At 34.2% G+C, this 132,256-nt stretch overlaps 16 protein-coding genes and 3 pseudogenes across 19 annotated transcripts; 11 read left to right on the top strand and 8 right to left on the bottom strand.

Annotated features, from left to right (window-relative positions):
* The first annotated feature begins 4,521 nt into the window (after positions 1 to 4,521).
* Positions 4,522 to 8,345, top strand: LOC106439964 (agamous-like MADS-box protein AGL8 homolog). The gene is made up of 8 exons (XM_048776700.1): positions 4,522 to 4,830; positions 6,579 to 6,657; positions 6,741 to 6,805; positions 7,230 to 7,329; positions 7,409 to 7,450; positions 7,520 to 7,561; positions 7,886 to 7,989; positions 8,103 to 8,345. The coding sequence occupies exons 1-8, from the start codon at positions 4,646 to 4,648 to the stop codon at positions 8,209 to 8,211; spliced, it is 726 nt and encodes a 241-aa protein (XP_048632657.1). The 5' UTR covers positions 4,522 to 4,645; the 3' UTR covers positions 8,212 to 8,345.
* An 11,591-nt stretch (positions 8,346 to 19,936) lies between these two features.
* LOC106442446 lies at positions 19,937 to 24,063 on the top strand (annotated as a pseudogene).
* Positions 24,064 to 25,273: 1,210 nt separating this feature from the next.
* On the top strand, positions 25,274 to 29,723 carry LOC106439966 (annotated as a pseudogene).
* A 10,329-nt stretch (positions 29,724 to 40,052) lies between these two features.
* LOC106374996 (transcription factor MYB34) lies at positions 40,053 to 41,946 on the bottom strand. Its single transcript, XM_013814898.3, has 3 exons — positions 41,441 to 41,946; positions 41,197 to 41,326; positions 40,053 to 40,870 (listed from the first exon to the last, which is right to left on the bottom strand). Exons 1-3 carry the CDS (start codon positions 41,571 to 41,573, stop codon positions 40,183 to 40,185), a joined length of 951 nt encoding a protein of 316 aa, XP_013670352.1. The 5' UTR covers positions 41,574 to 41,946; the 3' UTR covers positions 40,053 to 40,182.
* A 5,192-nt stretch (positions 41,947 to 47,138) lies between these two features.
* LOC106374998 lies at positions 47,139 to 49,345 on the top strand (annotated as a pseudogene).
* Positions 49,346 to 49,996: 651 nt separating this feature from the next.
* On the top strand, positions 49,997 to 52,049 carry LOC106377264 (RCC1 domain-containing protein RUG3, mitochondrial). The gene is made up of 6 exons (XM_013817462.3): positions 49,997 to 50,597; positions 50,709 to 50,848; positions 51,045 to 51,239; positions 51,314 to 51,442; positions 51,531 to 51,686; positions 51,774 to 52,049. Exons 1-6 carry the CDS (start codon positions 50,077 to 50,079, stop codon positions 51,962 to 51,964), a joined length of 1,332 nt encoding a protein of 443 aa, XP_013672916.1. The 5' UTR covers positions 49,997 to 50,076; the 3' UTR covers positions 51,965 to 52,049.
* A 1,840-nt stretch (positions 52,050 to 53,889) lies between these two features.
* LOC106377266 (dof zinc finger protein DOF5.4) lies at positions 53,890 to 55,246 on the bottom strand. Its single transcript, XM_013817463.3, has one exon. The coding sequence runs from the start codon at positions 55,097 to 55,099 to the stop codon at positions 54,215 to 54,217; it is 885 nt and encodes a 294-aa protein (XP_013672917.1). The 5' UTR covers positions 55,100 to 55,246; the 3' UTR covers positions 53,890 to 54,214.
* A 13,277-nt stretch (positions 55,247 to 68,523) lies between these two features.
* LOC106374999 lies at positions 68,524 to 69,687 on the top strand. Its single transcript, XM_013814899.3, has 5 exons — positions 68,524 to 68,954; positions 69,018 to 69,085; positions 69,160 to 69,254; positions 69,336 to 69,390; positions 69,474 to 69,687. The coding sequence occupies exons 1-5, from the start codon at positions 68,856 to 68,858 to the stop codon at positions 69,586 to 69,588; spliced, it is 432 nt and encodes a 143-aa protein (XP_013670353.1). The 5' UTR covers positions 68,524 to 68,855; the 3' UTR covers positions 69,589 to 69,687.
* Positions 69,688 to 69,735: 48 nt separating this feature from the next.
* LOC106375001 (basic leucine zipper 43-like) lies at positions 69,736 to 71,430 on the bottom strand. Its single transcript, XM_048776699.1, has one exon. It carries the CDS (start codon positions 70,365 to 70,367, stop codon positions 69,792 to 69,794), a length of 576 nt encoding a protein of 191 aa, XP_048632656.1. The 5' UTR covers positions 70,368 to 71,430; the 3' UTR covers positions 69,736 to 69,791.
* Positions 71,431 to 71,610: 180 nt separating this feature from the next.
* LOC106377267 lies at positions 71,611 to 73,076 on the bottom strand. Its single transcript, XM_013817464.3, has one exon. It carries the CDS (start codon positions 73,002 to 73,004, stop codon positions 71,769 to 71,771), a length of 1,236 nt encoding a protein of 411 aa, XP_013672918.1. The 5' UTR covers positions 73,005 to 73,076; the 3' UTR covers positions 71,611 to 71,768.
* A 2,406-nt stretch (positions 73,077 to 75,482) lies between these two features.
* On the top strand, positions 75,483 to 79,756 carry LOC106377268 (methylthioalkylmalate synthase 2, chloroplastic). 3 transcript variants are annotated; one of them, XM_048776697.1, is made up of 12 exons: positions 75,483 to 75,688; positions 75,860 to 75,871; positions 76,710 to 77,032; positions 77,236 to 77,495; positions 77,720 to 77,933; positions 78,027 to 78,107; positions 78,566 to 78,658; positions 78,759 to 78,845; positions 78,927 to 79,027; positions 79,119 to 79,152; positions 79,287 to 79,361; positions 79,530 to 79,756. In XM_048776697.1, exons 1-12 carry the CDS (start codon positions 75,577 to 75,579, stop codon positions 79,653 to 79,655), a joined length of 1,518 nt encoding a protein of 505 aa, XP_048632654.1. In that variant the 5' UTR covers positions 75,483 to 75,576; the 3' UTR covers positions 79,656 to 79,756. The 3 variants fall into 3 exon arrangements, with proteins under 3 accessions (XP_048632654.1, XP_013672920.2, XP_013672919.2); XM_013817466.3 differs by lacking the exon at positions 75,860 to 75,871 and having other exon boundaries at positions 75,561 to 75,721; XM_013817465.3 differs by lacking the exon at positions 75,483 to 75,688 and having other exon boundaries at positions 75,744 to 77,032.
* Positions 79,757 to 91,094: 11,338 nt separating this feature from the next.
* Positions 91,095 to 96,908, top strand: LOC106377269 (methylthioalkylmalate synthase 1, chloroplastic-like). 2 transcript variants are annotated; one of them, XM_013817468.3, is made up of 10 exons: positions 91,095 to 91,563; positions 91,738 to 91,997; positions 95,021 to 95,234; positions 95,331 to 95,411; positions 95,497 to 95,589; positions 95,858 to 95,944; positions 96,034 to 96,134; positions 96,231 to 96,252; positions 96,396 to 96,469; positions 96,621 to 96,908. In XM_013817468.3, exons 1-10 carry the CDS (start codon positions 91,144 to 91,146, stop codon positions 96,760 to 96,762), a joined length of 1,494 nt encoding a protein of 497 aa, XP_013672922.1. In that variant the 5' UTR covers positions 91,095 to 91,143; the 3' UTR covers positions 96,763 to 96,908. The 2 variants fall into 2 exon arrangements, with proteins under 2 accessions (XP_013672922.1, XP_013672921.1); XM_013817467.3 differs by lacking the exon at positions 96,396 to 96,469 and having other exon boundaries at positions 91,097 to 91,563; positions 96,231 to 96,263; positions 96,619 to 96,908.
* A 2,118-nt stretch (positions 96,909 to 99,026) lies between these two features.
* On the top strand, positions 99,027 to 102,528 carry LOC106444270 (methylthioalkylmalate synthase 1, chloroplastic-like). Its single transcript, XM_048776696.1, has 7 exons — positions 99,027 to 99,617; positions 99,859 to 100,118; positions 100,490 to 100,703; positions 100,799 to 100,879; positions 100,941 to 101,033; positions 101,134 to 101,220; positions 101,332 to 102,528. The coding sequence occupies exons 1-7, from the start codon at positions 99,225 to 99,227 to the stop codon at positions 101,398 to 101,400; spliced, it is 1,197 nt and encodes a 398-aa protein (XP_048632653.1). The 5' UTR covers positions 99,027 to 99,224; the 3' UTR covers positions 101,401 to 102,528.
* Positions 102,380 to 103,836, bottom strand: LOC106377270 (protein CHAPERONE-LIKE PROTEIN OF POR1, chloroplastic). The gene is made up of 5 exons (XM_013817469.3): positions 103,634 to 103,836; positions 103,444 to 103,544; positions 102,981 to 103,363; positions 102,763 to 102,839; positions 102,380 to 102,665 (listed from the first exon to the last, which is right to left on the bottom strand). Exons 1-5 carry the CDS (start codon positions 103,696 to 103,698, stop codon positions 102,515 to 102,517), a joined length of 777 nt encoding a protein of 258 aa, XP_013672923.1. The 5' UTR covers positions 103,699 to 103,836; the 3' UTR covers positions 102,380 to 102,514.
* Positions 103,837 to 103,922: 86 nt separating this feature from the next.
* Positions 103,923 to 108,248, bottom strand: LOC106377274 (probable acyl-activating enzyme 17, peroxisomal). The gene is made up of 14 exons (XM_013817472.3): positions 107,913 to 108,248; positions 107,697 to 107,829; positions 107,267 to 107,526; positions 106,970 to 107,174; positions 106,594 to 106,634; positions 106,375 to 106,500; positions 106,084 to 106,157; positions 105,779 to 105,999; positions 105,541 to 105,635; positions 105,087 to 105,303; positions 104,844 to 104,969; positions 104,670 to 104,768; positions 104,363 to 104,575; positions 103,923 to 104,260 (listed from the first exon to the last, which is right to left on the bottom strand). Exons 1-14 carry the CDS (start codon positions 108,170 to 108,172, stop codon positions 104,150 to 104,152), a joined length of 2,181 nt encoding a protein of 726 aa, XP_013672926.2. The 5' UTR covers positions 108,173 to 108,248; the 3' UTR covers positions 103,923 to 104,149.
* Positions 108,249 to 109,343: 1,095 nt separating this feature from the next.
* Positions 109,344 to 111,510, bottom strand: LOC106377276 (calcium sensing receptor, chloroplastic). The gene is made up of 6 exons (XM_013817475.3): positions 111,114 to 111,510; positions 110,786 to 111,031; positions 110,516 to 110,708; positions 109,986 to 110,127; positions 109,763 to 109,894; positions 109,344 to 109,672 (listed from the first exon to the last, which is right to left on the bottom strand). Exons 1-6 carry the CDS (start codon positions 111,330 to 111,332, stop codon positions 109,441 to 109,443), a joined length of 1,164 nt encoding a protein of 387 aa, XP_013672929.1. The 5' UTR covers positions 111,333 to 111,510; the 3' UTR covers positions 109,344 to 109,440.
* A 3,635-nt stretch (positions 111,511 to 115,145) lies between these two features.
* LOC106377278 (thymidine kinase b-like) lies at positions 115,146 to 116,238 on the top strand. Its single transcript, XM_013817477.3, has one exon. It carries the CDS (start codon positions 115,227 to 115,229, stop codon positions 116,088 to 116,090), a length of 864 nt encoding a protein of 287 aa, XP_013672931.2. The 5' UTR covers positions 115,146 to 115,226; the 3' UTR covers positions 116,091 to 116,238.
* Positions 116,239 to 116,578: 340 nt separating this feature from the next.
* LOC106439903 (G patch domain-containing protein TGH) lies at positions 116,579 to 122,325 on the bottom strand. The gene is made up of 16 exons (XM_013881442.3): positions 122,106 to 122,325; positions 121,747 to 121,837; positions 121,571 to 121,665; positions 121,318 to 121,421; positions 120,910 to 120,971; positions 120,724 to 120,792; positions 120,402 to 120,553; positions 120,109 to 120,184; positions 119,944 to 120,030; positions 119,766 to 119,840; positions 119,438 to 119,582; positions 118,792 to 119,281; positions 118,375 to 118,656; positions 118,163 to 118,291; positions 117,605 to 117,781; positions 116,579 to 117,519 (listed from the first exon to the last, which is right to left on the bottom strand). Exons 1-16 carry the CDS (start codon positions 122,238 to 122,240, stop codon positions 116,863 to 116,865), a joined length of 2,826 nt encoding a protein of 941 aa, XP_013736896.1. The 5' UTR covers positions 122,241 to 122,325; the 3' UTR covers positions 116,579 to 116,862.
* A 3,599-nt stretch (positions 122,326 to 125,924) lies between these two features.
* Positions 125,925 to 127,414, top strand: LOC106377280 (protein MIZU-KUSSEI 1-like). The gene has a single exon (XM_013817479.3). The coding sequence runs from the start codon at positions 126,173 to 126,175 to the stop codon at positions 127,013 to 127,015; it is 843 nt and encodes a 280-aa protein (XP_013672933.1). The 5' UTR covers positions 125,925 to 126,172; the 3' UTR covers positions 127,016 to 127,414.
* The last annotated feature ends 4,842 nt before the right edge of the window (positions 127,415 to 132,256 follow it).

Here is a 132,256-nt window from a genome sequence, read left to right as displayed (position 1 = left end):
TATGATAATAATGGCTTCACAAACTTTCCAATTCTGCAAAAACAAAGAAATAAACTTCTATGAATATTAATATATAATGGCACAGAAATGTTCATTTTTCAAGGCGTGATGTTAAATAGTCATATGTTGACATGTGCTCGTAAATTACAAGCTTTTAGCGATGGATGTCTTAAAATTCAAATTTCACGAAAGGATGATTCGATAGAAATAATATTAATGGAAAATATGGGCTTATGTCCACGGTATATTGGTATAAGTTTGACAAGACGTACGTGCGATATAATATATGCGTTCTTGAGATGTGGACTTAACATAAGGTATGAGAAGAAGAAATGATCCAGAGTTTTGATCTAAGAGGGCAAACATATTTGGTACTAAGGAGCGAACCAAATTTATGTTAATAACGATTCAGAGAAATTGAATACGTTAGGGTACTACCCATCCATTTAGATGATTAGGGCTCATCAACAGCCAATTGTGGTCCATTTCTTTTTGTTCACGTGGTCCAATTTTAGTATATACTATTTATTCTATAAAAATTTACGTACATTTGATTTGAGCGAGTATTACACTATTGTTCCAAGTTCACTATTGTCAATTACACGATGCACACTCTCTATTCATAATCGTGGATTACACTATTGTTCCAATTTGTTCCGCTAATTACTATTCTGAAAATTACATTTGGAATTTGAATTATATAGTAAGAAGGTCAATTTAAGTTTTTTCTTTTATTGTTAACAAAAACAAAAGTTTTCCTTTTTTTTTGTTCATTTATAGGCTATGCTAATCACTTCATATATAATTGTTCATTTATCACACATTTCAAAATTGTAGAATAACTTTCTCTCTCCAGACTGTACCATTGAGGCATTGACAACTTGACATTGAAATAAAAAGTGCCTGTTCGCAGTTCTTTATATATTTATGAGAGACTTACATATAAAGACACATTATGAATTTTCTTTTCTCTTAAAGACACATTGTTTGTTTGGCACACTTTGTGTGGACAGGTGTTTTTTCAGGACATAAATGCCCTTGGTTTTGTGTAAGTAGAAAAATGTTCTTTTCAAGAAACCAACAGCAAAGCTAACTAAATTTTCGTGTGGTTGCAATAAATGCAACATTTATTATTAAAAAGGTTGGTATATAGATTTATGTGAATTGTGTTAATTTGGCCATCGGTTCCGTTTCGAAAAAAAAGATTTAATGGTGGTTGTGAAGTTCTGGGTTTGAAGTTTTGTTAATTTAGTTTAAGAGTTTTAACATTTATCTGATAGATCTTTCTTCTGGTTTCTAAACAAAAAGTATATGAGGAAAATATATTTGTACACTACAGAAAGAAACATCAACGTTTGCAAAATGCAGAAACTATCATCTTATATGAATCTCGTTATTTACCAGAGTATAAAAAACACATATAGGATCTTTACTGTTATCCATATCTCATCTGACCATTTCGCACTTGACCCCAAGTCTCATGACCACAACGACCACATCCACATAACTGTCGTCCACACCAATCACACCCACACATCCTTTGTCCACATTACGAGAGCTCGATGTAATGTTGTCCTCTCCACACCAAAACTCGGACCTGCTCACCATCGTTGTCCCTACCTCTCGTCCAGCTTCTTCCTCCCTCTCCCAAAACATATAAATCTTGTAAATAACCAGAGCATGGAAGATACATGTGGAATCTTCACTGTTATCCATATCTCATTTGACCACCTCTTATCTAGCCACTTCGCACTTGATTCCAAGTCTCATGTCCACAATGACCACATCCATACAGCTGCCGTCCACACCGATCACATCCACACATCCTCTGTCTGCATCACGAGAGCTCGATGTCGTCGTCCTCTCCACATTGGAGATCGGACCTGCTCACCATCGTTGTCCCTACCTCTCGTCCAGCTTCTTCCTCCCTCTCCCAAGACATATGAATCTCGTAAATAACCAGAGCATAGAAGACACATGTGGAATCTTCACTGTTATCCATATCTCATCTGACCACCTCTTATCTGACCACTTCGCACTTGATTCCAAGTCTCATGTCCACAATGACCACATCCATACAACTTTCGTCCACATCCACACATCCTCTGTCTGCATCACGAGAGCTCGATGTCGTCGTCCTCTCCACATTGAAGGTCGGACCTGCTCACCATCGTCTTCCCTACTTCTCCTCCAGCTTCTTCCTCCCTCTCCCAAGACACTCGCCACTGAAACTGCGGCGTCAACGACGTAAATCCTTGTCGTGTCCTTTTTCGATTCTTCTCAGAATCTCGCTTCTCGTACGCGCCACTGAAGCGATGACAGAGGTGGTGCAGAGCTTCATCAGTGTCCATCTCCATCACAGAGATCCGTCATCATCCATATCCATGGCAAAGTTGATATCTTTTATCACGAAAGAACACGGCGGTGAACACGACTCTCTCAGAAAGTGACAGAGAAGACAACGGTGCTTTGGTTCAATTGTACTTATCCAAGATGATAGATGAATATGAAAGATTGTTTTTAGGATTAGGTTAAGAGAAAGGGGATCTGGAGATTTTGAGTTATCGATGCAAAATATATAAAAAATTAATGTTTTTATAATTCATTATTTATTCAAACACGTTGATATCTAGTTCAAGGACAAATTGGACAAAGTGACTTGGGAAAGTGTCTTCCAAACCCAAAGTGTCTAAATTGGTAATTGGAAACACAAAATATGTCCTTGAAGGTAAACTTTTCTATATTTATTGTTCTAAAGACGCTTGACAGAAATTTAAAGTGTCTTTTTTTCTTGGTAGCTGAAATTTAAATGTCTTTAATCAAACAATAGAATACGTACCAATGCTAATATGTGCAACAAAAACGTCTGAAGTAAGGGGTTTTTTTTTCAGTGAAGGCTTACTAACGTCTGAAGTAAAGTTAAAATCACAAGTGATTCCCTCAGCTATAATTCTTTCAGAATTTTGATATCATTCAATTATACATCTCACCGGCTCAGTTATGGTTTTCATTATTCTGATCAGTTTATGTATATCACGCAGAGGCCAGACATATTCTAATCATGGGACCGACATGAATGTTGTTTTGTGAACTTCTTATCGGAATACGTTTCCTATTCGATAACCACCAAAAAAAAGTTGAACGTTAAGACGAAATTAATTGTTTATAAGATAGCCCTAGTGTTTGACGAAGAAAAAAAACTATAGCTAACCACAGGGTGGTGGGCTAGCTAGTGGTCTTGAAGTAATTAACACACCAATACGGACCCGGGTTCGAATACCCCATGTGGCCACGGAATGCTTTACTCCCTCCCCAAGTTTAAAGTTATCGCGGTGTTGGTGTCGGGTCCTTGGGTAATGGATATTAGTGCCGGCTGGTTCCGGGCCAGGGGGATTAGAAGGTTGGCAATCGGAAACCACGTGCGGATTACGGGCCTTTGGGCAAACGGAAACCACGTGCGGATTACAGGTCACCTTTGAACCTCCTGTTAAAAAAAAAAAAAAAAAAAAAAAACTATAGCTAGCTAGTGTTATATTGTAATCATACAACAATTAGACCGACCACCACAAAACACTACCGAGTACTGATTAATTAGTAAAGATCTCAACATTTTTCTGAATCCATCTATCCATATCTTATGGGACTTATTGATATCAGACCTAATTATTAAAATTAGCTTTCCTATATTGAGAGTATCATACGTTCGAGATTCGCTTCCCATAAATAGGCTACTTTTTTCGGTCAAAAGATAAATTGTATATATACATATGTATATATAGAAATATAGAATTACTTCTAGTACATATGCATGTTGGTCCAAACGATCAACGGGAGCCGATAGAAAATTCAATTTTTCGTTTAATTATGTTTCAACTTTAGTTGGGTCAACTGAGCCTAGTTCCACTTGTGATGATACAAAGAGAAACTCGATACTTGAACACAGGATAAACGGTTTATCATAAACCCATATGCTTAAAATATCCTCATTATCACATGAGCGAATATAAAACAACTTAAAATTAGAGACAGTGTGATAACTCCATGAAAATATCATATAAATTCATATACAGTTTTACTGTGCAAACCTATAAGGAATTAATTATTTTTTTCCCTTTAATACGCATTAACATTTGAGTTCTTGACTGATTTGTTCTTAACCTTAAAAGCAATGACATTTAAAACTCCGTACGGTACGGAAACAACGTAAGCCAAAGGGGAGGCACAAAACTAACGAACAAGTTGTAATTACAGTAGAAAAGAGCCTATGAGAACTCGACAACAAGTCGTATGGTTTATTTCCCAAACAGCCCTTAACTTTATCTCCACTCTGGTCTCTTCCACTTTCTATGTGGCTTTTTCTCTCTGTTTCCACAAATATCATCGTCTATGTATAAACATCAACACACCGTATTTATACCTTTATCACTTACGTCACTGTTCACACGCTTACGTCACTGTAGACTCACGCGAAACCCAACAAAAGTCCACGGAAATAATAATAAATAAATGAAAAAATTATCACACATTCAACACAAAAGATACCCAGAGAGAGATAAGAAAGAAAGAGAGAGAGGTCCTTTGGACATTTCAAGGTTGTCGTTTCTCTCTCTTGTTCTTGAGCTTTTGAGGAGAGAGAGAGAGAGACATGGGAAGGGGTAGGGTTCAGCTGAAGAGGATAGAAAACAAGATCAATAGGCAAGTTACTTTCTCAAAGAGAAGGTCTGGTTTGCTCAAGAAAGCTCATGAGATCTCTGTTCTTTGCGATGCTGAGGTTGCCCTCGTCATCTTCTCTTCCAAAGGCAAACTCTTCGAATATTCCACCGACTCTTGGTAATTATTCTCATCTATAATCCATATATTATATTATTTATATTCACATCGATCGTATCCATATCTGCTTTCTTGATTTTAAATTAGATTTGTTTTCTTATTCGTACGTCTCCATCGGAGAAAGGAGAGAGAAAGGAGATCTAAGAGTTTTCTCCGGCGTACGGCCGGCGCGTGAGCGTCCGTGCCGTCGCCGGAAACCTTATTCTTTTTCAAAGAGGTTTCTTTTCGCCTCTTCTTCGTCGCGTCTCACCGATCGCTTTGTCGGAGCTCTGGATTGGAACCATCCTTCAACGGTGGTTTCCTTGCGTGGAGGGAAGACGCGGTCGCGTGGAGGCTCACGGCGTGAGAAGAGAGGCTTGCATGTGTCAGTGGTCTGGGAGATGGAGGCTATCACAGATCCGTCGACGTCGGTTTGTTCTCCGGGAGGTGGAGGCTTCCTTAGCTTCGCCGCCGCCGGTTCTAGTTCCCGGAAAGGGGAGGCTTTCTTTGCTCCGTTTTTGCCGGTTTTGGCTCCGGAGGGTAGGGGCTCACATAGCTCTACGCTGTCGGTTTAGGTCCCCGTTCTCTTTTGGGGTTTTTTTCTTGGTCTTGTTTTGTTTGGATTGGGTGAAATTTGCGGTGTGGTTCTTGTCGTTAGGATGGTTGTTCGGATTTGAAGGGATGAGCTATCGGTAGCCGATGAAGCTCTCCATCGATGGAGACGACGACAGGAGAAGGAAAGCAGTGTGTTTGAGACTCGGGCTTGATATGCCCAGTAGGCGAGTTGTGATTGGGATGATATCGCGGTTAGTCCGCTGATGCTCTCCGTGACAAGCGCGACGGATGAGAGCCGTTCGACGGTAACCGCCGGGATGAGATGAGGCGTGATTAGGTTAAGCCGACAAGAGTTCCTAGGTTAGGGCAGTGTCGGGGTTTGGGTTTATGGGCCTGTGGGCCGGTTTCTCTAGGGTTTGGCAGGTTGTGGTAATTGGGCCGTGAGCCTTTTATCTTGTAATTTTCTTGGGCTGAGCCCTTTCTATTTTAATGAAATATTGACGGAAAAAAAAAAAATTCGTACGTCTCCATCTCGATTGTCGTCAGTCTTTAAATCCAAATCTTATCCCTGTGTGTTGCATATATACTGTAGATTTGTTTGTTCCCTAAGAAGTGGCTCGAGAAATTAGGGTTTTTTGGGATTTTACGTATACGGACGCATGAAAAAGCTGGTTTATATTTATTTTCCCTTGCTTTACCCGAATGAAAATAGCATAAAATTATGATACTTAGTACACAGACTCACGATTTGATTGCCTCTTTTCATGTATAGAAGCACGTGCTCACAGTGAGACGTACGCTTATGTATGTGTATAACATGTATAACACTTAATGACATATATTTGAAAGAAAGGTTGAATTTGTACCACCTATAATTTCTATAATGTTGTGTGGACTCACCGTGACATTGAATTTGACATTGAATTTGACACAGACGTACGCTTCACGAATCTTGACATTGAATTTGTACCACCTATAATTTCTATAATGTTGTGTGGACTCACCGTGAACCAGGTTTTATATACGTTTTTGTTTTATGTGCTCTACTTTTAGCGATCTTTTGTCAGTATATCAAGCAAGGTAAACTTTTGGCTAAACACTTTGTAACAAATTAATGTTACAAATTACAACGTTTGAAATTATAATCTGATTTATATGTATGGATCAAATTAATTAAGTAAACTTTTGTTTCTTTTGAATTTTCTGAAATCTAGCATGGAAAGGATACTTGAACGCTACGATCGCTATTTGTATTCAGACAAACAACTTGTAGGCCGAGACATTTCACAGAGTGTAAGTTTTAAGATTTGGTTTTACTTCTAGCTTCGTTTATGTTCATAATTAAGTCATACTTCTATCTTATACTAATGATGTAGGAAAATTGGGTTCTAGAACATGCTAAGCTCAAGGCAAGAGTTGAGGTACTCGAGAAGAACAAAAGGTATAATAATATTATCTTCTAGTGCATAATGCCAAATTAAGATTCCTTCATAATCTGTGTGCTTGTCAACTAGCAATTGAACGTATATATACAAGAGTTGTTTTAACTGAACTAGACTTTGGTTCTAGCACCTATCGTTAAAAATACTAAGACATAACACAGCTTAAAGAGGGAACCCATTATGTGATTTATAAGGACTTATTTCTCACAACTTATAATAACAAGTACTTCTCGACTTAAAATCTCGTCATCTTCAAAATCTTTTATTAATATATGGTAATCAAGGAACTTACTATTTGTGTCTTGGATCCTCACATTGTTCATTTTCTGTAAGGAAATTTGAACGTAATACCTACGCGTAATATCACATATGTAGCAAGGAACCCATTATATAACAAGAAGTTGCAAAAATGAAAATGTGCAGGAACTTTATGGGGGAAGATCTTGATTCTTTGAGCTTAAAGGAGCTCCAAAGCTTGGAGCATCAGCTCCATGCTGCTATCAAGAGCATTAGGTCAAGAAAGGTAATATGAGAACGTACATTCATATGAATTGGAGTTGAAATTTGTGATGGCCTTTTTAATAAATTTGTAATATTTGCAGAACCAAGCTATGTTCGAATCCATATCGGCGCTCCAGAAGAAGGTATAGTGTCGCAATCAAGCAGATAATCATTTTAGATCTACGCTTACTTGTTTTATTTGATTTCATCAGGATAAGGCCTTGCAAGATCACAACAATGCGCTTCTCAAAAAGGTTAATACAAAATTCTTTTTAATGTATTTAGTGGTTATATTTGTATTAAAAATGGGATGATCAGTTGCAAAGTGAATTATACAAGTATGTCATCTCACCAAAAATTCACTTTGCAACTAATCAGTCCCATTTTTATAGTTTAATCGATTAATTGACCTAGTTTTGGAACCTTGATAGTTTTATTTAACTAAATGTATAGTTTATTTGAAAAAAATTAAAGTTGTTATTTTATATTATATAAAATTACTATATTTTTATATAACAGAACATACAATTCGTGCATCTGTATAGTATTAACAATGATAAAAAGTTATGATATGATAGATTAAGGAGAGGGAGAAGAACACGGTTCAGCAAGAAGGACAACTAATCCAATGCTCCAACAATTCTTCAATTCTTCAGCCCCAATACTGCTTAACCTCCTCCAGGTATCGTCTCTCTTTCCGTAGTATTTCAAATTAGATTTATAGAGTTTGATTCATTGTGTAATGTACATATCTAGCTATGAATGATTCTGACTAATTAGTTATTAAATTGGCAGAGATGGCTTTGTGGGGAGAGTTGGGGGAGACGACGGCGGTGCATCATCACTGGCGGAACCAAACTCTCTTCTTCCGGCTTGGATGTTACGCCTTGCAACGAATGAGTAGAATTATCTCTATATGATAAGACAATTTATGTTTAATATTCTCATAATATATATGTATGTATATCAGTATTTTTTCTGGATTTACGTACTGAGCCGATATATTTTAACTTTTAACTAGTCAGATAAAATTTTATATCTAATGGTGTAATTACAATGTCGACGTACGTACGCTATCACTATTCACAAAGATTCCCTCCGTCTCAAGAACAAAGATTCATATCTTTGTGATGATTTCTGATGAATGATGATGCCTTTTTCTTTTACTGTGGCATAAATGCGCGAAAGCAATACTATATCAATATTCTATAATTTGTAAATGTGCTCACTAGGTTTATGAATTTACTCTTATTGTAGATCTGCTCATTCTGGAGGGGCGCTTTAAAGTTGTCACGGTAAGGTACCGCGTGGCTCAAATGTTTATTATGATTTTGGAGAAAAGGAAAATCTAGCATTCGCATATATATATATATATATTAAATTTTAAAAAGAATGGTAAATTGAATTACCCTTTAATATAATTTATTAATTTAATGTCTTATTTTCTATTTACTTATGAAACCATAAGATTGTAGATTGTCACTGGAATGGGAAACTCTAACTAGAGCTATCAAAACAGCACGGGAATGGGAAAGGGCGCAATTCCTCCACCCTAAAATTCCGAAGATCAATCTAAGGTCTCCGCCAGAGAGAGATCTACTATTGGGAATATGTAATATTTCCTATTTGGAAAGATACGGGTGTATAGTCTTGCCTTATCTCATTAGGTTAAGATTCTTGATATGTATAAATATATGGCCTTATGGTCGAGGTAATACAAGTTGAACATTATGAAGATCTAAACTTGTCATGGTATCAGAGCAAGCGATCTAAAACCTAAATTTATTTTTTCCAAGCCTCTCGGCTCTTGTTTACTACCTACTCTGTTTTTCTCGACAAAAACAGAGCATCCCTAATCAACTTCATAGAAAGCCTCTCGGCCTCTTTTTTTTTTTTTTTTTTTTTCTATTGAGAAACTTTGATATGGCGCCCAACGCTGATGTACCTAAGCGGAAGACTATTTCTCCGTATGACCTAACCTCCGGAGACAATCCAGGAGCTGTGATCTCTCATCCTCTTCTCAACGGAAATAACTATGAGGAGTGGGCTATCAATTTCCGAATGGCCGTCAGTTCACGTAAAAAGTTCGGCTTCCTCGACGGCACTATACCAAAACCGGCGGCGGACTCTACATATCTTGAAGATTGGACAGCCAACAATCACCTCCTTGTTGGTTGGATTAAACAAACCATCGATCCCAAGCTTCGTTCAACTATCTCGACTCGCGAAGTGGCTAAGGACCTATGGGATATTATAAAGAAGCGCTTCTCCATCAAGAGTGGTGCTCGTCTTCAACAACTACGCAACTCTCTTGCAACTTGTAAACAGAATGGGTCGACGGTGGATGAATATTTTGGCAGATTGACGAAAGTATGGGATGGTATTGCAGAATGTCTAAACACAAAACGTTGTGAATGTGGAAAGTGTACTTGTGACCTTAACACATCACATGAAAAAGAAGCAGAAACATTACGTGTTCATGACTTCTTAGCAGGTCTTGATGACTCTGTTCATGGAGTTATTAGGTCTCAAATCTGCGCTATCTCACCTCTTCCTGACCTCGACAGTGTATATCAAACTGTTCTTCAGAACGAGATAATCCGAGCTGCAGTCAATCAGGAAGCAGCGATCATGAGCTTTGCTTCACAGGCACATCAATCTCGTTATCCTCCTAATACTCCCACAGTCCAGACTAGAGAGGTCTCAAGACAAAGTGGTATTGAAGGTTTTCAACCTCGAACTGGGCCAGGAAACCGTGATTGGTCTCGTCAATGCACGGTCTGCGGACGCAAGGGACAAGAGGCTTCAGCATGCTTCAGGGTGATAGGATATCCTGAATGGTACCCTGATAAGGCACGCAACAAGACTGCTCCAGCGGGTCGTGATCGTGGAAATGGACCTCGTGCAAATTCAACTCAAATCGTTAACGCAAATTTGGCGTCTGCTAGTTCTAATGTGGCGGTAACTGATACAGATTGTCAGGGTCTAAGCGGAATCACAGATGAGCAGTGGCAGCTCATACAGCGTGTTATCAACGGCAGCAAACCTACTGAACGATTAAGTGGTAAGGATGATGTTTCTTGGATTTTAGATACTGGAGCCACGCATCATATGACAGGGACACTTGATCTTCTTGAAGAGATAAGGGATATTGATCCAATCTCGGTTATATTACCCGCTGGATCGAGTGTCCTTTCAACAAAACAGAGCAATATTTGGCTTACTTCCCACTTATCTCTTATGAATGTTTACTTGGTTCCTGGTTTCCATACAAATCTGATTTCTTTTGGTCAGCTCGTCACAGATAAACATCTGGTTGGTCAAGTAACGGATAAACTTCTTATTTTGCAGGACCGCACTTCGAGGATGCTGATTGGAGTGGGTGAACGAGAGAGAGAGGGACTGTACTGGTTTCGGGGAATTGAAGTTCCAACGGCTCTACATACAGAAGTCAGTGATGATCTTACGTTGTGGCATAGTCGTCTGGGCCATCCATCTCCGCGTGTTACCAGCCTGGTCCCTGGTTTACGTAGCCTACCTAGTGATAGTGATATCTTATTTCAGAATTGTGATGTGTGTTTACGAGCTAAACAAACTCGGCAGATTTTTTCAGAAAGTTCTAATAAAGCGAATGCAGTTTTTGATTTAATTCATTGCGATTTATGGGGGCCTTATCGTACTACTGCATTTTGTGGTTCTCGCTATTTTTTGACTATTGTTGACGACTATTCACGTGCAGTCTGGTTATACCTTCTACCTGACAAAGCAAAGGTCGCTCAACATCTGCGAGAATTTTTTTCTATGATCGAACGTCAATTTTCCAAGAAAGTAAAGACCATTCGAAGTGATAATGGCACTGAGTTTCTGTGTCTTACGAGTTACTTTCAGGAAAATGGGATCATACATCAAACCTCATGTGTCCACACTCCGCAGCAGAATGGTCGCGCTGAACGGAAGCACAGACATATCCTAAACATAGCGAGAGCATTGAGATTTCAGGCTCATCTACCTATTGAATATTGGGGTGAGTGTATTCTTGCGGCAGGACATCTCATAAATAGAACTCCTTCGGCTCTTCTGGACAACAAGACCCCATTTGAAATGTTGTATGGAACGGCCCCATCGTACAAACATTTGCGAGTCTTTGGTTGTCTGGCGTTTGCGCATAACCAGAATCACAAAGGTGATAAGTTCAGCTCTCGTACGCGTCGATGTGTGTTCTTAGGCTACCCATATGGAAAGAAGGGTTGGAGATTATATGACTTGGAACACAAGCTTGTGTTTACATCTCGTGATGTGGTGTTTCGAGAGAAATTTTTTCCGTTTCTAACGAGCTCTACACAGCCTCGACCTATACATCCTCTGACCTCGTCCCCTGTTCTGCCTCAGGGTGATGATGATGCGAGCTCAGAAGTGGAGATTGAGCATCATACGGTTGCTTCGACTCCACCTATCACTACGGAAAACGCAGAAACTGCAAACGGTGAACCAGAACCTGTTCCAGAACTGCTTTGCAGAGGTCATCGAGTTAAGAAACCTTCTACCCGTCTTCAAGATTTTGTTGCTAATACAGTACGTCTCTCGTCTCCCTCTCTCGTCTCACCCTCCTCCTCTCCACAGCATCTCTCAGGTTCGGTTTATCCTATCTCAGATTATCTATCTTGTGCTAATTTTTCGGAAAACCACCGAAACTTTATTATGGCATTAACAGCTCAGGCTGAACCGAGATCATTCAACGAAGCTATGAAAGATAAAGTATGGCGAGACGCAGCAGGAATTGAAATTCGAGCTCTAGAAGATCAACACACGTGGGATCTTGAATACTTACCACCGGGCAAGAAAGCCTTGGGAAGTAAATGGGTGTTTACGATAAAATTTCGAGCAGATGGAACCATTGAAAGATATAAAGCAAGGCTAGTGGTGTTAGGGAATCATCAAACAGAAGGACTGGATTATACTGAGACATTTTCACCAGTCGCTAAGATGACCACTGTCCGTTTGTTCTTGGATTTTGCAGCTAAAATGAATCATGAAGTACATCAGATGGATGTACATAACGCTTTCCTCCATGGAGATTTGGATGAGGAAGTATATATGAAGCTACCTCAAGGGTTTGGTTCTCCGAATGAAACCAGAGTATGCCGTCTACGCAAATCACTTTATGGGCTCAAACAATCTCCTCGCTGCTGGTTTGCTAAACTTGCTGATGCGCTGCGTAAGTATGGATTTACTCAGACAAAGTCAGACTACTCTCTTTTTATCTACTCGAAGAAAGGAGTGTCTCTGCGCGTTTTGGTGTATGTCGATGACTTAATTATCTCTGGAAATTCTCCACTGAAAATTCAAGAGTTCAAAAATTACTTGTCAACTTGTTTCCACATGAAAGATCTCGGAGTTCTCAAATATTTTCTTGGTTTGGAAGTTTCCAGGAGTCCTAAAGGTATATATGTGTGTCAACGCAAATATGCTATTGATATTGTTGCAGAAGTGGGACTTCTCGGGTGCAAGCCTGTTGGATCACCCATCGATCAGAACCATCGTTTGAGCTTGGCTTCCGGACCTCTTCTTGCGGATCCAGAGAGTTATAGACGTCTAGTAGGACGCCTTATTTATCTCGCTGCGACAAGACCTGATCTTACTTATGCAATACATATATTGTCCCAGTTTATGCATTGTCCTCGTCAAGAACATTGGCTTGCAGCCTTAAAGGTTGTTCGATATCTCAAAGGAACTATGGGTCAAGGTATATTACTGAGCGCTGAACCTTCTCTTCATTTTACTGGATGGTGTGACTCGGACTGGGCTGCGTGTCCACTAACAAGGCGTTCTCTTACTGGCTGGATTGTACAACTCGGTTCATCTCCTATCTCATGGCAAACTAGGAAACAAGATACTGTCTCATGTTCATCTGCGGAAGCTGAATATCGTGCTATGCATGAGGTAACACGTGAGCTGCAGTGGGTCAAAGCGTTACTACTGGAGATGGGTTTTGAACATAAAGGACCGATGACAATAAGATGTGATAGCAAGCCTGCGATTTATATTAGTTTGAATCCAGTTTTTGATGAGCGAACAAAACATATTGAAGTTGATTGTCATGGAGTCCGTGATGAGATTATTAAGGGAGTGATCAAGCCATATCATGTGTCTACAAAGGATCAAATGGCTGACATCTTAACGAAGGCTTTAGGGAGAAAAGAGTTTGATATTTTCATTTCCAAGTTGGGCATTATTGATTTGCATGCTCCAACTTGAGGGGGGGTATTGGGAATATGTAATATTTCCTATTTGGAAAGATACGGGTGTATAGTCTTGCCTTATATCATTAGGTTAAGATTCTTGATATGTATAAATATATGGCCTTATGGTCGAGGTAATACAAGTTGAACATTATGAAGATCTAAACTTGTCATCTACCACCAAACACCATCACGTGCAACACAGACGCGGCCTGGATCTCATCATCAGCTACGGTGGACTTTGGTTGGATCTTCTCCGATTCGTCTGACATGGAGATCAACAGAGGAACAAACTCATGTCTCATCTGCATGTATGGCTGAAGCTTTGGCTGCCAGAGAGGCCTTCCTTCACGCTTCCTCCCTAGGCTACACTAAAATCTGGTTCTGATCAGATTCACAAGTGATCATGAGAGCAGTTAATCAGAAACGAGGACCTACAGAGCTCTTTGGAGTATTGTCGGACATCATTTATCTATCGTCCTTTTTCCAGTTCTGTCGTTTTACATTTTTCTCTAGAAGCCTTAATGGGCTAGTAGACTCAATTTCTAAAGCCCAGCTGTGTAACTGAATTGTTTCTTGGACCTTTGATGCCCTTTAATCCCCTATATATATTAAAAGATAAACATTACAATATATTTTTGTAGTCACATGTCATCACCACAATCATTCTTAGAATCATTAAAAAAATATGTTGGTCCATATAAATATGTAATAAGTTTTTTTATTAAACTAACCATAAATTAATTATAAATGTTCTTCATTGTTTCTTTAAATAAAAATCACGGAATTGCCTAATGTGACTAAAGTATATATGACAAGTAATGATTTTGAATAATAAATATTTGATAAAAATCAGTTTATTCTCTATCATTTTTAATTCATTTTAAAATAAATTAAACAACCACATTAACTATATAATAAAAATTTACACTTTTTCGTATATGTTATATTTTGAATTTAAAAAAACAAATATCAATGACTAAAGTTGTTAAAAATCTCACACTGAAATTTTTGTGATCCATGGTTTAAAATTTATGTTATAACAAAACACAAATGGTTACAAAATTACATAAGTAGGAAGTCTCATTTAATAAATATTATATATATGCATATTAAATATTTTTTAAAAATAAATTGTATACCATATAAAATACATAAGTATTTTAATTTCGAATTTGATTTGAAATTTTTTGATAAAAATTTTGAAAAATTATTGACAACTTAATATTTAGATTTTAAACTTTGCATTGAATGTTTTTAAAATTATAAATTACTAAAACTATTAAACATCCCATAAATTTTTTATTGTTATCATTGATTTAAAATTTTTGTTATAAAGAAATACAAACGATCAAAAATAATATGAGTATGAAATATTTTTTAACAGATGTCAGTATTAAAAATGTACTATATATTTATGTTAATATCATTTAAACTTAATTTTATAACATATAAAATAGAAAAAAGTGTTTGTCGGGATAAATAAAATTTATTTAAGTATTTGTACTAATTTAATTATATACGTAATAGTTACTAAATTTTTAATTATTTAATATATATTTATTATTTTATAATATGTAAAAATATACTTAAAAATAATATATATATAATATTTATTCCGTGCAAGATGCGGGTCTTAACCTAGTTTAAAGTATTAGTTGCTCGAAAAAAAAGATTGTTATTGAAATTTTAAAGGTCCGTGTGTTTATAATTTCATATGCCACTGTATTTTGTTCTTAGCCTATATATGACGGTACAATATGATTAAAAAAAATTGACTCCTCACGATAATATATGCCATTCGTAAACAGTATTTTAGGCATATTCAAATCCAATAGTAACAATAACCGACCATAACCAAACAATACTCAATCAGTATATTTTATGAATTAAATTGCATTGTCTGGTTTATATATACATGATATTTACTAATACCATACATAAAATCATATATGGAGTCACATTATTTCACTTACTATTGTGGTAAATTTAGTTCAATAATTTTATTTATGTAATGTATTTGAGTAACTAGCAATACACCTATACTAACAAAAGCTAATAATTTAGTAGGGTTTTGATATAGAAATGTAAATGTATCCATGTATACTAAATGTTTATACAATAAAACATTTAGTATTTTAATTTAAACTTTTGTTCAACAATACCTTTGATTTGATATACTGTATTAGAGGTAATAGCAATACATCTATATTAACATAAGCTAATACTTTTTTAGAGTTATGTTTGATATAGAAATGTAAATTTGTTCATGTATCCCATAGAATATGTAAATTTATTCATGTATACCTGATTAATGTCGATTTTTATATATCTTCATCCTAGATTGTTAAATTAAAATATTTTTAATATTTATTAAGATACACTCAAATCTAATATTTAGGATATTCAAGTTAGTTATATGTTTTTGAATACTTTAATGATTTTATACCATGAAGTAGTGATGATTTAAACCCTATCTAGAAACTAAAAAACTTCAACTCAGTATATGTAACAAATATATATTTAATTGGTTGATACACAATTATAAATAACCAACAAAAGATTTTTTCGAAACCATATCTAATATACTCAATATATATTGTACTCTAAATATATACACAAAATAATTAACGATATAATCTGTTCTTTGAACCAGAAGTTGGACGATTGTGACTAAATACACTAATCACATTAATTTATTTAACCTATCATCACTTACTTATTTTTCCCATTAATTTTTAGTCGAATTGCCTCAAAAATTACAATGTTTTTCCTAAAGGAATTACTTTTCCAAAAGATCTCAAACAAAAGTTAATGGCGAAGAGTTTAAAGTAATACATAATACATTTATGGACTCAAAATTCATTTTCAGTGGAGATTTTTTATAATTTAGAAATACACATTTAACATATATTGAAAAATATATAAAACTAAATGTTAAACTACATATTCAATCAATTGATCAAGTAAACAATTTTTATTACTATAAAACAAATATAGCCGCGCTTAGCGCGGATTGTAATCTAGTTATATATTAACGTGCGGTCTTATTAAAGTCGTCACTATGTAACCGTTTCAAATGAGTTGATGGCAATAATCCATCCGTGTAAAATGTGATATATGTTTGTCGATGTTATTACCGTCAAACTAAAACGAATTTAAGAAAACTCTCTTTTTTGTCATATGTGAATTTGAATTAACCACCAAAGGTGAACAAGTTCAGTACATACAATCATCCCATCACAACAAAGATAGAATGATCGAACAAAAGGAACCTAAACATAGGGAATGAGATACAATATTAGCCGGACAAACCCGGAAACTAAGAAACTAAAACTAAAACAGAAAACCGTAACCTTAGAAACCAACTCTCACCTAGAACCGTTAACGAATTTACGAACAAGTTCAGTACATACTATCATCCCATCACAACAAAGATAGAATGATCGAACAAAAGGAACCTAAACATAGGGAATGAGATACATTAGCCGGACAAACCCGGAAACTAATAAACTAAAACTAAAACAGAAAACCGTAACCTTAGAAACCAACTCTCACCTAGAACCGTTAACGAATTTACGAAAAATCTACTCCATAGCAAATTTATGACAAATTAAATTTAAGATTTGCCTTTGTATATATATATGATGATAGCTAGCTAGTAGGTTGGACTCAATGGTAATAGCGTAAGCTTATAGTTGAAACTTGAAAGACATGATTCGAATCTTCGAATGTGGTATCGATCAAGAGGTTTGTCAGATGGATGCATTAGACAAAAACATTTGACTTGTCGATAGAACATGAAAAATATTAAATGTCTGATTAATTATGATATTATAATAAAAGTAAGTTGAACAACAATTTAATATCCCAATTTTAAAGTCATAGTATATTTGTCATTCAAACTTCACCGCGAGGAAAAAAGTCTTCTACGTTAAATGGTCCTATCATAATTAATACTCCATATAACTACTTTGTACTCTTGTTTACAACACACGTTCTATGGCTGTACACCTTTTTCCCCTTTGAAAGCTTGTAGACCATATATTTGCAAGGAGGAAAAGACTCGGTTGACTCTTCAAAATCGGATACATTGACTTATGGAAAGAAAAACATTCTACGAGTCTTCTTAACCCTTTTTAATTATTTATACTTTCAGTAGTAACGAAACTTAAACCTTATATATATATACACTATGGCCCTGTTCGTTTGTACATCTGGAAGGTGCATCCAGATGGATCAGTCAGATGGATCAGTCAGATGCTCTATCTGGGTGTTGTTCGTTTGTACATTTGGAAAGTGCATCTAGATGAAGCATCCAGATGCAGCTGCGTTCGTTTGTTCATTTTTTTAATTTATATTTGCATCCAAATGCAGTTGATGACAAAATGACTAAAAAGGACATGTATTTAATTTATCTATATCTTACTCTTAAATCATGATTATTATTTATATTAATCCTGTTAATTTTAATATCTTATCTAAATTACAATTACAAATTTTTTTTTTTAAAATTCTGTTTTAAATTTCATAAATTTATTTTAATGAAAATAAGACAATGAAATTATAAATAATGACTATAATTTTGTAAATTTGATTAAAATATTTAAATAAAAGTCTAACAATTGTTTGATATATGATAAATTTTAACACACTAAAATCCAACAATAGTTTTGATATATTGATAACTCAAAACCAATTCCAAAAATAAATAAAGATAAGATAATCTCAAAAACTTTAAATAGATCATGGTAAATAAAAACTTAAACATAAAAGGATAATGAGTTTGCATTATCAATTGGTCCAAAAGAAACAAAACTACAAACCCATACTAGAATAAGCATTTGCCACAAAGAGATCATCAATTCACATTACAAAGCTTCAAAAGACACCATCAAACAACAACTTATCAAACAACTTACATCTAGTATGGAAGTCGACGTCCTCTCGCCATCTCTTCAGTAATGGAATCTCGTATAGCTTCCATGACTCTATCTCCAGCTGGTACGTATGCAACATGATCATCTTCATCCCCATGATGTTCATATTCTTCCACTCTTTCCCAATGTGCAAAATCACAATCCTCATGGTTTGAATCTCTTATAAAATTGTGGAGAGCCATTGTTGCTGTCACAATCTTCACCCATTTATTCAGCTCATATATTCATCACTCTTTGCTTGAACATAACACAGAATCATCATCACATCATTATTTTTCCAACAACACAATCAAAACTGAACCAGTAAAGTTAAGAGAATCATAGAACTTGTACCTTGCATCGCTCATTCCACCAGTCCTCACTCATGTTGATGGATCCAGTTGAAGTAAAACCAAGTCCCGTTCTGTTCCGAGTTAACTTCTTAAAAGAGTCGTACTGCTTCTTGCAAGTATTGTACTTTATCCCAAATTTTCTCCATGGAATTTTTATACCAAATGCCTCATAGAACTTATCCATGATCACCTGTCTCCCAGCCTCATTAACCATCTGCTTTCTTATGTTTCTTTTCAAACTCTCATCAAGTCTTAGTTGAAGAAAGAACCGTGTTTGCTCGTCACTCCATATAAGATTCTTATTTGAAGATTCAAGATAATAAGAAAAGCACTTGACAAAACTGAGATCAAATAAAAGATTAGAGTGGAATATACTCACATCAGATCCAGGGATGGATGTCATTGTTTAATAGAATGAGAAAGCTTCTTGTTGCACCTGCTAGACACCAAAAGAAAGGTGGGACACAGGACACCATTAAACAATGTTGGCAAATCCACTTAAGCAAAGCTTATAAAGACTGATACATGACAAGAGCTTTGTATTCAACAAAAAGATAGGCAAATATATTCAAAGAGAACACAACAATGAAAGTTATTAATGTACAGACTAGAGACTTGAAGATGCAAACAAAACCCATAACATAACTTATAGGATATAAACTAGAGACTTGAAGATAATTGATTCCAAAGTACAGACTTATAAACTACATACTTGAAGAAGAACAATCTACAAAACCCACAACATTTAGATCCCTGAGAGTCTTACTTGAGCGAGAGAGTCTTAGGAGCTGAGGTCGCTGGAGTGAGAGAGAGAATCTGAGAGAGAGAACCTGAGAGAGGGAGATTCATATATGGTGAGGTGATAAAACTATTCCAAACAAAACAGAAAACCCACAACATTTAAATCTCAAAGACTCTTACTTTAGTTAGAGAGAGAGGTCGCCGGAGCTAAGGTCTCCGGAGCTGAGGTCGCCGGAGTGAGAGAGAGAGCCTGAGAGAGAGAGAATCTGAGAGAGAGAGAGATTCATATATGGTGAGGTGATAAAACTATTCCAAACAAAACAGAAACCCACAACATTGAGATCTCAGAGACTCTTACTTGAGTTAGAGAGAGAGGTCGCCGGAGCTAAGGTCGCCGGAGCTGAAGTCGCCGGAGTGAGAGAGAGAACCTGAAAGAGAGATTGGATTTCATATGTAAGCGATTCAACAAAACAGAAAACTCACAACACAATCTTACTTGAGCGAGAGGGAGAGGTCGCCGGAGAGAGGGGTCGCCGGAGAGAGAGGTCGCCGGAGAGAGAGGTGGCCGGAGAGAGAGAGATTGGCCGCCAAAAGAGAGAGAGAGAGAGAGAGAGAGAGAGAGAGAGAGAGAGAGAGCGTGAGAGAGAGAGGCTGAGAGATTAAAATTAAATTTAGGGTTATGTGGGGGGGTTATTTTGGTCATTGACCGTTTTTGACTGAATCAGCTGCAGCTAGATGCATGGTGAAGACTCAGCCAGCTTTTTTAAAAAAATTCAGCTGAGTTTTCGAAACTCACCCAACTGATCCATCTGGATGTACCGATTAAGTCTACTAAACGAACATCAATACTCACCTTCACCCAGATGGATCAGTCAACTGAGCAAACGAACAGGGCCTATGTAAATCTTGAACAATCTCAAGATCTTCCAGTAAAATGAGTTTCCTCTCTTGTTCAATGATTTATCTTTTACTTGTTTTACAACTACCGTTTTGATCTGTTGAAGCAGCCCCGCGCCGAAAGCATCGTTCGGGTTCCGCAAGATCCAGCCAAACGATGGTTTCACTCTCTCCATTTGGTTCGACAAGATTCCTGACAAAACCATCGTGTGGCACGCACAAGCAGTCAACACAACCACCGGTCTTGTCCCTGAGGGTTCGAAGGTTACATTTGCAGCAGATCGCGGTCTGGCCATCACAGACCCTCGAGGTCAACAGCATTGGAGTTCTTCACTTCCCCCAGGTAGTGGCTCTGTTTCTCGAGGGCACATAACGGACGCTGGAAACTTCCGGTTGCTGAGCAAAGATTCCGGCGAAGATTTGTGGTCGAGCTTCGGTCATCCCACCGACACTCTGTTGCCTACTCAGGTGAGTCAATTTTCGCATGATAACTAACTTCAAAACTGACGGGGTAGTATAGTTATTATTAATTCGGGCGAGTAAAAACCGTGTGCCCCCTTTAGCAAAAAAAAAAAAAAAACCTTGTGCCCCAGAGTCAAAACACCTTTGGTACGCAAGTTCATTCTTTTGTTAGGAATATCTAAATACTGATTATGAGTATGAGCGAGATTATGGACCTAATGTCCATAGCTTCCATGGTTGAAAAAAAAACTTGATGAACCTAATGCAAAAAAAAAAAAATTGAGGCAGATACTTTTGTCTAGGGTTTTCTTATTAAAATTATGAATAATATATATTTGTCAAATAACTATGATATCATTTTATAGGTTTCACATAATATCATAGTATTTCATACGTTATTGTAAGCATATATAGACTTGGGGATGATGCAGAGTATAGAGATTGGAAGTAATCTCTCATCTCGCCTAACGGAGACAAGATTCAAGAAAGGAAGATTCAGGCTACATCTAAGTGACGACGGAGATCTTAAACTTCTCGTTCTCAGCTCCAAGTCGCTAGCGGAAACAGATGTATACTTCTCCTACTAGGAAAGGACTCGATTAGTTTTCAACCAGTCAGGCTACATGTATGTTCTACGAAGCGACAATGCAACAAGATTTGGTATCAAAGACGAAGACGTTCCCATATCTTCTAGAGACGTATATCGCCGCGCCGTTCTACATTTCGACGGGGTTTTCGCTCAATACCATCACTCCAAAGAGCAGGCCGGAACAACGGGTGGGAGTTGGCTTGGGCTGTGCCGGATAATATATGTGAGAAGAGCTCCAAAGTAGCTCTTGGTAATGTAGCTTGTGGGTTTAATAGTATATGCATTTAGGGTGATGGACAGAGGCCGAAGTGTCAATGTCCCGAGAAGTTCTTGTTGATGGATCCTAGTGACGAGTACGGTGACTGCAAGCCGGATTTCGAGATGCAGACTTGTGGACCAGAGAATAACGAAACTGAAAACGTGCATGTTAATGTTTATGAGCTTATGCGTGTAGACCGCACTAACTGGCCGTACGGGGATTACCAGAGGTACAGTAATTTTGATGAAGACAAGTGTAGAAATGCTTGTCTTAACGACTGTTTCTGTGCTGCTGTGGTTTACGGAAATGATCGAGTATGTTGGGCGAAGAGGTTTCCATTGTCTTTCGGACAAAGAGCACCTAATGGTAATAACGATGATCCACGTGATAGCTATACAGTATACACTCATTAAGGTTTTAAAAGGCGTTGTTGATGTTCCAGTTACCAGATATATAGGGAGAAACAGCGGCTGGTTGATCATCGCTTGTTCGGTTTTGCTTGGAACTTCAGCTCTTTTGAATTGCATATTACTTGCTCTTTATAGAAGGATAAATAAGAGGAAGAAGAAACTGAGTCAAGCTAGAGATATCGGTGCCGCGACATCAACTTCAGTTGAGTTGAATCTGAGGGTCTTTACATACAGCGAGCTTGGAAGAGAGGTTTTGGGATCGTTTACAAAGGATTTATAAAAATTAGTGGTCGTGATGAAGTTGCGTGGCTGTCAAGAAACTAGACCGCGTTGCTCAAGAAAACGAGAATGAGTTCAAGAATGAGGTTAAAGTGAATGGTCAGATCCATCACAAGAATCTAGTGAGGCTGATTGGCTTCTGAAACGAAGGACAGAGCCGTTTGATAGTCTATGAGTTCATACCACACGGGACACTAGCCGATTTTCTCTTTAGGCGTCCGAGACCGAGCTGGGAAGATAGGAAGAGAATCGCGGTTGGGACTGCTCGCGGAATCTTGTATTTACATGAAGAATGTAAAGAGCAAATCATACATTGCGACATAAAACCACAGAACATACTTCTAGATGCGTCTTACAAACCTAGAATCTTTTGGTCTAGCAAAGCTTCTGATGATGAACCAAACGCATACACTCACCAACATCCGAGGAACAAAAGGGTATGTTACACCTGAGTGGTTCAGGAACAGTCCCATTACATCCAAAGTAGATGTCTATAGCTACGGAGTCGTGCTTTTAGAAATCGTGTGCTGCAAGAAAGCCGTCGATCTTGATGAAAGTGTGATTCTCATCGATTGGGCTTACGACTGTTTTCGAGACAGGAGGTTGGAGGATCTAACCGAAAACGATTTAGAGGCGATTGAAGACGTGGGGACGGTAGAGAGATATGTGAAAATAGGGATTGAGACCTAACATGAGAAATATTACACAGATGCTTGAAGGTGTGACTCAAGTTCGTGATCCCCAAACCCTTGTCCTTATAGTGTATTGTCTTGTGATGAGTATCTGTCTTGTCCAGTGTAATGAGTGTAAATTTTTCTTTTTATTTTTGTTACTTGGAGATATCTGTACAAAATACAATAAGTGCAATATACTTTTTTAGAGCTTTCTGGTTTATTACTATACCGTAAAGGAAAAATGCGAATCACAAAAATGATTTCCATTTCAAAGGATCAACATCTTGTTATTATCTTGATGATACACAAATATAATCATTATTGACCTGTTAATCTTAACTATAATCACTATACACATAATTTCTTTGAAGAAATTGAATAAGTTGCATAATATCAAGGGCTTATTTGTGTAATAGCCATATTTGGAAGGTAAATTAAGTAAGTAACAATGATTTTGACATAATTAAATGTCATATATTTATGTCCCATTTTATCTGGTTCTGCCTCATAGCTTAAAAGGTTTTCAGTTACAAGTGAGAGAGAGTAGATGATGTCTTTCTTATGGTGGAGTCATCCACGTATACATTTATTAACCACATACATATGTACCGAGAATTCTATTCTACATCACCGAAGTAGTATATGATTACAACCCCAGCTACAACCCCTAAATACTAATCATATCCAAATCCCAATCTTACCACGACCCTTAAATACTAAATCCTAAATTCTAATCAGTAAATCATAAATCTAAATATAAACCATAAACTCAAATATAAACCAAAAATCCATATAGAATGGAACAAAGAAAATAACATAGCATATATTAGTGAATTTATGGAATATCTATAATTGCAAAGAAAAAATTAATGTTGACCCTAACCATACTCTCTCACCTTATAAATACTAAACTTTAAACTCTAATCACTAAACTCTTACATAAATATAAACCCTAAATCCAAATATAAACCCTAAACCCAAATATAAACCCTAAACCTAAATGGAATGGAACAAAATACATAGTATAGTACATATTTGTGAACAAAATAGCACTTTCTTTATTAATTATCAAATGAAACGATACACGATAGGGGCACTATCAAACCTCAACCATACTTTCCAAATATTAAACCCTAAAACTTAATCACTAAACCTTAAACCCAAGTATAAATCCTAAACCCAAATAGAATGGAACAAAATACATAGTATAATACATATTGGTGAACAAAATAACACATTCTTTATTAATCATCAAATGGAACGATACATGACAAATAAGTATAGTAACATAATATTTCACATTACATGAATAAAACATTCATAATACATATTGTTTTACATTTCTATTCCATACGCATAAAATAGTATAGAATACAATATTACAAAAACTGTTCATCTTCTCCGATCAATTCAAGAACATTCACAGCAAAAAAGATATGTGTAACTGACGACATCCATGGGAATAGTACATGTAACAGCCTCGTAAACCGAAGAGATTAAGGCGTTTGAAGGAAGTGTTGACGAACCTTGCGGCGGTGCCGTTTACGTTGTCGGCGACTCCATAGATTTTAGATGCGCAAAGCTTTCCGTCAGTAGCCAAGCGAGCCGTTGCAGATGGGCATCTCCTAGGCAAAGCTACTCCAAAAATGGTTTTGGTGGTTACCATGTGGATCAAAAATGGGAAAGAAACAATTCAGTATGTGATTCTCCAAAGGCCATGATGTATGTGTGTTAAGTAAGTATTATTACATTAGTGTTTTTTTGTTTACAGGTTTTACCGGTTGTGTTAGAAGGCATAGTTGTATTATTATATAAAAGATGCATAGTATATTGGTGTATTAGATAAAATAGCTACTATACCAAATATCGTTTTTTTAGTTGCTATAGGCTTTAATTTTCCCTAATATCAAATACCATATACAACAAAAAAAAAATTGAAACACACAAATATAATCATTATTGACCTGTTAATCTTAAGTATTTACTGGTGTTACAATAGTAAAGTTGAAAAGATCATGATTGATGTCTCTCAATTTTATATCAATAGTGGTTGGTAAGAAAATATGACTTTTCCATTAACAGGATGATTAGTTTAAGCTTGGATTTGATATCCCAACTTACATAGATAAAGATAATCTCTTTTGCTATTCAAAAAAGAAACCTAGGGAAGCAAAAGTCATTTACGCTTACAATTGAGAAATGTCTTATTAAACTTACAAATTACAATAACCACACACTTGTACGCAGTTTATTCCACACGTTAAAAGACTCTAGAGTCTAGAGCACATATTCAGAGCTGTATGGATAAAAAAAAAGCTCAGTTGACTCTTCAAAATCTGCTCCATTGACTCTCAACCAAAAAAAACATTCAGGAAGTCTTCTTACAATTTTCCTACGTTCAATAGTAACGACCAAATCAATTTAAAACCATATAAAAATAATAAATGTAATCTCATTATTTGCTTCAGAAAAATGGGATTCATCTATATATGTACATATAATCTCCTAGAATGCCTTTTAACAAACAAAAAAAACATATAATCTCATGATCTTTGCCTCACCAAAATGGGATACCTCTCGTGTTCGATAATCCATATTTTTCTTGTCCTGCAACTACAAACACTTTGTGTTATCTTGACAGTTTCATCTCAGAACATCATAAATGGATCTATTCCTGTCGGAGAATCTCTCACAGCTTCAGAGTCCCAACAATTCTCTAGCTCATGGCGTTCCCCTTCCGGTGACTTTGCTTTCGGGTTCCGCAAGATCCAACCTAATGATGGTTTCACTCTCTCCATTTGGTTCGACAAGATTCCTGACAAAACCATCGTGTGGCATGCACAAGCAGTCAATACAACAACTGGCCTTGTCCCTGCTGGTTCGAACGTTACACTAACCGCAGATCGTGGTCTGGTTCTGACTGACCCTCGAGGTCAACAGCTCTGGAGTTCTTCACTTCCTCCAAGTAATGGCTCTGTTTCTCAAGGGCACATAAATGACGCTGGAAACTTCGGTCTGTTAAGCGAAACAACAGAAGATTCCGGCGAGTTTTTGTGGTCTAGCTTCGCACATCCTACCGACACTCTGTTACCTACTCAGGTACTTTAGTCTTTGTTATACGATCTCAGATATGGCTATACCTGAATAAATATAGCGTTTTGGGTTTTGTCTGCGTATTTACAAGTAATCTTATAATGTTTTTTTTTCGGACTGAAATTTTTGCTTAATCTTAGAATGTTATCTTCCCGTTAGATGAAACAAGAACATATAGAAGTGTTTTTACTTGAAAAAAAAAAAGAACAAAAAGTTGTAAAATGGACTAGGGATTGCACATCTAAAATAAAATAAAAATGAGATAAAAACTACAGTTAAGAAATGATATCAATACATTCATCACCAACTGGTTTTAATTTCCAAAGATGTTTATGTCACAATTTACAAAACTAGTATTATTTATATAAAGAACACACTCTCTGCGTTTTGTAAAGAGTGTTATTTTGACACAATCCAAGCGGATTAAAAAAACTACAAAACATACTAATATATCCCTTATTTAATATGCAACTAACCAGTGTTTTGAAACCGGACCGGACCGACCGGCCGGTCAGGTCCGACCATGACTCGTTGAAGAAGCCGAATCTGGTTCGGTTTAAATCCAGATTTAAGAAAAACTGGTAAAACCGGTGACTCGGTTCAATTTCAAAACTCGGTTCTAAAGAAATCAACATATAACTAATGTCTTTTCAATTGTTATTAAAATTTAATATTTCATAATCAATTTTTAACTTTTACTATTTAATTGGTTTTCTTTTAGTTCTATTTATATAAAAAAATATTTTAAATTAGCCTTTTTGACTTTCATATTATATTCTCAGTTTGCTATATTCTTAAAATTTAAGATTTTTTGTTGTAAAAATAAATAAATATGTAATTTAAACGGTCAATCATTTATTTTTATCAATTTTAGTTGATATAGTATTCACTTATTAACTGTATATATAACTAACCCTAAGGTTATTGTTTATCATCTAAATAATAAAAGAGAACATAGAAAATATTATATGTAGAAGTATATTTTAGGTCTAAATAGTATGAATATATATATATATTTATATATTTTTAAATATATATGTATATATATATATATATATTTATTTTTAAATAGAAAATCCGGTTCAACCGGTTGAACCGGTCCGACCATTCAACCGATAGCTATACGGAGTCGGTATCCGGTCCGGCTTTTAAAACATTGCAACTAACGAAATGAAAATGATTTTAAACAAAAAGTTATTGTTTATTCAAAAGAACAAAAAATAACATATGTAAAATCACATTGGAAATATAAAATTACTCCGTTTTGAAACAACAAAATATGATTTGGAATTATACTTTTGTGATATAGGGAGTACTAAAAAGATAAAAAAATATATAAATTATGTCTGGAAAGTAATATCATAACTTGTCGTCAAAAGCTGTATGTTCAGGATCGATGTTGATGATGATGCAGGGCATAGAAGTTGGAAGGAACCTCTCATCTCGCCTGACGGAGACAAGCTTCACCAAAGGAAGATACAGACTACATCTAGGTAACGATGGAGATCTACGGCTTCTCACTCTCAACCCCGAGACGCTTTTAGAATCCGATATATACTTTGCGTACTACGCAAGTAACACAAAAAATCAAAACCCCGGGATTCAGTTAGTTTTCAACGAGTCAGGCTACATGTATGTTCTTCAAAGGAACAACTCGAGATTCTATCTCAAACAAGACGTTCCCGTATCTTCTAAAGACTTCTACCACCGTGCTGTTCTACATTTCGACGGTGTTTTTGTTCAGTACTATCATCCCAAGGGGGGAGATGGTGGGTGGAGATGGGCTTGGTCTCAGCCTGAGAATATATGCGCAAAAGGCTTTGGAACGGACCTTGCTGCTAACGAGGTTGGGAACTTGGCTTGCGGGTCTAATAATATTTGCATTTTAGGAGATAACCAAAGGCCAAGATGTGAATGCCCCGAGAGGTTTGTGTTGAGTGATCCTAGTGATAGCTATGGTGATTGCAAGCCAGATTTTGAGATGCATAGTTGTGGAGCGAAGAGTAACCAAACTGATGTAAGTCTTTACGAGTTTGTTACTTTGGAGAAGACTAATTGGCCGTCTGGTGATTACAAGAAGTACTCAAACTATAATGAAGAAAGATGTAAAGCTTCTTGTCTTAACGACTGTTTCTGCGCTGCGGTTGTTTTCAGAACCATTTGTTGGAAGAAGAAGTTTCCCTTGTCTTATGGTCACAGATCTCCGACCGGTGGAAGCGATACTTTCATCAAGGTTCGAAAACTCACTGCGGGTGTTCCAAATACTGGAAGAAGAGGCAGAACACGTGACTGGTTGATCATCACTTGTTCTGTTCTGCTTGGAACTTCAGCTTTGGTGAACTTCATATTGCTTTATATGAAAAGAAACAAGAAGAGGATGGCGAAGAAACCGAACCAAAGACGATATACTGGTGCTGCTACAGCTCATGACTTGAATCTGAGAGTCTTTACGTACAGAGAGCTCGTGGTGGCTACAGGAGATTTCGTGGAAGAGCTCGGAAGAGGAGCGTTCGGGATCGTTTACAAAGGGGTTTTGAAAGTTTCAGGTGATTCTGAAGTTAGCGTAGCTGTCAAGAAACTAGACCGTGTTGCTCAAGAAAGCGAGAAAGAGTTCAAGAATGAGGTCAAAGTGATTGGTCAGATCCACCACAAGAACCTAGTGAAGCTTATTGGCTTCTGCGACGAAGGGCAGAGCCGTATGATCGTCTACGAGTTCTTACCTAATGGGACGTTAGCCAGTTTCCTCTTCAGGCGTCCAAGACCTAGCTGGGAAGATAGAAGGAGAATCGCGGTTGAGGTTGCACGTGGGATCTTGTATCTTCACGAAGAGTGCAGCGAGCAGATCATTCATTGCGATATAAAACCGCAGAACATTCTTCTAGACGAGTATAACAATCCTCGGATCTCGGATTTTGGTTTAGCCAAGCTTCTGATGATAAACCAAACGCATACGCTCACCAACATCCGAGGAACAAAGGGTTATGTGGCGACAGAGTGGTTCAGGAACAGTCCCATTACATCCAAAGTCGATGTCTATAGCTACGGAGTCGTGCTTTTGGAAATCGTGTGCTGCAAGAAAGCTGTTGATCTAGAGGATAATGTGATTCTTATAGATTGGGCGTACGACTGTTTCCGACAAAGGAGATTGAAAGATCTAATCAAAGAAGATTTAGAGGCATTAGACAATATGGACTTGGTGGAGAGATATGTGAAAATAGCGATATGGTGTATACAAGAAGAGCCAGGGAAGAGGCCTAACATGAGAAAGGTAACACAGATGCTTGAAGGCGTGGCTCAAGTTAATGATCCTCCAAACCCTTCTCCCTATAATACGTTCACCTGTGCTGAGTCTATGTCTAATTAATCTTCCTGTGTCACGTGTTTGATTTATTTGTGTTGCGTAGTTAGACACTTTGTATCATCATATGGCGAAGCCACACTTCAGTTTTTGTTATACATTTGTTTAAAAATTTAATTTTTATATTTGTGTTTTTAGTCATACTTGTGTTTCTTTTTGTATAATATTTATCTGAAATGATTAATAAGAAATTTAATAATTATATTAAAATAGTTGGACCAAACCTTTATCAATAGGTCATGTTATTGTTTTAATAGAATAGATACAAAATTACTTTTTAGTAGTGAACATCAATTTCATTTTACTTTTTTTTTTTGACATCCAGATGATATGATGATATATTAATCATAATTATATAAGATAGTTTGATTTCAAGATTACGTGATATTATGTATACCATATAATATGCAAAAATACACAATTTCATTTTAAAATTAAACTTGCATAATACGAAATTACTTTTTAGTAGCGAACATCAGTTATTTTGGCGTATAACATAGTTTGATTTGCTAATTATATAACACATTTTGATTTCATAATTATATAACATAGTTTGATTTCAAGATTACGTGATATTATGTATACAATATAATATGCAAAAATACACAATTTCATTTTACAATTAAACTGTGGCTGTGCAAGTATACTGTGTGATTTTTGATTATGTGACTTTTCTAAATACAGTTTTAGAATCTATCATATTGCAACATGCCAACATATTATACTTTATCTTTTACAAAAAAAAATATATTGTACTTTTTCTCTTGAAGATGTGAGTTAACATAAGCATACAATGTATATAAATGGAATTAAATTAAAAGATCATAGTAATAACATCTAATTATTGTTTTAAAATACGATTGAAGGAAAATATGCTTTTCATTGTAAAAACATTAATGAAATCATCCTACTTATATCAAATCGCGTTGTCGTCTAAAACAAACTACTCCTATACATCTTCTAACCACTACAATGTATTAAATATACTTCTTTAGTTATTATTTTTTTTTTTTGAGAAAGTTTACATGAATCCTACGAATACTGACATATTGACTGAACATATTAATATATTATTATGGTCAGACGAATTGAGAAAAACGAGTGATTGCAGACGAGTCTTCTTTAGTTATTATTCGACGGAAAGAACGAGGGACTTTATATACCTAATCAAGTGGGAGACATAAAAGTATGATATCAAGATCAGATCAAGAATCAAAATAATTGAGATACCAATAGTGTATGTTTTGTTTTTTCATCAAATAATATTATTTTCCAAATATCATTTATACGCTTCAGCAATCTTATAAGGGATAATTTAAATTTATCACAAGTATTGTACCACAATTCATGTTTACCTTCATTAAAAAGACATTTTGACAAATACTTTTTTATTAAAGAGGCAAACAATCATTATATCTCTGCTTTATAGGTATATATAAATATAAGTAATTATTTTTTAAAATAAATTTTCTTTTTATAATTCTTGAATTATACTTTTTAAATTTGAACATTTTTATAAAAAAATACTTTTGAATTTTTTTGATCTTTTTCCATTTTTTTCAATTTTGTTTGAAATTTGAAAATTATTTTTAAATCTATTTTTAATGTTTTTAACAAATAATCAATATTTACTTTATATTTATTAAAATCTTAAATCCCACCTTCCAAAACTCCACTCTCCATAATCTCACCCCTCAAAATCTAAACCCTAAGTTTAAAATAATTAACCTTAGATTTTATAAATTTCTATTTACCTCTTTAAAATATAAAGTTAAATGTGGTTAACAAAAACATGAAAAATAGTATTAGAAATTTAGAAATGTGGTAGTGTAGGCAATTTCATATATTATAAACTAACCTTGAATGTGTACAGAATTACATCATGCTGTTCATTTTTTTATCAACGATCATGCCATTCATTTGTTATGTTAATTAGTTTTATTTCATATTTTGATTTTCTAAAATGTTCCCATACATCTTTCATAGTGACATGGTGTGCTGTAATATCATACTACACTTGAAAAATATTTTTTACTAAAATGGTAAGAGAAATACTTAAAAGTTGCAAATTAATTTTTAAAATTTTGATTGAAAAATAATGATTATTACAAATAATAGACTGTGACTTTTCTCAATCTTTATTGGGTTTTTAGTAATTAAACCCCTCAACTAAAGATTAATCGTAAAAAAATCTTCAACTAAAAATTCTGTGAAATAAACCCTTAACTTTAATTCCGTCAACATATGTTACCCTCCGTCTAAAAAATCGTGACGGAGGATGACATAAATTAACGGTTTATAAGCTGAAGGTTTATAATGTTGAAAACTTAGTTGAGGGTTTCTTTACGATTCAATTTTTTTTAACTATTTAATGACTTTTAGTGATAAAACACCTCAACTATTTTTAAATCGTAAAAAAAAATCCTCAACTTTAAACTTTAATTACGTCAACATATGTTACCCTCCGTCTAAAAAATCGTGACGGAGGATGACATAAATTAACGGTTTATAAGTTGAAGGTTTATAATGTTGAAAACTTAGTTGAGGGTTTCTTTACGATTCAAATTTTTTTAACCATTTAATGACTTTTAGTGATCAAACACCTCAACTATTTTTAAATCGTAAAAAAAAACCCTCAACTAAGTTTTCAACATTATAAACCCTCAACTTATAAACCGTTAATGTATGTCACCCTCCGTTCACTGTTTTTTAAACGGAGAGTAACATATGTTAACGGAATTAAAGTTGAGGGTTTATTTCATAAGATTTTTAGTTGAAGATTTATTTTACAATTAATCTTTAGTTGAGGGGTTTAATTACTAAAAACCCATTTTTATTTACTAACTAACATCCGTGACAAAAAAAAAAAATTTACTAACTAACAATTTGTCTTTTCCTTACATAAAAAAATGCATTAAACACGCGCTATAAAAAGGAACAAGTGGCAATGGGCCTTACTCACCACGTCCGGCTATGAGCAAAACAAGAATTCAGACTACCGGAAACTTATTAAAGTCTTTGAACTTTTGAATTTTCTAAATATAGATTTTAATAAAGTTTATAAAACTACATTTTGAAAATTTTGTAAGTATTTTTTTAAAGTTTGAAAAGTTGTTATCCTCTGCATACATTGTCTCGATCTTTTCTTTAAATCGAAGTGGTTTTTGGTAATATAAATGTGTATCAAGCATTTAGCAAAAAAATTAGCCATAAGTTTTAAATAAAACTTATGGTCCAGTGGTAGTGGACAGATTATGGATGTTAATGCATTGGACTTTCCATCCAAAAATTAGGTTTGGTTCTTTAATAGACATGGGTATGGATAATCCTTTATTTGAAAAAATATCATGTACAACATTATTATAATAACTTTCATCGTCAACCACTACCATAAAATTAGATACCTAAATTATAAATCATAAAACTAAACTTTACATAGTTTTTTTAACAAAAAAAAATTTACATAGTTTTCAATCCTACATAAATAATAACAGCGTACGTGAAGGTGATAACTTAGACAGTACGAACAAACAATAAAGGTAAGAGACCAAAGATAATAAATAGCTCATTGGGCATTTGGGAGTTGTTGGGAGTCTTGGGACAAATTAGATTATCGAAAGAAGTCACCTACCCTAATTTCTTGAGATGATTAAATTGACATATTATATGATAAAATTGCACCTTTCAGATTCTGATGGATGGTAAAATGTATCCTTGTGCTCAAAGGATGATATATGAAAGCCAGTTCAAAAAATAAAGAGGATGATATATATGGTTAACTTGATATATGCTGGAGGATTAGGATGGGTAGAGAGTTTAATAACTATTTATAGTATTTAGTTTGGTACACCAGTGTTTGGGGGTGAAAAAACAAAACTTATGATTTGCTAGAATCGATTAAACATTTGATTATCTGGCCAGACACTGATAAATGGATTATATATACTTTGCTATTCAATTAACTTTGGCTAGATGTCCGGTTTTATGGATATAATAATTTTCAAATACCGGTTTATCAGCTTAAACGTTGCATGTAACGTTTTTGTAAGTAGCAATATATTATCAATCTATGTGTCTAGGTAGATGTGCATGTCATAGATACTGGATTTTCCCAAACGGTACTATGCCTAACATAATGATTCTCGAATGATGTGTCATGTGCAGGTTTGGCAAAAGATCTGTAAATTTTGATTTGATTTTTTATCTGTTTCGATTTGAATTAAAAAATCTAGATATTTTTAATTCACTACAGAAAAGGACCTTAACAACTACAGTATTAGTAGCTAGTTGGTCGTAATATGGGCATTACGACAAATTAACTTCGAAAATCGATTGGTCATTAGAAGCTGGTTGTATTTAATTATTAAAGTCACATTGGTCGTAATATTATGACTAGGCATATTAGTCTTACACTGGTCGTAACTTTACGGCCAATTTACCTCTAATGTCGATGTTTATTAGTCGTAAGGTAACGACCACTTTACATCGACTTTAGATGTTCATTAGTCGTAAATTTGACCAATTTTATTTATTTATTTTTGAATTTTATATTTATTTACAAATTTTATAAATTAATTAAAATTAAATATTTAAATTTAGTTTATTTTAATTATTTAAAATTTGATAAAATTAAAAGAAACTATCTAACATCCGTAAACATAATAATATCCATAATATAAAACATTCAAAATACAAATTAATTAAAACCGAAAAAAACTAAGCATTAAGGTTTATTTCGTCGAAGAAGTCGGATGATATGCCGGAGATAGAAGCTGATGGATCCGGCTGTCCGAGAAACGTACTCCCGTAAGATTTTCTAGGCGCAAAGTTCCTAAGTCTCTTTCTACTGCCAGCCATAGCATCATCATCAATCTGAAGAAAAAAAAACAAAAACAATAGATGGTTATAAACAATTCAAATTTTTTATATAAATAATCTAAACCTATTCTAATTTCACCATAATCTAACTCCATCCTAATCTACTTCCATCCTAAACTAATTCCAAACCTAATCTAATCACCTAACTAACCACCTAAAACTAAAACAAAAAAAAAACTTACCTAGAGCGAGAAGGGAAGTCGTTGTTAGAGAGAAGGGAATAAGCAACCAAATGGCTTCGCGAGGTCCGAGTATATATAGAGTTTTGGTGTTAGTCGTAAATGGGTTGTAATATTAAGACCAATGAGAGACTAGCGGTCGTAAAGAAGACTTAAATTTACGACCAATGGGGGACCAAATAATATTATGACCAATTAGGGATTAAATAATTTTTTTATTTACGACCAATTAAGGACTAATAGTCGTAAAGAAGAATTAAAATTACGACCAATGTGGAACGAAGTCCTTTATGACCAATTAGGGACCAATGTGGGAAGAATTAAGATTAGTCGTAATTGAATCGTACTTTACGACTAATTAGCTTGGTTTTGTGTTTATACCCTAAAACCAAAACCCCAAACCCCAAACATCATAAGTTTTATACATTTCTAAACCCCAAAGTACAAAGATTTTTTTTTTTTAAACTAAGTTCATATATAATTGAGCAAACATGAAAATAAGTTATATATTATTTGTAATGCAATACAAAGAGTTCAATAATATAATAAAACACAAACACTGTAACATAATCAAACTCGATCACTCGTCATCAGAAACATCATTCACTTCATCATTTTCTTCAAATTCATTTTCGTTGGCTTCGTATGTTGCATCGTCTGGAAGTTCTTCATATCCCTGGTTGTGTGGATCAACAAGTAAGATATCATTTATAGCTTGCTCAGGTACTTCTACTTCATTTACGGGATCAATCAAGACTCTGCCTCGAGGTGTAACTTTTATAGCGGCTAACCAAGATATTCCAGATTGTATGATCCTCGAGTATGGAATAAAACAAACTTGGTCTGCTTGAGATGCCAATATGTAGGGTTTCAAATTTGTTTTACCTCCGTGTAGCATTTATATCAACAACTCCAAACTTGCTATATCGAACACATCTATTGACGGTGGGGTCAAACTAGTCACATTTGAAGAGATCGCATTTCAGCTTCACCAGGCTGGGGAACTCCACTTCGTTGATCTCTTGTAAGATTCTATAGAAATCAGTTTCACCTTTCACACATACTCCATTGTTCATTGTTGCTCGCCGACTTCGATATTCGTAAGTGTGAAAAGTGTAGCCTCGTGTGAAATACATAGATGCTGTGGTGACCTTAGCGACCAGACCTTGTATCAATTCGTGAAACCACTAAGGATATAATGGATCATCATAATCAACCTGGATCATTAATATATATATATATATATATATATATATATATATAACTTCATTAATTATAATAAATAACATATTTACGTTTGATAATAACTTAACCACGAATGTGCAACTACGTTTCTCGTAAATTGGTCGTTAATCAGATGGTAGCTTGTCGATGTAATTTAATCATACACTTACGACCACATTACGACTACTTGAAAGTGTGGTCGTAAATGCGAAGTTAGTTTACGACCAATTTACGACAACTTTTTAGTCTAAGTTACGACGGACTTTAACGTAGTCGTAAATGGTAGTCGTTACTTTCATGTTTTCTTGTAGTGACTCTACGAAACAAACCAAATATTTATATACAATATTCATAAAAAAATGTAATTCACAATTATTAATATTTATATGAACGAATATCAGATCTGATCAGTTATATGCATACATATATATTTACATAATTATATATACATAAATTATATGATGTTATCTTTTATAATTTTTATAGTATTTTTATTGATTATATTAGTTATTAAAATTTTAGAAAGAAAATATTTTTTTTGTAATAAATATTATTATTATAGAATTTATTTTTGTTTTATTTTATTTATACGGATCGAATCGGATATCTAATTAAAATTTTAATTTTTCGGATATTTAAGGCTCTGGATATCTAGATACTTTTTAAATAATTTATTTACACCAGTTATCTAAATATACTCATTATTTGAACAAGACGAGTATATGAGATGATAAATACTTTAAAAACCAAGATATTGGATCTGAACCCCTATATGCATGTACTCGTATGAATGCGTGACACTTAGTGCCGTAGTAATATATATCTATATATATTTTTTTAACCGTAAAAGATTAAATCTAGGTCTATTAAATATACAGAGCTAACCTGAGTCTATATATATTTGTGTGTAAAAAATCGACAAAGATTACGCATTCACGTGAATCTGCCCCCAAAAAGTAGTCGTAGTAGACGATCACGTTAACTTTGTCATATTAGAATATTATATACGGTACGTGAGGATTCACGTTTTGGGCAGTATGCTAGTCTAGCAGAAGAATTAAAATAATAAGTTCAGCATTTCAATTCTTTTTCAATTATTGATTTGAATAAGTCAGATATCTTTACAGTAATTTTTTTTTTCAAATATAAAAATATTACCAATAATTATACTCCCCTCATTTTATTTTAGTTATCATTTTAGATTTAGACACACAAATTAAAAAAAAAACATTTTTACATATTTTCAAAATAAAAATATTATTATCTATACACCTAACCATATTTCAACCAATAAAAAAATAAACTAGAGAATACTAGAGAATATTGTTAATTAATTTTGCATAAAAAATTCTAAAACGATACTTATACTGGAAAACAAAAATTTTACTACACAAAACAATTAAACTGAAACGGAAAGTGTAAGAGTTTAATCAAGCCGTACTTACCTTGTGAAAAATAATTAATAGCCTAAGAGGTCGCAAATATTTGGGGCCCTTGATTTGATAATACAAGTAATTTTGAAAATTTTATATCAAATATATTATTATTCAGCTTCTTATTTCTTACATTTTCATAATAATCCATTAAACAAGCGTCGACATTTTTAACCAAACAATTGAGAGAAATGATAGGGCCATGTAATTATTTTTGTCCCCTGATGGTAGGTGTTTAAGATGTAGGTTTTGAAATGATAGCAGCTCAAAACAACAACCGGCTGTGGCCAAACACAATTCTTATTCTATTATTTTATCATTCATAATATTTTTTAAATGTGTTTTTATACTTTTTAAAAAAAAATTGGCTACATTTAACTGGCATATTAAAAGTATGATTAAAATATGTCTAATCTACTAAATTAGTTCTTTAGTATTTTAGACAAAAAAGTTTATGTGGTTAAATTTTATCTGCTAACAAGAATTCAGATATTCTACTATTCTTCTGATCAAAACTATTTATCTTTTTTTTTGACAACAAAAAACATTCACAGACTCATATAGACTCTGTAAACCAATGTGGTAATTCTGAATCTATGTGTACGACGAAAGACGGTTGTTGCCGAGCACTACGTGCCAAACTATCCGCCCTTGTGTTCTCCGTCCTAGGTACATGAACAATATCTGAGTTGACGAAACTTCTTCTCAAAAGCTTAATATCTTCCATGTAGCTTTCAAATGCTGGCCATTCTTCTGGTTCCGAAACTATCTTCACCAATTTAGAACAATCCAGTGCAAACGTAACCTGAAACTGTCTTAAATTTCTCATGCATTCCATTGCCCAAATTAATGTCTCCATCTCCGAATGAAGCGGTGAAATACATGCCCTTACATTCCTTGTCCCTAGTAAACCATCATACCCTGGTAATGTACTGAGCCAACCTTGCCCTGAAAATAGATCTTTATCTTTCTATGAACCATCTGTGCAGTACCGGTCTTAACTTTCACAAAGTTAGAAGCAAAATAAGAAAAAATAGGCTGCCACCATGAATCGAACCTAAGCCCCTTACTCAATACATTGTTAAGTAAACCACTACACTAAAGATGGTTTAATGAAATAAAGGCCAATATTTGTTAATAATATAGAAGGCCGGAAGCCAATGCTTCTGTGGCTTCCCCTCAAGGCCGGTACTGCATCTGTGAAGCACCATCTTCCTGTGGTTCCTAAGCTAGACATGACCTGTACTTCATGTGCACACCCGTTGTTATTAACATGTGCCTCAGTCCAAAGTGTTGATTCTACTTTTGCTAGTCGAAGTGTTTCCCTGAGATCAATATCAAGATTACTGAATACTTTATTGTTCCGACCCTTCCAAATGTACCATAATATCCATGCAAACTGATGATCCTCCATCTTTGGATTAACTCTCCAAAATAGATGGTCCATATTAGCAAAAAAAAAAGCCAATAGGGAAAAAGTTCGGGTTTGATGAGATTTTAGATAGTGCTCAGACTTGACGAGCTGGGGGACATTCAAAAAACACATGGTTTATTGATTCTTCGGTATCGCCACACCATGCACAGCAAGTATCTTCTTGTATTCCTCTTGCTTTTAGATTTTTCGTTACCGCTATACAACCTGATATCAACTACCACAGAAAATATATTAACTTTGGAGGACACCTCACTTTCCAGCAAAAAACTTTGAGTATATCAACATTGGGGCCATAAAATTCTGGTGGTTTTTCCTTTTCATGATAAATCATTTCCACTTGGTACCCTGATTGTACCGTATATTTCCCATTCTTGGTGAAATGCCATCCATTCCTATCCTCCATCCGATTTCTACATAATGATATACTTTCGATTATTTTTGCATCGTGTGGATCCACCAAGTCCCTAATTGCCTGTAAATTCCATGTACGGGATTCCGGATTAATGAGAGAATCCACTGTGAGTTTCGGGTAACTATTATGAAGGTTTTTGTTAGTTGGTCTCGGACGAGTGGATGGGAGCCAGTGATCATTCCATACTGAAATAGATGATCCTGTTCCAACTATTTTAATTAGTCCTTTACAAACCAGAGATCTAGCAGAAGTAATACTCCTCCAGCCATATGATGGGGAATACTAGAACCTTGAAACAATTAGAAAATTACAAAAACGAAACCATTCTTTTTGAGCAACAAAGAACAATTAATCAAGTCCGTGAACGGGTTTTCCAACAAGCTTTACAGGGAGCTATAAGAACCCTAAATAGTTGTTTGAGTAATGAGTTACATTTACGTACTATTAATGCAAATATTGGTATGTTTGGTACGATGAAAAAAATTACTGATTAGTCCTTTCCTTACGATTATGATAGGCATTATTTTTTTTTCTTCCAAAAAAGAATTAAGACAATACTCATGGTAACCATTAAAGCCAATAAAATTAGTAATATTATCCGTAAACGTATTGAGCAATATAATAGAGAAGTGACGATTGTAAATACCGGCATTCCTGTAATACCGTCCTTTAAAAACTCGAGAAAAAAGAGGATTTAGAAAACTATTTATCTAAACTAGTTATTCAATGTTTTGTGAGATTGTTTGAGATGTTTTTATATAGCATTGTTTTCATGTTTCTACATTGGATTATTAATCATCTGCAAGGGACCTTCTTTAGTTGCATCTCGTAAACAATAAAATTCATGTATATTTTCATATAATTAAAAAATCTTGAAGTTTTATAGAATGTTTAAATAGGTTTGTAAACAATTAACGAGAAATAATTATTTTATTATTATTTTATTAAGACAGCTCATATTATTCCCGCCTCGTGGCCATACATTAGTCCATTACAGAAGTCGATCAAGAAAACCAACGTGTAATTGATTTTGCTTTAGATTCAGACAAAGACACCAATCTTGGAATCTAACGAGCTTACAAACTTCTCCAAATCCAAATCATCTTCTTTGTTCCAAGAATCAAGAAAGTCCATATCATCAGTTACGTCAACCTCAGGCGAGTCTTTGATATCTCCGACGTCGGCACCATCGTAGCTTAAAATATCCTCTAACTCCTCCATAAGGCCAACATTATCGACGTTGGTATACATACCGGAGATCTCTTCGTTACTAAAGAACTCAGTGAAACCATCGGAGAAAGAACAGTTGTCGGAGAAACCGGGAGAGGTCGACGTGTTGTTCGTAAGAATCGATATGAAACCGCTTGACGCTGCCGCCATTTGGTTGAGCAGCGTGGAGGTCGAATTCTTGGTCGGAGAATCGACGTCGCCGGTGTTTTGTGAGATGTCTGCGATGTTTGTGGAGTTTCCTATGATGATTCCGGTTAGTAGATCCCGGTTTGAATCGACCGAGTATTTGCTTGCAACGCGGTTAAGAAGCCTTGCGGAACCGGATGAACCGAGTTTATGGTGTTTTGGTTCTGAACCGGTTTGATCGGTTGAATTGATCGGTTTGTGAGTGGTTGGATCGATACCTCTTTGTTTTAAACGCTTCTTGAGATTCGTGTTCCAATAATTCTTAATCTCATTGTCGGTTCGTCCCGCCAAACATGTTGCTATTGCGGCCCACCTTCAATAATCAGCACCAGGTGAAATTATTATACTTTGCCCAAAACAGAAAACAAATAGATTGACTAATTTATCCCAAGAAGAATTGAATACCCTTATAAAGCTACGCGGAAACAGTAAACTTAAAAGATTTGTTTAAGTACATAAATACTTTTCAAGTTAGTTTGAAATTCTGAACACTCTATGTTGAAAATGGATCCATATCTTTTACATATTATATTACAATATGTACTCAAGGTGACATCTAGAAAAAAAAAAGCATCATTAAAAGTACTAGATGATGAATTATATAATACAAAAAGTATTAAATAAGGAAAAGGTTCTTACTTGTTACCCTTAAGAGCATGAAGCTTGATAATAGTGTCGTCTTCTTCAGGAGTAAACTCCCCTCTTTTAATATCGGGTCTTAGATAGTTAGCCCATCTTAGTCTACAACTCTTCCCACATCTCTTCAATCCTACATACATATTGTACATACATTGTAAGAAATAAGAGAAAAATAGCTGTTAATTAATTATTAATATTCTTAATGACTGAACGTATATGATAAGGAAAAATAAGAAAGAATTACCAGCTTTTTCCGGGAGAGTACGCCATCCACCTTCACCATGTAGTTGAAGATAAGCAATAAGCTTTTGATCTTCCTCAGGAGTCCAAGCTCCTTTCTTTATTCCTTCTTCTTTGCAGCATGGTGTTCTCACCATCTCTGATTCTTCTTCTTACTGATTCTTGCTTTTATTTATTTATTTGATATAAAACCTATCTTAAAAACCTTAGCTAGAGACCTACGAAAGGAAGAAATTTTTAAAACCGCTTAAGTGAAATTAAAAAGAAAAGAGATTAGAAAAGATGACTAAGAGAATTTAATAGAACGCTTGATCAAAACCAAAAGACACTTGAAAATTGTGCTCACTGAGACACTCTTTTGACGAGGAACACGTGAACGTGTTATCATTATATATCGGATTCTTAAAACAAGAACAAACGGTGTTCTTTTACTCTCTCTTTCTCTCTCTCGCACAGATTAGGGTATAGAGAGATTTCTTATATAGGTAAATTACGAGATAGAGAAAAGGAGACACACATAAATAATAATAACTTTGTAAGGGAATGGTTGCGATAGCACGTTTTTAATATTTTCTTTACTTAGACCACCGAGCCATCGTAGTGCAATGCCAGGTGTGTCATGGTCACACGGAATTGCATCCATGAGTTCTGACACTCTTCTAATTCTCGTGCCCGTATTAGTTTGTTTCTCCAGGAAAAGGAACATTGAGATTCGTGTAAAAGATTTGTATTGATACTTTGGAGATACAATACAATGGTCAAGAAAGGTGTGCAACTATACTATTCAATTCATTCATTGAATCAATAAAACTGTTATCATTAAAAACTAGTATGATTTATCTTTCAAGGAAATAGTAGTCTAATTTTACTATCATTAAACTGTAAATATGCTAAAGCATAGTATAACGCCTTAGTCATATCACATGAAGGCGTATAAATATCAGAAACCCCATTCGATAATCTTAAAACGAGACACAGGTTCTGAATGGTAACCGCGGTTTGAGCGGTGCGGGATAATCGGTTTAACTGCGGTGCGGTTTTAACCGTTATAAAAACGTATAGATATATGGTATATATAGAGATTTTTGTTATTGTTAACTGTGGTACGGAGCAGTAGGGCGGTTCGTAACATTTGAAGCCACGTACTGATTAAACATAACGTATAAATATCAGAAAACTCATTAAGTAATTTAAAAAAAAAATCACTACGTAAAAATGGAAGATTCCATCACAAGACATTACATAACCATGTTATAATCATAAGGTCTTCTCGGGATATTGTTTCCATATGGGATGGAATCTGAAAGAAAAAAAAAAGACATGTGTTTGTAGACGAAACATGTTTTTAACCAGTTCAAAGTTCTAACTATAGGTCTGCACCCTTTTTTGTCAACAAAAGTCTACATCTTGATGTCGGAAAAAGGTCTACAACTTTATGTTGCAATGTTGGATATATAGTATCTCTTTCGGAGTAATTAAGCCAATCGGCACTCCGATTTCTGAATTCTAGATTTAGAGGAGACAACAGTAAATTAGTAATAGAACGGGTATAAAAGTAGAAGTGTGGACATTTGGAAGGAGGAAATCGAATCTTGATCACTATCAAATTTAAGGATCAAACTAAATTTTGATTGCTTTGAGATTCTTCTTGTGAATAAATTCTTAAGTGATGCTAGTTTGAGATCAATAACAGTGTTGAATGTCACACACACCTATAATTACAATTAAATACAAAAGATTATTAGGATTATTATGTATAGTTAATGGACTATAAGTTTTAATCTCTAAAGAATCCGTAAATATAAATTATATATATAGGAAGTTATAGTAAAACATGAATAACATATAAGAGATCTGATGAGTCATTTCATTATTGTAAACTAGTTTTTAGTTGTAGAAAACATAATAAAGTATCAAAAGCCCTATACCTAACTAATAAAAGGTTTAATAATTGATCCATATACTCTTATAATTTGGCCAAAAAATGGGTTATGTTCTCGAATCCCAATTTTGATGGTATGCGAAAATAATGGTTAAAATGGTCATTATCTTGAAAGAAGATATTGAAATTATGTAAAAGTTAATAGTTCACTGACCTTAATCTCTAAAAAAATGTATGAAAATAAAATTTCAGGAGTTTTAAGCAAATGATTTTAAATTAGAAGTCAAAGAAATTTAACAAAATCATTTTATTTTCAATCATGTTTTTTGTTCACAAAATTTTATAAAATCTACTGCAAACAGAAAAAAAAAATCAAATTTTAAATCTAATTAGCTCTTTTCTTTTTTTTACCTAAGTAGCTTATTAATTTGTATAAAACTCCAAATCAGCCATTTATAATGTTAATAGTACTCATTCACCAAAAATGCCGATGCATCTCGTTTCAAGTGCTATCTATCTATCTTTTTTTTTTTTGACAACAAATGCTATCTATCTTATTTTATTATATATGCACTTTTATAAAACAACACTCAATCTTATAAACAATGAATAGCTAAAAATGCTAAGTAATCAATGCTTTCTTTACATATTTCTAAAAATGAATTGTAGACTTTGGGGTACTAGTGTTGAGTTGAAAAAAAAAAGACTTTGTGGTACTAGTTTCATGAAAGTTGGACCTTTAAGGAATCGAAAGCTATTAAAAAAATAATTTATCAAACAAATATCGAAATCGAAGTGGAGGCAGATCATGATATTCGGCAGCTGGCAAGCCTGGCATGAAATGCCAAATGACAAATGACAAAAAGAAAAAAAGAGAATAAAAAAACCATTGAGCAAAACGTTTATAACATTCGAATATGCCAAAAGCACACTGAACAAACAGAGAAATTTGCAATTAAACCCCGTATTTTTCAGTTTAATCTGAAAAAAAAATTAATAAAACTAGATGTGTGAGTTAAAATCCAACATTATTCAACGAAGTGAATAAAAAAATCAAACCCTTCCAATCTTAACGAAGCAATATTTTTAAAAAATAATAATAACAATGATATTTTTTTTTTGGATAAGCTAACGACATTGTGTGATACAAAATGCATGTATCTAAGTATAATTTGGTGAAGTGTTTATTTTTTTTAATGTAAACTAGATTTTGATCCGCGTTTTGACGCGGAATAGTTTTTCGGTTAAAACTTTATATAATAGTATTTTCTCTTTATTTGAAGTAGACATGGATATAAAATCCGTAACCTGAGTCTGCACTGTATGAGGTCTGAAATGTACAAAACATATCCGATCTCGAAGTGTTATTATCCGAACCTGAACGGGTAACCAAAAAAACCGGAAAACCCAAAAAAATCTGACTAATCCGAAAAATCAAAATAACTGATTCGAATTTCTAAATTAATCACAAATATAAATATTTGAAGTATAAATATGTACTTCAAAGATTCGGTTTTATATTTATTTTGAAATGATATATAGAAATAATTATTTAAAGTTTAAATAATTATCTTAAATATCCAATTATCTATCAATAAGTATTTATTTCTTATATTTACTTTTAAATTTTGAATTTAACTTCAGATATATCCGAAACAAATCAATATAATCCAATGTAGAATGATATACAGTTACTTTATGGTTTTAGCATGTAATACAATTTAGAACAAAAATTAATGTGTTATATTTGAACTCAATTTATATTTACGAATTTACCGTAATAAGACCTACGATGTGATGTCGGAAAAAAAGGATTTAGGATGTGATATAAATTAGAACCAAAATTCAAAATACTTGGTCCGTAACCCAACGGTTACCTGAACTTATAAACCTAATTTAAAGTGTGCTTTATAATTTGTTCAGTTAGTTTTATATTTGATAAATAGTTTACATATTTGTTGGAATAACCCGTACAATTAACTCATAAAAATATCAATATTAACATGTTCCAATATATTATTAAATATTAATAGTAGCTAACTATAAATATTTATTTTATTAAATATATATATATATATATATATCTATTCTAATGCTCTATCTATTCAAATATATTTGATTATATTTTAATATTCTAATTTGAATATGTATATTAAATATTATTAGTTTAAATATAATATTTTAATATATATTTTTAATAAGTTGAAGTAGTTTTTAAAATTCATGAATATATGTTATTATGTATATGTAATTATTTTGAATTTAAAAATTTATAAAACATTTAATAGATGGATTAAGTAACTTTATATTTATTAATTTGTCTACCAATTTAATTTTGAATATGAATTATCTATATATTAATATTATAGAGTTTTTATTTCTTATTCTATAAATCAAAAATGAATAAATATTCATTTATAATAATATTTAATATTTATACGAATTTTATTATTTAAAAGTAGATATAAAAGTAAATTTATATTTTCATTTAAATATAAACTATTAAAAGATATAATTAACGGTAATCTTAGAAAAGGATACTTAAGAATCTTTTAGAGATCTTATTTTTAAAATATTAAAATAATATATTAAATATGGTATATATTTAATAATAACTAAGTTATTTGGAAGAAAAATAATAAGAAGTTAAATTAATGTAATAGTCCAACCTACACTATTAGTATGTAGATAAAAAAATGTTTATGTTTTGATAATATTTATATCTACAAATAAAATTATAGTTTTAAATAAAAATTAACCTTTCCTTATTTTCAATAATTAAATAATATTTTATATTACAAGAATTCATCAAAATATTAGTTTTATTTTTTATTTAAAATAATACAATACAATGGAATTTTTTTTTCATCAAATATTTTTCATATACAAGATTTCCTGCTAAGATTACCACATGATGTATAATTTTGATGTTAATGTTATAATCTTCCAGAGGAAAATAAAAACACAAGATTGCCGAAATCAGCGTTGGTCGTGAATCATGTGCTTGATTGTGGACCCCCTCTGAACCTTCTGAACCTCATATTGTTGAGTGTGTGGTCCAATCCTAACAAAATATTATATGATAAAGTTTTATAAGATTTGAATTGGGAAATAAAGTTTGTATCATTTGCATCTTTCCAGGAATTCGATTCGTCTGGGCTTTCAAAGATAGTATTATAGTGCTGCTGACGCCATCGCAAAGTCTATCTTGTTGAACTCTGCTTCTGCTCTCTTCACTTTGATCAAGACTGCCAATCTAAACATACAACAAACACAATGGACTTTTATGCTTTTAATGGACTTCTTCATTTTGAGTTTTAATCGTTCGGGACCCCATTTTTAGTATAAAAATTGATGAAAATTATATGGCCGGTTGTACATCTAGTGGGCTTCGTACCTCTTGCTTCGAAATTCAAGAATAGGTCTTAATTGGCAGAACTTATAATAAAACAGTAGCAGCATGCAACAAAAATAGCAGTATGCAACAAAATTATATTCTTTCATTTATATATTTAATAAAGTGTTTGGTAGATCAGTAAATTATTTATATTTAAAATTATCATAAAATTAATATATGGTATATAATTTATTTATTTCTAAATAATATAGATATATTTATATTTATATTCTATGTTTTTGTTAATAAAAATAGTGAATCATATATCACATTATATAAATAAAAATATTTTTAAATATGATATATTATTATCTTTTAAAAGATAAATGTATATTATTTGCAAATTTTATTTTTAAAGTATAAATTTTATTTTTGGATATAGTATTTATTTTTATATTATTTAATAAAATAAGCTAATTATATATAATTATTTTAAACTTTTTATATATTTTATATGTGAGTGCTTTACCAAAAAAACCATTTGAGTTTATTGAGAAAATAGCATTCGTAGAACATTAACATCTTGTCAATGTTTTTTTAAATAAATTTTTGAAAATTGTTGATTGGATAATAAAGCGCATAATGATTATTCTAATGTTTTACCAATTAATGCCTAAATTATGATTTTCAAATGTAAAAGAAATGTGTTAATGAAAACTTGAATCAAAAACTCATTTGCCAACATATTAGATGACATATATGTCTCTAGCCAGCGTTCTACTTTCTCCGTTTCATTTTAATTGTCGTTTTAGGTTTATGCATACAAATTAAGTAAACATTTGATTTTGCAAATTTCTAAAATAAAAACATCAATACTGATATACCTAACCATATTTCAACAAATAAAAAAAAATCAGAAAATATTATCAATAAATTTTACATTGAAATTCGAAACGAACTTATTTGAAACGAAAATTTTACTCTAAACATAATTAAACTTAAAAGAAGAGTGTATTGTTTATGCCGTTTTTTGTCACAGAATTGAATAATTGTTTTTTACAGCTTAAAATGAGAAAATTGAATTTCTTTCAGTAGTGTTTATTAAATATGATAGCATTTACTGTCCAATTATTATCATTTCGCAAAACATGTTATTTCCTTTTCTTCCAATAATATTAAATGCATTCATGTGTTTCATATGTAACCTCCTCCCCTAATTCATGGCAATCTATGTCTTCTCTCCCAATGTTTTTTTTTCAAATTCAAATCACTCTTCTCCCCCACAATAAATCCCTCTTTATTCCTTCTTTTCCCTTCTGAATTTTGTCTTGAAAAAGCCAAAACACACAAAAAGAAATAAAACTGTATCCTCTGGAAAAAGATCCAAGAAAAGTTATTCTTAAAGAAAAAAAACAGCTAATGGCTTCGCAATGGACAATACAAAAACTTGTCACTTGGAGAGTCAAAGATTGGGCTAACTGTTTCTTGGCTTCCAAGATTCCTATAGGTCTTCCTCTCTATTCTATAATTCTTAATTTTATTTTATTTTAGTTAACTTATTTACTGATTATAGACAATATCAGACATAGATGAAGATGGAGTTAATAATACCGGAAACACAATGAACAACAACAATGTAATGTTCAAGAGAACAAAGAGGAAGATGAAGAGTAAAAAGAAGAGATCAGAGAGGAAACTCAGTCTAAGCCCACCAGGGACACGTCATCATCATCTAAGAAGCAGCAGCGTTTCTCCTACGTTGGAGTCTCAGAACCGGAGGTTGAGTTGGCAGCAGCAGGCACCGGCCTCAGACGAACCTGGCTTCATTGTCTTCTGTTTCGACCGTGAAGACGGTGGGTTTGACGTTGTCAAAGAGGGGAAAGAAGAGAGGAAGGAGCTGGAATTGTCCTCGGAAAAGTCACCAAGGACAGTGAATCGTAAGGTTCGTTGTAGGGATTAACCAAATCCTTTGAAACATTTTATAAAAAACTTACTTTGACTCTATATCTATGTTGTTGTTATTCCTTAAGAACAGCTTATTTATGGAGACCAAGAGGAAGTAAGAACAGAAAAGGTTAACTCGCCGGAGATTAAAGCAGAAAGAACAAGATCAGGAAGCTAAGACTATAAGCCCAGAAATTAAAGATATTTCATGTGATGTTCATGATCAGGTAATGATCATTTATATGATGTTTCAGTTTCAAACATGTGAAATTGCTATTTTTATTTAGTTACTTTTAGCCGTTGTCGCAGAAGAACGAGGAAGAAGAGGAAGTTGATGCCTCTGATAAATCTAGCGGGTCTAGTCACTCAGACGAAAGAAGGGGATCGTTTGCATTTCCCGTGTGAGTTTAAATAGCAACAAAAGGGTTACAACTTTGTTTTTGTTTGTCTTGTTTTGGACATCAAGGTCTCTAAACTGAAAATTTATGCAGACTGGGAGTTGAGTGGATGGGGAGCCCTGTCCAGATGCCTAAAATAGATGACTTGTCTCCGAAGAAACAAAAGCCAATTGCTTTAGGGTTTCAGTGTTGTAGATTCTAAAAAGGAGAAACACTCCAAAAGTTTTTTATGAGATTCTTTTGTACTAGTCTGTTTCTGAGCAATATATAAACCCTTTTTTTTTGTTCAACATAAACCCTTTTCTTTTGAACAACAAAAAGGACAGATAATCTACAATGTTAGATTTAGCCATGAACTCTTACAACCTCAAGCAAGTCCACTCTCCATCTTACGCCATCATGTATCAATCATGCCTAGAGATAACAAATTACAAGGACTAGAAGTAAGACATCTCTCTTCTCATGGAATTCTATTTTGTTGTATATCATCGAGGCAGGCCACAGCTTAACATAATCTCATCAATATTTCTTATCTATCAAAACTTAGTTTGTTCAAAAAAAAAAATCAATCAAAACAAAGACTTAGAAACCTTTTCCTTTTGCAAAAAGTCTCAAAATCCATGACCATGTCGTTTATCTATCGCGCGGCATGCGACCTTCGACATGTAGCCGGTCACAAGTTATTGTTTGTTTTGCTGTCGCATAATATGCAACCGGCGATTGGTCGCAAGTCGCAGATTATTGTTCGTTTTGATGTTGCGCGATCCGTAGCAGATTCCGATTCAAATTGCTCGAAAAAAACAGCAATTAAAAGAATTTGATCACGCAACTGATCGCAAGTCACACGACACGTAAACAAACATAATTTTAATCGCAGATCATATGTTTAATCGCAAGTCGCAGATAGAGTGAAACGTAAACAAACGTAATCTTAGTCGAGAGGTCGCATGAACGGCTTAATAATATAGGGTAAGCTAAAACGCTGTCGTTTCACTAAGCTCTCTAATATTGTGCAAATGTCTTAAACCCCCCACCAGTAACCGGTGGTTCGGTAGTGAAGAAACCTCCCGACGAAACAAATGGCAGCGTTAAGCCACCGCCTACGTAGTAACTTCACGCGCCGCTTCTCCTCAACGCGAAACACTCAAAGAAGCGGCGGATCCACCAAGGTACCAACACTCTACACAAGCCCAGAGATCGACTCGGACTCCACAACCCTCCAGCTCCTCTCGTGGGGACGAGGCGCGTCGGGTCAACTCGGCGGCGGGATCGAGGAGATTCGAATGTACCCGTCTCCGGTCGCTAACCTTCTCCTTCGCCCCGATCAATCCTTCTCCCTCGCACAAACGCCCGGAAGAATCGATAATGGGTCGGGTTTTCGGGTTGGAGTCTCTTCCGGGCTGTTCCACTCGGGTTTAACAGTCGATGGAGATCTGTGGGTTTGGGGGAAAGGAGACGGAGGGAGGCTAGGGTTCGGGCAAGAGGACTCTGTCTTCGTCCCCAAGCTAAACCCGCGTTTCGAGGAGCGTTCGATTCGCTGTGTCGCTCTCGGTGGCTTACATTCTGTGGCTTTAACACATAAAGGCGACGTTTTTACTTGGTGAGCTAGATTAAAGTTTGAATCTTTTAATCTCGGTTTGAGTTTTGAAATGAGACAATGCAAACTAGATTAGTTTTGATGGTTACATATTATTAAAAATGAAGTTTTCAGGGGCTATGGTGGATTTGGTGCGCTTGGTCATTCGGTTTATACTAGAGAACTTGTCCCTCGGCGTGTTGAAGGCTCTTGGGATTGCAAAATCTCTGCCATTGCAACCAGTGGAACTCATACGGCTGCTATTACCGAATCAGGTTTTTTTACATGCTCTCTCTTCTTGCTACATGATATATATATATATATATATATATATGCAACTTCAAGAAGTTAGTTGATGTTGTGATAGCAGTAATAGATCCCCTCTATGTCACTGCAAGTTTTCCTTCAAATCTAGACGGAGTGTATATCTGTTTAACTCTTAATATGAGCAAGCCTTGTTCATGGTCTTAGGGGAGCTATATATGTGGGGTAGGGAGGAAGGAGACGGAAGGCTAGGACTCGGGCCAGGCCGAGGACCAAACGAAGGTGGTGGGCTTAGTGTTCCTTCAAAGGTCAAAGCTTTAACAGTTCCTGTAGCTTCTGTCTCCTGTGGTGGTTTCTTCACAATGGCGCTAACACAAGAGGGACAGCTATGGAACTGGGGAGGTAAAAACCATTCTAGCCTCGCTTCTACAACTATTAGTGTGATAAAGATTATTCATTGGATCTTTATGTATCAGCAAACTCAAATTATGAGCTCGGACGTGGTGATAACTTGGGAGGTTGGGAACCAATGCCAGTACCCAGTTTAGAAGGCGTTCGTATAACTCAGATTGCATGTGGTGGATATCACTCTCTTGCATTAACCGGTATACAGTTCGTCTTCAAACTGAACAGCTCTTCCTTGGTCTGTTTTTTTTTTTACTATTTTGACTTGAAACTTTGGTGTGATAACAGAGGAAGGTAAAGTACTCTCGTGGGGACACGGTGGCCACGGCCAGTTAGGCAATGCTTCGCTACGTAACCAGCAAGTACCTACAGAAATCGAAGCATTAGCAGACAAAAAGATCGTCTTCATAGCTTGTGGAGGCTCCTCTTCTGCAGCGATAACAGGTAAAAAAAAAGTAATGACATTGTTATGCTCACTTGGAAATGGTATAATAATATCTAAAAAAACATGGGATTGGTTTTTGTCGGCAGATGGAGGTGAACTCTGGATGTGGGGAAACGCTAAAGATTTCCAGTTAGGAGTTCCGGGACTCCCTGAGATCCAAACTTCTCCGGTCCAAGTCAACTTCTTAACCGAAGAAGATGAGCTTGGTCCGCACAAGGTTATCTCAGTTTCCATTGGTGCTTCTCATGCTCTGTGTTTGGTCTCAAGATCACATTAATAAACAACAACTTTGATATTGAGTATGTGTCTCAGTGTCTGAGGGTAATGATTATACAAATAAATGAACAAGATCTTTCTTTACATATCACAATCAACCTTCAGTTACAATTGGGTATATCCGGATCCGAGTCGGGTCCGCGCGTTATTGGGTCAAGTGGTCGTTAGGATTTGAAAATTAGTTAGCTTCTAGCTTTAATATACGTTACATCGTAATAATATCTTTAAAAGCTCCAAATTATCTGTAAGTTATAAATGAGTTTCTGTAAGAATTAAGACGGAGATGTACAGTATTAAAAACTGAGAAAAGGGCGTAACACATTGACAGTTTCGCATGATTAAAAATACCGCTAAGGTCCCTTGTAATGTTAGTCAAGTTATTAAGTTATATGTTACTTGAGCCCCTTCTCAAAAAAGAAAAGGTTACTATGTTACTGTGTTGTTCATGTCATTTTAAACTATATTTTGACTTTTCTACATGGTGAGTATGTAAACTATTGTTTGAATTAATAAATAAAGATGTCAAAAAGGAAAAATAGAATCTCACGACGTTGAAGTTTAGATGTAAAACAAAACACTGTTGGTTTACACTTGCATAATTTCACAAAGACAACAAGCTAAGCTTAAACTAGAGCAGGCGCTTGTATTTATCCTTAAAACACCGCTAGAACTCCCAAGAGAGTCAACTTTTTCAAAAAAAAAAACTCCCAAGAGTCAAGTCTTTGTTTGTATCAACCAAAACTTGTGTAACCATCATAGATATTTTTTTTTTTTTTTTTTTTTTTTTTTGTCACCTGTAACCATCATAGATATAAATCTTCAATATGTGTCAGCAAGATTTACGTATAATGTATGAGGGAACATGATGTACGAAGATTCTCTAATTCTGTCAAATGAGTCGACGGATGGAAAATTACGAAGAGAATATGGAACTGTTAAAGAAATGATTAGGCAACATGGTGGAGTCATACACCAACTCACAGACAATCCCTAACTCTCCCAACCTCCCAACCAAACTTACCCATGTGTGATTTGATGAGATTCTATAACTTATATGTGCACATGCCTTATTGGACCTACTCTCCTTCAAGTGTTTCCTTGCAATGACTACCACCTACCTAATATGGACCCCTCATCATCATCACCCTTGATTCGCGCTGTCACCATTCCGATCGCACGGCGTATAAGTGCTTGAGAGTTCTCACTCATCCAACGGCCCATAGCTGGTTTCTGAATATATGCACAGAGGATCAGGATCCGTACTCGCTCTTTCTTTCTCGGTTAGATCTTTCAAGTCTTATTCGATGGTTGGAGTTGGCGAAAACGACGAGCCGACCATTGATACAACTACGTCAGCCCATTGACATTTCAGACACGTTAAGTGGGACCCGCCTTGGCCACGTGGAATACATGTCGCGCATGAAACTAGGCACTAACACGTAGGTCCCATGCGCAGTAGCCCGTAGTCCATTTGCTAAGCACAGTTTTTACGCGACGGCACGGCTCTCTCGTTTTCCGTACAGTTCCTCTAAACTTTCTTCTATTCGCCATTGAGGAAAATAAAATATCACATTCAAAAATATTATTCTTTACATCAACACAAACCTAAGATCACTCTTTCGAGTTGATTTTTTATTAGTATAATAAACAAATGCTATAATGGTAGATCATGTAGTCTTCATTTTTCAATTACATAGTGTAAGCTATGATGGGGAATATATAGTTGTGAGACAATAAGTTTCCGAAGATAAGATATAGTAAGACAATCGAGTTTCCATATTGTTTATTCAAGTGCTAGCCGGCTTAATGAAAAGCTAACTTAGATACTCTCTGAACCTGATCAGTGATCGATCACACTCTTTAACGAGTTACTACAAATCAAACACACAAAATGCATAATCAAAAGAAGCTGAAGACAAGTTTGTGTTTGCCCAAACAAGATATAATATTATTAGACACAACAATAAAGAAACAAAATCACAGCAAAATTTAAATCTTATCAAATATACAACGATAAGTAAACCAAAGCCAACTTAAACTCCACTCTTGGGATATTCCAAAAACTAGGAAACAAGAGGTAATTTTTATATTTGGAGGAAAAAATTTACAAGCAGTCATATATATTATATAATAAATCCCGTTTTCAACCCATTACGTAAAATAAAATATATATAAACCAAACATCATCAAACTTTACCTTATGTGTATAATATATATATATTATTTTTTTGTTAAGAAGAAGCTGTGAGAATTAAGGTAGGTAGAGACCATTCTGATCTTGATCAGACGACGCCCATTGACTTTGACTCCAGTATGCATGATCAACTGAACTAGTTAGATCAAAGAATGTTTGATCTCCTCCTCCACTTCCCCAATCCAACGGTTCAAATCCCATATTCGGATCAACCTGAGCCGTTGGATCCCCAAACTGCTGCTGTACAGTATTATCTTCAAACTTCAGATGATCAGCTATAGACTGATGATTTACGGAAGTACCCCCGAACCTAAACGGTGTCGTTTCAACCATTGACGCCGCAGTAAAACCGCCGATCTCCGAGAAAGCTCCACCGTCCGATGAACCCTGTCCGAGCAACGTCGACCATTCAATCCCGTTTCCGTACTGTTTGAGATTAGGCATATCAGTGTCCATAACCCTCGGGGACGCAACCTTCGCGGCGGTAGCGGTGACGGTGACGGCGGTGGAGTTAGAGGCGGTAAGAGAAGAGCTCTCGCTGCTACTTGATTTCTCCTCCACGTTTTGAGTGGTTGGCTTGTCGGCGGAGGAAGGAGAAGACGGCTGAGGCTGCTTAGACTTCGACCGTTTGGCTTTCCGGCAACCACCTCCGACGGGGACGTTACGGAGAACGCCGCCTTTGGTCCAGTAACGACGGCAGTTTTTACAAAAGTGTCGAGGCTGAGAGAGGTTGTAATTGTTGTAGTAACAGAACTTTGTGTTAAGAGAGTTGCAACGAGGACACTTGAGAGACTGGTGATGGTTAAGGATATTGTTCTGATGCGTTCTCATCCTCCGATCTCCACCTCCTCCGCCGCCGCCGATACCTCCACCGTAAAACCTCCCTGTACTTCCTCCGCTGCCGCCGCCTCCGGTCATGGAGTAATCATGAATATCTTGCATTTCCAAGGGAGGATAAGGAAAACTCACAATCACGTAAGAGTTATAATTTGGGAGGTTTCAGTAGAGAGAGAAGTAGTAAGAAGCATGGGAAAGGACTTTTGAAACTCTGACACAACATATCTTTCATATGTCTGAACAGGCAGTTTCTGTCCAAATTTCGATTATACCCCCCATGTTATTTTGTATTTTCACAATCCCTTGGCTGTATTCAGAAGTAGGGGTGGGCGTTCGGGTACCCGTTCGGGTTCGGATCGGGTATTTCGGATTTTCGGGTATTTCGGTATAGAGGTGTAGAACCCGTTCGGGTATTTCTGTACTTCGGGTCGGGTTCGGGTATTTTAAGTTCGGTTTCAGTTATTTTGGATCGGGTTCGGATATTTAGATTTTGAAGAAAAAAAATGAAAATTTTCATTTCTCAAATTTCTTGTATTTAAATATATAACTTTTCACTTAACTATTTTTTTATTTTTAATAGATTGCATGGTTAATAGATTTGGACATAACATTTTCAAACTAAAAAGACATTAATTTGGTTATTGTTTTTAAATTTTGGATGTAACTTTTTGTTAATTGCTGAAATAAAAAGTTTGACATGCATTTTAAGCGAATAGCAAATCATCTTCTACGTAATTGTATGTATATCATATGAATTTAAAGTATGTGTAGTATCAATATAAATATTTTATATAAAATGAAAGATGTAAACTATAAATATAAGGTTAATTATCATATGTTCGGTTATTTTCGGATATCCATTCGGGTTCGGATATTACCCGTTCGGGTTCGGATATCCAATCTCTCCTAATTCAATACCCGTTCGGATATTTTGCTACTTCGGTTCGGATTTCGGTTCGGGTTTTTCGGATCGGGTTCGGGTGCACTTCGGATTTCGGGTAAAATGCCCACCCCTATTCAGAAGTTAGCTACAAATCCAAAATGAAAAGGCCCCATCAAATAGCACGTATATTAATAATATCTTTCGCATCGAAACATTTTTGTTATATTTCGGTGTAAGTTTTATTATTTATTCAAAATAGTCGCATCAAAGGTCCAATGATTGATGAATTAGTGCTTGTATATCTCTTATTTTCACATCAAATCTCAGCCCTTTTTTTCCTAAGAAAATGCTAATGTAATTCGTTTTGGAAATATATACTCTTGAGTCTTGAAATGTGATTAGTACAAGTTACACTATAACATATTGTACGTTAAATAGTTTGCTACGGTTTTGTTGGATACAAATTGTTTTTTTTTTTTTGCTTAAATTTGTACAAATTTTATTGTTTCTAGGCCTTTTTGTTCTATAGAATGTATTACTTGTAACTTGTAAGAAATTTTCTTCTAACAAATTTTATAAGATAGTGTACTTAAACAAACGATGTGAGATAAAAGTCAATGTATTTTCCAGAATTTTAAAAATATATTTTTGTCTGTAAAACACTGATAGTAATTTCATTTGAAATATTAGTGTTACAAGGATTGATTAGTGACTTCCTATATGTTATTCGAATTGTTTTAATCTCTAGCTGCCATCCTGGTACAGAGTCTGAGACACAGTCACACATATATAGTCCACGTACGATATAAGTCGCACTGAACTACGTTCATACGTTCCTTGAAACCTACTAGAATAGTTCCTGATCTATACACAATTCAACATGAGTTATAATCTTGTTATAAGAGGGATTAAATATCGAATTTACTTTGCGTGTGAAACTGAAACATAACATAAATAGGTGTTTCCGCGAGAAGCTTCTTTTGGAATTTGAAATCCATGTAGAGCTATTGATGAATCACTTGCATTGTTTTCAGAGACTTTTGTATTGGGAATCTAGTGGAGGCAATGTAAAAAAGGTGAAATCCGTTGCTTCATCCACAAGAAAAGTAACATATAACTTATTGCGTCTAGATTTGTTGTTGCATGTTTAAGGTTTGAACAGTGAAATAAAATTAAAACGTTTGTATCCTTTTCAAATGTACACATATTTCAGTTTTGATTCTTGAATAGTGATTTAACAATTCACATATATAGTGATATAACAGGCCGACAGCTAATTAAATTGCTTCATAAAATGTTTTCGTTCTGACTTCAAAACCTTATTATCAATCGTTTTATTTCCACGATATAACCACCGAAGAATTAAGAGTTGATTTTGATTAATAGTTCTTTACTACAGCGATTATGAACCCAACATAATAATTGTTTACTACAGCGGTGAGTACATTTATCAAAATCGAAAAAATAATGATATCGAAACCTATTCACCACTATTTTTGTATCAAAATCTTTTACTATCACGGTTTCGTCATCTATATAACTGTTTGGCAGTTTTACTACGGTATACTTTTATTTTATAGTTTTGTATTACTAATTAAACTCATCAATTCTTAATGTTAAATTCAACTTTTGCAGTCTATGTAAAAATAGTTATAGATTTGAATTTTTAAAAATTCTGGATTGATAAAATTATAATTCTTTTATATTACAATAAACTTAGGTCATTGGAAAAATGAATTTATTGGAATTTTTATATATTGTAGTTGAAATTTGTGAAATGTTATCTACATTTATTTCAAGAAAAATTCAAGCAGAGTATATAAGAAAATTAAGTGTAGAGATAATTAATCGGACATATAGGAAAAATAAAAAAATACAAAATATTAGAGATCATTAGAATTAGAAATGAACCAAATCATTAAATCATTCCTAAGTTTCATGTATCTTCTTATTTATTCATATATTTTATTGTTCACTACAAAAAAACGTGTCAGTAACAACGAAGATTTACGACGAAAATAGTTCCTCGTAAATTTACATGGTGTTTATATATATATATATATGTCAACTTTTTTACAAACTGTTCAAGTTTTAGGATAATTGATTTTAATTTTTAGAAAACTTTTAAGTAGGTGTTTGATTCATCAATAACAGGTTTGCTGAAAGAAATAACTAGGCATACGGTTTTTGGACTTTTATTCTTTGTTTGGTTGGTTGCATAACAAATTTACCCTAATAATAGTGGGCCAAACTTTTATTTTTTCATATTGGGAACAATCTAGGCGTTTGATAAGGATAAGACGACACGTGGAGGGCTGAGAAAGCGAATAGATGATGTCCACATATATTGGATTGTCTACTTGTCGGCCACCCCGCTTTATCTGCTGATTTAAGAGCTCTCTGGCCTGTTCCAGTGGTTCTTATTATGCCACATCACTGTATTTCTATTAAGAGTAATAAACTATTTGGGTATGAGAATGTAGAAGTATGTGTACAAATCTGGTACGTCTAACTTGTAATCGCATTATATGTCTTTTTGTATAGTATCATTCATATCTTATAGCCGTTTACAGTCCATAGTTTAAAGTATTTGAGACTGGCCTTAACAAAATTGCGATTATATAAATCGACTTTTGGTTTATAAATTTAGGATTATTTTTGTTGAGAACCTCAGATATTTGGAAAAAAAAATGTAACGGAGGATCGCTTTGTCAACCTAAATCGCTTATAATTTTATGGATTTGAGACTTTTTAGTATTAGTTCCAGTAAACGTAAATACATAAACCAAAAACGCCGCACCGTCTTTATAATTTATGATTCCATATTCCGTATTTTAAATAGTCTCACGTTTAGGATTCCATAACTATATTTGCATTTTTCGAATTTACACCATAGGGTTTTATTTGCAACTGTGTAATTTCATGCCGACAATAATTAAAACTAAATATTTATACAAATCGAAGTATCGAACCATGAATAATTTAGCCGATGAAGAAATCTTTTTTTTTTCGACGAAGAAATCATAAACGCTTCTAAAACAACAAAAATGTAACTTATAAAATCGTAAAGAGTTTATGATCAAGCTCAAAACATCTATATTATTAAAGTTGAAGTACACATTGAAATTGTTTGACAATATGGATAGTAGTTAAAAAAAATAGTATTGTTTGGACATATGGATAGCAGTAAGTTATGAAAAAAAATAATGGGTTTATGCTATTAAAACAATTTGAAGTTCATTACATTATATTAAAAAGTAATGGGTCTATGTTACTTGATATATATATTCAAATCAAAATAATATCTATATTATTAAAGTTGAAATACACATTGAGATTGTTTGACAATATGGATAGTAGTTAAGAAAATAGTATTGTTTGGACACATGGATAGCACTAAGTTATGAAAAAATATAATGGGCTTATGCTACTAAAACAATTTGAAGTCCATTACATTATATTAAAAAATAATGAGTCTATGTTACTTGATATATATATTTAAATCAAAATAATAATTTAAAATTAATTTATATCAAAAATTCATTCAAAAATATACATATATTCAAAATTTGATTTTTACTAACATATTTTCCAATAACTATTATAAAAATGTTTTCAATATATATAAGAAAAATACAATATAAAGCTCAATTTCAAACCCCAACTTAAATTATGGTTTTTATATTTCACATTAAATTTTAAAATATAATATATGTGATTATTTATATGATTGTATAAAATATTATTAATTATAAGAAAACTTATTTGATGATACATATAAAATACGATTAATTATATGATAACACATATTTTGTAACCTATGATGACACATATAGGATATATATATATATATATATATATATATATATATATATATATATATATATATATATATAATATTGATTAGGGGTGGGCGTTCGGATTCGTTTTCTGGTCTTTTTGAGATTTTGTGTTCAGTTCAGATCTTTGAGGATTTGGTTCGGATTTGGATAACCAATTTAAATAGGTTTGGTTTAAACATTTGGATAGAGAATAAATAATTATTTAAGCAAACTTAAAAGTATCATATATATTCTGGATGTTTTTATATATTTAAAACCTAAAAATAATTAATATATAAGTATATAAATCTATTTTAGATACCCAAAATATTTTGGTTCAGATCGGATTAGATTTCAGTTCTTCAAATACAAAAATTTTGAATAATTAAGATATTTAATCAATTCTGGTTCGGATTTAGTTCTACTTATTCGGATTGGGATCGGTTCAATTCTTCGAATCCGAGTTTTTTGCCCAACCCTAAATAGTGACATAAAAATTAAATAGCATCATATTTTTTTAAAAAATATACCCGCACGGACGTGCGGGTCAAAATCTAGTTTGTATATTACAAAAGCATAAGCAAACGCAAACCCAAATAGAATAATTAAAATCTTATGTTATATAAAACAATGTTAAATATTTTTAGCTTTTAAATTGCCACAAATATTTAACATCAAAACGTGAAAGTAATATAATGATAGATAATTCCCAACTAGTTTAAGCTGTATTTGCATAGTATACTCAAGTCATATTGGAGGATAAACTGAAACTCGTTCAGGTAACTTATTCTTACTCTTGGAGAAAATGTGAACCTACTGAAATATATAATCGTCGCTCACAGTACGACAATTTGAACATTTTTTTTGTCAACAACTCATTTTATTAAATCAAGTTTGATATATGATATCAACGTTCGCAGAACACTTTCATCTGATTCTATTTCACTACAAGAAAACAGCGGTATTCTGACGGACGTTCCGACGGAAAATGAATTCCTCGGAATATACCGAGGAATTTCCGAGGCAATTCCGAGGAAACACAAAATTTGGCTTCCTCGGAATTTCCTCGGAATATACCGACGGAATTCCGAGGAAAATTCAGTTCGTCGGAATATTCCGACGGAATACCGAGGAAAATTCAGTTCGTCGGAATATTCCGACGGAATACCGAGGAAAATAGTATTCCTAGGAAAAAACCGATGAATTTCGAGGAAATATTATAGACGTTAGAGAGCCGTTGGGGGGATTTTAAAAATTCCGAGGAAATTCCGAGGGCAGAAAGGTTTTCCTCGGAATTTCCTCGGAATAGATCTTGTCGATTTAGAGATTTGATTATACATTCCTTTTCCTTGGAATTTCCTCGGAATTTTCCGAGGAAATTCCGACGACGATAGAGTTTTCCTCGGAATTCCCTCGGAAAATTTCGAGGAAATTCCGAGGAACTTGGGGTTTTAAACCGAAAACAACGTTTTACGGATTGAATAACACGTATATAACCTTCATTAAGTGTCTTAACCAGATTATGAAGTCAAACTTTGGTGTTTTACCCAATAACAAACACTTTTACGATTGCATGAACGAAAACCATACAACATAAGAGAAACACTTATACACTTTAACAAACGGTAAAGAGAATACTTACAATTATTTTTGAAATTTTGTTATTTCATGGTTTATGATCATCTATACAAAGAATCCTCAATGGTATGCATTATAATTGTATAAGAAATGAAATACGGCGAAAATAATCGATGTTTTGAAACCCCAAACCCTGGTTCCTCGGAATTTCCTCGGTAAATTCCGAGGAAATTCCGAGGAAACCTGGTTCCTCGGAATATTTTCATTTAACCGGGTAAACCAAGCCGCCAAATATTTCGCGAAAATTGAATTAATGATTTCCGAGGAAATTCCGACGGATATAGTAAATATTTCCGAGGAAATTCCGACGGATAGTTTCCGTCGGACCCCTCATTTTATTAGGTCGAGCCCGACCTTCTTCCCCATTTCTCTCCGCCGCAATCTCTCTTTCTCCTGCGATTTCGTCGACTCCTCTCTTCTCCCTTGCGATTTGCGGCGCTTTCTCTCTTCTCCCTCGCGATTTCCACCCTAATCCTCATGTATGAACCCTATCCCACTCTTTTAGGTTAGATTTGTATGGTTTTTAAGTAGATTTGATGATTTTGGAATGAGATTTATAGATTTTGTTAGGGTGAATGGTAGATTTATAGATTTTGTTAGGGTGAATGGTAGATTTGATTTGTATCACTTGATTTGAATTTTTTTTTTTAGTTTTTATTAATTTTGTGGTTATAAAAATCGAATTTGTAATTATATATATATATTGAAAACGTTTTTTGTATATAAAATCTATTTTTTGCATTTTAAATTCATTTATATATTTATTAAACATTTTTAAAATCTATAAAACTTTTTTTAAGATTAAAAATCATATATATAATATTTAAAATCATTTTTTTGTGGTTATAAAACGTTTTATGTATTTTATATATAAAATATAAATTTCTATATTTATTAAACATTTTTAATATTATGAAAACTATTTTTTGTAATTATTTAACATTTTAAATATTTTTAAAACTATTTTTTTGTAATTATTAACTGTTTTTGTGATTTATTTAAACTATTTTTTTAATTTTTATACTATTTTATATTTATTAAAACTAATTTTGTATTTATAAAACATTTTTTTATTATAAACACTATTTTATTATTTTTTGTATTTATAAAAACTATTTTGTATTTATAAAAAGATGATTTCATATTTATAAAAATATTTATATTTATTAAAACTAATTTTGTATTTATAAAACATTTTTTTGATTTATAAACACTATTTTATTATTTTTTGTATTTATAAAAAGATGATTTCATATTTATAAAAATATTTATATTTATTATAACTAATTTTGTATTTATAAAACATTTTTTTATTTATAAAAACTATTTTAGTTTTTTTTGTATTTATAAAAACTATTTTGTATTTATAAAAGATGATTTCATATTTATAAAAATATTTATATTTATTATAACTAATTTTGTATTTATAAAACATTTTTTTTATTTATAAAAACTATTTTATTTTTTTGTATTTTAAATATATTTTCTATTTCAATTTTAGTTTTATATTTTCGAATTTCAATTTAAAAAAATAAATTTATATTTTTTTTTTTAATTTTGGAAATATTCCGAGGAAGTGTATCCCTCGGGATATTCCGACAACATCTTCCTCGAAATATTCCGAGGAAATTCCGACGAACTTGTGGTCCTCGGAATTTCCTCGGAAATTCGTTTCCTCGGAATATTCCGAGGAAATTCCGACGAACTTGTGGTCCTCGGAATTTCCTCGGAAATTCGTTTCCTCGGAATTCCGTCGGAAATTTCCGAGGAATTTCCGAGGAAAAATGAAATTCCGAGGAGTTATTTCCGAGGACTTTTTTCGTCGGTATGTCGTCGGAATAGCGTTATTCCGACGACATACCGACGATATTTTCCCTCAGTATGTCGCTGTTTTCTTGTAGTGTTTGATTCGTGTGAAAAAGAAAATGTGTTGTCTTATAACTATTTTGTTAAGAAATCTATACACTAATTGCGGCTCTTGAGAATGTGGATAAGAATAATCAACTCAAAACCAAGATCTAACTAGACTTTAACCGACACTTCTGTGGGGATAATTTTTTTTATTTCATCAATGTATAATTTTAATATTATTGCATATATTTTCACGATTTATATTTTACTGTTATATATTGTGTAATTTTATAATTTTATTGATTATGTTTTTTATTAGAGATTATTAATATATAAATATTTGTTTTTGTATATTTTACATTGTTATTAATTATTATTACATACTAATATGTTTTTGAGTTCCGTATACTAAATTCATAATATGAAATAATCAAATAAAAAATCTAATTCAAAATATTTTTAATTTTCATGATTCATAAATAAATAATATATAGTTATAGATATAAAAGTTTAACCTATATAAAAAAATTATTTTTTTTATAAAATTATTACATAATTTATGAATTTTAATCCTTTGAAATGGTGAATGATATTTTATTTAGTTATTAAACGATTTTTTTAAATATGTTTATTTGTTATTCTTTGGTAAGTCTACTTGACTTTGATTCTCTATCAACCAAAAATTTGGAAAAATATTTAATATAATTTTTATATTTAATTTATATATTACTTCTGTTTTAATATAATATAGACTATGATTATAAAATCTATAAAAATAGCATAGAATTTTATTTTTGTTTAATACTAAAATTTTAGTTAACATTAATTTATAATAGTATATATAATCACGAAATTAATCAATGCATTAATTTTAAAAGAAAAAAAAAATTTAGTAAGCTTTTATTAGATTTTTTTCTCAACAGTAAATTTTAAATTTACAATTAAAATTGATTTATTATTAATATTCTTATAATTATTAAGATATTTTATAATTATTATATATTTAATAGATTAATTTGATAATCATATAGATGTAATTGATGAAATGGATCTAATATGACTTTTATAGTAAATAAAAATTGTATTTTTCTTTTAATAGAAGATATATAAATAAAATGAGCGGATTCCATTGGAAAAACAGATCAATCTCCCAAATTTTCTATAATATTCACCAGATAGAAGAGTCGATCCAGATTTGAATTGTCGAAACCTGTGTCTCTCCACCGTATCTCCGACTTTGAAGGTACCTTTAATTGAAATCTCATGGTTTCATATCGTGAACAGTTTGATGATATACGAATATTTTCAGAAAATTGTGAAATTGACCAGTATTCTAGTGGAAAGAGCAAATAGGACCACTGAAGTGGGTAAGCAAATGTCGGGTGCAAAATGCAAACTGCAAACACGACAATAGTGACATGTAATCCAGTGGTCATCACTCAAATGTCACGTATGCTGTTAGTTTTGTTACTATTGGCGATATCGATGCAGGACAAATACAGTGGTGAGCAATAGATAACAATGACCTATATTGATCTATAGTGTTTGTTTTGTTATTATCAAAGACAGCGATGAGCAATAGCAGTGAACTATATGTTATACTGTTAATTTGTTTGAGTGTAAATAACATAAAATGTCGGTCTAGATCATATAAATAACATAAAATGTCGGTCACTAGATCATAGTCTCTTTGTTAGTTGATCGTTACTTTTGATAACCAACAAAAATTGTAATCCTTAAATTATCTAATTGTTTGATTGTTTTTTTTAAAATGTATAATGAACCAACGAATGCACAGCGACCATGAAGTCTAACGTTATCGTCGAATATACATCGTCAAAACAACAATATCAAAACAAAAACATTTGATCGTATTATGCCGATGTATACTGTCCCCCACAAGTCATTGAAGAAAAATGGCCAAAACGCGCAGTCTAACATGAGTTGGTATTATGCGCGTGTTTTTTTTTTTTGTTAAAGTAGTTGGTATTGTGTTATTATTATACAAATTCATATGCTAACTGAAGAAAATTATGTGACGTGAAATTAATCCAACAATACAAAATTCGTATCTTTAAAATCAATTAAAAAAATAAAACTGTCAACTGATCAAAATTCAAATGCATCACTAATTAAGCAAAGATAGTGTCCTTTATATGCAAAACTTGTCTTCATGTGTTTTCTGTCTAATCAAATTATTTATTTTAAAATCCTTCTCAGTGACGACTGATTCACTTTAATATTTAACTGCAGATCCATCACAAACTTATAACAGGAAAAACCGATATAAATCATAATTATTGTTAAAAGAAGAAGATATAAATCATAATTTGTTGCATCCTACTGAAAATCGTTCATTTTAAACCGATTTAGACCTGGAAGTTTCTAGAGTTTGTTATATTGACGTAGCTTGGAAAGAGGAAGACATATTTATGGGACAAGGTTAGTTTTGCAGAAAGAGTGGATCGACTGATGTTCTGATGGGAGCAATGAATCTTCGTAGAAGTTTGTCATCCTTGCATGCTGAGTTTGAAGCACTAATCTGGGCAATGGAATGCATGAAGACCCTCCAATTTTCTGACGTAGTGTTTGCAACGGATTGTTCTCAGCTGGTAAAGATGGTGTCGACACCTGATGAATGGCCTGCTTTCTCTACACATATAGAAGAATTCAATCGCAGTAAGACTTTCTTCCCTCACTTCCGGATCAGACATATCCTTAGAGCACAAAATATCTTGGCGGACAAGCTTGCACGCGGTGCGAAGAGTTCTCCTTCAGCTTTGCTTTATGTCGATTCAATCCCACCGGTTTGACTTGCTAGATCGGTTAGAGTTTCTAGTTAGTTTTTAGTTGATGTTGTCAAAAAAAAAAAAATTGGCAACCTGAAGAGAACACTTGGTTACCAAAAACAGAAAAAAAAACAAAGAACAAAGAAAATTAACTATGGTAAAATGCTTGCCCTAGATGTGTATATATAAGCTAGTCACCTCTGAACAAAATCGTTTTAATGTCTGCATTGAATAATGATTTGAAAAATTCAGTGGTCTAATTAACTGACATAATTTTTTGTCGTTGAAGAAAAATAAATACTAAATACCAATTGGATCTTGACAAAAAAAATACCAATTGGATCACCGAGTTTTTTCAAAATAAGATCGTTGCATCGGTGTCATGAATGAACATTGTTCATCACACATGCGTTCTATTTAGCAAAAAAAAAAACACATGCGTTTTTACATGAGGTGGCTATACTAATCACAAACATTATTATTGAATCCATAATACTCATGCTAGTTTCGGATACTATACATATGCGTAGTGGCGTAATGCGTTAAGCATAATGCACGATTATGCATGTGCACAGTGCAAACACATTCACGCACCTAACTATTTTCAATCTCGAATGTTTGAAGAATCTATTGAGATTGATTGGAATTCTTGTTATGGATAATATGTTTAGCGTTGAAAGCTATAGAAAATGTCTTAAAAAGGCGAAAAAATCTGATAAAACTATGAAAAAACGGAAATATCAATAAAATACTATTTTTGTGAATTGATACAGTACACTCCAATACATATGACGTGTTGGCTAAACGACGGGACGTGTCAGTGAGTTGAGTGGGTTAGGTCACCATCGAGATCTCGATTCTCAAGGTCCAGTCGTCGGCGGTCGGTTGAGATTGAAACGTCTTCTAAAGGCCCATGGACCCCAACTCGTTACACTATCATCACATCTGTCACGTGAATACTGGGCCCACAAGGCCCATCTCCCGTCACCGTCTCACAGCTCTTATATTTTACACTTGCCATTTATTATACATAACACACACGTATTAACAGTCTGACATACATACGAATACAGACAGTATAAGTTTTTTTTTTCTTGAACAACCAAATAAACAGTATAAGTATATATGTGGGTGTGTGTGTATGTGTGTATTGGCTGGATAATGGATCGTGATATGTTTGCAGTACCGTGCGAAGAGTTTTAGAGGCCTAAGGCAAGTTTTGAAAAAATATTTATTTACAACCGTAATGAAAATAATTTTCTAATATGATATATTATTTTCACCAAATACACAAGTCTAATATTGTAAAAGAATAAGTTTATAACGTAAATATGTTATATTATGTCATATAGAAAAAAATACATGAACTCAAAAAATGAATTAATTAATTTTCGTAGATTTTTTTTTTTTAATAAGTCTAAATCATTATACTAGAAATTATTTTAAATTTTGGGGCCCTAAAAATAGTTATACTAATCGAGGGCCTGAAGCGAATGCCTTTTTCAATACACTGTAGGCACGCATCTGTATGTTTGATTTGAATAAGATTTATAGAATTTCTTTCAAATATGAAAGTTCTTACAATCATTTGTTTTTGATGGAAACTTTATAGCTATGATTCGTTACATTCAAATAGAAATTGTAATTAACCTTTCAGAACTTCAAAAAGTTTATCTATTTTTTTTATAAAAAAATTGATTTCTAACTTAAAAATCAATTGGCGATAATTGCATTGGTCTAAATTTTTTATATGTTATTCATGTGTATATATGAGATATTTTCTTCAACATATTTAACGAATCATTTAAGTTGATATCAGGAAAAAAGTTTATGAAAATGTCTTTTTTTTTAATCAACAATCACAAACACTAAACATCATGCATTGTATTGGCTAATCTCTCTAGAGTGTTGGTCTCCCTCTGATAATGATATGAGTTGATGACAAGTGAAACGAGATATGAATTTTTTTTCACGTCACGTAATATCAATGGGCCTTACCTAAAAGCCTCACAAGGCCTAACTCAGACGACGACATGTTACCCAATATGAAAATGATTCTTCTTAAAAGGCGTCGTAAGGCCCAACGTAAGCGACTACGATTCTTTTTTGGTCAACAAATATATTCACGATTCTATGGATTGTTTATTCTTTTTAGAAGAGCTTTGTGAATGAAAATAATGTGTTTTCTTTTTTGAGAAAAGGGCATATGAAAGGAATGTGTTGATGATACTTGATAGTAAAAAATGGATTGGTCACTATTCATGTCACATTTGTTATTTAAAAAATCAGTTTAAAAATTTAAATATATTTTTAGTTCCGTTTAACTTAAATATTTTTGCACAAAAAAAATAAATTTATACCACTAAAAGAAAGTCCATAGAAAACTGGAATACTTTGTATCAAATGTGTTCATGAAAATAATTAAAACCCTAATATTCTTAGATTTAGAAGAGGCTTGGAGTGGTTGCACTAACCACTTTCTCTACCAAATCGACTCTGAACCGTTCTATAAAATCTACGTTTTGATGATCCTCTTTTAAACATATTAAAAAGATTTATATAAACATTTTTCTCTTAATCTCGTAATCATTATTTGATTCTTTTCTGGTATCTGAAACTCAAATTTTAATATAAAAAAACATTAACAAATCTTTAACCAAATTACTAGACTAAACTGGTTTCCACAATCAAATGTTATCTAAAAGATCCGAAAGATAGATAAACAGAGAGAAGAGTAGTCAGTCAACTATAGTTTTCTTTTGCTTCAGCATCAAATAAGTCTCACATATCTATATGATATCAAGCACAATTATAAAGTCTAAGGTTTTTCAAATTTTCTAAAAAAATACAAAAAAAAAAAAAAGAAAAAGGTGATAAGTATGACTAACGAGAGTGCGACATCTACAGCGATTCCGCCGCAACACTCCGAGCAGCACCAGCCACCACCAATTCCAATCAACTCTCCACCAGCAGCTACGGTCAGTACTCTCTCTCTCTCACTTACTTGCACGATCTGTATAAAAACTCCGGTTCTATTGCAGATGAGCGTCGCCGCGAACAGCAACGGCGTAGCGTTCGATGAAACCGTCGAAGAACCACCATGTTTCAAGTAATTCCGATTGCATTGTCGTGAATCGTGAATCTCTCAACCTTTTAATTGAAAACCCAAAATGGATTGTTTAGGTATCTGGATAGCAAAGAGTATGCTGATAAGTACAAAAAGTACGAATCTGAGTTCAAGCAGTGGATCCTCGCCAAGCATTTCTATCCCAATGCAGGTTCGGTTCGGTTCGTTTCAATTGCCTGAGTTTACATGACAAGTTTTGATCTTTCAAGTGTTGTTTTGTTTTCTTTCTTAGTGAATTTGTACGAGGGGAGAACGACAATTGGTGGTGAAACCATTCTGTCTAGCAAGTAAGCATCAATAGATGTACAATTGTGTTTTTTTTTAGTTATGGATAATATCTTTGGGGTTTAATTGGCTATAAAACTTTCAGGTGGCCTTGCACTCGTTTCTATGCAGACCCGTGTGTTTCATTTGCACAACAAGAGAGTGTAGAGATTGGTTTAGTTCCCAATGGAGCTATTGTCTCTGAGAAGAAGAGTTGTTGATGTAATAGTAGGCAAGTAACAATGTTTGTTTTGCTTCATTTGACCAAGAATGTGATACCATTGTTGTTAACTATATTATATACATATGTATGCAAGCTATCACTAGTGTAGTAGTAGTAGTAGTCACATTACATATAATGGTTAATCATAGTATTACTTACTGACTTAGCAACTCCAAGAACGTGAAACTTTTTTTTTTTGTTTTACCTACCAAAGAAAGTGTTGGTTCGGCTCGAAGTCTCTCCTCTGAGATGATGATGATGATTCAGATTACGGTCATTGATGCTGCCGCCATCCACATTTCTCACCGGTATCAGCATTTCCGCCATGAGCAATTGAAAAGAAGAGACTTTCTCCTTCAGCTGCGAGTTCTCTTGCAGGATCTGGTGGTTGCTCTCCAGCAAGTTGATGACTTTCTCGGACAAGTTATGGTTCAAGATCATGAGCTGTTCCACTTGTTGCTGCAGCTCTTCTATCTGCTTCTTCTTCCGCATACGCGACCTTCTCGCTGATTCTCGGTTTGAGACCATTCTTTTCGCCCTTCTCTCGTCTGGAACCAGACCCTCGTAAACGTGTTCTCCGTTTGGGTCTAAGTGAAAGCGGTTGTTGCTGCGCGTTGATAAGTTTGGTGACTGCAATGGGACATGGAAGTTGGCGTTTGGTAGGAATGCAGAGTTGAAATGATCGTCTTGTGGCGGCATTCCTTCGAATATATCGAAACAATGGTGAGAGCGATGGACACTAGAAGACTCCATGTATTGTTTTGGATATGCTATCATCAAAAATTGATGCAGGAATCAGAAACACCAATAGAGAGAGAGAGAGAGAGAGTGGATGGAGAGATAGTCTAAACAATAGATGAGAAATAAGAAATATAAAGATTAGTGTAGGCTTATAATTTAAGGTGTTGAATGCTATTTAATGACTAATTAACTTGCATGAAGACAATTGTATTTACATTTGTTGTGGATTTCTTTTTTAGCTTTAGAAACTCTGCTCCACTAACTAAACTATTACTAGTGATACTTTTTGACAAAATCTCATTTATGTCAACATCTCTGTCAATGTTTGATAACTTCTTATGGGTTCTTGTTTCTTAAGATAAGTTTTATTTTTACGTCCTTTTAATCTTTATTTACCAAGGGTTTACCATAGATAAAGAAGTTCATTTTCGAATGGTGACACTTTCTCCGTTTTTTTCTAACAATGTCATATATATATGAAGCTTTCTTGTGAATTCTTTTGTGTTTCAATTCATTTTATCTGTTATGTTTCGCTTTTGTTCTTTGCAAATATTTAATATCTCATTACGTGTGGATCTGACATGTTAGTGTGTAATACATTGTTTGTGTCATCAGTATTTTACCAATAGGACTTCACGGTGAAGTTGGTCGGTGGATACTAACTTGCACGTACTTGGCTGTTTTCACTGACGATTCTAATTTTTCAAATCTATTCGTCAATTTAGAAAATCCTAGGACTCTTATAATTTCTTTAAAAGCATACAAAAAGAAAATGGTAAACGATTCAAGTTGATGTACCACTAGCGTAAATTAATCAAAGTGGCGTACCTACTTGAACAGAGATAATGCGAGTTTTGTTAAGTTAATGATTTTATCCCATTTTCGTAACACAATATAGAAGAAAAGAATGCCGATAGTAAACACGTGACTATAAAGTCAAAGATGTTAATTAATGCATTGTTTCCAGACCGAGATTAAGTGGATAAACTTGAATTTCAAGGTTAATTAAAGCAGAAACCAGAGAGAGAATGATGCTTAACAGCTTTCAAAGTGTGTATCAAAATGTACGTTAGCGTTACGGAGAGGCAATGTCTTGTTTCCAGAAACGGACAGTGATACTCTTTTCTGCAAGTTTCGTCTGAAACCATTGAAGCTCTATCAAGGTCGCAGTCAGGATCGTTGAATACAGAGCACAGAATATTCTAAAAGTTTATGATATTAAGTTCTTAGTATATAAACTTTTATCTGCAGTGCAAGTTAATATATGAAAATATGCAAGTTTTGTAAGAAATTCTCATATATTTTATAAAAATTTGCAAATATAAGCAATGTATTTTCTTAGACCAAACACAACACAAGTCAGCTTATCATGTTATTAATCACAAACAAAGTCAACATCATCTTCTTCTATAGTAAACCCTAATTTTTCAGGGGTATTCAAAACCGGCTCTGCTCAGTCTCATCTGAAGGCAACTCAAAACGACAAACCGGACACGTGTTCCTAATCCCAAGCCATGGAACAATACATTCGCCATGGTACTTGTGACTACAAGGCAACTCTGCAACCTCATTCCCAACACTCATCTCTTCTCTGCAAACCGCACAACACATTGCATCACCATCGTTCTCCTCCGTAACATCCTCTTTGGTCAAAGGAGAGACTTTGAGATTCTTTATGAATGATTTGGAAGCTGGAGGCTTACCAAGACCAGATGAGATCTCAGCCTCAAACAACATCTCATACTCCGTCGTATGAAGATAATCCTCATCGTCTTCTTGTTGATCAATATCGCCACCAATGTATAACTCCATGTTGCTTTCTGCGTCGTCTAGGTTAAACTCGAGACTACGAGAGTTCAACAAAACTTCCCACCCTAGATACCCTCTCCTCTCACCTATTGCTAAATCTTCTTGAGAGATTGTAGCAGAGACGGAGACTGAAACAGAGTTGTTATCATCACCTTCTGCTGAAACCTCCCTCTCATCACCATCATCAACTTCTTCCCACTCGAACTCCTCATTGTCTTCCAAATTAAGCGAATCCCAACAAAGAGGGATCGTCACACTATCATCTTCATCATCATCATCATCATTCACATACTCATCTTCTTCATTCAAATCAACTCCCCAGATCTCCTTCTCTGGATCATCTTCTTCAACATCAGAATCAAAACCAGATTCAACTGTAACTATCACATCACCAGAATCCATTCCTAAGTATCTAATCCCATCAAACAAATCGTCTTCATCATCATCATCATCACAATCAACAAAGCCTCTACCGGATCCTAACCCTAACCCGAAATCAAGTCCCAAACTACCCCCGCGCATGTCGCGATCTCCCTCTACCACACCGAAACCAGAATCTGAACCCGCACTCTCGTAATCGTCACCAAGCGGGCTTACCTGAGATTGCTCAACGCGCTGGTGGAACAAATCCATGACGAAGCTTCGCCTCTCGAGCAGATCAAGACCTCCGGCGGCCGAGACGTCGAATTCGGATTGAGAGACGTAGAGATCGACGTCGTCGTCGGATTGGACCCAGTGAGGAAGCGAATCGAGGATCTGGGAGAGCGATTGGTGGTGTTGACGGCGTTGGTGGAGGTTACGGTTAAAATGGTTCAAAACGGCATCGTTTGCGTCGTGGATCTGAAGGTAAGACATCTCCGCCATTTCTTCCGCCTTCTCTCTCTCTCGCTTTCTCCTCTCGTTGTTTTAGAATGAGCAACCTTTTCGCTATTTATTTTTTAAAAAAATTGTGTAATAAAGACTTTGACTATATATTGGGCCGTACTTTAACGGGCCTTTATATCGCTACGCTGTAAAACTTTGACTATATTGGGCCGTACTTCTATCTGTATGTACTAATTCTTGTTTCTACCAATACTCACATCAAACATTTAATACTCAAACTTGGGTTGTTGCATTAATAATCAAATACCAAAAAATCGTTCCTGAGGTGCTCAGGATTTTCGTTCTTCTTTTGTGAATAAAAATATTATAATTTTTTTTCCCCTTGACTACATAAACTGTTAAGTCAATGATATCAATACATATTGATCTTCTCACACCAACCTTGCGCAGCAAACAACGGTCACCACTCACCAGGAGCCATTAGATTGAAATTCCTGAAGCGCTACCATTGCTTCCTTTGCTCTCTGTTGAATATTTCTAGACCGATGTCTAATTCAATTGCAATGCTACAAGAAGAAGAGGTCCCGGACCTTGTGGTCGGGTGGTAAGAGAAATACTTGGATGCAAACACGTTTTAGGTTCGATCCATCTGTCGCGCGAAACTAAATCACCCATTATTCTAGATTCTCACGTAGATATCGATCTTTCCTATCAGTCCATTTAAATATCCGGAGAGAAAATCTATCTATGGACCATATTTTTAGTTGAAGATTAGTTTGAGCTCTTACATAGGTTTATGATACTCCATGTTAATTCAAAAGAAAAAAAAAAACTATAGAAGAGAGTTGCGATAGAATTTTAAATTTTGACCTTTTACAATATAGAAGTAAATTACTCGTAAACTGATTAAAATCAGATTCAGATTTTTAATAATGTTGTCTTTGATATTGTGCAACGCGTACATATATGTATGTACAACTAAATTATCAGCTTGTATGTTTTTTTTTTTCTGACATCAATTTTGGCCATTTTATTAATTAAATTTGAAATGGTTTAGATAACCATATCGAAATAGCATAACCAAAAAAAAAAAACGATTTATGATCAGATGTAGAACTTCTAGCTAGAGCTTGTATGTTATTGTTTTAGATGGATCGAAATATTATCCTATGTACTCATGTGTTTTAGCTCTTGGCGTCCCTGTTATAAGTTATTTATGGCCGGTTCTCCCAGTCGGGCATAACTGTTTCTTTTGGAGCTTATACTCTTTGCCATTGAAATCCAATTTCAAAAAGTATTTGGTTAACTGAGTTCCGGAGTTATACTTGAAAAGTTTTCTATGTTCCGTAGTTCTTTGCAGGCTTTTGTGTGTTTTCCACTGAAAGTAATATTATGTTACGCAACTCCACTCGACAGCATTTGGATAATTGTGCGACTGAAATTATGCACCTCACCACCTACCTATGCAACATATATACACGTGACGGTAATCTCTTCTGTTACTAAGTAAGAACTAAAGTCGAAAATACAAAAAATTATAACTATGACATGCAAAATGAAATTTGAGATGCAAAAAGGTGATATTCTAGATCATTTCCTTGATATCGAATGGTCAAGTAATTTTGAAAGAATTACAAATTTCGTCCAATTTTCTATGGCGACTGGACTGGCATATTTTTAATATACTAAGATAAGAACTGCACGTGTCGAGAAAAGAGAGACTAAAATAATTCTACTTTTTTTTGTTCTACCTATAGGGCAGAGAGCATCATCGTCTCAATAAGAAAGAAAAATGTTACTATTTCTGAAGAAATAGTTACTAGAAACCCTTCTGCTAGACTAATTACAATTGTGCTCATTCACAGAGAATAGCATTTGTGATATGTCACCTACTTGGAGGTGCATACCACGTGATTTATATGTCCTCTTTTATTGATTACTACGAAGTATGAAGATATCAATCATTTTTCCAACCACGTATTTATTAAAAATATTCGTGTCATTTTAATAAAATACATTGTTCCTACTCCCATTTGTAAACAATATTATGAGTGTTTTCCTCGTATTTATATTCAAAATTATTGTAATTTAAAATTCAAACTATACAGATGGAGTATAATTTATATAAGTATGCATACCATTTTATATTTATTTATAATTGTATTCACATCAAACTATATAAAAGAGGAAAGCAAAATTAACAGAAAGCTTACAATTTTGCGTTCGTTGTATTCCTTTACAACAGAATGTCATAACGCTAACTTTAGAACACTCTTATAATATTAGGTTGTTAACTAGCATTTACTTAACATCAATATCAACTATTTCTAGAAAAGGACACTCCTAACTAAAATGTCGTAAACCATAAAATAATAGTGATAAAAATAATATGATACTAATGTCAAGCTTAAGCCAACACGCCATTAAATTAAATGTTTCTAATTAGTAACCATAAAACTTTTAAGGTTCCATACAATAATATTTTACCTATAAATGTACATATATTATGTTGAACATGTTCTCCATCTCATTGCAATACAATTTCCTCATAATCTATCCTCAAATCAAATTCGAAAGATATCTGTTCTTCTCTTCTACGTACTCTATTGTTATGGCTTCGTCACTTCTGACATGTCCCACAATGATCCCCACCACCGGTTTCACTGTAGTTGTCCGATCAGGCTTACCTTTTAGATCTTCCTTGCCCTCTCTACGCCTGAATCGTCCGTACAACAAGTCATCCTTGTCTATCTCATGTTTTTTTTTTTTTTTTTTTTTTTTTTTTTTGAAAGAATGTTAAATTCATATTCAAAAAAGCCTTTTACATCAAGTGTGAACCTTTGTACATATGACTACTCTAAAGGTCACTTTGGATCACTGTAAACTATAAGAAGATTCATATTCTTGTAGCAAACCAAAATTGCATTATACCCTCCAATTTCTTCCCACCTTTCCCTCTCATTAGGCTAAATTTATTCCTTACTCCTTTCTCAATCAACTTCTTCAAACTCAATAAAGGGATGGCCTTCTCCCCATGTCTAATCTTATTTCTCTCCCGCCAACAATGTATGAATGGAAGCTTGTAAGGAGTACCTGATGCAGAACTGAGCTTTATTCTCCATGTTTCGAGCAGTAATCAGCCTCACAATATCATCCCATTGGACAGTATAGTCAGAACATAGAATCCCTTTTACTAGATGTTCCCAGATCTGTGAAGTGAAAGAACATTCAAAAAAGAGATGATTCCTTGACTCATCCAAGCTCCTACATAAAACACACATCTGATCCACTCCCCTGCTCCATCTTGATATTCTATCCATAGTAGTCAGTCTGTCTTGTATAGCCAGCCAAGTCAGAAACGCAAACTTTGGTGTTGCTTGTGAGAACCAAACTCCCGGAGCCCATGAGCACTGCAACCCGTCTTCTCTTAGCAACAACCAAGTTTCTTGGGTAGAAAACTTGTCTTTATACCCCGACTTCATCCTCCACATGCTAACATCCTCTTCTTCATTCAGCTTATCTCTTAACTCCAATAATTCAGTTTCAATATTATTCAAAATCACCATTCTATGCCTTCTTCTTCTCCTACTACTTTTCACTGCATCCTCCACCGTAGCTTCTCTTTTAATCCCCAAATCGATGAATCCCCGCTCTCCCAAGATATCAAACAAAACGCCCTTGTCTGACCATTTATCAAACCAAAAAGAGGTTTTACAGCCATTTCCCACTTCTCTTCTATAGAAGCCCTTTGCAACTTGTCTATCTCATGTTGCTCCCCAGTGTCTAAAATGGGGGGTACTAGTGCGAGTGACCTCAAACCCGTCGTGGAAAGGTGGCCAGAGTACATACCGCACAAGCTTCCCGACAAGAATTACGTGCGTGTATTCGACACGACGCTCCGTGACGGTGAACAAGCTCCAGGTGGAGCTCTTACTCCACCGCAGAAGCTTGAGATTGCTAGACAGCTCGCAAAACTCCGAGTAGACATCATGGAAGTTGGTTTTCCGGTGTCCTCTGAGGAAGAGTTCGAAACAGTCAAAACCATCGCCAAGACCGTGGGAAACGAGGTTGTTTCTATATTTCCTTCAATTTATTATATAAAGTTTTTATATTCAAATTCCAAATTATGTTTTTATGGGACACTGAATAATGTTGGAACGAATATTACCATGTTTTTACGCAAAACAGAACACGCACAAATGGACAACTTATCAAAATTGTACCATTAAAGACTATATAGTTGACGATGTGAACCTTTGTGTTTGCTAAGGTGGATGAAGCAACAGGTTACGTCCCAGTGATATGCGCCATCGCACGTAGCAAACCAGAAGACATTGAGGCGGCCTGGGAGGCGGTGAAATACGCGAAAAGACCTAAGATACTCATATTCACATCTACTAGTGACATTCACATGAAATACAAGTTGAAAAAGACTAAAGAAGAAGTCATCGAAATGGCCGCGAGTAGTGTTAAGTTTGCTAAAAGCTTAGGCTTCGTTGACGTCCAACTTGGTTGCGAAGATGGCGGCAGGTCCATGTCTTAAAACCCTAATCTATCTCGACTATTTTATTACACGTTATATTTGCATTTTTGAAGTTACCGTTTATATTTGGCAAGAATATACATTTTAAATTTGAAAAAAGTTTGTTATTTGAATGTATTTTCCAACCAGATTATGGAATTTGCGGCTTACATATTTTTAGATCATGTCTTACATATTTTTAAAATACTAGCGTCTAACTAAAATCAAGCAGGTCGGAGAAGGAGTTTCTATGCAAGATTCTAGGAGAATCGATAAAAGCTGGTGCAACCACTGTGAACGTCGCGGACACTGTAGGAATCAACATGCCAGACGAATACGGAGAACTCGTGAGCTACCTCAAAGCAAATACTCCTGGAATTGATGATGTTATCTTCAGTGTTCATTGTCACAACGACCTTGGTGTTGCCACCGCCAACACAATTGCCGTACTATCTTAATTCTGCCTCTTTCACTTCATTACAAATGTCTACATAAAATACATATAGAACAATTAGTTTACATCATATATTTGTATATAGGGTGTATGTGCGGGAGCACGACAAGTCGAAGTAACAGTTAATGGAATAGGCGAAAGAAGTGGGAATGCACCGCTTGAAGAGGTAAGAGCACCCGCAATGGTGTTACCCAAAGGGAGTCCTTAGAAAAAATGTATTTTGATTTTTTAAGTATTATTTTTTTTTTTTAAATTGAAAAAAAAATAATAATATCAACCAATCGCGGATCGCCACATGTCGTGGAGACCCGCAAATAGTGCAAGGATTCACTAAGAAAGAGTCCTTAGTTAGGGATTTTTAGGATTGAATCCTTAATTTTTGATAGGATCCACTGATTATTTAATTTTTTTTTTAAGGACTCCACTTTAAAGATTCCTATTGCGGGTGCTCTAATATATACTAGGCGTTCCACATTGAAATGGAAAAATGAGAACATTCTCGATAAAAAATATTTAGTGGATGTAAATCGATTTACAATATTTTGGTTTTGAATTGAATTGTTGTACGTAGTAGTCGTCATGATCATCAATCATTATCAATATTAATATCTTTTTGTTATGTAGGTCGTGATGGCTTTGAAATGTCGAGGAGAATATCTGATGGATGGTGTCTACACAAGAATAGACACACGCCAAATTATGGCTACTAGCCAAATGGTAACTGTTTATATATACTCGAGAGAGCAAAAGGACCATGCTATATTTTTTGGGCCTTTATAAATATCTGACTAACGAAAAGATGTAAACTATTGAGTAGGTTCAAGAATATACCGGCTTGTATGTTCAACCACATAAGCCCATAGTTGGAGCCAACTGTTTTGTTCATGAGAGCGGCATTCACCAGGTTCAATATATTAAATGATCAAATGTGACATAAGAAAAGAATATGTGAATGATGTAAATTAATTGTTCAAACATTTTGCAGGATGGAATCTTGAAAAATCGGAGTACATATGAGATCTTATCGCCAGAAGATGTTGGGGTTGTAAAATCTCAAAGTGCCAGCATTGTTCTTGGAAAGCTTAGGTAATGATTCTATATACTTCTTAGTTTACATATCGTTTTATTTGGTAATATTTATTTATTTATCCACATGAACAACAATGGAAATATGCAGCGGACGTCATGCTGTGAAAGATCGGCTGAAAGAGGTATTTCAGTATTTCTTGTGATTTCCTTGAGCGTAGTTATACAACCATCATGCATATATTTTTCAAGATTACACTTTTTACAGATAAATATTTGACATTAAGTATACCAGTATGCCTTTATTTTCTATTCTCAGTTGGGATACGAGCTCGATGATGAGAAATTGAACGACATCTTCTCAAGGTTCAGGGACTTAACCAAGCATAAAAAGGTTCTTTTTTTTATTTGCAGTTTTGTATCTTCTCATGCACATATGCGTTACAATTTAAATTAGACATATGATATAAGAATTTAAATACTTTTTTTTTGACAAAATTTAAAATACTAATTGATTATAATATCTCACACTTATATGGTTTCGATTTGTTAATCTGTTCAGAGAATCACGGATGATGATCTGAAGGCGTTAGTAACGTGTCGTGATGAGGTCTCATCACTAAACGGCACTACCGGTGAAGAGACTAACGGCTATGTACCAATCTCACAGATTTCTTCTGTGGTATAAAATCTGTGAAACGTTTTGTTTGAGTACCACTTGTAATATCAAGGTTCCATTTGATATGAATCGGTTGTTTTAATGAATAAAAACAGTATGAAGTTAAAAAACTGTGCGTAAATCAACCTGCCAAACTAGAGATGCATATCTCCACGTGCTCTTTTTTGTTCTCTTTTTACTTTAAAAATGCAGCGCATTAGCAAATCATGTGAGTTTTTTTTGATAAAAATATGTTTTTAATAATATATTTATATTTTACATTTTAAGAAACAATTTTATTAATATGTAAGTGAAAGTATAAGAAAGTTTTTAAAACAAGAAATTTTCTAACTTTTTCTTTTGCTCTTCATTATTTCTATTTAATTTAATGATGAGATATTTTAAGAAATATTACCATTGAGGATGTTTATAGAACTACGGAAAAAAATTCATCTTCTGTTGAGATCCAATCTGATTTTCTGATATTTTTAAGAAATAAAAAGCAGTTGAATAATTAATTACAAAATTGTTGGAACATTTTTAGCTAAAAACCAAGGGAGTGTTATTAGATTATGTATTTACAAAGAACTATATTGATTTAGAATTAGTAAAGTCTGGTGTTATTTGTTTATGAATTTGTAATAAGTATTAAGTATAAAAATTTAGAGTTATTGGAATCATTATTTTATAAAATAAAAATCTCGTGTTATTCAAAAAATAAAAAATAACGGATTTTATCATGACCTAAAAGTGTGTTGTTATTCGTTTATTGATTTTACATATATTCTTCACAAAATCTGATTTATCAAAGTGTTGCACACTTATCATGTATTATGAAAGACGGGATTTTTATAATTTAACAAAATTTAAGTTAATAGCACTTCAAAACCACTCATTTCCCACAATGCAAATTTTGGTAGCGTCACTCTCTGGCCATTGTACAGACTTTTACACGTCGTTACTCAGTCCCCACCCCCCACTGTAAACTTTGTAAAAATAAAATGTCAACTAAAAATACAAACCTATAAAAATAAAATTAGTCGCTGATGAAACGTAGAGATTAGCCGGAAGAAGAAGCTTAAAAATGCGAGCCAGAGAAAACAATGAATTTGTGCAAAAATGTATATACGAGAGTCGAGAAAAACAAAAGAGAACCAGAAATAGAACACAAACTTGAAAAATGAAAAAGATAACAACAAACACAACAAAACAATATTATGCAATATTTAAATATAGTACTCTACATAAGTTTATAATTATCTCTAGTTACAGAATCTAACAACTTACAAAACTCTTTGAACAAAATTTTAAGAAAATACAATTTAAAAAAAAAAAAAATTCGAAAGCTGGCTAATTTTGAAAATCATCAAAACTTTTCTAAATCACAAACCAATAACAGCTCCTAAATATAAATCTGTAAAACCTCTAAATAACAAACTGCTACTTAGAAGATGAATAAAGTTTTGATCAATTTGGTTATGAAATTCAAACATACGGGTTAAATTAAAAAAGATATTTGTTCCTTTGTATTAGTTTTTGTTAGAGCGATAACGCACAAATCTGCGCATTCTCTGTGCTATCTTTCGAGATTAAATTTGATGCACATCACCCATTTATTTTACTAATTCATGATCCATCCTAAATATTTATATTTAACCCCGCAGCGTTCTTGGAAATAAACATAAAGATAAGTAGGATCGTCTTGAAATAAAAAGAAAATGGAGACCGATATATTATATCACAAAATATAATAAAAACAAACTCATAATAAAAACTATTGCGAGATATGTATTAGGCGAGATATGTATTAGGCATGGAAGTTCGAGTACCCGTTGGCGTTTGGATTGGGTTTTTCGGATTTTTAGATTTTTGGGTTTATGCTCCTAAGTTCCATACTAGAATTTTATTAGTACGGGTCAGGTTCGGATAATAATACTTCGAGTTCGGTTCAAAATTGTATTGCGTTCTAAAACCCATAAAATAATCATATATCGCACGGATTCGGGTTATATCGATTCGGTTCGGATGTAACCAAAATAAAAAATATCTAAATTAAATACAAATTAATCTATTACACGTAAAATTAATAAAATAATAATAAAATGTTAAATCAAGTATAAAAACAAACATCATTTGTAAACAATATGTGTTGTCTTATATAGAGTAGATTTTTTATTTCAATGAACAAATTAAGAAAATACTTATTTATAACTAACTGTGTACTATTAATTTTGGATTTTTTGGGTTCGGTTAATAACACTTCGGGTTCAGATTTTTTTGTACCACCCTACAAGATCCGTTCGGATATTTTTTACATTTCTGGTTCGGTTTGGATTTTGGATTCCGGATTTTATGCCCAATGCCTAGTTTATATAATCACTAAAAAAATTTAGTTTAGTTATCACTAAATTTATATATTATATATATATAATGTATTTGAAATTTTGCTTTATAAGAGCCTATAGAAATAAAGGCACGTTGCCTATATATGGCTTCTTAACAGAGATTTGCACATGTGATAATGTCACCTACCTGGATGTGCAAACCATGTCGGCCCTCACTTACACCACGTGTTCGTATGCCCTCTCTTACTGCATTACTAATACCGTAGATATCGACGATATTTTTTATATAGTTATCATGATTGCACCTCCTAGTTTTGAACAATAGTACAATACTATGATTATAACTTTATTTCCCAATTCAAAAAATCTTTTAAAACTATATTATACTGTATAATATTTTTTTGGGATTGGACCACACACTCAATAATGCGAGGTTCAGCAGGTTCAGAGGGGGTCCACAATAAAGCACATGATTATTCACGACCAGAGCCGATTTCGGCAATCTTGTGTTTCTATTTTCCTCTCGAAAATTATAAGAGCATGGCTTCTTAAATTACGATTCTTAACCGAATATAAAAAACCGTCTCTTATCTTTTAATTAAAAAACTATAAAACGATGTTTTTTTATATTCCACTAAAAATCTCAATCTAAGAACTTTAATCTAAAAATCTCAATCTAAGAATCTTTATTAAACATGCTCTAACATTAACATCAAAATTATGCATCATGAGCTAATCTTAGCCGGCAATCTTGTGTATGAAAAATATTTTTACGAAATCAATTTGGTATTTTAAGTTCACCAAAAATCCTAGCAAATTGTAAAGAATAAGTTAAACCCCATTTTTAATGTCTAACACATGTCAACAAAAGAAATAAAATTCAACTACGTAGCTTATAAATTAACTTTTAGAAGCAAACAATGTTAATCGGTACATTAGAAATAAATTTTCATTGCATTGTATTGTATTATTTTAAATAAAAAATAAAATAAACTAATATTTTAATGAATTATTGTAATATAATTTAGCTTTTTTTTATTATTGAAAATAAGGAAAAGTTAATTTTTATTTAAAACTACAATTTTCTTTGTAGATTTTTTTTTTGTCATCGGCATAAACAGAGACTCCTAAGACTCTGCAAACCAAACCGATAATTCTGCATCTATGTTAACGAAAAAAGACGGTTGCTTTCTGGCACTCTGTGCAAGATAATCCGTCAGTGTATTTTGTGTTCTGGTATATGAATGATGTTCGAATTGTTGAAAAATTTCTTCAGGATCTTGATATCTTCCAAATAACTTGTAAAACCTGTCAATTCTTCTGGTTTCGAAACCATCTTCCCCCAATTGAGAACAATCCGTTGTAAATGTGATATGAAACTGATGTAAATTCTGCATGCAATCCATTGTCCAAACAAGCGCTTCCACTTCTGAGTGAAGGGGTGACAGATTCGCCTTTGTGTTCCTTGCGTCCATCAAACTATCAAAACCTTCCAAAACTATAAAATTGTCCTAAAAAAATCTCTTGATTTTTTCATGATCCATCTATAAAACACCATCTACCTGGAATGATTGGTAGGTTAGTGGGCTCGACCTTTATATTTTGGAGAACCCTTTGTGTCAATGAAACATGTGCTTCAGTCCACAATAAAGACTATGTTTCTACCAATTTTAAAGTGTGCCTAGGATCAATATCTATATTACTAAAAAAATATTATTTTCTCCATTCCAGATGTACCATAACATCCAAGCAAATTGATGGTCCTCCATTTGTGAAACAACTCTCCAAAACAAATGATCCATATTCTCGAAAAGTGATGGATCAGGGAAAACATCTGGATTCGATGGGATGTTTGAGAGTGCCCAAACTTGTATCGCCGATGGAAATTCAAAAAACACATGGTTTATTGATACCTCTGATGCCCCACACCTTGCACAGAAAATATTCCCTTGCATCCCCTTTGCTCGCAAGTTTTTCTTAACTACAATGCATCCTAACACTATTTGCAATAAAAAAATACTTCATTTTCAGTAGATATCTTATTTTCCAGCAAAACGCCTTAAAATATCAACTGAAGGACCAAAAACTGGTAGCGGTTTATCCTTGTTAGGGTAGACACGTTCTACTTGGTATGCAGATTTCACCGTATATTTTCTATTATTTGTGAAATGCCATCAGTCTTTGTCAACTAGTTGTTTCCGACTCAAAGGGATAATTTCTATTAGTTTCACATCCTGGACATCCACTAAAGCCTGAATTTCCTACGAATTCTATGTTCGTGATGATGTATTGATGAGAGAATCGGCTGTAAGGTCAGGGTAAAGATTATGATGGATACTATTTGCTGGTCTCAGGCGAGTGGATGGGAGCCAAATATCATTCCATACTGATATGATTGATCTTGATCTTGATCTCACCCTTTTGGTTAGTCATTTGCTTATTAGAGATCTAGCTGAGAAAATACTCCTCCAGCCATATGACGGGGAGTATGATCTAATCGGTTCCAAAGATGATTCCTTCATGAAGTACCGATCTTTAAAAACCCGAGAAAACAAAGAATTCAGTTTCTCGATTGATCGCCATAACTACTTTCCTATCATGGCCATATTAAAATCCGAGAGATCTTTAAATCACAAACCTCCTTCATCCTTATTGAGACATAGTTTATCCCATGATTTTCAGTGTATATCTTTTGTATTTCCCCCTGAACTCCACCAAAATTGTGTTACTGCACTCGTTAATTTCTTTGTTATTGTGTTTGGTGAGCGATAGCAGTAACCATTGATTTAATAATCACTTCCTTCCTCCCTTTTGAAAAGAACTTAAAGTCCATCCATTAACTTTGTTGCTTAAGCGATCTTGAACAAAACCAAAAACCTATATTTTCGATCCTCTCAAACTCTCTGGTATTCTCAAATACGATCTTATCCCACCTATATTTTGTATTCCTAAAATATCCCGCATATCATGCCAAGTAGATTCCTCAATTTTATGTCCAAATTGAATGGAAGATTTCTAGAAATTTATCAGCGGGTCTAATACCTCATCGTATTCCTTTAAGATCCTTGGAATGGTTTGACATTTTTCTTTCTGGGCCTTAAAAAAACAGACTATCGTCTGCGAAGAGTAAGTGAGATATCGGAGGAAAGGCCCTAGCCACTTTCAGCCCGTTAGTTGTTTTTCTCTCTGCCTTTTTAATATTTTCGGTTAAAGCTTTTGTGCACATGACAAAAAAAAATAAAGGGTTCTCTTCTCGAAAATATCTATGTGAAATTATTTACATTAAAAGTGATACCATATCTATATTAAAAATAAACACTTGACCAAATTATATTTAAACAAATAAAACAAAATTACCATATTAAATGATAAGATACATGTATTTTGTATCACACGATGTCGTTAGCTTATCCAAAAAATATCCAATATTATTATTATTATTTTGATAATTTTTGTGTAATTCCAAAAGTTTTCTAGACCCAAAAACTAGTTACTAAGAGGTTCATAGAAATCCGGATTTTTTTGCCACTTAATACGTCTAAAGGTGGCCAAAGTAAATCGAACCCAATGCGAAAGCTCCAGCTGGAACTATTTTACCACTGGGCCAAGACCACTCGGTTAAATAATAATAATATAAGAAAATAATAATATTATTATTTTTTATTTTTTGAAAAAATATTGCTTCGTTAAGATTGGAAGGGTTTTGATTTTTTTATTCACTTCCTTGAATAATGTTGAATTTTAACTCACACATCTAGTTTTGTTAGTTTTTTTTTAGGATGAAACTGAAATATACGGGGTCTAATTGCAAATTTCTCTGTTTGTTAGGTATGCGTTTGGCATATTCGAATGTTATAAACGTTTTGCTCAACGGTTTTTTATTCTCTTTTCTTTTGGCATTTGGCATTTCATGCCAGGTTTACCAGCTCCCGATATTTGTTTGATAAATTATTTTTTTAATAGCTTTCGATGGAATTCCATAAAGGTCAAACTTTCATGAAACTAGTACCACAAAGTCTTTTTTTTTTTTCAAAACTAGTGCCACAAAGTCTACAATTCATTTTTGGAAATATGTAAAGAAAGCATTGATTACTTAGCATTTTTAGTTATTTATTGTTTATAAGATTGACTGTTGTTTTATAAAAGTCCATATACTAAGATAGATAGCACATGAAACGAGATGCATCGGCATTTTTGGTGAATGACTATTAACATTATAACTGGCTGATTTGGAATTTTATACAAATTAATAAGCTACTTAGCTAACAAGAAGAAGAAAGCTACTTAGATTTAAAATTTGATTTTTTTTTCTGTTTTCAATAGATTTATAAAGTTTTGTGAACAAAAAACTCGATTGAAATAAAGAGTTTTTTGTTAAATTTCTTTAGCTTCTCATTTAAAATCATTTGATAGAAACTCCTGAAATTTTATATGCATACATTTTTAGAGATTAAGATCTGTGAACCATTAATTTTTACATAATTTGGATATCCCTTTTCGAGAAAATGACCATTCTAACCATTAATTTTGCATACCATTAAAATTGGATGCAGGTTCGAGAGAACAACCTATTTTTTGGCCAAATTATAAAAGTGTATAGATCAATTATTAAACCTTTTATTTGTTAGGTGTAGGGGTTTTGATACATTATTAAATTTCTTACAACTTAAAACTAGTTGACAGTAATTAAATGACTTAGATCTCTTATATATTATTCATGTCTCACTATAACTTATGATATATAATTTTTATTTACAGATTCTTTAGAGATTAAAACTTATAGTCCATTAACCATACATAATCCTAATAATCTTTTGCATTTAATTGTAATTATTATAGGTGTGTGTGTGACATTCAACACTGTTATTGGTCTCAAACTGGTATCTCTTAAGAATTTATTCATAACAAGAATCTCAAAACAATCAAAATTTAGTTTGATCCTTAAATCTGATAGCGATCAACATTGATTTCCTCTTTCTGAATGTCTTCACTTCTACTTATTATACCCGTTCTATTACTATATACTTTTGTCTCTTCTAAATCTATGGTGATGATTGTTTCCTAGTTTTTAGATTTTAGTTTCTAGTTTTTGGTTTTTTAGTTTTTAGATTTTAAATTTTGGTTTTTAGTTTTTGGTTTTTGGTTTTTCTGTAGATTTTAGTTTTTGAAAAAACTTGAATGGTGATTTTAGATTTTGGATTTTAGTTTTAAGAAATAAATTAATAAATAAAAATAAGTAATAATAATAAAATATATATCTACAAATAAAAAAATTTAAGATCATACATTAGATGAATATAAATACCAGAAATTCTCTCTTATATATAAAATGATATTTATTAAAAGCTTATTAGTGAATATCAATATTCTGATAATTAAAAAAGTGGAACGTAATGTTCAAAATTAATCGTCCACCATTTTTCATTCTGATAATTATTTAAAAAAAAACATCTTTACTTTATTTCGTACTTTAACTATAAGTGCAGATTTACACAATGAAATATTAGAACATATGTTGAAATGTTTTTCCGAGTGTTAGGGATGAAAAATGATTGGTCTAACTGTATGTATAATCAGTTATTTTTTATTAATTGTTTATTTGATAGTGTCTGGTTTAACTATAAGTGCTAATTGAGTATTTGTGGTAAACGAGTGCGTGAGTTATTAAAATACTTACATTTAAAAAATGATAAATAAAATATTCAACGTTGGCAAAAATTTAAGAAAACACAGATTTTAGTTTTTGTGTAGAACTAGGTAGTTATTTGAAAAACTAGTTTCCTTAGTTTTTAGGGAATCATTTTAACAAAATCTTGATTGGCAAATAAAATAGTTTTCAAAAATAAAAACCAAAAACCGTTTTAAAAACTAGAAATCCGAATGCCCATTGGCTTAATTACTCCGGAAGAAAAACTAGTATGACACCCTTATTGTGCCAGTATTTTACCTTAATTGATTAAACGTCTGTACTCTGCTATGGCTCTGATTGTTTAATCTTTAGAGGCTTTCAAGGTTAGCTATAAATAATCATTACAAACGGTTACACAATTGGCATGGCTTTAGAATAAAATTAGTTATTCTGGTTTTGAGATTTTAAAAGAAATTTCTTAAGTCTGATTTTAGTAGCTTTGAAGTCAAATCTTAATTGGGCATTAAATTTAGAATTTTATTGATTTTACTGTACCATTACCAACATGTATTTGCGGTTGATAATGATTATTGGCATTTCATAACGATACAAATGCTATCATTATTTTGTACTGCTTTGTGTGGTTTCAAACATCTCAAAACTAAAGTTGATTTTTAACGATTTTGCGGATAGAAATTTAAAAAATTATTTTTTAAAGGAAAATATCATTTAAATACATAAGTATAAAATAATAGATTGAAACTAAAATTCAGATATTATAATTACAATATATGAATAAATTTTATATTTTAAAATTTTATTCCCTAACGAGTACCACTAATATACTTTATATATCTATATTATTAAAATTAAAGTATTTTTTTGGTACTGTTTGGAAACATGGATAACAATATAAATAAGAATTGTTTATAAACACAGATAACAATATATTACGGAAAAATATGCTTATGTTATTAAGAAAATTGGAAGTCCATTATATTAAAAAAAAACTATCTATTTGAGTCAGCTTTAAAATATATTAAAATATCCCAATTTAATTACCAAAAAATATCTTTTGTCTAAAATAATCATAAAACAAAATTTAAACTTTATATACATATTTCAAATCAAATAATAATTTAAAATTTATATATATCAAAAATTGATTCAAAATATACATATATTCAAAAAATGATTTTTACTAAAATATTTTCCAATAACCATTATAAAGTTTTTTCAATATATATAAGAAAAATAGAATACAAAGCTCAATTTCAAACACCACCTTAAATTATGCTTAATATATTTCACATTAAGTTTTAAAATTATAATATATGTGATTATTTATATGATGATACATACAAAATACTATTAATTATATGATTACTTTTATGATTGTACATATACAATACGATTAATTATATGATGACACATATGATATATAATAGTGACCAACATGAAAAACAACACATCCGCGCGGACGCACGTATCAAAGTCTAGTTTTTCTTAACCACTAATATATATTCCGTATGTGCATATTTTCAATATGTACATATATATAAATCAAAGACTTAAAAAAATATATATTTAATCTTCATAAAGAAACAATTTCTTCAATAAGTTATAATTTTTCACCTAAAGAATGTCATATTATAAGTAATTATATTCAATTTATAATTTTTATATTTATTAGAAAAATTATTTTTTGATATTTCTCTAAATATATATTTTAATTTTTTTTTATTTAATCACTCATTAAATATTCAGCAGACGCACTAACTTCTAATTGTTATACTACTCGTACGAATCACTTAGAAAATGTTATTGGTTGTATAAACTGAAATCAACTCTTTAGATTTAAAAATATCAATTTTTGTTATTTCAAATCGATTCACTATTGATTTGGATATTACCTTTTAATTTTGCATCATCGTATTTATACTTTCAAAATAGTGACATTTGATTTCTACATTGCAATTAAACTTAACAAAACAATTAACAAATCTATCAGTTTTTCAAACTTTTATAATATTTTTTATGATCTTTATGTTTTTCACTTTTTTGGGTCAATTTTAGATTTGTGATTTTGTACCCAAAATAATATCTTAGGATCTAATCGTATTATGTTAAATTTGGTAATATTGGTAAAATGGAAAATTGTTTTGTTTAAAAAAATTAGATTTTGCAATGATTGTTTTGTTTAATTTTTTTTAGATTTTGCAATGATGGTTTTTTTCTGGATAAATGATGATAATTATAATTTTTAATAATAGTGCTCGATGATTTATTTTTGTTAAGATGATTTTTAAATCTTAAGGTAAAAGGGTAAATTTATTAATATAATTTATACATGAAACTAGACTCATATCCATTCAACTAATTTTCAATTCAAATAATTATAAGAATCGATTAAACAAGAATAAGGCTAAATTTTAGAATCCATTGCAATTCACTAGATTTTAAGACAGAAGTTATAATCAATCACTGAATAACAGTCAATTCTAAAATCTATAAAACTAATTTTAAATTTATTATTAAATGATATCATTTTAATAATGTTTAAGGCTCCAGCCACTAACAACGTCCGCGAACGCTTACACTCACAACAACAACAAATGTGGTTAAATTAGCCAGATACTTAGGGCATTATTAGTGAGAATATCTCACTAAGTACCTACCATTTAAAAGTAATTAAGATAACTGATTTGAAATAGTAGGAAAAAGAAAGATAATTTGTTAGCATCAATTGTTCATAAAGGTACCGTAAATGCAATGGCGAGAGACTATTCTACACCTGTTAACTCCACAATAACTCTATTAATTCAAAAAACAAAAAATAAATACATAATTTAATATTATATATGAGAAACCCACTTACGTTTTCTCCCTTGTGCATGCTCTCAGAACATGTCCATGAACAAGTTTTATTTGAGTATTTTAAAAATAAAAGAAAAAGATTAAATAAAATTAGGAAAGAGAAGCAAAATATCTCAAACAAGATTTTGTTAGATACATATAAGAATTCTCTTTTCTCACATGTTTAATTTTAATCGGTTTCATTTTTCTAAAATCTAATAAAACATAATTCATCAATTCATTTATATTAAAATATAAGTATTAATTAGTTGAGAACCTCAATTGAGATATTTTATGATGAGTTGTTTTAAAATAACTTTATTGGTAAAATCCACGTGGATTTATAAGAAAAAATTAATAATATAATGTATTAATTTTCTTAAGGCAGCTAAAATGTTAATAGAATATGTTAACTAAGTATCTAAAAAAAGTTTTCAAAAGTTCTTATATGAGAATTTTTCATGCTTCTCCCTCATTTTTTATTGCTTTTTTTTATTATTTTCTATTGTGAGAATTCATTTTAACATTAACTGTTGGGGTTGCTCTTATATTTTTTCTCATATGGCACAAATGTAATAAACTAATAATCTGTTTTCCGACATTATAAATATACCTTTTTCTTCCCTATATATACTTGTTTTGCAATATCCATTAGTATCAATAAAATTGTTATCTGACACATTCCGGCATGATCTCCATCTCCCCCACTGCTTCCACCATGGTCGTCCAGTCAGTTCTACACTTTGCATCTTCCTTCCCTTCTCTCGGTCTAAACCGTCCATACAAAAGGCCGTCCTTGTCCACCTCGTGTTGCTCCTCTTTGTCCAATAAGGCTGGGACTGGTGCTACTGATTTCAAACCCATCGTGGAAAGGTGGCCGGAGTATATACCGAACAAGCTCCCCGACAAGAACTATGTGCGTGTATTGGATACGACGCTCCGTGACGGGGAACAATCCCCTGGTGCAGCACTTACTCCACCGCAGAAGCTAGAGATTGCCCGGCAGCTTGCCAAACTCCGAGTAGACATCATGGAAGTTGGTTTCCCTGCGTCATCAGAGGAAGAGTTCGAAACCATCAAGACCATTGCCAAGACTGTAGGGAATGAGGTTAATAATGTCTTCCTTCAATATATAACGTAAAGATTTTATGTTTAAACTATACAGTTAACCTTTTTTTTTCAGGGACATTAGGTAAAAATTGGGATTAATATTTACATCGTTTGTACGCAAATCCAGAGCTTAGCATAACTATAGTTAACAATGTAGTGTTGTTTCGCTTAGGTGGATGAAGAAACAGGTTATGTTCCAGTTATATGCGGCCTCGCACGATGCAACCATAGAGACATCGAGGCGGTTTGGGAAGCAGTGAAGTACGCCAAGAGGCAGACAATAATCATATTCATATCTACTAGTGACATTCACATGAAATTTAAGTTGAAAAAGACTAAAGAAGAAGTCATTCAGATGGCAGTGAGTAGTGTTAGCTATGCGAAGAGCTTAGGCTTCAACGACATCATATTTGGTTGCGAAGATGCCTGCAGGTCCGTATCTTAGAACCTTTATACATATGTTTGTTTGCGTCCATTGGTCTTAAAGTTACGATACATTTTGGTTGTGTACGTTTTACTTATTCCCTATAAATCATTCGAGATTTGATTTTTTCAAAATTTTATTTATATATCATCACCACATATAATTTTGAAAAACAACAATAACATAACTTAACAAAAAGTAGATCTATAACTTTTATATTATTATAAATGTTTTAAATGTATGATTTATATTTAATGTTATATATTACATAACTCATTAATCTTATTGTTTAAGTTACTTATTGGATATTATTACTATGATTTGTTTTATACATTTTATATTATTATTAACTGTTATGACATTTTCGAGTTTTTTAGAAGAAATTCATAATATAAAATAATCAAATAGACAATATTATTCAAAATATGTTTTCTAATTTCTACACTTTGCATATAATACATTTTAAATTTTTATTTAGTTATACTATAGAAATGATATTTTTAGGATAATTTATTTAAATAAAACCATTTAAGAAAATAAAATAGGTTAATTTACCAATTTTAAGATAAATTTGTCATATTTAATTCATTTAATACTTATATTTTAATATAATAGAAATATTTTATAAATTAGCATATAATTTAATTTTTTGTTTTGTAATCAAATTTTAATTAAGAAATTAATTAATGTGTTATTTAATAAATTTATTTAAAAAATTTATTTATCAACATATTTTTGTTAAAAAAAAATTTATAGTTAAATTGACTTATCATTAATATATAAAAAATTAATGTAAATCAAATATGTCATATTTAGTAATTATTTAAATGGTTCTACTACGACTTGTCAGCAGTAAATAAAAAAATAGAACTATAAATTAATAGTACATTTATAATTTTAATAAAAAAATATTTGAATTTTTGAAATATTCTTAAAATAAGATAATAATAAAATTTGGCTACATACAATCAATGTTTTTAAAATAAGATAATAACAAAATTTGACTACATACCACAAATACTATAATGTTAATCGATCAATATATTTTAACCACAAATATAAATTATATAAATAATAATTATTATAATTCTTAGAAAATACTATAGTTTAATATATGATTATCAGTATCCCATTAAATTAATTGTAAATATATCTCAAAGGACAAACATAAATTTTGTGATTAAAATTCAAAATTTTATAAATATTTAATTATTTAAACATGTAAAAGATACACATATAGATAAATTCTCGAGACTATTAATTTGTTTTTTGGATTTAAATGCTATACAATGCATTGGTTTTTGGATTTATAGCACCGATATAAAAAAAGAGTTATTGAGTTTTTTTGGATTTAAATGCTATACAATGCATTGGTTTTATGGTTGACAATTAATTTGTCAAGATTAATGTAATAAATAACTTTAACCGATCAATATATTTAACCAACAAATATATATGTATATATAATCCACTCGAAATTATAGTATAAAATATAAAAATGTTTAAATAAATACATTCGTTAAACAAATTAAATGAAGACACAACATATATATTCGTAATTTCAGTTCATAATTGTTTTAACCGGCAGAACATAATTTAAAAAAAAAATAATAGTGCGTTTATATTTGGAAAAAATATTGTATAAATAAAATTTATAATTTTCCGTTTAAATGTAAAGTTTCTTTCAACTAATTTATGGTGGGCCTGTAGTGCATCGTGTAGTTGGGGACATCCGAGTTTTCATAGGCCATGGACTAATATAGATGTAGGTATGGAATAGTTAGGTTATCAAGAAAAATGTATTATTTAAGCACAAGCTTTCTTTCACATGTAAACAAAAACACATAACTGGAACATTTCAAACAGTCATGTATATATAATCCACTCGAAATTGTAGTATAAAATATAAACCTGTTTAAAATAAATACATTAATTAAAGAAAAAGAATAACTTAAACCGGCAGTTCATAATTAAACTAAGATATAATTAAATCAAAATCAGCATAAATAATTATTCGTAATTTCAGTTCTTACTTGTTTAAACCGGCAGCACATAATATATTTATTTTCATATAATAGTACGTTTATATAAAGGCAAAAATATTCTATATAAAAATGTATAACTTTCCGTTTAAATGTAAAGTTTCTTTCTCATAATTTATGGTGGGCCCGTAGTTCCATCGTGAAGTTGGGGGGACATCCGAGATTTCACATAGGACTAATATGAATTATTATTTTTGGACTAATATATGGATGTCAGTATGGAATAGTTAGGTTATCAAAAAAAATTATTATTTAAGCACAAGCTTTCTTTTCACATGTAAACAAAAACACATAACTGGAACATTTCAAACAGTCATGTTATAAAAGAGTTTTAGCTGTTGTTTGACATGGTTATGGTCAGGGCCGTGCGACAGTAGTAATAAAAGAAACCTTCGCTTATGGACAGCAAACAAAAAAAAGATCAAGAGCCATCATCTACTATTATCATAGGCATAACCAGAAAAATTTGAGTTTATACGATGAAAGTACTATAGTAGTTTGGATTAAAAAAATGAGCTTAATTATAATTAACGGATACATGGGTTTCCTTAGTAACAGCAATGTAAATAATTGTTAAAGAACTAGAATAATTATGGGATATTGGTGATTATAGTTGTGACTGCATTTTTGAAATATAAAAAAAGTAGGTAAAATTATATCGTAGTTAATGATTATTTTATCTTAAAATTAGTTATAAATTTAATGATTAATAGTTGATTAATATTTTTTAAAAATATTTTTTTTTTGTATAGTTACTATTATTTATAATTACTTATATGTTTTTCCTCTATTATAATATACACTATTATTTTTATGTAGAAATTTCTATGGTTCACTATGGACCATAAATGCTCGCACGGCTCTGGTTATGGTCCCATGGATTCTAGTGACAATGTCCTCTACGTATTTTCTATCATGTCATATTATGATTTGTAAAACTAGGTTGTTTTGCTCAAAAAAAAAACTAGTTTATGATTAAAACGAAGCAGGTCGGAGAAAGAGTTTCTGTGCAAGATTTTAGGAGAAGCGATTAAAGTGGGTGCAACCACTGTCAACATCGGGGACACGGTAGGGATCAACATGCCGCAAGAAACTTGGGAACTTGTGAGCTACCTCAAAGCCAACACTCCAGGAATCGATGATGTTGTCTTAAGCGTTCATTGTCACAACGACCTTGGTGTTGCTACCGCTAATGCAATCGCCGTAATAAAATCAACTCTGCTTTTGTTTCGCTCATCTACGCATATTAATTTATTCAAATACATATATAATAATTATTAGTTTACATTTTCTATGTAGGGTATATGTGCGGGAGCAAGACAAGTTGACGTAACGGTCAACGGAATAGGTGAGAGAAGTGGGAATGCAGCACTAGAAGAGGTAAAGTTTCACCGAGGCCGTCTATAAAAACTTGTAGGACTTGTGCACTTTAAAAAAAAACATTCCTCTTATTTGGTATGTATAGGTCGTAATGGCTTTGAAATGTCGAGGGTCATACGTGATGGATGGTGTTTACACAAGAATAGACACACGCCAAATTATGGCTACTAGCAACATGGTAAACTTTCTATACAAAACATGGAGAAACGATAATGTTAGGTCCTTTTGGCCGTTTATGATAAAAGGACAGAATACGTTCATATTAGAGGTTTCTAAAAAAATAATAATATTTTAGTAAAAAGCACTTCTAAAAATTGAAAAAAAATTGACATGAATCTTTCAAATTTTTGGGAAAAATATCTACTAAGACATTATTATTTTTGTCGAGAGATTCTAGTTGAAAAACCTTTGTTGGTGATGTTCTAATAGATTAAATTATTGAGCAGGTTCAAGAATATACTGGGCTGCGTGTTCAAGCGCATAAGCCTATAGTTGGAGCGAACTGTTTTGTTCACGAGAGCGACCTTCATCAGGTTTATATGCATCTATACAATATATATACTGACAATAAATAAAAAAATCATTTGGTTTATATGATGATCATTTTTCAAATTTTTTGCAGGATGTAATCTTGAAAAGTCGGAGAACATATGAGATCTTATCTCCAGAAGATGTTGGGGTTGTAAAAACTGAAAATTCTGGCATTGCTCGTGGCAAGCTTAGGTAATTATTCCATTAATTGATATTTTATTGGTTTTACTTAATTAAAGCTACGTATGTACCAGATTGTTTAATTGATTTGAAAAAAAAAATATGCAGTGGACGTCATGCTGTGAAAGATGTCTGAAAGAGGTATCCCTTGTGATTTTATAATTTCTTTTGTAATTGGTTTATACAATATATCATTCATTATTAAATAAGAGATGAATATTTAATTTGATGAACCATTGATGAATATACCTGAGTGTTTATTTCTGCTCTCAGTTGGGATTTGAAATTGGTGGTTATAATTTGAACGAAGTTTTCTCACGGTGCAAAGATTTATCCAAGCAGAAAAAGTCTAGTTCATTTTCTCTATTGTATCTTCTAGTGGACATATAGGCGTGTTATGATTTGGCTTAGAAATATTTCATTTTCATTACACATGATATATGTACGTAACATAAAATCTCAAACTTAATTGGTTTAAATTTGTTAATCTGCTCAGAGAATCACGGATGCTGATCTGAAGGCATTGGTAACGTGCGGTGAATCTGGTGATGAAATCTCTTCCGACAAATTAAACGGCTCTAACGGTAAAATAAACCTTTGGGGATATCTACCAGTCCTAAAGGTTTCCTCTATGGTATAAATGTATGAACACAACGAAATAAAATAAATAAATAATAAATGTATGATCATTTTTATAAGTTTGCATGTAATATCAAAGTTCCATTTGGTGATATTCTGTTGTTGTAATGAATAAAAACAATAATAAGATGAACATTTTTTGTTGAACATTAATGAACATAAAGTTCCATTTTATGATGTACAAACATTAATGAACATTTTTTTTTAAAGGTGTTAAATTATTTCAAATAAAAAACTTCTTTAAAATGTATAGAAAAACTCGTGAGACTATGTAGACGCAAACCACATCCCAATTGAGTTCTTAATAATCTTACTTCCTCCTCCTCCAAGTGATGAGATTCTTCCGTATCTGCTTGTCGATAGCCTTTCTTAACGTGTTGAGGTCTGTTGTTGCTTTTCATGCCTTCTACCATTTCTCTCCCTCTAATATTAACGAACATTTACTCAAACCAAGTGACTAAACGGGCTCTCACATTTAAGTTTAAACCAACCATTCACACGCCACAATAACCGGGTTGCTTTTTGAAAAAAAAAAAACTCTTAAGGCGTTTTAGAAGTCCACTACATGGGTTGTCCTTTGTTGCAGTGATTCGAGTCTGCAAGTACATCACGAGAGTTTCTTAATTCTATTTTGGCGAAATGTTCATTATATACAAACTCCAATCTTAACCTGGCCATCACAAGTATATAATAACAAGGAACGCAATCCTCGCATTGATCCAATGCCGGCCGGCTAAGAGACAAAATGTGGAGTAACACGCAGAGCCAATTGTGTTATGCGTGCGAGTCATGCAAGATTGGAGTTTTCAAGGGTATAAGAAAAAGATGGAGGATTCTTCTCGTCTTCAATCTCCTTGTTACCCTTCTTGTCGTCTTACTTTACATGGAAGCGCCGGTTCTTGTAAGAACTCCCTTCATTTTTTTTTTAAATGTGTGCATGCACTAATGGAAATAAATAGTGAGATCCTCTAAAAACATAACATCTACCCTTAAGAAATATATGAAATTTTGCATAGTAGAAAAACTATGAGAAAATATTATATAAAATAAATGTTTATCATTAGTAATCTGAGAATATGTTTTAGTGAAAGAAATGTAGAAGATATATATCCATTGAGGGTAATATCCTCATCAATTTGATTCCATACTTTAACAGAGCCAACCAATGTTGTACTTTAACAGGTACAAGAAAGAAACACAATGTCTGGATAAAAAAGCAAACTACTTGAGGAAAGTACAAAAAAGAAACAAAAACACATAAGCAACCAGTGACGTTAAGAGCTCCAGTGTTGTCCATGTCGGGTTAATGAAAACCGTCGGAATCATGGGAATGACTAGCGAACCGCAGAACCATCCGGCCGTTAGTGCACCAATTCTGCGATCATAATAACCAAATCCCAATCAATGAAAAGAATAAAAAAAAAATTCAAGTTCTCGTTTCAGCTAGTTTTCAATTAGCACCAGGAGGTTACCCGATTAAGCAAGCTCTCCCCAAGCTCTTTGTCATCTCATTCAGGAAATATATGCAAGCAGCCAACGAAACCGCCACCTACAAGTATAAAATTCAATATCTTAACCTCAAACCATCTGTTAAGAGAATCATTAGGTGGATGAAAGTTTTACAACTAGTTAATGGTGGTCCAATAGCTGCCATCATGAAGTTGAACGATACATCATCTAGTCCTGAATCTCCTGATGATGTGACTTCACATAGCTTTTGTTATATGGATTCTAGTGACTAATGGCCTCTGCATATTTTCTATCATGTCATATATAGATTTCTTTTAAATACCAAGGTTCCATTTGATATGCATGTGTTGTGTTAATGAATAAAAACAGTTTGAAGTTGAAAAATTATTTGCAAGTCAACCTGGCAAACTGCCAAATTCCGCGCATTTTGTGGTATCGTTTCAGAAATTAAACTTGATGCACGTTACCTATTTACTCTACTACTTCATGATCCACCCAAACTATTTATATCAAAATCTCCCAGCGTCATTGGCAATGAACATACAATAAGTTAAAAAAGATTATAAAAATATTAAGAGCATCTTCACAGAGATTAATATGTGATAATGTCACCTACCTAGAGGTTCATTCCACGTGATTAGTATGTCCTCTCTTACTGATCAGTACTAACAATATAAATATCGATTATTATCTTGATAAAATAATCATGATCGTGCTCCTATTTTGAACAAATATTATAATTATATTATGGGACCCTTATATTATTGTGTGTGTATTTATATGTGAATGATTTAGAATTTGTAATGATCAAAACTTACACTTTTGTTTCTCACTATGGCACATTTGTAGTAATTTGTTTTCCGAAGTTTTATACTGATTTTGCAATCTCCTTTAATTTTAGTATTAATAGAATTGTTAACGCTAATTAAGAAGAACATTTTCCTCTCAACTATCCTCCAAATCGAAATCTCTCGCCATCTGACATATTCCGATATGATCTTCACCACCGGTTCTACAGTGGCCGTCCAGTCAGTTGTACACTTTGCATCTTCCTTTCACTCTCCCGATCTGACCCGTCCATACAAAAAACCGTCCTTGTTCACCACATGTTGCTCCTCTTTTTCCAAAAAGGTTGGGACAGAGAGCAGCAACATGTGCGTGTATATACCGAACAAACTCCCCGACAAAAAGTATGTGCGTGTATTTGACACGACGCTCCGTGACGGGGAACAAGCCCCCGGTGCAGCACTTACTCCACCACAGAAGCTAGAGATTGCCCGGCAGCTCGCCAAACTCCGAGTAGACATCATGGAAGTTGGTTTCCCTGCGTCCTCTGAGGAAGAGTTCGAAACCGTCAAGACCATTGCCAAAACCGTAGGAAACGAGGTTGTTAATTTATACCTTCAATTTATAACATAAAATTTTAATGTTTACACTATATAGTTAACTTTTTTTTTTATGTCAGGGACATTTGATAAAATTGAAAAGAATATTAACATTGTTGTTTTTTTTTTTTTGTCAACAGAATATTAACATTGTTTGAACGCAAATTAATACAATTACAAGTGTAGTAATATTCCAGAGTTTACCTTAATTATAGTTAACGATGAACTGTTGTTTCTCTTAGATGGATGAAGAAACAGGTTACCTCCCAGTTATATGCGCCGTTGCACGATGCAAACAGAGAGACATCAAGGCGGTTTGGGAAGCGGTGAAGTACGCAAAGAGACCGACAATACTCATATTCATATCTACTAGTGACATACACATGAAATATAAGTTGAAAAAGACTGGAGAAGAAGTCATCCAGATGGCAGTGAGTAGTGTTAGGTTTGCTAAGAGCTTAGGCTTCAATGAAATCCAATTCGGCTGCGAAGATGCCGGCAGGTCCGTATCTTAATTAGAACCTTAATACATATGTTTGTTAACTTGAGTCCATTGGTTTTAAGTTACAGAATAATTTTGTTGTTTACATTGTACATATGTGTTTTTATTTGGCAGGTATCTTGTATATATAACAAGTGTTATTTTGTTATTTAAATGTAAAAGTTTTACAACTAGTTAATGGTGGTCCAATAGTTGCCATCATGAAGTTGAGTGATCCAACATCTAGTCCTGAATCTCCTGATGATGTGACTTCACATAGCTTTTGTTAGATAACGTTATGGATTCTAGTGACTAATGGCCCTCTAAATATTTTCTTTCATGTCATATATAGATTTTTATTTTTTAACTAGTTTGTGATTAAAATGAAGCAGGTCGGAGAAAGACTTTCTATGCAAGATTCTAGGAGAAGCGATCAAAGCGGGTGCAACCACGGTGAACCTCGCAGACACGGTAGGGATCAACATGCCGCAAGAAATTGGAGAACTTGTGAGCTACCTCAAAGCCAACACTCCTGGGATCGATGATGTTGTCTTCAGCATTCATTGTCACAACGACCTTGGTGTTGCTACCGCTAACGCAATCGCCGTACTAAAATTAACTCTGCTTTTATTTCATTCATCTACGAATATCTACATATTCAAATACATATAGAACATGTAGTTTACATTTAACATATATAGGGTGTATGTGCGGGAGCAAGACAAGTGGACGTAACGGTAAACGGAATAGGTGAAAGAAGTGGGAATGCACCACTTGAAGAGGTAAGTTTATATTCTATCACCGAGACCGTCTTGCAATTTTTGTAATCTTTGGTATGTATAGGTCGTGATGGCTTTAAAATGTGGAGGCGCATCTACGATGGATGGTGTGTACACAGGAATAGACACAAGCCAAATTATGGCTACTAGCAAGATGGTAATTTGCTATATATACACGTGGAGAAACGACCATGCTATTTTTTGGGTCATTATATGCCATCTGACTAGTTAACTTATATATGTAAACTGTTGAGCAGGTTCAAGAATATACTGGCTTGTATGTTCAATCACATAAGCCCATTGTTGGAGCCAACTATTTTGCTCACAAGAGCGACCTTAACCAGGTTCCATATACAATTACTAATACAATATTTTTATTTTTGGTCTTACTAATATAATATATATGCATAAATATAATGATTTTGTTTATATGATGATTTTCAAATGTTTTGCAGGCTGGAATATTCAAAAATCAGGGTACATATTCACCAGAAGATGTTGAGGTTGTGAAATCTCAAAATTAGGCATTGTTCTTGGAGGCACAACAATAGGGTTCCATGGAAGCGTTGGTTCTTCTACGAACTCCACTTTTTAATAAAAAAATGCTTACATTATGTTTGATATTTCTTGAACATGAATATCGGTTTGTATCTTTTAGTAAAAACTAAAAATAAATAAATATCGGTTTCTCCGGTTTGGTTATATCAATGTTTGCCTGGATTGATGGAAATACATATTGCGATGGTCTAAAACCTAACATGTTGTTACCATGAAAGAAATATATGCACTTTTGCGAAATAGACAAACTATGTGAAGATATATCTAAGAAATAGTACGATCATTTTGATTGTTATATAACATGTGTGTATATACATCCATGAACTTTGCAACTGCATGTATAACAACAACAACGATACTCATACCCAACAACTGATTACTATTTGATTTTGATTTATGAATAGATGGATTTTTTACCATTTTATATTCAAGATAATACAAATAGAAATTAAACGGAAAAAAAAATACAGACTCGTATTCTTCAACGTAATAACAAATCAGAAAAATCATAAATCTTATATTACGTTGTTCAATTTTCTAACTTCAACAATATTGTTTCTTTCAACAATATTATTTCTGGTCTCACAAAGTCAAATCAAAGATGCATAGAATTTTTTTTATTTGTTACACAGTTCGGTTATACCCAAAATAATTCGAATCTGAATCCGAACCTTAAAAATCCGAACCCGATCTGAAATTTAAAATAACCCGAACGAATTATGTACCTCTCCATCCGAAAACCCAAAAACCCGACCCGAACGCGAACGTCCGGACCTAACGATACTCATACGCAATTACCCAATTAAAATAATCAATTTTGATATATAATTCCCATAATATGAAAGAAAATTATTGGTTTCATCATATTGAAAACATAATTATTTAGGTATTCGAATGTATTTACATAGACATAAGATACAGATTTTGATACCGATATTTATCCACTTGGTTGGTAAGATCCTCATCAACTTGATTCCATACTTTAACAAGAGTTAACCAATGTTGTGGAACTCAAGTTCAATTTTCCGGCAAGAACAGGTGCAAGAAAGAAACACAAAGTCTGGATAAAAGTGCAACAACCTACTTGAGGAAAGTACAAGAAAGAAACAAAAACACATAAGCAACCAGTGACGTTAGAAGCTCCAGGGTCCATGTCGGGTTAATGAAAGCCGTCGGAATCATGGGAATGACTAGCGAACCGCAGAACCACCCGACTGTTAATGCACCAAACCTGCAACCATAACAACCAAACACATTCAATGAATAAAAAAAAAAAAACAATCCAAGTTCTAGTTTTAGCTAGTTTTCAATTAGCACCAGGAGGTTACCCGATTAAGCAAGCTCTCCCCAAGCTCTTCGTCTTCTCATTAAGGAAATATACGCAAGCCGCCAACGACACCGCCACCTACAAGTAACAGCCAAAGGTTTCAAGCACACTTCTTCATCTATGTATCTACAGGTTAACCTTATACTAAGACTTCTACTAGATTAGATAGTCTCAACAAGACTAAAACTACACTTAAGATGAAGAAGCAAAGCCAAAAACCTGAAAGGCAGGACCGCCTTCTGCAGAGTTCATGATACTCCAACCACCCATGAAAGCGAAAAGAAAGAGTCTTCTGAAAACAGTATCCATGGGAGGCATCTCAACGAAATCAAGAAGAGCTTTAAGCCACGGAGGAGACTCCTCAACTTTCTTCTTCAACCTCGTCTTGAGGTTGATTTTAGTCTTCTTCCTCTTCACAAAACTAGACATGAGAAGCTTCTCGAATGCGCCTTCTATAGACTCTTGGCTCCTCTCGTGTCCCGCGTACTGCTCCAAGAGGAAGTTGCGCGAGGCCCAGATCTCTTCCTCGGAGGCGTAGGGGCTTATCCCTAGACGCTTGTACGGGTCCCAGACCCTGGTTCGAGGGAACGTGGGCACGTTGCCTACACACACAAAAGAAAAAAGTCATTAAACAGCGTAAAGATGGAGACTTTTAGCAAGAAGAAGGGGAGATGATATTAACCTCCGTATGGAGAATCAGCGGAGGAGCACCTAAGGGGTTTGAAGCTTCTCGAAACGTTCCGAGATAGTGACAGTGATTGATTTTGATTCCGTAAGAGATAACTGTAATCATAAACAAACAACACAAACCCTAGAATTTGAAATCGGATAAGTCGAAAGAAGGTGAAATGAAGGAGAGAGAGAGAGATTACAGCTTCGAAGGAGCAATGAATGAAGAAGATACTGTAGAGCCTGAGAGAAGAAGAGACGACGACATGGTTCCTCCGTCGGGTCAAACCGACGCCGTTTTCTTGTTTCTAAGTTATCCCCTAAGGTTTGGTGAAGAAGATGATGAACTATGGCTATTATCCCCCAAATCTGTTCATGTAAATTACAGAATACCCCTCACTTCTTTTATTTATTACGTTTTATGTCCATGTATTTCATAATATTATTTAATATCACCCCTAATTCCGAAATAAGTTGTTTTACACCTCCTGATTGTACACCACCAACACGAATAATTGATCAACTGTTCACGTTACAATGTTACATTACAGGACAAGTACATATTCACATCAAGGATCGCACTATTTACGGATCTCTTGATACATTCGTAGAAGACATATTCCACAGGCTATGTGTAAATTGAGAATCATTTATTGATATAAACGTGGATGTACAACAAAAGACCAAACGTTGTGGGTTTAATGGCAAACAATAGTCTCTCATAGCTTCGACTTTAGACCGGTCTGAGTAAGCTGTTGCCTTAAAACTCTTCTCATAACCTTATTTGTGGCTGTTCTCGGCAAGGAAGGCAGAGTCACAACAGATGATACCTGCATAAGATATTTTCACATTAGCCTATTTGTTGTATAAAATTTCGAACAACAACACAACTTATGAGCTCCGTTGCGTTTGGTTGTTTGTAATACTATTACCTTGAACAATGGATTGAGTTTCTTTTGTATCTCAGAATTGAAGGACTTTTTCAAGAGGTTCATGTCATGATTCCGTAACTCAGGGTTCTTGAGCACAACAGCTATTACTAGTTGCTCAGGACCTCCACTGGGAGGTGGAACACCGATCGCTGCTGTCTCCAAGACGCTGTCATCAACGGAGTTACAGACTCGTTCGATCTCAATAGAACCGACCTGGGCAAAGAACAGGCGGCAGAGTATGATTATGAATTATGATAATGTACATTAATACTATATAATAAGAGCATTGTATAGTAAGTAAGGTTACCTTTATACCACCAAGATTCATTGTGTCATCAGCACGTCCGTGAGCACGATAGTATCCTTTTGAAGTCCGTTCAAATAAATCTCCGTGTCTTCTTAAAATCTATCGAAAAGCAGGTATGCAGCACACTCAAAACTGATGAAAACTTACGTGAGAATGTGGCAAGAGTTGGATTACCTGTCCTTGGAAGGTGGGCATTCCTTTGAAGTAAACGTTGTAGTGATTTCCATTCAGGAGAGTGCTTGAGGCTCCAAACACGTGAGGATAAAGAGCCAGTTCTCCTACTCCTTCTGCCTCTGGAGGCTGAAATGAGGAAGGAAAAATAAAAAACGACCATGCTAACTTCAGTTCAATCCCTGACACCTTAAAATCGTTCAGAATCAACACTGCATCATCGATGACGCAAATAAATTTGCTTACAAGAGGATTGCCATCTTCACCGAGAATGAAAAGCTTGCAACCCATGGTAGCGGTGCTAAAAGCAGCCAGGGACTGAGGCTGGAGCAAAGAACCAGTGACAAAACTACCTCCAATCTCAGTTCCTCCACAATACTCGATTACAGGTTTGTAATGAGCCCTGCTCATCAGCCATAGATACTCGTCTACATTCGAGGCTTCACCAGTCGAACCGAAACAACTGTTGAAAAAGTATTAAACATAAGACATCAATGTTACTGTCTAAAAATTATCATCAGTTTAGCGATGTCAAAATATGTTCATCAAACACTTTTTCATAGGAACGTTAGTTTAAACCTACCTAAGTTTATTCATTTCGGAAAATTTATATTTGTGTGACATGAGGACATTTACAAACATTTAAACTCCTAGCTACGAGAACTTTCAGGCTTAACTGGGGATCAACTTTGGGAATTACCGGATTCGTGACCAATCATATCCAGAAGTCGAGTTTGAGTTTTGCCACGTCCGAACAATGCTTGGTATCACACCTAGCATTGTTACCTCAGCATCCTAACCCCAGATTATAAACCCCGTTAGATATTTAAATGATTTGGTTTAAGGAATATTGACACAAACTATCAATTGCTTTTATCTCTTCAAATTTTTTATCTGTTAAGCCAATGGGATAGGAATGCATAAGTTACATTGCTTACCTGCACAAATTTGGCAAAGGCAGGACCAAGAGGTGATCCATTGTACAATGCCATGCAAGCCCCATTTATCAAGGAAGCATAAACGAGCCACGGACCCATCATCCACCCAAGGTTGGTCGGCCAAGCAACAACATCTCCCTGATGAACATCCAAATGGCACCAAGCATCAGCAGCAGATTTCAGAGGAGAAATGTTGGTCCATGGGATAGCCTTTGGATCACCTACACCAGAAACGCAAAACATAGTATTTCAACACACACATCCTTATCTACATTCCATGATGCAGCTTTTATCCATTGGCTTACCGGTTGTTCCTGATGAGAAAAGGATGTTCGTGCAAGCTCCTGCTGGTTTCTCTACAGCAATATATTCCACACCTCTGAAAGAACAGTAAAAAAGTGCGTATTCGTTTTTATGACATTAAACAAGTATCACAACTTATTTATTGGCTATTATTATCAGGTGAAATGTAAGATTTTAAATTTCACCCCTATCAAGAAAACGTTGCTGTGGTTTTTTTTTTACTGAACTTTTTCGTTGATGTTGTTTTCAGTTTATAACTGGAAGCTGTAGAGTATTGTATACACTGAGTGTACCTCATGTTTCCTGCCTTTCCCAAAAACTCGTTCCAAGACAAATCATTCTCACGGAGGTTCATTCTGACGAATGAGCCTCTCGCTGGAATAACAATTGCCAAGGGTGCTTCTGCATCAACGACCCTTCTGCAGAGTCAAATAGATAACATGAGAACCATTTTTACACCTGGTTTCTTGAGAAAAAAAAATTCAGGCCTGCTGGATTGCAAAAAACTTCACCTATAAAGGGGAATACTTTTATCACCACGAATGATCTCATCCTGGAAAAAAAAGATAAACGAAATGAAAAATAAAGAAACGAAGAAAAAAAATGTCACATCTGCTTTTTCAATAATTAACGTGAGTAAAACCCTGTTATATGATTGGTGATGGTTTTTAAACAGTAGCCATTATATGCCAAACTACTTTATACTAAATTCAACCAGAGTGGATTTTCCAAACAGGCTACAGACATCTTACAACCGTTAAGATTGTCGCCACAACTTTAACTAAATAATACCCAAAAGCCAAACAGTTCACCACTAATAAAACAAAAACAAAAACAAAAACCACACCTTGAATTGTACAGTTATCAAAGAATCATGAGAAGATGTACCTGAGTAAATACGGCTTTTGCTTTTGAAATTTTAAGCCGCGTCGATATTTCACGGGGAGAGAAACTATCAGCTATAGAAACAACCACGTGGCCTGCTAAAACAATGGCAAGGTATATGATCACGGACTCAACGTTCATTGGCATATCAATCGCGATTGCTGACTCTTCCTCCAAATCCAAGGCATTAAGAGCATGTGCAGCTAACCTTATACATCAGATAAACAACAGTATACATTATCATCTCTTTCACCAAATAAAAACTTCTCATTTTCGACAAAAGGATGAGAAATTCCATACCAAACCTGTGACCGTAACTCAAGAAGCGTCATGTTATTAACCGCAAGATCATCGCTTCCTTCGTTACGCCATCGGATCACAACGTCGTCGTCCGATCTCCTCTTTGAGCCACTACTCAAACAGCTCCTCGCAGGGTTCAGATACGCTCCAGGAAGCCAACTGCCCCCAGGGTTATCTCCAGACGTGTCCTTCTCTAAAACACACTTAGGAGGTACAGAAAACAATATGTTCAACTCATCCAGAATAGTTCTCCAGTACACCTGCAACAGTGTGAAAAAACCACAATTACAAAAAAAAAAAAAAAAACATATAGGCCCTGCGACTAGTGTGACATGTCGAGCTTAATAAGGTTGGCCACCGGATAATTTAACATTGCACTTAATTCAAAAATAAAATAAAAACAAGAGTAGTATTGTTACTTGTTACTTACCTCAGGATTAGATACAGAGAAGTCTTGAAAACTCGAGAAACTCGAAATGGGATCCTTATAGCTATCATCACCTAAGAACTCTCTCCCACGCCTTTCTAGCAAACCGCCAACGTTAGTTAAAGAAGCAACCTTCCTATAAAAGAGACCATCACCACACCACCGATTAAATAACAAAGCGAAACGTCTAGAAATCTGATAAAAAAGAGCAATTCATACGGGTCGGGTAACCAAGCGGGCGGGTCGGGTCCGTAATCCTTGTAGCAGCCGTAATACATCATCTGGTGAAAAGAGAAAGGGAGGTCAGGGTGAAGGATCCGTCGAGATATCTCAATCCACCTCTCAGGCGGCGGCGTGGCGGAGCTGTGATTACTGATGATGTCTTGGAGATCTCTGAGAAGCTTATAAGATACATCGTCGGAGATCCCTAGAGCTTTGAGATCAGACCTCGTGATTGAATCTAGGGATTTGTACGCCATTTTTGTTTTCCTCTTAACTTGGAGAGAAGAACCTAATACAAAGGCATATGAATGATTTTGATTGAAAATGAATTTTAAAGAGTGGAGTGGGAAAGTTCTCCACGTAATTAAAAAACTAAAAAAGCGCGCACTGCCACGTGTCGATCTAGTCCTGATCTTCTTTTTTTTTTTTTTTAATCGCTCTTTCCACGTCTGATTATCATCTTCTTGTTGCTTATCTGATCTTCTTCTTGTTATTTTTCATTTTAGTTTAAATTTTATTTGATGATGTTGTTTTGTATCTTTTTGTTGTTTTCAGTCTATATGAAGTTAAGTTGTGTTGATGAGCGATAATGAGAAAAGATTTCTTAAAGTTGATGATACCATAAAAGGAAAAGTAAAACAAAAAACACTTTTGAAATTTGATAAAGATTCCAATGATTTGATGTATCTTTGTATTGGTTCCAGTCTTTGTACATTGCTGTAGTTGAATTCTCTTGACACTTTTTTTACTTTTTTTCCACTTTTGATCATCATCTTTGTACATATCTACTAATTGCAGTCTAAACACATTATCAACTTCCTTGTACATTAGTGAACCAGTAGAGTCAAGATGTTTAAGATGTGAAATGATATGCACAGTTTGATTAGTCAATTAACATATTTGCCTGTATTATCTTTTTGGTTGGACAACAATTTTCTTTATTCAAGTTTTTATATAATCTGCAGGCAGATTAATCAATTTGTTACACAGGATGTATAATTGTTTTGCAAAAGTCTCTTGTTTTTTCACAATATTGTAAGCACTAAAAAAATAAAACCACAGACAGACCTACCAGGCTACCACAATATTCTAAACTTCTAAAATACCCTACCACTTTTTAAAAAAAAAAATGGATATTCGGCAAAGAGATGGTGGCAACTGGCAAACCAACCTCTTAGATAGTAAAGCTAAGCCACACGCAGGCCTACCAGATAACTGATTAGTTGCATCTATGTATAATTACAACCACAGTCCTGAATTAATCCTAAATTTACAATTTTACCCAAATTATTCCTACCTTCACTATAGGCCCGATCATCTCTGTTTATTTGATCATTTTTTCTTCTTTCAAAGGTGATATTCAGCTTGATTTTAAGCTTTGTTTTTTTGTTGGTTCCACTTCTGATCATCAATCTAAAAGACAAATAATAATTCGAAAATTTTACCAAAAGATCTCTCAAAGTTGAGATGTAAAAAGGAATATAAAACAACACTTCTTTAGCTAATAATACATTCTCTTGTTTTCTCAGTCCGAGCTAGGAAGGAACTTGGTTCCTGATCTAGTACCGAACCTAGAAGCTGCTGGTATAATCCTCGATGGAGACAAGACCTGTGCGAACGAGAAGTTGTAAGAATCAGTGCCCAAACGGCTCTGCAACCATCCTCTTCCACCAGAGAATCCATCTGTAACGATCCAGCAGTTCTTAAACCCGAGAACCTTTAACGTTTTCGCCACTATTTTAGCTGAGTCCGAGTACCTACGAAACCAATAAAGATTCACATGAACCAAAAAAAAAAGATTCCACAAAAGTCTTGTAAAAAGGAGCAAAATATAAAATACAACTCACGAGTCCATGATGATGATGTTGGAGCCTTTGTTGATTCTCTTGAGGTAAGATATCTTTAATGCTGCTATTTCTGCTTCAACACGTTTTGAGTTCCTCACGATTCCTTTTACTTTGTTCGGTAGCTCTTCTAATCTGATCACCATAAGAAGAAGCAGAGTTTTTTTTTTTGTTTCTTGTAAAGAAAAAACACATATATGATCATAATATACAAAAAAAGACTTACGGAATGGCGATCATACTGTTCTTAGCATTTGAAGGAAGACGAGGAATCCCAGCTTTTTCTTTTTCTTTCTCTGATCTTATATCTACCATTAGGTAGTTCTTGGAACAGAGAAGATCAAGTGTTTGAGCCGGTGTGAGGTCACCTTAAAACATAAATCACAACGTATAAGATTATCTCCGATGTATTTTTCTATTTTTTCCTCTAAAATAGAGGAATTTTAATAGACATATGATTTGCTCGAATGTATTGTTTTAAAAAATAGCAATCTCCAACTATACACTAAGAATAGAGAAATGTTATTTTTTCCTGGCAATTTCTATTTTATAAGAAGAAATAAAGGTGTGATAGAGTAGTTTTTATTATAGAGGCAAACTTAGAGACACAATCAGTTTTCAACTTTTTTGCTAACTTGAACTAGACTCTAGACACCAATAACCAATTAACAAAATGATCAGATTAATTAGGAATCAATTAGAGGAGCTCATGTTCTCGATATGATATATGAATAAAGTTTTTTAGACTTTTTTTACCTTTGTAACCACGGAAGTTAAAAGATATTGCAGACCAAACAGGAGGGATGAGAAGGTAAGCAATAAAGGCAGCACCAGCAGCAACAACAACGACACTAGGATCAGCTGAGGATATCGTCTCCATAGTCGATGAAGCAATAGGCTTAGCATCTTCAATCGCCTTTGTTGTCTGTTGGGCCACATCTGTTACTGTCTACACACCAACAAAAACAACAACACACTTATATTCATGCCCACCAAAACCTAAGAGTTGCTGAGTTTCTAACTGACCTTTGCAGCATTAAAGACAGGCTCTGCATCAATACCAGAGCTTTGCATTGCTTCTTGAGCTTTCTTCGAAGCCTCTGAGAAAGCAGGAGAAGCAAGCTTCAAAGCCTCTTCGCCGGCTTGCTTTGCGATGGGCAAAGCAGTGTCCAAGGCTGGTTTGAGAGCGTCTCCTACCACTTGGAAAACACGCTGCGTTGCATCGAAAACACTCGAACCAGTTTCTTGAACTTGGTTGATTGTCTTCTCCACCTGTTACAGACAACAAAGAGTTCGTCAAGCAAAAGGGTTTTCAAAAGAGGGAATCCAAAATTGAGATTTATCAAGAATTTACTTCAGTGAGAGAGGAGACGATCTGGTCCTTGGAAATGGAAACGGCAGCTTTGGCTTCAGGGGGAGGAGATGAGAAGACAGATAACAGAGAGATTGAGGTTGTTGTCGGAAGTGCGACAGAGACTTGCCTCACTCTCTTCTTACAAGACGAAGAAGAAGGAGGAAGAGTGAGTTTTGCAGTTGTTACTGAAGACTTCATTGCCATCTCCGCCATAGCCATGGGTTTCTCTGCCACTCTTCTTCTTCACAAATCAATGTGAGAGAGAGAAGAAGACAAAGACTTTATGTTGTCTGCAAACTGTTTCTTCAGCTACGGAAGATTATAAATGCATTTAAGAAAACAATGGAGACTGAAGAGTTTATGGTTACGAGCGTTTCTTGAAAGAAAAAAAAAAGATAGAGGATTTGAATGGTGGTGTTTGATTGGTTAGAGTAATCCTACGTGGAAGTTAGTTGTGCAAGCTGAGCCAGTCATTACCGATCCGAAACAGAATCGTTGCGTTTTTGATTAATGCTAGTACAGAACAGTAGTAGTGTCGTACTGTAATAGAAACCGGTCAAATTGAACCGTCGGTTTAAAGATGGTTATGATTTGGAACAAACGAATTAAACCAGATGATTTTTTTTCCCTTTTCTCCTATGAACTTTTAGTTAAACCATTGTACTAATAAACAATTAAAGTACACTACAATTTTACGGTTCTGGTTCAGTGTCCAACCGTCAAATGTGTTACAATTAAACATCACCAAAACCGAAAACTACAATTGACTTCCTCCCACACAAGACCAAAGATCTCAACGATCAACTGATTTTGGTCTAGGTTTCCTTCTCCTGCTTTGTTTAGCATGCTAAACAAGTGAATTAACCACACTTGCTCAACACTCTATGATAAAATCAGAATTTTACTTTGGTTTATAAGAAGAAAATCATCTCCTTCCTATTATTCATAATAACTTGCCCATGATTGAAGGAAGATGAGGAAAAACACACCAGATCACAAACTCCATAGCATTTACAAACATTATTTGCACATCATGTGTATAGTCAGCAACATTAGTAGACCTTAAAACAAACAAGCTCACATATTAGAATCAAACTCTAGGAAGTGATATTACATCATTCTATTTAGCATCACCATTAGGCGAATAACACTATTTTCACATGTTTTACCACCCTCCAGTGTGGGGGAATCTAAGAAAAGATCACAAGTGTTGATCCTAAAGAACAAGATTCTCCTTTTCTTACCTAATTTGTGAATGGAATATTGTTACCATTTGAAGTTTTCTCCAAGGAATTTTAAAACCCACGAGCTCAGGAATCCATCCACTTCACCAGATTCCATCATTTTTTTCCCGTGCTGCTAAAGAAGGGCAGAAAAAAAAATGGACACAAGGAACACCAATGACAAACAAACAAAAGTGTCTTTTTCCAACAGATGTATGTCATTAGATTCTTCTTGAACATCCACTTTCATTAGTGGTAATGTTACAAAACAGAAGCTAATGCGAAAATAACAAGTAGTAGTAGTATGGCTCTGTTGACTGTTTTTAATCACTGAATGTCACCCACTAGGATCCTAACTAAATTGTGTTAAAAAAAAGGATCCTAACTAAAGGATTATTGTTCCAAAAAAGAAAAAAAACTAAAGGATTATTACGCTCTCTAGATTACACAATTTACCAACGTGTTGAGTAATTATTGTTCCATGGGTAAAGATTAGTGTTATGTGTGGATCTCTTATAATTAGACAAGAAAAAAAAACAAGGGTGGTCCGTAAGGCAACAACATCCAGGTAACATGCCGGATTAAAGAGCCAGAGAAGGTAACAAAAAGTCACACATTGCATCAAGAAAACCCGAGATCTCAGCAAACCTCAAGAGGTAAACCCATCACAACACACAGCTATCTTCAGGTACAAAAAAAAGCAGGAGAAAACCAGTGGCCAGAGTCTTATCATTTTAGCTGATCTGAAAACCTGAATTGAGTCAACAAGGAACTCAAACCCTTGATACATGTAAACCAGAAGAAAAATTCTATCAGCAGCAGAGTCACGACCTTGGTTCAAAAACAGATCAAGAAAACATGCAACCAACACTATCATTAAAACCTATAGAGGATTTTTTTTTTTTTTTGGAAAAAAGGGTTTTCATGAAATTGTCATCAGACATAAGTACATGGTTGGATTTAAGATAGTTTGTATGTCATTCAAGTATGAACACATGGTGGACACAGCAAGTACACCTACAAACAAAAAAAAAACAACAACATTGATTTTTTTACACCCCCCCCCCCCCAAAAAAAAAATAAAGAGACAAGAATCATAAGCAAAAAGTCCTAAAAAAAAATCATTTTTGTATACATAAAAAAAAAAAGAATTTGGCTTAGTATAATTTTCCCTGACGTTCTCAAAAGCTAAGATCCATAAGTAAAAATACTTTTGATATCAGCTGAGAATTTTTTTCTTTTTTTTTTTAATTCAGAGTATCTTTATCTCATGTTCATATTGTCAGATTAAAATAGATTAATACAGAAGAAATGAGACAAATCAGGAAGGAGAAGCACTGGATGCAGAGGTTTATCGATCGATTCATGCTTCCCATGTAAATTGTTTCCAACATCATTTTTCACAGGAATTGATCGATGAACCGCTGCCTCCAGCGACTTCAACTTTCATCATATTCGCCAAAGGTAAATGAGAAGACAAACCAAAACAATCGTAAATCAAACAAAAAAAGAATAGAGTTTACAGATCTGAGATAATAAGTGATCAACACAAATTATTGATGGAAAGCTGGAGATCTCAAAAATTTAGAGAGAGAGAGGTAGATGTAGTTTATGTATACCAACGAGCCTCTAGTATATTATATATATAGAGGGGGAGAGGCGTAGTTACTTACATACATGCATGTGAGAGTAGAGTAACACAAAGACCAACAACCACCGAATTTGAAAGGAGGAAATGGAATCTGATGACTCACCGTTTTATCCTTTTTGCCGTACATTTTACTCTCTTTTTTCTCTTCCTCGTCTTTTGTCCTTTTGGTCAATTAAATTTTGACTGGAAAGACAAAGATTCTCATGTTTTTTTCTTCAAAAACTTCTTTTTCTTCTACTTTTTTTTTTACTGTCGAACCTTTTTCATTTATTTTCTATTTTCTAGTCTATTAATTAAAATGAAAAGATTAAATATCAAGGAGACAAATGATTCTATACTGTTTGTAAAAAGTATATCAAATGATTTCTATACAAAAGTTCAACTCTTGTGTTACTTATATTTTCTAGTCAATAATATGAAGATAAGATGTGGAGTAGATAAATATTTAGATAGATTTGTATATCGACCGTTACAATTAAAAATATATGTGCAAGTTTTTTTGTTAATTTATTATAATATTATAATTACGAAGATCCCTGTAAATATTTATTCTGTAGTGTCTGCATAACTGTTTAATAAATCGTTTTCGGAAATTGAAATATGGACGTCCTATAATGTGCAATTTGCAAAAAAATTATATAGCATGAGATTCGAACCCAAATTTAGATGTAGAAACTTTTAAACTTTGACTACTAGGATACAGTGCAGGTTTATTAGCAAAAAAAAAAAAAAAAACTAGGACTAAAAATGTAATATTTTTCCATATAAACAAGATATGGTCAGATAAAAAATTTCGAAATAATCTTTTTATCAATCAAAATTTGGTTTAAAACATATGTGCCTTGATTAAAAAAGATTACAATCTACTTTGGCATCAAGCTTGACTTTAAAGTTTTGCCATTTTTCATATTCTCTAACTAATCTAGAATTTTCATTTTGTTTTTCCTGGGTCAACTCAATATACTCAGTACTAATGATTTTGATCTGTATTAGTAGTAAAGAGAGTTTACATATGATATCTGAAACTAACCTCTAGACTCTAGTTATAAATCCAAACCCAAAAAGTCAAAGAATGTCTAAGAATTGGCCCACGGTCAAGGGCCTACTTAAGGCCCAGTAGTATCATATAAATATTATGGCCCACTATCTCATCACTCCAGCTTAACTTCATTTTTCCACTATCTGCTTAAACCCTAGGAGTTGCGAAAAAAAATCATTTTCTCAATCTTTGCTGCTTCAATGAGAACACTAATCTCTCCATCTCTTCCTCCCCTCTTCTCTCTCCACCTCCCTAAACCTTCCCTCTTCTCTACAGCTCTCCGCGCCTCCCGCTACCCTCTCACAGCTTCCGCCTTCTCGCTCAACAGACTCCCCACTAATCCGCATCGTCCCTCGGCCTCACGCCGCGAATTGCATACGGAGGCGGCGTCTAAGTCTAAGCCCTTCTCTGCTCCCCCCGGGGAGATACACGTCGTCGTCGGTCCGATGTTCTCCGGGAAAACCACAACGCTTCTCCGCCGAATCCTCTCGGAGAGGGAGAGCGGGAAGAAGGTAGCCGTCATCAAATCGGATAAAGATGACAGGTACTGTGCGGAATCGATCGTTACTCACGACGGAGAGAAGTTCCCTTGCTGGGCTCTCCCTGATCTAAACTCTTTCAAGGAGAGATTCGGTTTCGATGCGTATAGGAATCAGTTGGACGTGATTGGGATCGACGAGGCGCAGTTCTTCGGGGACCTCTACGAGTTTTGCCGCGAGGCGGCTGATAAGGAGGGTAAAACGGTAATTGTGGCGGGATTGGACGGTGATTATCTGAGGAGGAGGTTCGGTTCGGTGCTGGATTTGGTTCCGGTTGCGGATACGGTTACGAAGCTGGCGTCGAGGTGTGAGGTTTGTGGGAAGAGAGCTTCGTTTACGCTGAGGAAGACGGAGGAGAGGGAGACGGAGTTGATTGGTGGAGCGGAGGTGTATATGCCTGTGTGTCGGAGTCATTACGTTAGCGGTCAAGGCGTTTTGGAGACCGCTCGTGCCGTTTTGGATGCTTCTTCCCAGCGAAACGCGACGCGCGGTTTAGAAGCAACGAGTCTCTCCCCTCCGTTTTAATCCGCGTTTTGCGTTTTGTAGTTGATTCAAAAGCCTTCTAGATAGCGTTAGAGGGTTTAGAAAAGAATCAATTTTTTAGCTGCCTTGAGAATGTGATGTACCACTTATTAGCTTAATCAGTGATTTTAATTACAGAACTTTGTTCCAACAGACATCCTTAGACGTATGTAACTGAAGGTTTGACCAACAATACAAGTCACAATAAAAGGCTAAACAAGATTTAACAATTGTTTATCAATCACAAAGTTAAAAAAAACAATCGTATCATATGTAAACTAAGCTCCAGGACTGCTAAGGTTATCATTTGATATACCACCTTCACCATCAAGACAATGCAGAGAACTTTTCATTGCATAACTCTGATTCTATGGTGTTTCAATGTTCACAAAAGGATGTATGCAAGTGTTGAAAGTGGAGATGTACCACTTAGCTTAATCAGTGATTTTAATTATAGAACTTTGTTCCAACAGACGCCCTCTGAAGGTTGATTAACAATACAATTCTAATAAATGAAAGGCTAAACAAGATTTAACAATTGTTTACCAATAATAAAGTAAAGAAACCATATAATTATCCTAAGGATTCACTGAACACAACCGTATCATATAATAAACTAAACTCATCATTTGATATACCAACTGACCATCGAGGCAGTGCAGAGAATCTTTCATTGCATAACTCGAGTCTATGGTGTTTCAATGTTCACAATAATAATGTCTGCAAGTGTTTTGATATTTCCCGAGTTAAGCCAGCCAATAACTCTGGTTTGACTTCAGTCTCTTCGCCTCCGCTTCTCCCGCTTTGACTCTTTCCGTTCTTCGTCTCCGCTGTACCGTGAGGAAGAAGAATCCTTGGTCTTGTAATGCTTTGAATGTTTCTTGTGGCCACTCCTCTTCTCTCTCGAAGATTCTCTCTGCTTTCTTCTTGATCTTGAGCTATGCTTATCCCGTTTGTGGTAGTCACTGGACGAGTCACTCTCTGAATCATAGTTTCTATGCCTATCTTTCTTGGAACGTTTTCTCCTCCGTTCATCTCCCGAGGATTCACTCGAATATAGATCGTTTCCACCACTCCAGTTTCTTGGCGACTTCTCTCTCTTTTGTGTACTCTTTTCTTCTTCAGACACGGGTTTGAGGCTGCTCGTCTTCTCCTCCGGTTTCTCTTTCAATCCAGGTCTTCTCTCAGAAGAAGCATCGGGCTTGCCTTTGGCCTTGTTCTCTGCTTCCATTGGCTTGGTTCCTTCCGGGTAAGGGGCATCAGAAGGTACTTCGAAACCTAGTTCTTTCCCTAGAGATTCTAGAAAATCACCAGCTATCAGTCGGTTTAATGTTGTTGCAGCCGCTTCATTCTTCTTTTCTTGACCATCTTGTATCTTTCCATTCATAGGTTGTTGTTCTTCATCATCTTCAGAATCATCAGAGAAAATGGCCTACAAGTGAACATAACCGAATATTAGTCGACTGATCAAATTGGGATATAGCATAAACTTTTTCAGACAAAGACACCCTCTTTACCTTGTAAAGATCAACAGGTCTCTCCACATTCTCCACTTCTACCTCGACTTCAGGCTCTTTCTCAGGTTCTTGTAAATCAGAGACTTGGCGTGCTCCCGATCCAGATGCAGCTTTCACTGTATCCGGCAAGAATAGGAGAGAATCCATTTTGTTTCTTGCTCTCGGAGCAGCTGCCGGCTGTAAAATTGAAGGGAAAGCGTATAAGATTAAATAAAACATCAATAAGCAAGAACATGACACTGAAAATCGCATAATGTACCCCTTGAAGGGATCCTATAAGAAAAAGAATACAATGAGCCTTTTATTATGACAAAATTAACCAACAGATATCAAGTTGAAAGCAGTGTTTCTGACTATCTTTTTGTCATTTATATCAACACGCACATCATTCATTGTTTGTATATTTTATCACATCAAATTGCATTTAATGCGACTAAGTTCATGATTATGCAAAATTTTCACCAACAAATCTGCGTTCCACAACAAGACATTATAGGATAGTTCATTTTCTAGTCTAAATGACATTCCAGAAGGAGAAGCAAGGAACCACTTATTTACCTTTCCCATGAACGGATCAGGAAGATCAAAACGTTTGCACAGAAGAGGTGCAGGACGCCACTGGAACTCCTCCCTTTTAGGGTATGTCTTACTTGTTTTCATGTCTACTACTCCAGTGTCTTTAATTTGCTGTTAGAAAAAAAAACAATTTTGCATATGAGTATAGAACCCCCAATGCACAGAATAAAGCTATGAAGATTCTGTAGGCATACCTCTGTTCCACCAGAAGTAAACTGCAGCCCTCCGGCAAGAAAGTCGATAGGCCGTTCGGTAGCCCGTCTGACCTCCTTGTAAGCTTTCCCTTTCTCAATTGCCTCAGCTGCAGCCTCAAAGTCCAACCTCTCTTGAGCACGAGCGGATTCCGACACTATGTTGAATCTGTTGGAATCTGATGAACGTAAACCTCCTTTATATTTCTCCTTGAGAAACTGCTCAAATCTTTCTTGTTTTGCTAGGTCTTCTTTGAAAGGCTTTATAGCATCTGCTGCCTCTTGCTATTTCAAGGAGAGAAATAGCAAAAAAGTCTAAAATGTTAGTGAAAGGTAAAGAAAGGCAGATGACTTCCTTGAAACACATCTACTAAGTGTAGTCATGCTAAATTCTTATAAGGTGTAAAGTAGTTTACTTACAGAGGAAGCTGATTTGGTGAATGTGTCAGAGAGATTGGTCGGGAACTGGAATGATCCTCCAGAAGAAGAAGATGTTTCTGTTTCTTTCAAACTTTTCTGCAAAGGCCTTTCCCCTAATAAGCTACCACGCGTTTCTGCAGTCATTTTCTGCACGCTTGGAGGGACCTTAACATCTAACTGTAGATTACTTTGACCACTGCGCTTTTGTTGCTCCTCCCACAGCCTTCTTGCATAGTAGTCATGACCGCTACCTCCCCGAAGAAAATCAAACAACTGATTTGATTCATTCTTCTCTCTAGAGAGATCCTCGTACAGTTTCCCGCAGCGGGAAACAAATGTTGCAAAGCCATCGATCAGAAGTTTCAGATTCTTATCTTCAGGGGGAGGAACATCTGGAGGAGTAGAAGCAGTTGGCTTAGTTTCAGTCTCCCGAGGACCAGAAAATTTATGTCGGGCCACAAAGTCCTTTGGGATTTTCGGAGGATCAAATCTAACAAAATAAGAAGGAAAAAAAAAACAAAATGATGTGAATTCTAGTAATATGCAGATGAAAGTAAATCGTTGTAATCAGAAAATTATGAGAGAAAGAGCTCCACTACACGTGCAGAAGTGAGATGACATTGAGTTAAAAGTTAATTTGGTATACCTTTCTACACTGTAGTCAGAATTCGAAGCAGCTCCAAAACCAGGCAGAACGTTATGCTCTTTTGAGGTTAACCTAAGTCTATTGTCATTGCTCGGTCTTGCTGGCTGTTCATCTTCTATGACATAAGTCTGATCAAAGTCATATCCTGAAAGAAATGAAATACACTTGGTATTATAGCATACAAACTTGGTATAACCAGAATTAATTTACTTTAACAGACAATGGTTTGCTTCCTCGAGAATCAGAGAAACAGTTCAAACCCCACAGATATACGTCTGCTTATAACGAAAAACAACCATGATTAGAGATATAGCAAATCTGTTCTTACCAGCATACACATCTTCATCCTCGACATCAAGCTCCTCGAGTGCGCCAATGCCAAAACCAGGAGCCATCTTTCCTGCTGATTGTTAAACTCATATTAGCAAAACACCACAATAATGGCAACCAAAATCTGGCATATACATATGCAATACAACATGTCAAACGGTAAGACAGGATCTTACATTTTGGTCCGAAAAGACTTTCCTTCATTGACAAAGGTTTTCTGTAGCCAGCCTCCTTACTGGCAGACAAGCGAGATCTTTTGTTTTCTACAATTCAGAACAAATGCAAATTAATGAAAAGAATGCTCTGACAGCAAAAACATCATAAAAGTCCAAACTACATACCTCTAAACTCAGGAGCATGCTTAAAAGGATCATATCCTAAACCATGCAGGTCCAGCTTTGGATTGAGAACATATACCTGCAATAGATTACGAAGGCACAAAGAGAATCATCACAAATTAAAGTATCTGAGGGTAATATCTAAAGAAAATCTGCAGCAGATTAGAAGCCGTATCTACAGTCCTAAATTTGTTCTGATACGAAGTTCAAATCTGAATGAAAGATGTATGCAACATCGCAATTACAATGAACAGCATAAAGTTCGTTTTCAAAGAAAAACTAGAAAGTTGACTCACAGGTGTGGTTTCAGAAAATTTAATATCTTCACTGAACTGTGGACCCAGAGAAGTTTCCGCTTCAGTCTCCAAAACCAGTGAGTCCGAAGATTCCTTAGTATTCTCATCAGCGGAGAAGGCTAAGAATGCTTTTCTAGCTTCCCTACGAGCATCTGCACCATATCAAAGAGAGACATGTTAGATTTAGGAGTAAAATTAATCAAAAGGAAACAAAAACAAAGTCGGATATGTGAATTTCCAAGATGAAAATGTACTGGGCACGCACTGCCGATTGGTGCACAAACGAAAGCTACGGATTAATGCATGTTAAACAAGTTCAAACCTGAACTAGCACGCACATCCTTTATTGAATGACCACGCCGCCATCCCATCTTTAAAAGAAGTTTGACTCCTGAAATAAAAGAAAGAAGAAAATGTGTGAGATCTCTTTACTTAGTGCACTGGAGAAAATAAAGAGAACAGATAAAGGAGGTCTTGCAAAAACTTAAAAGAGGCTTTCAAAACTAACCAATCGATTCCGGAGCTGGAGCAATAAGCTCGTCATGAACTGGGCCAGGAATCGCTGATGGCCTGCGATACAGTAAAGAAGTTGTTACAAACAAACCACAAAACATACAGATATTAACTTCATAGCCAGCTTAAATGAAGAAAAGGAACCTTTAAGTTATAGCAACTTCTTTACTTATCGAAATTAGACTATCACACAATGTACAAAATTGTATTTCGTGCCAAATCAAAAAGAAGCAGCCCTAAAAAAAGAGCTTAAACTCCTAAGAAACTTCCAGATGATTGCAACGAGTAGTAGAAAAACTAGTAAGAAAGAGAGGACAATCCGTTCCACACTTGAATTCTGATCAGGCTACAAGCCTACAACAATGCATGACTAAGGAATATGAGACAAAAGGTATAGAGAGACCTTTCATGCTGTTCTTTCTCAGCTTGCTTGCGAGAATGTTCGGCTGCTGTAAATCCAAATGTGTCAAACTGCGAGCTCGCAGCCAGTGACTGCCCCTCCATCTCCTGAGATATAAGGGCAATTAAAGAAGCTTAACATCGTTATATATATTGAACGTATTCCCACAGAAGTGTTGCCATTGAGAAGTGTTGCAGCAGGATTATGCAATACCGTTTAACTTGAAATAGAGCTTTTTAAAGAATATGAAACATACCGCCTTTTCATCTTCATCTAGAAAGTCAGAAATACTTTGCTGCCTCGCTCCAGCTCTGTTCTTCCTTGACGACGTAAACGACTGTGGAGCCCATCCTGAAATTCAACTCAGACTGTAAACAGCAAATTACAGATGGAAATCTAAAAAAACACCCAACTAATTTTCAAATTTTTTACCTTCTTTAGACCCAACTGTATTGTAATACCCAGCAGAATATCCACCAGTAAATGCTCCATGGAACCTTCTCCGTCCCTCTTCATCAGTCACCTGAGAAGCTTTCCATAGAATATAAGTAAATATATATTGGAAAGCTGCATATAATCAATCTAATAAAACATTAACATAAGCTGACAACAAATAACTAAATCTCAGATACATATCAATTTCGAATAAACATGATTCTCAGTACTAAAACCAGCTCACGTAGATGCATTCACATCGAATGTTAATAACCAAAGCGGGTTCTCGCGATTCATCTATTATTCATCAGCAGCAGCAAGTAAAGAGACGGCTAGAAGAATCAAAAATATCTCACCTCTTGCTTCCAAGCAGGGAGAGTTTTTAGGGTTCCCGAAGCTCCGGCGACTGCTTTCTTTTTCCGGCTAGCGATTTCATCCTCTCGCTCTATCGGCGTCCCGTGGAATACGAAATCATCCTCGTCTAACCCCATTCCCTCTCGTTCACCACCGAGCAAAGCGATTTTTTTTTTTTTTATCAAAGCAAAGCGATTTTTAAATTCTGAATCAATGTCGAGATTCGAGAATAATCAAGGAGGAGAAATATGGGCCTGACTTGGGCCAATTAGTCGGCCCAGTATGAGTTTGAATTTTATGCTGAATGGTCTCTCTAAAAAACTCCCTACTAGTTCAAACGCAGCGGCTGCGGTTGCGGTTACGGAAGTTTGTAAATGCGGGTGGTTGTGGTTTCTAGCGGTTTTAAGAGATTTGTACGACTGGTACTGCAGTTAAAAATTGGTGCATTTGCGGGTGACTTATGACTGGTTAACTACCAAATGCGGTAACAATCAAATAATAAATTAACAATATTTACATTTAATATAATTATAAAAATATCAAAAATCATAAAATTATAATAAATATAAAATTTATATTTAGAAAGTTATAATTTTAATTTTTGAAAATTTATTGAAATTGTTTTTATTATAAAATTTTATAATATTAATTAAAATATAATAGATATATTTTAATATTTTCATAATTTCAATTTTAATTTTTTTATTAAATATTTTTACTTTTGTATATATTGTTTAAAAAATAAAAAATTTTACCATTCCGCAACCGCCCGCAACCGCAAACGCTAGCTGGAGCCAGCTTATGAATTTATGAGATTCGGAGCTGTTTGAAGGGGTTTAGAGCGATTTGAGTGATTGTTGCAAACCGCCGACAACCGCTATCTCTCTAACTAGGCAAACTCGAGAATGGAACAAAGTTCGTATTGAAGAATAGGTATCAGACCTTGCTTCACAAACCCTATGCCTTAGTCTCCATGGATCACAAGATTTGTATATTTGGCCTCTCCAAAAGTCGGGGTATCTACACAGCAAAAATAGGTTATTTCTCTGTTCAAACAACCAAGACTCAATATACAATTACACTCTTGAACAATAACAACTAGGACTGGAAAAAATGCTTATATAGTCACTTCTGGATCTTTAATACTTCTTGTAGAAAGTGTGATACAATGCTCTTCCAACCGGAGACAGTCTGCAGATTCAAAGCATACTCATCAACATGACTTGTTCCAAATGTGGAATCTCGGAGTCTATTTTCCATATTCACTTCCACTGCCAATTCGCAAAAGAAATCTGAAAACTTGGACCATGAAGTCAATCCCTGGATATTACCCTATAAAATGCCTTCAATCAAGTTCTTCAAACTTCATCAGTATGGGTGAATCGCCCACCTATGGTTTCACCAGCAATGCCTTCCCTTGGAACGCTTGGTCAATTTGGATCTTACACATTCACCTCCTATTCAAAAAAAGATCCCTCTCTCCTAGGAAATGATCCTCAAATCTTTTATTGCCATCATAGAATGGGAGCAATGGCAATCTTTATGACCCTTCATTTGTCCCAAAATTGCATGTCTACCATTTCATCTGCGCTTGGACCATGGACCTGTTTAATTCTTATTAATGAAAATATTACATGTTGCTAAAAAAAATCATATGATATCTTGTTGTATCAATATAAAAAGTATTGCTCAATTATTTGTTCGTATGTTTTTGTCTTCTTACATTTACTGAATACACATGTTACTACTTTCTTACTAAAAGTAATAAAAAATTGATATGTGATATCATCGAAGCGCGTAGAGCATATGGAGTGTGTAGTTCGGGTGAGAGAGACTTGGAGAAGGGCACGGTACTTGGTTACTAGGACCATCACCGGGAGTGACGTGTTAGTTCGCAGGTCTCTGTTTACTCTGCCCCCGACAACAACTAGCATCACAACGGACCTATTTCATTCTCTCTTTTTATGACGTCAATAAAACCAAACTGTACTCTTTTTTTATTAACACAACCAAACTATACAACTTTATACTTTTTTGCACATTGTTTATACGATTTGTGTTATAGGATCGTTTATTCAACGATATAAGACAAAGCCTGTCGAATGTTGTATGCCTCTCAATGGCACGTCACACCAGTCTTTGTTTGAGAATATTTCGTACTGAATCAAAACTATTTAAAAACATTAGTAAAAGAAAAATTTCACCCATCATTCATGAATAGTTGAATATATAAAACTTTCCAGTGAAGTACTTACACCATACACAATAATACTAGACATAATGACTTGAACAACAATAATTGATAAAATCCATTTGCTTTGGGACAAAGACTTGAAGTTCTTGATGATGAAGAAGAAGAAAAATAATTGGAAAGAAAGTTGGTTTACATGAACTTAAGAAACAACCAAAGCATGTATCTTCCAGTTATATTGAGTCTTGTAGTATATTTATGTGATTTAAGTGATGGGATTGAATTTTGGTCCAAGGAAATTTATACAAAACCGTTTGTAGTTATTTGTTTGTAATAGAATGTGTCAAATGGTGTTGATGTTGTTTACAAAGATCTTGTAAATCGCCAACTAAAATAAAACTTTGATCCGTCTGTGTCAAATTATTTTGAGTTCTCCAGTGTTCTTTACTCTTTTGCTTTGTGTCAACTACTGTTTTTTACTTTTGTTACTAGTAAGATATTAAAAAGTTTAGTCTACTGCCAAAAACTTAAAAAGGTATCAAAAATGTTTGTTATTTAGTTTTATTAAAAAATGGAAAGATACAAAAGCATATGTTCAATAATCACATAGAGCTGGTTTGAAATGGATCCTCTCTTTTTTTTTTGAAAGAAAAATAGATCCTTTTTCACTGTAAATTCCACTCATCAAACGCAAGGAACAAAGAGAATACAACATTGTTACACTAAGCCGGCGAACACAAGCAAGTTTCCTGAGACTAATCATATGGAGGCCGAGATTTTGTCAACATTTAGTTTGAATTGGATCCTAAGTTAACTATTAAAATATTTATCAATTTCTCTTATCGTTTTTTTTTCAATCAAACCCATTCATTTGAAATTCTGTACGAACATTTTGAATATGATTAGAGAGACTGTATGTAGAATGTAGATTTAATATTAGAGAGACTCTAATGTAGAGTGAAGATTTAATATAAAGAAGTGTACTAAACACTTTTTACTGTACAAAAAGATTGAGGTCAAAAAGAGAGGAGGACTGAGGAGTCAAACAAAATGAGGCTCTTTGTGATAACCCCACATCGAAAATGAAACAACGAACACACTTTGTCTCCCAGATTCCTTTCCTTTGTCATTTTCTCGTGTTTCTCCCAAAGTATTCAACAAAAACACAATCCTAGTTATTCTCTAGCAATAAACAAATCATATAAGTTACTATATCTCAAAAGCCAAATAATACAACAAACGAGTATCAAATAACCAAATATCCACATTACTTTAATGACTATATTCACACAGTACATTTTTCTCTCGAGAAGAGAGTTTAGCCGTAAGATTAACGAGGTAAATTTACCCAAAAAAAAGATTAACGAGGTAGTAGAAGTATTAGTGAGAGTAATAGAAACAAATAAAAATAAAGTAGAGTTAAAGAAGATCATTAGAGAAACAAAAATCTGTTTATTCTTTTCTTCTTCAGTGGATGAATTGTTCTTTATTTCTTTTCTATTTGGTGCAAAATTATCCCAAGACGAATCATTTGACACCAATATTGAACTAAAAAAAGCAAAAGACAAATCTACACAAAACGAAACTATTATTTTCTCTCTTTTTCTCCTTTATTTTCCAAAATCTTATAGAAAATTAGTTGGTAGGTCCATTCTCTGTCGATGTATTTATCTAATCTTCTCTCTCACACCAATACATTCACAGCGACAAGAGAGAGATAAAAGAGTGAAGGCAGAGATAGAGAGAGAGAGAGTGACCAAATAGACCAAACCCTGAAGTTAAATTCACACCAACTACTTTGATCATTAGCTCATCCATAACCACATACTCACTTCTCTCTGTGTCTCTCTCTCTTCCCTTAAGCTTCAGCTTCTTTCAATGGCGAAACCAAACTCAGATGACTTCGCCTCCAAGAGACACAACAGCTTCCACTGGACACGAAAAGTCGGATCAGACGAAAACGACGACGTTCCTTCCCATAACCCTCTTCCCGACAACACTAAACCACTTCCAAAACACAATCCTTCCTCTTCATCTTCCTCTACTGCGATCACTCCCAAAAGAAAACTCCAATCTTTCGCCGTCTCTCGTCTCCGTTCGGTCATCGCTTCCCTCAGCAGAGCCCGACCCGGTAACAACAACTCCGGACTCGGGTCACGGGTCGTGGGCACGCTTTTCGGATCACGCCGCGGACACGTGCATTTCTCAGTCCAGAAAGATCCGACTTCCCCTCCGGCGTTTCTCATCGAGCTCGCGACTCCGATCAGCGGACTTGTCAAGGAGATGGCTTCGGGGCTCGTGAGGATCGCTCTGGAGTGCGACAAGGCCAAGGAGGAAGAGAAAGAAGAAGGAGAAAAGGGAAGACGCCGCCACGGCGGAGGAGATAAGACGAAGGCTGCGGTTCCACGGCGGTTGGTGGAGGAGCCGACGTGGAGGACTTACTGCAACGGGAAGAAGTGTGGGTTCGCGACGAGGAGGGAGGGCGGTGAGAAGGAGAAGAAAGTTCTGAAGGCGCTTGAGATGGTTTCCATGGGCGCCGGAGTTTTGCCGGAGACGGAGGAGACATCCGTCGGCGGCGGTGGTGGTGGCGGTGGTGATATAATGTATATGAGGGCGAAGTTCGAGCGAATTGTGGGGTCGCGTGATTCGGAGGCTTTCTATATGATGAATCCTGATAGCAATGGAGCTCCTGAGCTCAGTATCTATCTACTCAGAATCTGATGAAGACGACGAATCTAAGAAGATGATCCTACCAAAGCCTCTAACTGAGGAGGAAGGTTTCACGGTTAAGGAAGATTATTCCGGTTTAGTTACTTTAAATAGTCGGTTAAGTGGTTCTTTTGGGGAATTAAAGTAGCTATGTCTCTAATACTCGAAAATCGTATTTTAATCGATGTGAACGTGATCGATCGATAATGCGTAAGAGCAAGTTTTTTTTTTTTTTGGGAGGTGGCTTTAGAAGGTTTTAAACTTTGGTATATGGAGCTGGAGGACTTGTAAATGTATAAAATTCGCCTTTTTTTTTAATGTGTAATCTCTTTGTTGTTTTAAAAATGTTTATGTTATCATGGGGGCACCCAGCCTGTAGAATCATAATGATTAAAGTCTTGATTTGTTTCACATTTCCATTAGTATCTTGGTCACTAAATTATGCTTTAAAGTGTAAAATCATCATTGATATTCTCTGATCCAAGAACAATAATAATAATAAACTGAATTGTATGGACCATTTGGACCATACATTAAGAAGTGTACGCGTATCGAATATAAGGAGGCATCGTATTAAATCTATTACACCTATATTGGGAGATTACTAGCTTCCACACACTGAGAGATAATGATCAGTGTAATTATTATGCATTTAAGTATAGTACAATCAAATTAATTTTTCAAATGTTTAGGGCATCATCGTCAATTACAGAACCAGACGGCATACAGTGATAGTTTCTTACTACTGCTATTGTAAGTCTTTTCCCTAGATTCAAGGCTTTGCTTAAAAGAAAATGCCAGGGAGCTTCTGCTTTATTTTATTTTCATGGTATATTCAGACATATAATTGGATTAGAAATGTTGACTGTGGGATGACGATGGCGACGGCGACAACTTGTTAGGGTTTCCATGGTTTTTCGACGATGGGATCCGGGCAATCAGTGGAGGATACAGGTTCGAGTAGATCTTTGTCAGGATGATAAGATCAGAGTGACATGGAATCGACAAGGGTATATGGTTACAAGGGTCTTACCAAAATCGCTACGAGATTTCTCGGATTCACGAAGGATTTATTGGTATACGGGGAAGATTGGGATTGATAGGCTTCGGCTATCATTAAGAGGCACATCACAGGAGGAGCTGGGTCGGTCTTGCAGGGGCTCAAAAACGAAAATAAGTCCTTTCGGCAATATACAAGGGGATCCACATGAAGAAGGAGAGATTCAGGAGAACGTGTTACGAAGCGTTCAAAAGGGGGATGATCAGATAACTAAGCCAATCCCTTCAGTGGCCCAGCTGGAAACAAACCTGGCTCAGACAGACCCTACAGAGGTAATTATGAATTTTGTAGAGATGGAGAATGGCTTAGTACTAGCAAATAAAGCATTAGAGGTTGACGTTAAGGTTTTAGATGAGGATGTGATGGAGGTAAGTGAGGAACATGTTAATATGGAAAAGACAGGGGAGAATGAAGGTATTGATAATGACTTTAAAAACCTGACGGATGGGGAGGAAAAGGACAAGAGTCTGGATGGAGCTAGTGGTGTTGCAGAGAAGAATAACTCTATTGAGAATGTGGATCAGCTTAAGAAAGGGAAAAAGTTATGGGAGCAGTTTGTGATCGTGGATTTCTTTGTTTCTAATGTTTTAGTAAGCTCTTTGAGCATATTTGTTCTTTTCTTTATATTCTCTTTATTTTTTTTTGGGTTAATAATGTTGGTTAGCTCTTTAAGCAAGATAAAGTATTGGAATAAAAATGGCTACTATGCTTATTATTATAGGTTATTTCCTTTGATAAGCATTGATACTGTTTGGTGGATCTTCATTGGGGCAGTTTCACATTGGTGTTTGGTTTTTATTTGGAACCTAAGAGGGAGGTTTGGTGTTACTTGGTCACATTGTTTTGATATAAATTTTCTGGTTGTCTTGGTTGCAACGCATGGATCACTCGCAGCAAGTCAATTTCTGTGCCTGGCTTCATCAACCCAGTTGCAGAGATCCAGCTTTGATATTACAACGGTTATGGAGCTCTTCTTCATGGTGGCACAGGTGGACGATATGGTATCAATAAAGCTTGATGTTTATCATTCTCCTGTTGTAATTACAATTCTTTCAGAGCAAATGAGGAGTACATATGATGTTTGCATGGTATATCTGGTCAATGGAAAGAGTTTCAGGAAAGGAAACAATTCTGTTACTGATCTGAGCGGAAGAGGGGCCGAGAGAACATGGTGTCTGGTTTATGTAAATTGGTTTGCTACGGATTATTTTTCGTATAATGCATTAGAGTTTGATTTTGGGAATGGGTTATATTTTCTAATACAAACCATCTTGTGGAAGTGGTTTTCTTTGGTCTGGAGGCTTAGTGATATAAAAGGTCGAGGGTTTTTACAAATCCGGTTACGTAGTGACGGCATGAGACGTCTTACTATGCTACTTCTCATGTGTTTGGCCTCCTTAAGTCAAACACAGACACTATTGAAGTACACTGAGAAAACGGTTATGGGCGTGGATTATGGGTGCAAGGTTTTTCAAATGATGTTAATAGGGCCTGTTTCTGATGTTTTTGTGAAGTTGAAAATGTTCGGTATGGAGTGGACTCAACAGTTAATGCAAATATGGAGTGTTTATTTTGATCAAGGCAATTGTATGGATATTTCTCAGTCGTGGTCTTTGTGGAAATCTATGCTGATACAAATGATATTTCTTAAGTACTCTTGGGTCGTCTCGTTATGTGTTGTTCAAGATGGTTATAATAATGGTTCTCGGAGTGTGACTTTAACCAAAGGTGTGATGGATTTATATAGGGGTGTTACAGGTGTATTAATCACCTTGATATGGTGTTCATGGAAATCTGGAATTGTTTGGTTTTTGGGTGGCATTGTACCTGAATCCTCTAGCTCGTATGAGCAATTCAATCACTTTTATATATGAAAATACTAAGTTGGAATTGCAGAGGACTTGGAAGTCATTGGACCATAAGTTATCTCAAGGAAATACGTCATAAACATAAACCAGATTTTTTATTTCTCTCAGAGACTAAACAGGAGTTTGAATTTGTTCAAAAATTTCAATCTCACTTTGGATATGATAATCTGGTCACTGTGGATCCGAATGGGAGGAGTGGTGGTTTAGCTCTCTTCTATAACAACGAGTACCAAGTAAAGATCTTATATTCTAGTAACAGAATGATTGATATAGAAGCAGTGACTAATGGGAAACAAGTCTTCCTTACTTTTGTTTATGGAGATCCGGTTCAAACGCTTAGAGAACAAGTATGGGAAAGATTAACTCGGTATGGGCTAGCACGATCTGAACCTTGGTTTATTATTGGGGATCTAAATGAGATAACTGGGAATCATGAAAAGGATGGGGGGGCTCTACGCAATGCAGCTTCTTTTATTCCTTTTAATAATATGATAAGGAATAGTGGTTTACTGGAATTTCCGGCTCGGGGTAATAAGATGTCATGGCAAGGACGAAGAGGCAAAGGGAAAGGAGCATTTACGGTTAGATGTCGATTGGATAGAGCCTTGGCTAATGAGGAATGGCATACACTTTTCCCATATTCTTATACAGAATATCTGAGACTGGTGGGATCGGATCATAGACCTGTGGTAGCTTTTTTGGACGATAAGGTTACAGGACGGAAAAGAGGACAATTCAGGTTTGATAAGCGATGGATTGGCCAAGAAGGACTCATGGAATCAATTGTATCGGGGTGGACAGAAAATCAGGAAAGCCTTTCTGAAGATTTTATGACAAAGATTAATAATTGTCGTCATGAAATTTCATCATGGCGGAAAAATAATCAACCATATGGGAAGGACAAAATTCATAATCTCCAAAACGCGCTGGAAGAAGTACAAACAGATAATAATAGGTCACAAGAGGAAATTATTGAGATTTCCAGGAAATTACAAGAGGCATATAAGGATGAAGAGGAATATTGGCACCAGAAGAGTAGAAATATGTGGTATTCATCTGGGGACCTAAATACTAAGTTTTATCATGCTTTGACAAAGCAACGTCGGATCCGAAACAAAATAGTGGGTCTCCATGATGAAGCGGGTAATTGGATTACAGAAGAGAACGGTATTGAGAAAGTGGCAGTGGATTACTTTGCTGGTTTGTTTAGTTCAACTAACCCAAGGGAGTTTGATAGTTTTTTGGAGGAAATAGGTCCATCAATTTCCCCCCAGATGAATCAATTGTTACTGCGAAGAGCTACGGAGGAAGAAGTTCGACAAGCACTATTTATGATGCATCCGGAGAAAGCGCCTGGCCCAGATGGAATGACGGCCCTCTTTTTCCAACACTCCTGGAATGTCGTTAAGAAGGATGTGGTTGAGTTGGTCAATAATTTTTTGGTCACAGGAGATATGGATTCACGGTTAAACATAACAAACATTTGCATGATCCCAAAAATAGAGAGACCTACAAGGATGACGGAACTAAGACCGATAAGCCTATGTAACGTTGGTTACAAGATCATTTCGAAAGTTTTATGTCAAAGATTGAAAATTTGTCTTCCCCATCTAATTTCGGAGACGCAATCGGCTTTTGTGGCAGGAAGGTTAATATCGGATAATATTCTCATTGCGCAGGAAATGTTCCATGGTTTGCGAACCAACAAATCTTGTCAAAATAAGTTTATGGCAATTAAAACGGATATGAGTAAGGCATATGATCGGATAGAGTGGAATTTTATAGAGGCCTTACTTAATAAAATGGGATTTGATCCGCATTGGGTTAAATTAATGCGAGAGTGTATATCTTCAGTTCAATATAGAGTTTTACTCAATGGGCAGCCACGAGGTCTCATTATACCTCAGCGGGGACTACGGCAGGGGGATCCATTATCTCCTTATTTATTTATTATGTGTACAGAGGCTCTAATTATGAATATAAAAAAAGCAGAGCGGATGAAACAATTGACCGGTATGAAGGTAGCCAGAGCGTGTCCAGCTATCTCTCACTTGCTATTTGCAGATGATAGTTTGTTCTTTTGCAAGGCAAACAAAGAAGAGTGCCACACTATTCTTAGGATACTAAAGGATTATGAGGCTGTATCAGGACAACAAATTAATTTTCAAAAATCCTCAATTCAATTTGGACATAAGATTGAGGAATCAAGCCGTCAGGAATTGCGAGATATATTGGGAATTCAGAATTTAGGAGGAATGGGTTCTTATTTAGGTCTGCCGGAAAGTTTAGGAGGATCCAAGGTTCAAGTGTTTGGTTTTGTACAAG

Source organism: Brassica napus, chromosome A3 (genome assembly GCF_020379485.1).
Source record: "Brassica napus cultivar Da-Ae chromosome A3, Da-Ae, whole genome shotgun sequence".
NCBI lineage: Eukaryota > Viridiplantae > Streptophyta > Magnoliopsida > Brassicales > Brassicaceae > Brassica > Brassica napus.
Note: the sequence above shows the minus strand (reverse complement) of the source record. Positions and strands in the feature narration are given on the sequence as shown.

Excerpts from the sequence above, each read along its gene's own strand:
- LOC106377280 (XM_013817479.3), top strand. The coding sequence starts at position 126,173 with ATGGCGAAACCAAACTCAGATGACTTCGCCTCCAAGAGACACAACAGC.
- LOC106377268 (XM_013817466.3), top strand. The coding sequence starts at position 75,577 with ATGGCTTCGTCACTTCTGACATGTCCCACAATGATCCCCACCACCGGT. Across the intron at positions 77,033-77,235 it reads CCAAGACCGTGGGAAACGAG|GTGGATGAAGCAACAGGTTA; the intron begins GTTGTTTCTATA and ends GTGTTTGCTAAG. Across the intron at positions 77,934-78,026 it reads CCACCGCCAACACAATTGCC|GGTGTATGTGCGGGAGCACG; the intron begins GTACTATCTTAA and ends ATTTGTATATAG.
- LOC106377274 (XM_013817472.3), bottom strand. The coding sequence starts at position 108,172 with ATGGCGTACAAATCCCTAGATTCAATCACGAGGTCTGATCTCAAAGCT. Across the intron at positions 106,158-106,374 it reads GGAAAGGCAGGAAACATGAG|AGGTGTGGAATATATTGCTG; the intron begins GTACACTCAGTG and ends CTGTTCTTTCAG. Across the intron at positions 106,000-106,083 it reads TTTCTCATCAGGAACAACCG|GTGATCCAAAGGCTATCCCA; the intron begins GTAAGCCAATGG and ends TTTCTGGTGTAG.
- LOC106375001 (XM_048776699.1), bottom strand. The coding sequence starts at position 70,367 with ATGATAGCATATCCAAAACAATACATGGAGTCTTCTAGTGTCCATCGC.
- LOC106377278 (XM_013817477.3), top strand. The coding sequence starts at position 115,227 with ATGAGAACACTAATCTCTCCATCTCTTCCTCCCCTCTTCTCTCTCCAC.
- LOC106377267 (XM_013817464.3), bottom strand. The coding sequence starts at position 73,004 with ATGGCGGAGATGTCTTACCTTCAGATCCACGACGCAAACGATGCCGTT.
- LOC106439964 (XM_048776700.1), top strand. The coding sequence starts at position 4,646 with ATGGGAAGGGGTAGGGTTCAGCTGAAGAGGATAGAAAACAAGATCAAT. Across the intron at positions 6,658-6,740 it reads GCCGAGACATTTCACAGAGT|GAAAATTGGGTTCTAGAACA; the intron begins GTAAGTTTTAAG and ends CTAATGATGTAG. Across the intron at positions 7,562-7,885 it reads ACAATGCGCTTCTCAAAAAG|ATTAAGGAGAGGGAGAAGAA; the intron begins GTTAATACAAAA and ends ATGATATGATAG.
- LOC106377264 (XM_013817462.3), top strand. The coding sequence starts at position 50,077 with ATGGCAGCGTTAAGCCACCGCCTACGTAGTAACTTCACGCGCCGCTTC. Across the intron at positions 50,849-51,044 it reads GGCTGCTATTACCGAATCAG|GGGAGCTATATATGTGGGGT; the intron begins GTTTTTTTACAT and ends TCATGGTCTTAG. Across the intron at positions 51,240-51,313 it reads ACAGCTATGGAACTGGGGAG|CAAACTCAAATTATGAGCTC; the intron begins GTAAAAACCATT and ends TTTATGTATCAG.
- LOC106444270 (XM_048776696.1), top strand. The coding sequence starts at position 99,225 with ATGATCTTCACCACCGGTTCTACAGTGGCCGTCCAGTCAGTTGTACAC. Across the intron at positions 100,880-100,940 it reads GGAATGCACCACTTGAAGAG|GTCGTGATGGCTTTAAAATG; the intron begins GTAAGTTTATAT and ends TGGTATGTATAG. Across the intron at positions 101,034-101,133 it reads TTATGGCTACTAGCAAGATG|GTTCAAGAATATACTGGCTT; the intron begins GTAATTTGCTAT and ends ACTGTTGAGCAG.
- LOC106377270 (XM_013817469.3), bottom strand. The coding sequence starts at position 103,698 with ATGTCGTCGTCTCTTCTTCTCTCAGGCTCTACAGTATCTTCTTCATTC. Across the intron at positions 103,545-103,633 it reads TTCATTGCTCCTTCGAAGCT|TTATCTCTTACGGAATCAAA; the intron begins GTAATCTCTCTC and ends TTATGATTACAG. Across the intron at positions 102,840-102,980 it reads AAGGCGGTCCTGCCTTTCAG|GTGGCGGTGTCGTTGGCGGC; the intron begins GTTTTTGGCTTT and ends TGTTACTTGTAG.
- LOC106377266 (XM_013817463.3), bottom strand. The coding sequence starts at position 55,099 with ATGCAAGATATTCATGATTACTCCATGACCGGAGGCGGCGGCAGCGGA.
- LOC106374999 (XM_013814899.3), top strand. The coding sequence starts at position 68,856 with ATGACTAACGAGAGTGCGACATCTACAGCGATTCCGCCGCAACACTCC. Across the intron at positions 69,086-69,159 it reads GAAGAACCACCATGTTTCAA|GTATCTGGATAGCAAAGAGT; the intron begins GTAATTCCGATT and ends TGGATTGTTTAG. Across the intron at positions 69,391-69,473 it reads GAAACCATTCTGTCTAGCAA|GTGGCCTTGCACTCGTTTCT; the intron begins GTAAGCATCAAT and ends TAAAACTTTCAG.
- LOC106377269 (XM_013817468.3), top strand. The coding sequence starts at position 91,144 with ATGATCTCCATCTCCCCCACTGCTTCCACCATGGTCGTCCAGTCAGTT. Across the intron at positions 95,235-95,330 it reads CTACCGCTAATGCAATCGCC|GGTATATGTGCGGGAGCAAG; the intron begins GTAATAAAATCA and ends TTTTCTATGTAG. Across the intron at positions 95,412-95,496 it reads GGAATGCAGCACTAGAAGAG|GTCGTAATGGCTTTGAAATG; the intron begins GTAAAGTTTCAC and ends TGGTATGTATAG.
- LOC106374996 (XM_013814898.3), bottom strand. The coding sequence starts at position 41,573 with ATGGTGAGAACACCATGCTGCAAAGAAGAAGGAATAAAGAAAGGAGCT. Across the intron at positions 41,327-41,440 it reads TACTCTCCCGGAAAAAGCTG|GATTGAAGAGATGTGGGAAG; the intron begins GTAATTCTTTCT and ends ATATGTATGTAG. Across the intron at positions 40,871-41,196 it reads CATGCTCTTAAGGGTAACAA|GTGGGCCGCAATAGCAACAT; the intron begins GTAAGAACCTTT and ends TGATTATTGAAG.
- LOC106439903 (XM_013881442.3), bottom strand. The coding sequence starts at position 122,240 with ATGGGGTTAGACGAGGATGATTTCGTATTCCACGGGACGCCGATAGAG. Across the intron at positions 121,838-122,105 it reads TCCCTGCTTGGAAGCAAGAG|GTGACTGATGAAGAGGGACG; the intron begins GTGAGATATTTT and ends AAAGCTTCTCAG. Across the intron at positions 119,841-119,943 it reads AAGTCTTTTCGGACCAAAAT|CAGGAAAGATGGCTCCTGGT; the intron begins GTAAGATCCTGT and ends TTTAACAATCAG.
- LOC106377276 (XM_013817475.3), bottom strand. The coding sequence starts at position 111,332 with ATGGCTATGGCGGAGATGGCAATGAAGTCTTCAGTAACAACTGCAAAA. Across the intron at positions 111,032-111,113 it reads TCGTCTCCTCTCTCACTGAA|GTGGAGAAGACAATCAACCA; the intron begins GTAAATTCTTGA and ends TGTCTGTAACAG. Across the intron at positions 109,673-109,762 it reads AACATCATCATCATGGACTC|GTACTCGGACTCAGCTAAAA; the intron begins GTGAGTTGTATT and ends TTGGTTTCGTAG.